The sequence below is a fragment of the Moschus berezovskii genome, chromosome 4 (assembly GCF_049115385.1).
Source record: "Moschus berezovskii isolate FMDL1 chromosome 4, NW_MosBer_1.0, whole genome shotgun sequence".
Classification (NCBI taxonomy): Eukaryota; Metazoa; Chordata; class Mammalia; order Artiodactyla; family Moschidae; genus Moschus; species Moschus berezovskii.
The window spans coordinates 78,591,747-78,713,642 of record NC_142463.1 but is presented as its reverse complement, the minus strand read 5'-3'; the positions used below and the strand labels follow the sequence as shown (position 1 = coordinate 78,713,642).

The 121,896-nt window shown below is 39.2% G+C and overlaps 1 protein-coding gene across 1 annotated transcript; it reads right to left on the bottom strand.

Annotated features, from left to right (window-relative positions):
• Positions 1-1,160: 1,160 nt before the first annotated feature.
• PALMD (palmdelphin) lies at positions 1,161-63,738 on the bottom strand. Its single transcript, XM_055401655.2, has 8 exons — positions 63,423-63,738; positions 37,047-37,127; positions 30,002-30,126; positions 9,101-9,215; positions 8,816-8,849; positions 8,583-8,696; positions 5,669-6,763; positions 1,161-1,513 (listed from the first exon to the last, which is right to left on the bottom strand). Exons 1-8 carry the CDS (start codon positions 63,465-63,467, stop codon positions 1,470-1,472), a joined length of 1,653 nt encoding a protein of 550 aa, XP_055257630.2. The 5' UTR covers positions 63,468-63,738; the 3' UTR covers positions 1,161-1,469.
• Positions 63,739-121,896: the final 58,158 nt, after the last annotated feature.

Genomic DNA, 121,896 nt, shown 5'->3' with positions numbered 1-121,896 from the left:
CAAAGCCTCCCCTTGAAGATTACGTCTTTCCCCTTCTGAACTGTTCACTCATTCGTTTGTTGACCACTTCCTTGGTGCTAAGCAGTGTTCTAATAAATTTTTGTGTACAAAAGCAAAACCAAGTGATTTATTCACAACGATGACAGAGCTACAAAAGAATGTGTAGATTTGACAGGTCATTTATGCTAAAGGCAAAGGCATGAAAGGGAAGGAATGGTACCCTTGGACCTGGAATAGGGGTGTTTCTGTGAAAGTGCTTCTGAAATTTGACTCTTCAGGTTTCCCAGAACATTTCAGGCCAGCTGAGGAGCTCTTTCCTTTTAGAGAAAAACTGCCCTTTGCAAACAAATCATCTGAGGCTGATGCTCCCCAGGTAAATTCTTGTCCTCTCCAGGATCTGCTTCTTTTACTGCTCATTACCTCCACATCAGTAGGTAAGATAATTTCATCATGGACTTACCAGGGAAATTCAGTGTTTTCCCTGAGAGAGAAAAACATACTATTTACTGAAAGACTTGGCAGGACCTGGGTAATTTGCACTGGCAATCCAAGGGAAGATGTGTTTAAGTGGATTTTGGAGACTTGTTGGATGGAAGACGGAATAAGAAGGTAGAGTAGGAGAGAACTGTTATGGGAGTGTTCTTCAGATCATGATTTAACATCTTGGCAAAAATAGGAATTAAATGTGGTACACTTTATTAGTATGTTTTAGCATTAAGATTCTGACTTATTTATAAGAATTGGCCAAACATTAAACCGGATTTGTGTTGAGAATTTGAGAAGTCCTCCATCCAACAGCCTTGGGCCATATCAGTCACTGTACCTCGGAATTCACATCGAAATGAATGAAAGAAGATATTTCAAGAAGAATGAACATATTGGTTATCAACTTTAAAGTCATGTACACTAATAAGATAATCTAAATCCAGTCCCCAAATAAGAGGATAATTATTGCATGCACCTTTGAAATGTATGCAAAGAGCTATAAGTCTCAATTGAATTGTTCCTTGGCAGGGGATGTAATTGCCAGAGTCCTTGTTGACTTGGGATGGCATGTTTACTTGTCAGAGTTGAAGATGAATATTTCTGTGGTAAGGCACAGTGACTTCAGTCTCTGTGTTAGCAAAATTACAATGTCAGTCAATAAAATACAGTTGGGATATTTTAAATAACTTTATTTGTAAATTTAACAAGCTCTTATTAGAAATGCTTTGGTATCAATACAATAAAAATATGTTGGTTTCCCCTCCACTGAATCACATCAAGTAACTGGAAAAGTTAAGCATTTGTTCTCCCCAGCTTTTTTTGGAATTTTTTCAAATAACGACTACTGCTTATCCACATGGCATAATATGGCTATAATTATAATTTTTTGTACTTAGGAAAAAGAAACAAAATATCCAGAAGAGACATCTGCAAATGTTTCTTAGTTTCTTCTTCAATGGATGTTTATGTAGATGGTACACCTCTCATATAACCTTTTTCCCCAGCTTTGCCATTCTCATCCTTAATGCTGTAAAATAAATAAAAAATAGAGAGTTATAAAAAGCTTTAATTTTCACTCTAAATGACCATTTCATAGATTGCAGGAAAGTTTGAAACATACCTCAGATGATTTTATCCAACAATGTGAGCATTGTTTTAGTAGCATAAAAAGATAGTAGAAATAATAAGCTATGGTTAACTTAGGGAAGAAGCATGTTCAGAACTAGAAGGAACCTATTGCTGCAAATATTAATAAAGCAAACACAGCATAAATTGAGTAAATACAGGACTAGTGCACATTAACACTATTAGCCATAGATAAATAGCTATGGGTCAACAACTGTGTTTTGTGCATATTTCTGAGCTATATACTACTAAAGAGAAAAAGGCATTGATATACGCCCTAATTCATGATGGTTGGGTTAGTTTTTGACTCATCAAATCTAGTGTATTTATGTATAGAATGGCAAGAACAAATTTTTTAAATAAGGAAACAATGTGAACTAGTAATTAGGAGTTGGAATCATTATGAAATGTCTTTGTCAAGATATAAGTACTTTCAAATGGCAAATTTATCTTTTTGAGAATATTTCACTGTTAATGATATATTAGATACAGAAACCATTTTAAAAATGTAGATTTAAAATTCATAACACTGGTATCATGCTCTTAATAGTTAAGACCTGATTATAGCTGCCTCAGTCATGTTCCAAAACTTGAGAGACGCTTTCAAGGTATCAGCCATTACATTCATGTGTAATATTGCCCGAACACCAGCTATTTAGCTGTCTGAAAAATTTTGTTTAATAAAAAAAAGCAAAAAGGAAATCATATTCTCTCATTTCACAGTTATATATTAGTTCTGTATTGAAAAATGAAGTGACCCTACTTGTAAGAAGCTCTTTTTCACAAATACAGGAAAGTTTGGGATCCAGCACTATAACAAGACCATTGTCAATTTTGTTGTCACTATACTTATGTGAAATGTTGTCATTTAAATGAAGCCAAAGAGCTTTATTTGCCTGGGAACTTTAAGGGAAATGATTATTTTCAGTGGCAAGATCAAGAATATTTACTTGAATTTAGGACCAGCTGAAATAATTTTCCTTTGCTCTATAGCCAGGAAGATGGTCCCAATTGCTGAGATGTTGGAGGGTGAAACCTAATGACAGGAATGTACCTCCACATCAAGAAGCAAACTGAAGGCAGAAGGCAAGCCTACAGTTTTTACTCTGAGTCATTGGACCATTACCTTTCCCATACCAAAATAAGAGCAGGGGCAAAATCCATTTTAAGGGACTTTTTGAAGGTCTCTTTTAAGGCAAGGGCAAACTCTCCTCCCCACAACTACTCCTCAATTTAGATTCAGTAAAGCAGGCCTACCCAATTGCTGTAGACCTTCAATGAATTCTTAAAGGACATCCTGGATGTCTGTACCCTCAGGAGTGAGGCAATCCAGTAGCTCACTGTCCCATTTCTTAAGGAAAAAAAAAAAGAATTCTAGATTGTTAGAGTCTGCTATTTCTTTCTTTAGGCTCATGGTAAGTAGATGGTGTGAGTTCCAAGTAGCTGTGTGGGGACAGGCAATGAGAAAGCCCCTTGGTATAGCAGCTAAAAAACCTAAGTTATCACCTCTCTTTTTACTTTTCCTTTCTATTCTTCTCTGATCTCTATTTCCTCCTCCTATGGCAATCCAGACACAATTTTGATTGTTTTTAACTTGACAGAAGAGAGCTTGCTTCCTTACTTTCAGTGTCCCTTGGCTTCTAATGGTTGCCACAGGTTGGCAATTCTGGCACCAATAGCTTGTGAATCCCCTGAAGCTGAGGTTCCCTACCTATTTATTCTGAAATGCCACTGACAACTATAAGAGGGGAGAACACAGCTAGAATACAAAAGTAGGTAGGTGAGGATTACCAAAGGGAGCCAATTGTTCAGTTGGCGGGGATAGTAATAAAGTCCCAGTAAAACGTTACATGGCCACTCATTGGTGGATGTACCTGGCATTGAACCAGATATTTTGAACATGACCCTGTTATACTTACTTTAGCAAATGGATGTAACTTCGCCTAAATTTTCTTGTCATGTCTCATCCTGTTCAAAGTTTTAACTAAATCTGGTCTTTAGGATCCTCAGGTTCCACTTTTCTTCATCTTTCTTTCTCCTTCATGCTCTTTTCCAAGTTAAAAATTGCTCTTAGATAAGACTTTGATAATAACATTTGCACAAATGAAAAGAGACTTAATAGTTCTTAACTACTAGGAATGTTTATATTTAGCAGGGCACCTATACCATAAATAAAGGAATTGAATTAAATGGTGGATTTCCAAGTGTCAATATGCATTTTGGGGGAAGGGGGATAGAGAGAAGCTTAACCTACTTGGTGCTTATGAAATTAAAATCATGGGTGGCTATAAATTCTATGTATATGGATGACCCTGAGGTCAATATGATATACTTATTTTTAACACCTATTTAAAAATATCAGTTCTGTAATCCACATGCTGAATTGGAAAACAAGAATGTAAAACAGTATTATGATACAAAGCAAGGAATTTGGAGGATTCTGTTTATAAGATGCTTTGATTGATAGAACATAACTTTGTATTGTTACTTTGTCTGGAAAAGTCTTCCTGTTTTCATTATTTTAGCTCAGTGGCACGATTAGTGTTGTCTGGAAACATTAGTCACTTCCTATATTTTTCTCTGTGGTAAATGTGTTGACAGGAGTAGGGGAGAAGGAATAAGGGTGTTCAGGAGGAGTTGGCTAACATCCAAGTTAAAAAATAGGAGGTTTTATAGTGGGTAATGTCACTGCTCTTGACCACAAAGAGTGTGTTCCTCTTTTCTAAGTTTTCTGTGTTGTTCTTTAAAAAATGGATTTAAGATGTAAAATGTGATCAATAAACAAAGCTCATTCTCAAAACAGAGGAACTTTTAGTTTTAGCAGGTTTCTTTTGTGGGGACACACCATTAAACTCCGATTGAGATAGATAATGTAAGTGTACATGTACCAATAGGTTAGAAATTCTTCCGATAATCCAATTTACAATTGGTATGCCTAACTTAACTACTTAATAAAAAGGGAAGAGTTCCATTTTATTGTATCATTGGCAACCTAAGACTAGGTTGCTGGGTTACAGAGGAAAAATCCTTCCTGAATTGTCCTACCAATTAGTTCCTACCACAGTTCTACAAGATTATCAGGTTCTTTGATTGCTGGGATAAGCTGAGACTTAGTAGTTACTGCTTTTTAATGAGAATTCTCTCATTAGAACATTTAAAATTACTCTCCCTTTCACAGATCCAGTACTTATGTCTGGATAATTTATGTCTTTAGGCATGGTAAGTACAGCTATTATAATTAGTTTGATCATATTTTTATTTATTGTTCATAAATAAGTAGAATACATTATTCAAGTGATAATAAAGAATCTAAAATTGATGACCTATCACTTTTGTAGAAAACGTGTTATTTTCTATTCAATACTAAAAAAGCTAGATAGCTATAAAACTTTATAGGGAATGAGAATGTTTGGAATGCAAATATTTAGAAAATAAAAAAATAAAATTTCTAAGTTAGGGAAGATTATGTGACATAAATATTATAATGTAGAATAAACTTATACCTTTTGTAAAATGTAGAAAAATGAAGGACGTGAAGTTAATAAAATTATAAAAATATAGAGAAATAAGATATAGCAAAGTAATAAAATATCACACTAAAAATAAAATTTGTTTTGTGTTTTTTTCTTGCAAAATTAAGGCAATTTGTTAACTTAAGTAGGAAGTCTAAACCATGAAGAGGCACAAAAAAAGGGCTGGCTTCATTTCCTCTGGGAAAAGATCTAATATTGATGACAATGTAATAGTGATTCAAATACATTCATACATAGTACCATACCACGGCAGAAGACAAATTTCAAGTTACTAAGGTCAATCAATGCGATAGCTAAATAAGGCAACAAATTTTTGTTTCACTTTCTTTCTCTTTTGAAGTGACTTAATCACTTCACTTGTGATGATAATAACTCATATCAGCATTAATAAAAAAAAAATCTTAGCATGTGTTAGTCTATGATGCGTCAGAAAAAGCTGACTTTTTCTGAAGTCTTGGTAACAACACAAAGAGAAGATTGTCACATGACTAAACAGCAGTGACAAGCCTTGTCATGTTTGTTACCTGTTAAGGATGGATCCTCAGTCCCATCTCCTGCTATCTGAACGTCCAGTGGAGAATGATGGATGGGGCTCCCTAAGCTTTCTTCTTGCTCCTTCAGGGATATGGAGTTTTTATGGGGAGATTTATGGTTTGTGTTTTCATGGGGATTGACTTCTGGTCTCTTTCTCGGGAGCGGTGTTGGCTTGGCAGGCTGGAAAACCTGACTGTGGGGAGCTATGGGATGGTAGGCTAGTTTCTCAGCTTCTCCTTCACCCTCCTCCTCGTCATCAATCACAACCAGCTCAGCGTGGATGATCCCATCATACCCAGTCAGAAGCTTCTTTTCTTCCTCATTGTCTTCTGCCTGCTGATACCCCATGAAAATCATCGTCACGGGCTCTTTCTCATCCAGGTCAGAAGGCAGGGAATGAACAATACTATATCTAATGTCTTTCTCATCCTCCTGGCAAGGGAGTGAAGAACTCTGGTGTTCTGACTTCTCAACTAGTGCTCTGCTGGGACTCAGTCCTGCCTTTGGAGAGGGAGTATACTTGTCCTGCATTACATTTGGTTCTTCCCAAGGAGTCATCAGCCTCTTTTGTTGGATGTGGGGCATCTCCTCTGCTTGTTGAGTCATTGATCGGGGATGAGGTATCGGCCGAACTGGGCTGATGTGATTGACATTGTTACCTCTTTCCTCTGCAAGTCCATTGTTCATGTTGTGTATGGATCCATTCATATCATTACCCAGTCCATTAGCTTTAATTTTTATCCTTTCTTGAAAGTTTGGTCCTGGAGTTACCTTCTCTCTCTGTGGAGTTGTAGGTCTGCAAAACGGATTGGCATATACAGGTTCGTGGTACTCTGTTGGGGATTTAGAATTTCTCTCTGAAGCCTGTCTTAAAAGTTCCTCCACTTCAACTGGTGCCAGGCCATCAGTGCCATTGTATGCTGCACTGTGATTAGAGCTTACTGCATAGACTGACTTTTGCCCGTCATCATAAACTTTTATCCCTGTACCTTTAAAGTCATCTGATGGGAGAGGTATTGAAGACAGGACTGTACTTTCTCCGGTCTTCAAGTCTTTTTCAACTTTGATTTCCATGGCATACAAAGCTGTTGAGAGACAAATTTGATCTCTGATTTAGTCAATTTTTCCTGTTGTAAAGTAACTTGCTTTCATAGTGTTTATGTCCAATATACCTGTTGACATTCTTTTATGAGAAACCTCTTTAAAATTTCTGATTTATTCATTAAATATATAAAGACTAAAACTTTAATGACATGGGTTTTTATGCAAGGATGTATGAAATTACTAAAAAATGGGAAAGACTGAAGAGAAGCTGATTATTCCAAATGGTAAGGATGTTCACTAGGAAACCAAAAGATGTTCCCTTTCTAATGAGAAAATCTAACACAACAGATTTACATTCCTTTATATTGCTCAGTAGGAAGAATCAGAATTTTCTTTTTAATAAGGAAGAATATGTTACTCTGTGCATTACTGTTGATAAAGGCTGAGCAAGGTATATTTTATTATGCTACATCCTTGCTGTACAGCCCTGAAGTGTGTTGAAATTAGACAGGTGTGTTCTAAAGTATTCATAGCTGGGAGGTGGTTAAATGCTGAACTGGTATTGAAGAGGCAGGAAGAAGGCTAGAATCACATGCTTCTCATTTTGCCTTATGTTTCTTTTCATTTTCACTCCCACTTTTAAGAAGAAGGGCTAAAGAATAGAGCAGTATCAGCTGTGTTAAAACAACTGAACTGGGGGGAACTGGTTGATCTGGGGGAAGCTGAAATCTGTTTCATGGCCCTGGCAAGATCTTGATGCTTTTATGCATGCTCAGTCACTTAGTCGTGCTGACTTTCAGTGACCCCATGGACTGTAGTCCACCAGGCTCCTTTTCCATGGGATTATCCAGGCAAGAATACTAGAGCGGATTGCCATTTCCTCCTCCAGGGAAGATCCTAATGGCCAGGCTTGTAACTGGCAGAGTAAAGCTAATGGGATCCTGGGCAACATTACAATGTGGCAGTTTTTGTGTCCCCCATCTTCCTCTTTGGAGACATCTTGCATTTCATCTCTCCCCCACAGCCTGGTGGTTCTTGGCCTTCCCTGGTTACCCAGCTAAAATAATGTGGGTAATACACTTACCCACTTGTGCTCTTTCCACCTTTTCTGCATTATTCTTCTCTTTAGCATTTTTGCTTCCTAATATATTTCATTTATTTACCTAATTTTTAATCTATTGTCTCCCTTAGAATGTCAGCTTTTATTCTCCCTTAGAATGAGGGCAGAGATTTTTGCTGTTTTATTCACTGCTGTCTTCCTAGTGTGAAAACTGAGCTTGGCATTGAGCTTGGCACTGAGTATTTGTTGAATGAACGAATGATTGCTCCCTGAAGGTAAAGTGTCGCTTCTCTTTTACTCTAAAATTCAAAGGTTCCCTCTCTGCCCCTATACAAACCTTCATTTTCCCTGGGCCATTGACATTAGTTTCATGCAACCATTCTCACATAGGGGTAAATAAAGCCTGACCTCAGGGAGAATACTTTTGTTCATTCATTTAATCTTATTCTAGTGTCTACCATGCAGAATATGTTGGGAGAGATGTTTTTGAGCATGGGAGCTTTGTTTTCAGAGCTTCTTGTCTCCTTTAGGTCTTTATCCTCCCAGTCCTCACCTAGTTTGCTGAGGAAAAAAATGCAAGGAAGAAGAAGAAAAATAAAATAAAATAAAAAAAATGCAAGGAAGAAGTACTGTAACCCCATTGTTGCTGCTTACCTCATGTTGTGACTTACCTCATGGAACTTTGTAAAACGGACCATGACTTAACCGGGAAGGATAGGATGTTACAGCAAGTTGCTAATATTTGATATTGTAAAATATGAATTTGAGAACCTACCGTTGAAGACAAAGTTTTCATATACCTTTTCTATTTTGTTCATCATTTTCTATTCCTTCATTTCTTTCCTTCCTTAACCTGGAAGGTATGTAGGATTTTGGAAGGTCGGGGATATTAGCATAGATGTCTTCAACCGACTCTGTAAAATTCATATTAATTCAAAATACATTTAGAATATACTTAACAATAGAGAAAAGTTTCAACAGGTTAATCAAAAAATATCTTAGTTCGACATAACATAGACTGCTCAAAACATACCTCCTGATATTTCTTCCTTTTCCACCTTCACAGACTATAAGAGAAAAGAATTCTCCATGATTAATACAGTTTCATGTCAGTGTATGGCAAATCCAATACAATAATGTAAAGTAATTAGCCTCCAATTAAAATAAATAAATTAAAACCAAAACAAAACAAAAAATAAAAAAAATCTGATTAGTAACTAAGAAAAATTCTAAATTTGAATATACTTTGAAGAATTATATACCATTTGTGGAATCATTTTGGGAGGGAGTAATAATTTTCAAATTAGCTAATGCTCACCCTTATTATGTCTTCTGTTGTCCTCTCAACTGATTTCAGTTTCTTTAAAATTGCTTCTTCATTGGTTGAGATTTGCAGTTCAGCCTTTTCAAGATCTTGGATCTCTTTCTCAAGTCTGAACAAAGATATACTTTATATTGTTTAAAACAATACAAACACGGAGCCCTCAAGGATATATTTCCCATACACCAACTTCACTTGGAATATTGCACGTAAGTATCCAGATACCATATAAGAACTTAGCATTACACCAAACATCACGTTAAGTACATAGAAGATACCCAATAACTTTGACTTACATTTCAAGTTGTTTGTTTTTGAAAAGGGGGATTCTCAGGTAAAATATTTGACCCTTGGCCCCATTTTCTTCATTACAACTACTAATGTTATTTCCAAATGAAATCGAGAGATTTCTCTTACAAAGAGACATAAGTTTAAAGTTGGACCAAAAGGAATGGCCCATCTGTCATTAATACTGTAGATTGCCAATTTTTCTTACCCAAGTTTTCATAGAAATTACTTGGAAAAACATTGTAATTTTATTTTCTAGTCAAGCAACACTATATAACATTATAATTATTATATTTGATTTTAAAAATCATAACTGTTTAACACTTAAAACTCCTGCATACCCTAACACTGAAAATGGCACTTCATTTTAATTTTAGTTTTCTCAAAGTTGCTATATTATAGTGAGTAGTGTTCTATTATAGTGATTGAAGAGGTGAGAAATGGACAGAATCTAGTACAGTGGCCTCAGTTGCTGTTGTTTATAGAGGCTACGTTTCCTAGATTAAAAAAAAATATGATCACATGGCCTAACAAAGTGTAAGGGAACTCATAGGGACAGAAACAGACATTTGAAATTGGATTGTCACCTCCTGAGCTGGTGTCTTGACTAGTTTAGAGCTGCATGTCAGATTCAAGTTAATTCCAGGGTGTGGCAACATGACCTCTATCCTGCATAAAAGCACACTACCACTGGCATTCACAAAGTTAGAAAAGCTGGCCCTTGGCATCCATGGAACACACATAATTTCTCAGGAAAATACTCTGAGCTCTAAAATCAGCTGCCTCAATGGATGGCTTCTTAGATATAGCAGCTAGTTCAGGAGATGACAGCTGTGGGTATTAGTGTCAGCTAAGATAATTGTCAGTTTTCTTGACTTCTTTCTTTAAGATGATCATGCATCTGGTAGCTCAAAATCCTTGTGCTATTGCCACACCAATAAAAGTCCAAGATATGGTCAGGCAGATCATTCTCCTACTTATTGCTTTCATTTCAAAGTTCTGACTTGCCTGCTGCCTATAACTGTTGGTAGTTGGCTGTTTATAGCTGAGGTGCTCTAGGACGTCATAAAACTCCAACCAAAATGCAGTATTTCTGGTTTCTTAGAAGTTAGCAATGTGTGATGCTAATCTCTTAAAATCCCTCCATATCCACAGTAGTACAGTTGCCCTTCAGTAGAGTTGTGGGGCTATATGTTGGTTGGTAGAATGGAAAGTTGAATACTAAAAGTGATAGATCTGGACTGTTCTGTTTCTGCTATTTACTACTTGTAAAAGCCAATTCTTTAAACTTTCCTGAAACTCAGTTTTGTAATATGAACAATGAGGATATGGTATACACCTTACTCGATGCAGAAACTTGGTAAAGCTAAGAAGAGGTGATGTCTTTGAAAGAACATTAAACATAGTTGAGGGACTTCCCTGATGGTCCAGTGGCTAAGACTCTGTGCTCCAGTCTGGAGTTCAATCCCTTGTCAGGGAACTAGATCCTGCATGCCACAGCTAAAGATCTTGCATGCCATAATAAAGATGGAAGATCCCGCATGTCTCAATGAAGACCCACAGGCAAATAAACATATATTTAAAAGTAAATATAATTGATATCAGATGTAAATGTTATTTTGGTGTAATTATCAAAGGTTTTCTGCAATACATCATGTCTCTCTTCTGTTGTCTTGTTCTGCAGTTTCCTTTACCTGATAGCATATTAGAGATAATCTAATGGGGAGCCTTTGGGTAGAAAACAAGAAGGCTCAAGTCATTGCTGCATAAAGCTCTCAGGATCCAGCTGTGGAATCAAGTGGAACTGGGCTTGAATTCTGGTTCATCTATCAAATTCCTGGGTGACCCTGGAAGTCACCAGACCTCATTAAGGCTCAATGTTTTCATTCATTTAAAAATGTTTGTTTAGCATTTACTTTGTACCAGGCACTATCCTGCATGCTGAGATGTAATGGTGAACACAGCAGTTCCTGCTTTCAAGGACTTTACATTCTAGTGGATAGTATATGAATACAGGAGCTGGCAACCTTTTCCTATAAAGGTCAGATAGTAAATACTTTAGGTATTGCAGCCCACATAAGGTTTATGTTGCTTATTCATCTTTTTTTTTTAAACTTTTACAACATTTTAATAGTATAAAAACCATTTCTAGCTCATGGCTATGCAAAAAGTTGGCCATGGCTAAATTTGCCAACTCATTAAAATGTATATATGTATGGCCCAGGATCAAATCTAGCCCTGAACTTTACACACACACACACACCCACCCCTCATACATTTACTTATAAATACACATGTATATATATACATAATAATCAAATGTGTATATATCATACATACATTTATTTATAAAGAAAAATATTTCCTTGAAAAAAGAAGCTAAGGGTTATAAACAGAAGAATATAGGAGGCAGAAGGTGCCTAGGAAGAGTGTTCTATTTTACATAGTGTGGTGATGGAGAATCTCTGACAAGGCGTCATTTGAGCAGAGACATAAAGGAAATGAGGGAGAGACACACAGGAGTGTTAAGGGGAGTGTACTTTACAGAGAGGAAAAGTAACTTCAAAACTTGAAATAATAGCTGAGGGATTAAGGAGGCAAATGATGAGAAATGAAGTCAGAGATGGGGTGGCAGCCAGATCATACAGGGCCTTCTGCATGGTAATACCTTTGGGAATTCTGAGAAGAGGAAAAACCTGCCAGGACTTGAAATTTAAACAATTACATTGGCTGCCGTGTGGAGAATAAACTGGAGCAAGCAAACATGGAGGCCTCAGTTTTAATAATTCAGATAAAGATGGGTTAATCCAGGGTCCTTGCTGGTTGAAGAGTGAGAAGTTTGGATTCTGGAAATATTTCAAAGAAAGAACTGTCAAGATATGTTGATAGATTACATGTGAGATGTGAAAAAAGAGAAATGTCCAGAGTGATTTGAATGTTTGTGTTCTGAACAATTGGAAAACTGTGAATGCAAGTGGCCAAATAGTAATCTGGGAAGGAGAAGAAAGGAGATTGGTGGGCGATGTGTTAAATTTGAGACAGTCAAATGGTGACATGGAGAAGACATATAAAAGTTGGGAGCTTAACTAAGCCTGGCTTTGAAGATATAAATTTAGGAGTTGGTATTTATAGCCATAGGAGTGGATAAAATTTTCTAGAAAGTCAGGGATTCCAAGGACTGAATCCTGGGGCAATTAAACATTTAGCGATCTGGGTGATGTTAAGTTCTTGGTAGGGTTTGTGTGTGTGTATTAGTCATTCAGTTGTGTCTGACTCCTTGTGACCCCATGGACTGTAGCCTACAAGACTCTTCTGCCCATGGGATTCTCTGGGCAAGACTTTTAGAGTGGGTTGCCATGTCCTTTCCCAGGGATTGAACCTGGGTCTCCTGCATTGCAGGCAGATTTGTAGGGTTTATTAAGGAATAAAAGAAATAGTGAACACTTGGCTAATGCTAGTTTTCTCCTGTCTCTGTTCCTTTCTATTCCTGGGGCACAGAGATAGAGCTCTTGGTCCGCCTGTCCAGTTACATCTCAGGGAAGTATGAAATGCACTGGTATTTGTAGTTGCTTTCCTCTGTAAAGAGGCCTATGGATAATGTAATGTCAGGTAGTCCTCATGAATATGTTTAAATTAATATGGTAAGAATATGATGTTGAAAGCCTGTCAGCATCATCAGAATAACTGCTAATGAATGTTTCTGGAGGTTTTCAAGTCTTTGGTAAAAACTGCATTAATATGAGGCTGCTGTCAAATGACACATCATGATGCATGCATGAAAACAAAATAGATGCAAACACACACACCTTTCTCTCCTTTATCACTTAGTTACAACCAACTCTCTGTAAAATAGGATAATAAAGAAGCATCTTGGTGCTAATTACTTGGAATTGCAAAATTCTGTAGTAGATGCTTACTTTTATAGAAAATTTCTTAAAATTCTCACTCTAATACTTCATTTTTACATGTTGATGTGATACTTCTGTATATTATTTGTGGACAACATAAATATAATTAAGGGGTAAATGTTAGAGTTTTTTTTTCTTTTGAAAAATCTTTCTAAAAGATTAGGATATCAGTGGGAGTAATGGGAGGCCCAGGGTAGGGAACTGGCTTCTCTCCCATGGCTCTTCTCATAAGATCAGAGCTCTAGGGGGCAGGTGCTGCAGTAGCCCAGCAGTAGAAGAGGAAGTCTCACAAGCTCCATACCAGATAAATCAAGCTTTTGAGGAATGAAGATTCTTAAGGAATATACAAATTACAACCGGTAGGTAGGTGCTATTTTGTATAGCCAGTACAGTGGGTCTCAACTGAGTGCGATTTCTTCCCTGAGGTCATTTGGCAATGTCTGGAGATGTTTTTGGTTCTCACAATTTAAGAAGTGCTACTGGCATCTAGTGGGTAGAGGCTGGGGGTGCTGCTGAACGTCCTATAATGCAGGGTACAGACCCCCACAACAAGGACTTATCTCATTCAAATTGTCAGTAGTGTTGAGGTAGACAAACCTGTGACACCTAATACATTGCCTAGTCTAGTATACGGAGAAGGAAATGGCAACCCACTCCAGTGTTCTTGCCTGGAGAATCCCAGGGACAGGGGAGCCTGGTGGGTTGTCGTCTTTGGGGTCGCACAGAGTCGGACACGACTGACGAGACTTCGCAGCAGCAGCAGTCTAGTATAAGTGCTTGATACATGTTTTATAAAGGATGTTTAAGTATCTGTCTCTGGGATATTTTTACTTTTTCCTCATTATTTTTCTCTTGCACTTAGCCGTAATATAGGATCCAAATTTATTACTTGTTGAAAAGAATTTGATCATCCTATTTTTATTTAAAAGTATTAATTGGGTTAACTTGCTTTTCAAGTCTCTGTCTATACATATAAATCAGTCTGTGTGTGTGTGCTCAGTTATGTCTGACTTTTTGCAGCCCCATAGACTGTAGCCCGCCAGGCTCCTCTGCCCTCTAGGCTGCTCTGTCCATGGAATTTTCAAGGCAAGAATACTGGAGTGGGTTGCCATTTCCCACTCCAATATATGTATATAAATATATAAATTTATGTGCATATAAATATATATTTATTTATTTCCTGACTCAGTGACTATTCATAGTTAAAATGATACTTAACTGATTTGAAGCTCCAAAAATGCAGGGCTTACGTTAGGGCCTCATATCCAATAATTTTCCAAAGATTCTGGTTGAGAGAAAATTGAGCAAGTATAAGTGAAGAAGTGGAGTAATATATATGCCTATATCTGTATGTGTGTGTAGATACATTTGTATATGCACATTTATGTATATATCTATGTCTGTATTTTTTATGTGTGCATAAAATTTTAGTTTTACATGTAAATATAAATCTACGGTGTATACATATGTATATGTAGAACTAATTTTTTTTAACTTGGAAAGCTTGGGTAGATCACTGGGGGATAGCTCTCTAACCTTCACTTGCTTATCTTTCAGCTGATGGGTTAGAATTTCCGTAAGTGCTGCCATTCCCATATTTAGAAGGTATTACTTTTCTCAATGGGAATTGAGTTCCTGGAAATGCTGATTCAGTTTGGTGAGAAACAGGCAGCAGAGAAAGAGAAATGTCCTGGTGCCTCCTGGGCTGTTACGTGGGGCCTGATGGCCACCTCATGCGACGAGTTGACTCACTGGAAAAGACTCTGATGCTGGGAGGGATTGGGGGCGGGAGGACAAGGGGACGACAGAGAATGAGATGGCTGGATGGCATCACTGACTTGATGGACATGAATTTGAGTGAACTCTGGGAGTTGGTGATGGACAGAGAGGCCTGGCGTGCTGTGATTCATGGGGTCGCAAAGAGTCGGACACGACTGAGCGACTGAACTGAACTGAACTGATGGATGAATTAGTACCTTTCTCCCTCAGTTTCTGAGAGATGTTAAGCAGGTATCACGTGCCAGTTTAGATAAGCAAACTACACGAAAAAGGATTTGTAATGCTATCCATTATTGGAATTTTTCCTCTCCTTATTTGTTGGAGAAAAAGAGGGTTATTTTCAAGAGCTCCCTAGGTGAAAGCAGGTAGCTTTCGTTTCATGCACTGTTCTAGTAATAACTTCCCTTAATCATCATGAGATAATGTCCCCAATCCAATTCCAACATGCAATTTTTTTTGTCTTAGAAAAAGGACAGCACAGAAATGCTAGATGTGCCAAGAAAGGGTTATTTCAGAGGGCTATTTTTTCTGCTGCTAAGGAGTCCATTTATCTCTTTCAGTTTTTGGTGGTGGTAGCAAGGACTAACTTGATAGAGTTTGCTATTAGGGGCCAAAGGAGAATTCAGAGAAAAAAAATTTTAAGAATCCATGCCCTACCTTACAGCACTTCACTTGTTAGCAATTATAATAGCATTTAATATGTATTGAGTATTTACACTTTACCAGGCACTGGCCTAATTAGTCCTCATAACAGCCCCCATGAGTACTGTTATTAGTTCCATTTCACAGATGAGCAAGCTGAGCCTCTAGAAAGACAACTGATCTTTTCAGACAGCCTGTGGAAGGATGGAATTTGAAATCAAGTCTCTGCCAGTAGAGCCTGAGCTCTTAACTCCTTGCTAATTAGCCACTGTGGGAACAAAACTTAAAAAAAAAAGGATTCTTATCAACTTACAAACAACATTCATTTGCTAATCAGTATAAAAGGATTTTTTACTTTCCATAATAATAAAATGAGGATTGAAATGCTAGCTGGAGTCTACCAACATGTAACAATGTTGACTCATTACCTCTAAAGGTAATATTTCTTTCCTGATCTTTTTTAGAATGATTTTGCTGTGCTGAGAACGTCCCTGCTTAGTGGTCTGGTCAGTATGACCAAGATTAAAGTCCAGGCTTCATCATTTTTCTGTTTGGTTGCTTGAGTTTGGTTTTTGGTAGGAGTGCTTAGAATATTCTTTTTCAAAAAGTCTGAGGTTTCATAAACTAGTGCTACTTTATAGAGACACTTTATTTGTTTGGTCATAAGATTATCGTTCAAAGTAATGGGAGCTTTAGGTCTTAAATATAAAACTGGTTATGCAATTTGATTATAATACCACAGTGTGAATGTAATCACCAATGCTATGTTTGAAATTAAATTTATGACTGGCTTTAGCTATTTACTTTGAAAGGACTGATAAATTACCTGTGTCTTGGTATCACAAGCTCTATTATTAAAAGTAGGACTATACCCAAAGAGAGGTCCCAATTGACACTTCTCTGGGATGGCTTGAGCCAGCAGGTCTTAGATCCAGGCCGGGCCACTACTGATGTACCTCTGAGAATAGCTGATAGAAATGCTAGGACCACCTCTCCAACCCAACCCCAAGCTGAATAAGGAAGAATCCAGTTTCTTCTGGGACTCATAGGCTCTCACATAAGTTTGCCTTCAACAAGGTATTTAATTCAATGAGGAATGGTGAGTAATTTTAACCACTGACTCTTCCGTTGGGCCATAGGTTCTTTCCTTTCCTCTGCACTGAATCTTGGGAGAACAGGAGGTGGCTGGTGGTTTACCTATGCTTTGGAGTTTTTTGTGTGTGAAGGTCCACTTTTTCTCTTCCAGCCCTACTCATGGAAATAGAAAGTGAGCGCTTACCAAAACTAACACACCTGGCTTAAATATTAAAACCCTCCAAGCTTCAGTTTTCTCGTTTGGGGAATAATAATAGTATTCACAAAGGGTTGTCTTAAGGAGGTAAATGAGATAATGTTTGTAAGTTTTTAGTACAGGGCTTGGCATAGAGAAATTCCTCAATAGGGCCTCCCAGATGGCGCTTGTGGTAAAGAACCTGCCTGCCAATGCAGGAGACGTAAAAGATGCAGGATTGATCCCTGTGGGGATCAATCTGGAAGATCCCCTGGAAGTAGGCATGGCAACCTACTTCAGAATTCTTGTCTGGAGGATCTCATGGACAGAAGAGCCAGGCGAGAAACGGTTCATAGGTTCGTGAAGAGTCAGACATGACTGAAGTGACTTAGCAGCAGCAGCTGCAGCACAGGGTTTGACATAGAGGAATTCCTCAATAAGGGTTAGTCACTCTCTCCTCCTCAGTTTTCTAAGGAGAGGAGGGCCATCTCTGACAAATCTAGTGAAAAAGAAAATCTACTAGGTTCATTTTTAGATTTGATCTTCAACCTTAATATCAATGATTTTAGAGCAAGCATTGTGCTTCAGGGACACATCCATTCTTGAAAATACGGTTCTGGTCAGAAAACAATAACAGTGCTCCAGCATTATTAGAATATTCATAATATTTATGGGGATAGTGTCTGTTTAAATGATGTCGAATTTATGAAAGAATGTGCTGGTCTGCCTTGACAGCCTGCTGATTCTGCACCCTCCCCCCAAGTCCATTCCTCCTGTTCTTTTTAGTAATAGAACTCCCTGAGTTTTATTTGTCTCTCTGCTGCCCTGCTGCAGATTATATTTTCCATTCTTTGCATTTAAATGATATCATGTGACTAAATTCTGGCCAATAAGATACTAGCAGGAGTGACCTCTGCAATTTTCAGGTCATATCCTTAAAATAGAGCTGTTTGCCCTCCATTTATCTTCCCCTTCCTAAGCTGAAATGCAGACATGGTGAGGTCAGCTTCCTTTGATCTTGACCAAGGGCATCTCTTAGAGGGTAGCAAAGCAACAAGACAGAAAGAAACAGGGTTTCTTGATCATCTTACGTAACGTTGCTGCTCCCCTCCCTTGAATTTCTCCCAGCTAGGATCGGTATGTGTAGGAGGAAAATGAACCTTTCTAATATTGTTTAAGCCACTGTTCTTCTAGAGTCTTTTAAGGCAATAAAGCCAGCATGCAAATGATTACATAACCTAATAGAGGATGAATCTTGATGTGACAAATTTTATGAATTTTTTTCATAACTTTTTTGTTGATTTGCAGAATTAGTCATTAGTATATTACCCTTTAGGTAGTTCACCAGTAAAAATAGAAAATAAATCAGTTTTTGTTCCTAGTAGTTAAAGAATATACGTGTTTCTAAATGACACATCAAATCTGACATGGTTTGTGTTGGCAATAACTAGTTAATACTGAAAGGCTAAAGTTTGCAATGAAAAAACAAAATCTTATTTTATTTTATCTTTTAGTCATAACTGATCTAAAAATAGCTCAAATTGCAATGGATACTGTTGAGGATATACAGCTGATGACTTCAGTTAGATATTCTTGACTATAGTATGTTGATCACATGTCATGGGCAGCTACATTGTTATAATGGGTCAGAGATTATCGATATTTTATCTTTATAGATAATGTGGCCAATGAGAACGTCAAGCTGTATTTTCTCAATAAAGTTAAAGGTATGAAATCAAGATGAATATAGTCTGTTTTATTTTTAAAGTTGAGGTCCAATAAATTTCATCAAATACTCAACAAACTTTTTAAATGTCAAGCAGATTTTATTCACCAAGCTGAAACAAAAATATGTCAAAAAACATGGAGATTACCCCTCTGCATGGACATAGGAGAAGAATAGCCTTACAATCAGCCCCTGCTGAAGAGCATGGGTATAATAAGAAAGCTCTAACCCACCAGTGCAAATAATCACATGCCATGGGTAAGTCTGCCAGAGAATTCAAGGGCATTTGGCATACAGCAAACACTGTTTTCCCCAAGCCAGATCTACTGCCTCTAATCCTGAGCACTGAAGAACAAGGCAAGCAAACACAGCACAGTAGCTTCAGGATAACTCCAAGCGGAGAGCTGGCCTGACAGTGACATTGAAACAAGTGTCAGTTTGCTCTGATAATTGGGAACAGAGTAGATATTTAGAAAAACTGAATAATTGATACTTACATGGGGACAGTTTTTGCATGGGTGAATATCATCTCCTAATATAACTCTATAAATATTAGCAGTTATCTTATGGGCAGACAATACTCCCATGATTTGAAACTGCCTGGTAGGCAAGTAATGTCAAAAGAGAATGACTTAGCAGAAAAGCAAACCCTCTTACTCAGAATATTTTGTAAATTAAGGGTTACATGTGCCATGAAAAGACATCAAACTGGCTTTCAGAGAATCAGGTGCTTTTATGTCCAAGTTACGAATGTAATTTTCAAATGAACGCAAATAAACCCACACCCTGGAGGTTGGTGTGATACGGCAAATTGGGTGCTTTTGAGCTTCTCAAATGTTCTGCCAGACAGAAGCAGGGTGTGTGGTTTTAATTAGAGCCTGGAGAGAACTTGCAGGACATGCCAAACACTTATTAAGAGCTGAATAACTGTAATAATAATTCAAATTGACCTCTACTTAGGTGGCATGAATTTCCTGAGTGACCTTCAAATACTGTTGTAGCTAGGTCATGGGGAATTAACTGCAGATACACTTATTCATGATTTTGAAAAGTTTTTTCCTTAAAAAAAAAATCAGTCATAAGGGAAAATATTTTAGTGAATATACTACTTGTATATTATAAAATAACAAAACATATTCAATGATATATACAGTCAGTGACTGTCTCCATTCAAAAATAATTACTGACTTTGTATCTTGTAACCCTTAACATTTATCTCTGAAAGTATTATAGAGAAGGCACTGCATTTTTTACTTCTATTCACTTCATTTTTACTTTGCTCCTAGTGTTAATTGTTTATACTTTATGCCAAGAACAGGACTCTTATTATTTGAACACCAAAAATATAAATCCGAACCTCAATATAACATAGAATAACCAACAAAGGCCAGTTAGCCTTGGGTGGTCTAAATGAACTAAGTGACATTTGCTTTATGTCAGACAAAAGAGGCATTGCAAAGGGGTGGTGTGGAAGTTTTACGAGCTGTAAATTTAGTCTCTGGGGACTCTCCTGGGCAATGGGGAGGCCCAGGCCCCTTGATAACATAGAGCCTTTCTCTCACATGAGTCTCTGCTTCTGAACATTCTTTCCTCATGCCCACCACCTGGAAGATGGATAATGGAAAATAAAGCTCTTCCCACTTTCTGGATTGTTCAGTTGTTTCTTTGTTCTTTCTTTACGCACAGTCATAGTTCTATGACATCCATGATAACAGTCTTAAATTTGTGTTTCAAGTTACTGAATATTATTTTGAATGGGATATTAATGTCAAAGTTCTCTGAAAAGTTAAAGAGTGTAAAGAGAGGTAAACACAAATAAAAATTTGCTTTGAGGAGTTTATGATTCTTGAATTGCTTCTGGAAGAATAAAGACATATGTGACAGGTTTTTAATAAATGCTCATTATTTATTGAATAAGGAATAAACAGTGTGAAACATGATGGACAAGGTCTGGAGTCAGAAAGATCTATGTGTGACTTCTAGGTCATCTGTTAAAAGGTTCATGGCTTTCCGTGCTTTAGTGATCTCATGTGTAAAACAAGCCTAATTAGACTTCCCTCAAAGAACTGTCATTCTCAAAATAATGCTTATTATGTAATATGTACTCCGTAAAGGATAGTTGTTATTATTGAATTGCAATCGGGCGATGGAAGCACTCTCAGAGGTGACTCTAATCTGCCTTTTAGCCTACCATTGTTGTGGGCGAGTGTTTATTTTAGGTGAACATTTAAATTCTTATTTCTACTAACATATAAATGAGATTGGCAGGTATGAGCAAAAGAGTATGCTGGGAAGTGAGGATAAGAAAATAAAAAGGCACATTAAAAAGGGGGAAAGGTGGGAAGGTAAAATGATGACAAGATGGTAAAACATGCTATCAACAAGTATCTCAAATCCAAGGACACTACAGCCACATAACTTTGCCCTTAACTCGAGATATGGATTTTTTTTTTAATTCAAAGCTTTCCTTTTTAGTTTATTGATGTTCAAGTTATTGTCTAATCTTGAGATGGTCTTCTCATATATGTAATATTTTCAAGTCCATCCATCATCCATCATTCATTCATTAAGCTATGCAGTCATAGATACTCTTATTATGTGCTAGGAGTTGTACATTTTTGTGGGGGAGATAGATTTTTCCCTCTTTTTATTTTGCTGAAAATTTGGTTAATAGCTCCTTTTGTTAAATTTAAAAAGCTTCTGAGTTAAAAATAATCAGAATATCTGGGAAATTAAAAGCAACAACAGATGAACGATTAAAAATCTGTAAACCAGTTAGTCAAATATGCGGAATGAAAATCATGCTTGGAATGATTTCAACTCAAATAATTGCCTCAGAATAATTTCTTGAGTGTTTCCAGGCTACAGAAAATTTAAGAAGAAACAAATGGTGGGGATTTTTTTCCTTCCTTTTTGCAATTTTTTCTCTTTATCTTCACTCTTATGTTGTCACAGAAGAGTGGCTTGTATGTCTCCCTGCAGTGTGATGTTAGATGTGGCTGGCTGGGTCAGAGCAGGAAGGCAGAGATATTTAGCATGCAATATTTTCTATGTAGCATGTATCACTGTGTTTGATGAGACATTCATTTCATTAAGGGATAACTGGTTTGCACAGGGAGACAAGAGCATTAGGTAGGGGTTAAATCTGGATAGAAATAATAATGAGCTAAACTTTGATAAACCATAACCAGGAACATTTGCACTCATCTCACACACTAGTAAAGTAATGCTCAAAATTCTCCAAGCCAGACTTCAACAGTACGTGAACTGTGAAATTCCAGATGTTCAAGCTGGATTTAGAAAAGGCAGAGGAATCAGAGATCAAATTGCCAACATCTGCTGGATCATTGAAAAAGCAAGAATTCCAGAAAAACATCTACTTCTGCTTTACTGACTATGTCAAAGCCTTTGACTGTGTGGACCACAACAAACTATGGAAAATTCTGAAAGAGATGGGAATACCAGACCACCTGACCTGCCTCTTGAGAAACCTATATGCAGGTCAGGAAGCAACAGTTAGAATTGGAAATGGAACAATAGACTGGTTCCAAATCGGGAAAGAAGTACATAAAGGCTATATATTGTCACCCTGTTTATTTAACTTATATGCTAGTACATCATGAGAAACGCTGGGCCAGATGAAGCACAAACTGGAATCAAGATTGCCAGGAGAAATATCAATAACCTCAGATATGCAGATAACACCACCCTTATGGTAGAAAGTGAAGAAGAACTAAAGAAGCTCTTGATGAAAATGAAAGAGGAGAGTGAAAAAGTTGGCTTAGAGCTCAACATTCAGAAAACTAAGATCATGGCATCCGGTCCCATCACTTCATGGTAAATAGATTGGGAAACAATGGAAACAGTGACAGACTTTATTTTGGGGGGCTCCCAAATCACTGCAAATGGTGATTGCAGCCATGAAATTAAAAGACGCTTGCTCCTTGGAAGAAAAGTTATGACCAACCTTGACAGCATATTAAAAAGCAGAGACATTACTTTGCCAACAAATGTCCATCTAGTCAAAGCTATGGTTTTTCCAGTAGTCATGTATGAATGTGAGAGTTGGACCATAAAGAAAGCTGAGTGCTGAAGTATTGATGCAACTGTGGTGTTGGAGAAGACTCTTGAGAGTCCCTTGGACTGCAAGGAGATCCAACCAGTCCATCCTAGAGATCAGTCCTGAATATTCATTGGAAAGATTGATGCTGAAGCTGATACTCTAATACTTTGGCCACTCCAATACTTTGAGTCAGATGTGAAGAACTGATTCATTGGAAAAGACCCTGATGCTGGGAAAGATTGAAGGCAGGAGAATGGGATGACAGAGGATGAGGTGGTTGGATGGGATCACTGACTCAGTGGACATGAGTCTGAGTAAACTTTGGGAACTGGTGATGTACAAGGAGGTCTGGTGAGCCATGAGGTCCATGGAGTTGCAAAGAGTCAGACACGACTGACTGAATGAACTGAACTGAAACAGCAACAAAGCCATTTAACTTATATTACTGCATTAATGCTTGGGTTTCTTTTGGAAACTGAATCTCGCCTGCTATCTTTTGAGTTAACTGAGTAGATTATTGTTTATATACTGTTGAGCAGAATGCATTTTCTACTATTCTGTCTCCACTTGTGGAGGAATTTTTCTTAAGTGATGTGGGATGCCTCTGGCTACTGTAACAGCCCGCTTTCCAGGTTTTCTCATGATATACAATCCCACAGAAATCCAATGCTTCACAAGCACCTTCCTATCAGTACTATACACAGAAGGCAGTTTCTACCTATTTGGAGACAAATGTAAGTGCATTAAGGGAAGGCAGAAGGTCAGAAGGGTACTTTGGAATATTAAAACAAAAATTCTTACTAGGGAACATTTAATCACAAGTAGATAATCTTTCTCAAAGGGAATGCAATGTATTTGTATCATTTTTCTTGACAGTTAACCTTTTACATTTTATGCTTATGACATTTCTGTCGGCACTCTGTATTCTCCAATTGAAGACAGGAGTCTTTGGACACAGTTCAAAAATACCTAGTGTCTGGTAGGGAGCTTGGTGCAAAGCAGTTTGGCAGAGGGAGTCATGGAGAATAAGAAGAGCCTGGCCGGTGAATGACATAGTTCCTTTGGACTCTTTATAGGTGCTTGGGGTGTCTTTTGGCTGTAGGTATTTTATGGAGGAAAGCAGCAGAAGTGACAGAACAGGATTTCTAAGCCACCAATAATCTGCCCACATGGATGTTTGGATTGAGAAGTCAGTGCTGGACTTGCACCTGTGCCTACAATCAGGAAGTAAATGGTTCAGTGGTCACCCTCAGGGCTCATTTGGGAGGCAAATTGAAACCCTAATTTGAACAAAGTGATTCAGAAGACGTTAAATATAGTTTTTCCCCTGGGAACATTTCCTCCTGAGGTATTAATCAGGGCACCAGGCAGAGTGCTCATGAATATTGTTCCAGAGCGGAAGTGTGACTCAGAAACAAAAACCATGGAAACCCACTGAGTTTCTGAAATGTTGACTCTCTCTGAAAGGAAAAACGAGAGGATAAATGTGCAGACATACTTTACTTAAAGGTTATGTGTGAGTCAGGGAACCTATGAGTGTTTTTAATATGATAAAGAGTCATATAAATCTCTCTATAAAATGATGCATATATGAGTGAAGTCATAGCATGGACTGGAAATTAAAAATTTTGTGCGTGTGTGCTAAATTGTTTCAGTCATGTTCGACTCTTTGCAACCTTATGGACTGTAGCCTGCCAGGCTCCTTGTCCATGGATTCTCCAGGCAGTAATACTGGAGTGGGTTGCTGTGCCCTTCTCCAGGGATCTTCCTGATGCAGGGATCGAACCCATGCCTCATTAGGTTTCCTGCATTGGCAGGTGGGCTCTTTACTACTGCTAGTGTCACCTGAGAAGCCCAAAAATACTACAGAGAATAGCTTTTACAGGATTTAACTTTTGGAAAATTTTGCTGTGGATCCTGAACACAATTTGTTTTTATGATTAGGACTCTTAATTTGATTTTATATTCTGGCTCTTAAATTTTTAGCTGTATGACATGAGGCAAGGTAGCCTCTATAAATCTCACCTGTTAAATGTTATCTATCTCATAAGATGATTGTGAGAATTCATGAAATAATATAAATGAAGTGCATAGTACAGTGCCTGCTGCTGCTGCTGCTGCTGCTGCGTTGCTTCAGTCGTGTCCGACTCTGTGCGACCCCATAGACGGCAGTCCACCAGCCTCCGCCATCCCTGGGATTCTCCAGGCCTAGTCTACAACAAATGTTCTGTAAAAATTATCTGATATTATTGATATTTTAGTCTTCAAACCGTAAAGAAAACCAATCAATTATTTTCCAAATGGAAAGAATCGTAGTTGGGAGATAACCTTTGACTACTCAAAGAAAAAGATTCTTTGTATTATTATAAAGAAAGGTGTGGGTTGCCATTCCCTTCTCCAGGGGATCTTCCTGACCCAGGGATTGAACCCAAATCTCCTGCATTGCACTGAGCCACCAGTGAAGTGCAAAGAAATAAGTCTTGGCCGTAAGATGAAAATCTCCAAAGCTCCAGACTCTGTCCTTATTTAAATTATTTTTAATTCCTAGTGAGAAATTGTATCTAATGTTTTTTGCACACCTACCATGTATCAGGCACTCTTGAAGTTGCTTCACTCATCCCAGCCCTGTGAAGTGGCTTATGATGGTCTGCTATTACAGACAAGGAAACTGAGGCCCAAAGGGATGAAAGAACATGGCAAGGCTTATGAACTATGGTTGTCAGAACAGGGATTTGAATGTCAAAGACCATGCTTTTTCAGTTGATCTCATGAAACTATGGAAGTAAAAGAAATGCACACTTCATGGGTAGTTTGGCTTTGCTACAGACTCAGGTAATAGCGACATTTCTATTTTGATGTTCCTATTAAAATCTTATCCTGTGCCGGGAGCCAGCGAGGGAAATCCTACCCATGGCAAAGGTCAATTGGGGAAGAGGCCTGACGGGCAAAGGCTAATCAGGGCTCGAGGAAGCCCCTGGACTTACCTGAGCATCTACCCCAAAAAAAACTGGAGTCTGACTGCTTTACTATCTTACGCCTCTTACCAAGTCCTCTAATACTTACAGGGGCTTCCCCCCAACCACCTTTCTCTGAAAACATTAATTCAGAGCTGTAGTTTAAAAGTTCTCCTCGGCTTAATAGGAGTGTTCCAATCCAAGCCCCTCTGATAGCTTTCTAACTTGCATGACAAGTTTGTCCGGGCTCTTACAACTATGAGTGTGACTGTTTATAGCCTCCCAGCCATGCAAGGACAGAAAGCCTAATATTCTAAAATACAGGAATCTGTTGAAGAAGTTAAAATCATTAGAATAGTACTAGAAAAGATTTCATTGTTGAATCAATGCTTGCTGCAGTTTCCTCTATCTATTGTATTCTTGGAAATATATTAATCCTTTGATTTAACCACATCAGATCTTAAGTTAATAAATTCCTTTCTTGCAGCTCACTACACCGGTGCCTTATAGGAATGTAATTTTGTTATGTGTCTACCACCTAACTTTAGGAAAGTCACCTTAAAAGAAAAGTCTTTTACTTGCTAACTAACCTATTGTCAGGAGAGAGGGCCATAAAACTGTTAGCAGGCCCCCTGGCCAGAAGATGATGTAAATCACCTAAAACTTTTATCACACAAAAATAAGCCCTGATCCTGATAAGGGTCAAGACTGCTGACCCCACGTGATTTTGGTGTGAATCTATACCTCCCTTTTTCTGTTTCTTATGCGCATAACTTAGGGTATAAAAGCAGCACTGGAAAAGAAAGTTTTGGGCCTTGCTCACTGAAGCTTGGTCTCCCCGTGTCGTTCTTTCTCTTTTTCCATCCTTTTCTCTATTCTCCTTTTTCTGGTTGAGATCCTTGGAGCGCTGGGCCCTCTGAATTTACTTATCTGCCTGGGCTTCTAAGACTCACTCGAGGGGGTGCCCTGGTGGGGTGCCTCCAGTGATTCGAGAGGGCGCCTGCGGCCTACGTAAACAGAGCAAGCCCCGTGCTGGGGTTTTATTGGTTTCCAGCGTAAACCAAGGAATCATCAGCCCCTGTCTCTCTCTCTTTCTCTCTCTCTCTCTGACGCCGACGCCGTTCATCCCGAGGATACCCTGGGTCATATCGAGGCTGGACCCCGATAATCCTGTAGCTGAGAGACCTGGCAGATGGCAAATGTTACCCTTAAGCAGGCACCTAAGTTAGTGATAAATCACATCCAGGGATGGAGATACCTCCTCTGCTTAGGGAAAGAAGATGGCTCTGCCTAGTTCAGCCTCATCAGTTGGTTGCCATTCAGAGCTTACAGGAAAGTGTACTGTATTTAGCAGTAATAAAAGCTCCTTAAGTACTGTGGGTGGTTGTTTCTGAAAAGGAATGAATTTAAAAACATGCACCTGATTATTTAGCAGCTTTAGAAATATCTGTGAAGAAATTGTTCAGTTACCAGGTAAAGCTGCTTTGGAACATGATTTCTATAATGCTGGGCAGTAGCGGGGGCTGCTTAATACTGTCAAAGCACAGATAGGTACTTTTTGTCTCTGTATGTTGCCTTAGAACGCTCTGTTCCCTGAAGATTTAAAATAAGATAGACATGCCTTTATGGGTCACAACGATGTAAATTCTTTACTAGAACTTTGCAAATACATCTTTTTAAGCCTGTTCCTTAAACAATGCACTCTGCTGTTAGGTGTTAGAGGTGTTTTACTGCTTTCCGAGCATTTATTCCTACAGCTCCCTATTAATTTTACAGCTGGACAGCATTGAACCCGACTTGTTTTGAGACCCAAATCTATCCTCTACTGGCTCTGTGATCTTAAAGAAGTCCCTTATCCTCTCTGAGCCTACTTCCTCATCTATGAAATGGAGGTGTTGATGCTTTCATTCTAGGATTGCTGTGAATATTAAATGACTTAATGGAAGTCCAAGTGCTTTATAAATCGCACAAGGCTATTTAAGAACCAACAATTACTACTATTATTATTTATACTTGAGGATTAAAATCATTTGGTGTTAATAATGGAGCACTGATGGGTTAATGACATTCTAAAGATCTAAAATGAATCCTCAATGAGATGCCAGAAACTGGATAATAAACAGACATTTAATTAGTAATTAAAAAAAAACTGGATGCAGAAGAAGGTCCCAAGTGTTGTAAAGGCTTTTTAGAGAAAGGAGAACCAAGGGACATTACATGCTTCAAAAACTTCCAATAAGATCATGCCTTTTCAGTTCACAGAGGTTGCTGTGTGTCATTATCTTACAGGCAGCACTGGATGGTTTCTTATTTTGCCACTTCCTAACAGTGTGAGTTCTTTAATCTCTCTTTAAGAAGTGAAGATTATAACACCTGCCTTACAGGGTTATGAGAATTAAATGGGATGATATATGCAAAGGGCCTGGTGCATAATATGACTCAGCAAATACGTTTTCCTTCTCTTGCCTCTTTCTTCTCTCCTTCTTCCTTCTTTTTCTTATTCTTTCCTTCCTTCCTCCCTCTTCCCCCTTCTCTCCACTTCCTTCCTTCCTTATTTGGTCACATGGGAGCTGTAACTAGGCAAGTCACTACCAGAACTACTAGAAGCTTACGTGCTTCTCAGAGCATTCAAGCAAGGCCTGAAAGCAATCAGGAGAGTCCTAGTAAATTCTCTGGGATTACTCAGAAAGCAGCCAAACTTGTTAATGGAGTTTGAGTACATGTAGCCGCTTCAATTATCATCAGATGCAGAGAAAGTTGGTGGTGTTCAGTACGTGGAAAGACTTCAAAGAAGGGACTCTGAGGGAAAGCAAGGATGTATCTGTGCAGGGTGAGGGTTTACAGGGATTAAATTCAGGGTTCCTTCAGAGATAAGGGTTGTGTACGGAGCAATGAGGAAAGCAATCATCAGTGAAACCAGACTTTGTTAGGAAGCTTTTGCTAAGAGATGCTTTACGAATAATCAAGTTTTCCAAACTGTAGAATTCATTTATTGAATTATTTTTTGAAGTATATCCTATCTGCCATTCAGAAGCAGATGTATCTTTGAACAAACAGCTTAGAGGTTTATAAATACAAACATTTCACTGACAAGATATAACTTTAAAAGAATTTTTAATTTAAAAAAATCTGGATAAGAATGAACAGTAAATGATTTTAGCTATTAAATACACAAGCGTATGAAATTAAGCTAGCAAAATAAAAACCAGTTGAAAAAAGAAAGTTTTTTTCCATGTTGTCAATTTTAGGCCTAATGCAATCTGATTACATAGTGTGGTATGTTTGGACAAAAAGCGGTTGTAGCACAACTACTGGATATTTTTATTTTCTAGATCTTTCCTATGGTCCTCACTAAAGATAACAAATTTGTAGTGAGTAAGGTTTTGAAAGTTACCTATGTTTTAAAGGTGTCTAGGCTTTAAATTATTGTCATTATTATATCACAAAAAAAATCCATCTTTTTTCCATGTGTGGGTTAAAAAATGATTTTTGACATTTCTCACATCTCTTTCTTCTATCTTATTTATATTTTGTAATAATATTAATAATCCCATCTTATATTTGAGCTCTCCAGTTTTTTTTCATGTCCAACACCTCATTTTAAATCATGCCAATTAAAAAACTCTATTTGCTATATCAGAAGTTGTTGACATTTTACTATTGATAATTGTAAATTATGGGCAGGTAAGGACATTGAGAAGTGAAGTTAGCCCCCGTGACCAACCAAGGAAGTAGAAGAGAGAAAACGGCAGTGAAGTAGTCCTGTAGTCTCTTCTCTTCCAAAGTAGCATGGCTGTGACTGGGGAGGCCCTGGGAAGAGGTGATAAGGGGGAGCGTGCGTGCACACACCCTTATAACTGTCACCTATCCTAAGGTGAGAGAGAAGGCTGAGGCTGTGAAGGATTGTTTTTTGCTCTCCTGCTGAGTTCAAGTAGCTGCTAAGAGTTTGGCACATGCCTTTTTCATCTGTTCAATAATTCTGAAAGATAGACGTCATTAATACCATTTTGTAGATGACAAAATGGGCGCAGAGAGCTATGAGTAAGTCACCCATATGTATTTTAAAAATGAGTTTCGTGGTGCTGTGTGTTGGGGACATTTACAGCAAAATATATGTTGTTGCTTTGTGGAGTGTTTTCGTAGTCTTTATCAGAATTTCAAATGGAAGATCTGATTACACTCCTAAAAAAGAGAATGGCTTTTATACATTCAGTCTGGGACAAAGTAAAGATAAAGGTAGTTGTGGAGACTCTCAGAGAGGGCCATACCTGAGGATACTTTGTTCTAGAACCTGGATCTGGCGCTGGTCTTGTTGATTTTGCTTCTCCATCTCTTCCTGCTCTTTTCCATTGCTGATTCCATCTAGAAGCCATTTCTCCCTCAAAGCCTTTTTCTGATGTCAGGAAACATAAAGGTATGTTCTTATATCAATCAAACATTCCAAAATCTCCAAAAGCAAATTCCAAATGCTTTCAAACTTACTATTTTTAATAGTGGAAATATTAAAGAGAATTTTTTTCTCTCACTGCCTTGCCTGAATAAATCTGATAGTTTCCTACTTTGCACCCTTCTTGACCCTCTTATAAAGCCAGTGTTTATGTATCTAAGTCCTATGTATATTCTAAGGTCTAGCGCAGGTCCTATTTCTTTACAGAGGTCTCTTTCCTACCCTTGCATCCCTCCGCCTCTGACAGACCCACTTCACCCTCAGAGAACTCTTTCTTCAGAATCACGTAGCAGTGTATATTTACATCTGCTGCTGCTAAGTCACTTCAGTCGTGTCTGACTCTGTGCGACCCCATAGACGGCAGCCCACCAGGCTCCCCTGTCCCTGGGATTCTCCAGGCAAGAACACTGGAGTGGGTTGCCATTGCCTTCTCCAATGCAGGAAAGTGAAAAGGGAAAGTGAAGTCGCTTAGTCGTGTCCAACTCTTAGCGACTCCATGGACTGCAGCCTACCAGGATCCCTCTGTCCATGGGATTCTCCAGGCAAGAGTACTGGGGTGGGTTGCCATTGCTTTCTCCAATATTTACATCTACTGTATGTTTACTGTGTGTTTAACATTATATAGGAAACTTATCATGGTAGTGCCTTAATATTATTTGTTGGGTTGATGGGTGCATATCTGATGTCAAAGTAACAAGTTCTTTGAAGCCATTTGCTATGTATCCCAGTGACAATACACAGTGATTGCTCAAAAAAAATTTTTTTGTGGAATTAATTGAATTGGTGGACAAAACAAGAGATGGCTTTGTATCTTCAAAGGGCTTTCCTGGTGGCTCAACTGGTAAAGCATCTGCCTGCAATCCGGAAGACCTGGGTTCAATCCTTGGGTTGGGAAGATCCCCTGCTGAAGGAAATGGCAACCCACTCCAGTACGCTTTCCTGGAAAATTCCATGGATTGAGGAGCCTGGTAGGCTACAGTCCATGGAGTCGCAAAGAGTCGGACACGACTGAGTGATTTCACTTTCCTTTCCTTTATTGTATCTTAAACTAATTCAGTGATAGCCTCTGTGGTTGATGCTTATTGTTTTACCTACCCAGCACCCTTTCTTTCTTCGAAGAACCTCTTTAGGTTCTAGATATCCCTTCAGTTCAGCCCCCTACTTGTTCCAATAATATAATCCACAAAAGTCATCAATCTGTTTAAATATTAGTGAGTTGAGCTCCTGTTAACTTGAATAAAACAAAAAAGATTTATGTTTCATCAGATGGAAAAAACGTCTCCTTTAATTTGTATGAAAGAATTACATTTCTGGACTTGAGCTTCAGAAGACAAAGCAAATGAAGAAGACCTATACATTTCAGAGAAGTTTTAGCTAGCATCTTGTCCATGTCTCAAGCAAAAACTGTAAAATATTATTCTCAAAGAGTTTCAGTTTCTCTTTTTCTCCCTGAAGAAAAGTGCTATCACTATTTCTCTAATCCACTTGAAAACTATTTGTTCAATGATTGTTCCCCGGGAACGTATTGTGTCTAAAATGGTGAGGACAAAAGAATGAGAATTTTCCTTATTATTTTGATACTTCTTTCTCTAACACCATGATTAGAATGAAAATAAGTAAGAAGAATTTTTGTCTTTTTTTTTAAAAGCTAGAATTAATACAACTGGATTACAAATATCTCTTAATTTAAAAGCAATTTAAGCAAGTTGATTAGGTTAGCTTGTTACCAAAGGACATTAAAAAATTACACTAATTACAAATACATATTATTTGGAATTACAACTTATAGAGTAGATGAAATGTGGTCTGTTTCAGTCAAAACAGTGAGAGGGCCTGGAAGCCTATAGTGGTTATAATAGCCTGTAGAGCCTATTATTAAGTCAATAATAACCTCACCTCAGATCATCATATTTGTGTTGGCTTTTTCAAAGTTTCAAGAAACTGCATGTGGAAAACACACCCTGTAAGAGCAGTTTGTATTTTTGCAATTTGTAGCCAGATTCTTTCTCCCAATGTTATCTTTTCCCTTAATTATAGTTGTTTAGATGTTTATAAAAGTATGTTCCCACAGACACAGTAAATATTATTAATAAAAGTCAAGATTTATCTCCTGATAATATGTCAAGAAAATCTGAGTATATAAGCACTTAAGAATTTACCTTGATTTTAGTTTATTTTTATTTGATGAAATATGATGATAGCTAATGCACAGTAAAGAAGATAGATGACAACCATCAAAGTAAATTACAGTTCTTACAAACCACTTACAAGGATAGTTTCAGTCAATTACCTCCACATCACTATAAGAAACACTTAGATGGGATGGTCTTATGATGCCAAGTTACAGAGGGTGGTGAATGGTTCCTGTGACATAATTAGGTTGTCTTAGGCTACATTCATGGTTCTTAGTCTGGTTAGGACTAAGTAATTTTAATTTTACCCTTAAAAACTTCATTCATAATTCAGGAATTATCATTTAACTCTGACAGAGAATTTTTTGCGTCTAAATATAAAATATGTAATTTGGATGGGCAATCAACATGATATGGTTCAAACTGTAGTAATCACAACAGTTATTTTGCTTTTATGTCACAATTTAAACTTATGCTTCAGTCTGTGAGGCTGATGAACAGAATAAAATCTATTTCACAGCAATGACATTCAGGATCAAAATCTATAGTAACTAAATGAAAATATAAGATCTTTTGGCAACTTTTCCCCAGCACTTCTATATTCTACGCAGCAGTTACGGAGACTTTAGGAATAAATAAGTTTTTTATACCATGATTTAAATAGACTTCCAGATAAGAAAAATTTTCTAGGTTGAGTATGCTTAGGTTAGTGTGTTTCTAGGTGGCATGAGATTGTGATCATGATACTAAGTAAGATGATACATAGTGAACAGACCTCAGGAGTGTTTGAATGTGAGAATGCTGATAATGGCCCTGGAAACTCCTTTCCAAGAATGTCATTGGTATGAATGTCAGGTTCCGGACCTATAGGATATTAGAGTGAATTCCCACAACTATTTTGAAGTGTGTGTGTTCTGTTGATACAGAAGGAGCACTTTGAAAATATTTACATTTGTGTCTTTTAAAATGGTTTGCTGAAGTCTAATGAAATAATTGGGGCAGGAGAAGAAGGGGACGACAGAGAATGAGATGGCTGGATGGCATCCCCGACTCGATGGACATGAGTTTGAGTGAACTCTGGAAGTTGGTGATGGACAGGGAGGCCTGGTGTGCTGTGATTCATGGGGTCGCGGAGAGTCAGACATGACTGAGCGACTGAACTGAACTGAATGAAATAATTTGCAACCAGGAAAGTGCTGAGGATGGTCACTGGAGTGGAGACAAGTAGATGAAGAAGAAAATGAAAGACTGGTAATTGCTGAAGCCAACAGAGCTTTTTTGACTTGGTGAACATATTTTAGAATCGAATTTTAAAATACTTCTGCACATTTTTGAATCCTGCTGTGGAATTATGCCTAGTTGCTGTTTGGAATAGCCAACCATTTTCTGCAGAACTTGGAAGAATATTATTATTGGAACAGCCACTGTCTCTATGTTCCCTTTGTAGCTGATGCCTCAAATATAGTGTTCATCACAGTATAAATTATAAATGTCATATCAGTTCAGGTGTCCGTTACCATTTGAAGGGTGCAGATCAAACATATTTTATATTCTTAATGCTCAGCTTAGTGCTTTGCACATAATAGGTGCTTATTTAATAAATGCTTATTGACCAAACTGCTGCTGCTGCTGCTGCTAAGTCACTTCAGTCGTGTCCGACTCTGTGTGACCCCATAGATGGAAGCCCACCAGGCTCCCCCATCCCTGGGATTCTCCAGGCAAGAACACTGGAGTGGGTTGCCATTTCCTTCTCCAATGTGTGAAAGTGAAAAGTGAAAGTGAAGTCTCTCAGTCGTGTCTGACCCTTAGCGACCCCACGGACTGCAGCCTACCAGGCTCCTCCATCCATGGGATTTTCTAGGCAAGAGTACTGGAGTGGCTTGCCATTGCCTTCTCCACTACTTTCTATTTATCTGTTAAGATTCAGGTTAAATCCCATACCTTTAACAGAACATTTTTTTGACCACCCCAGATTAAAAAATTACTGTTTATACTTATGTTTAAATTAAAAAAGCCATCATTTAACTTGTCCTAATTATTACAGTTAGAACTGGACATGGAACAACAGACTGGTTCCAAATAGGAAAGGGAGTACGTCAAGGTTGTATATTGTCACCCTGCTTATTTAGCTTCTATGCAGAGTACATCATGAGGAACGCTGGGCTGGAAGAAGCACAGGCTGGAATCAAGATTGCCGGGAGAAATATCAACAACCTCAGATATGCAGATGATACCACCCTTATGGCAGAAAGTGAAGAGGAACTAAAAAACCTCTTGATGAAAGTGAACGAGGAGAGTGAAAAGGTTGACTTGAAGCTCAACCTTCAGAAAATGAAGATCATGGCATCTGGTCCCATCACTTCATGGGAAATAGATGGGGAAACAGTGGAAACAGTGTCAGACTCTATTTTTTTGGGCTCCAAAATCACTGCAGATGCTGACTGCAGCCATGAAATTAAAAGACGCTTACTCCTTGGAAGGAAAGTTATGACCAACCTAGATAGCATATTAAAAAGCAGAGACATTACTTTGCCAACCAAGGTCCATCTAGTCAAGGCTATGGTTCTTCCCGTGGTCATGTATGGATGTGAGAGTTGGACTGTGAAGAAAGCTGATCTCCGAAGAATTGATGCTTTTGAACTGTGGTGTTGGAGAAGACTCTCGAGAGTCCCTTGGACACAAGGAGATCCAACCAGTCCATTCTAAAGGAGATCAACGCTGGGTGTTCATTGGAAGGACTGATGCTAAAGCTGAAACTCCAATACTTTGGCCACCTCATGCGACAAGTTGACTCACTGGAAAAGACTCTGATGCTGGGCAGGATTGGGGGTGGGAGGAGACGGGGACGACAGAGAATGAGATGGCTGGATGGCATCACCGACTCGATGGACATGAGTTTGAGTGAACTCCGGGAGTTGGTGATGGACAGGGAGGCCTGGCGTGCTGTGATTCATGGGGACGCAAAGAGTCGGACACAACTGAGCGACTGAACTGAACTGAACTGAATTATGCAAATTAGGAAATGGTACAGCTCCCCACTCCTACTCGGCCAGGTCAGTGCACAGCTTGGAAAGGTGGACCGTACTTTTGTGCAGAGAGAAAGAAACTTCGTCCAGACAGAAGCAGCCCTATGCTAGGGTGCACAGTTCCAAGGAAGTATGGGCAGGATTTCAGCATCCCCCTCTCTCAGGTATCTTTACATAGTATACAATCTGAACAGCTGTGTACTGCAGTCCAAAGCATAAAACATGCTTTGATGACTGAATTGTATTAGAGAAGATCTCCTGGGTTCCAGAAGGCAAACCTATAGGGAAGATTATAGATTACTTTTCAGACTTTTTTTGGGGGTTAAGTATTGAAATGAAGCATCAGCTCAGAAATGGACCTTTCAGTGTGTTAGAGTTTTCCTGTGTGAAATTTACTTCCTACAATGAACGGAGGAGATATATTAACCTTTTCTCCTAATGTGAACTCTTCTGATGTTTGGCTACCCATTCTGCAAGGATAGAAATTACTCAGAAACAGTAATTAGTTCACTGTGAGATCCAAAATATATGTGTGTGAGTGTGTGTGTGTGCGTGCGCGCATGTGTGCGTGTGAGAGAAAGAGAAGAAAAAAGATTTTGCAGTTAGAAATTGCCTGTCTCAAAAATTGCTGTATGTATATTTTCGACTTCATTTGACTTGTACCAAGATAACTTGGTAAAATCTGTTATTTCATTGATTTTTCAGGGAGTACACAGTGCATTTCTTGACTATATCTCCTACTCAGGTAAAGTCAATGTGGCATACTGTAAGGACAGCAGGCTGACTATTATCAAACATTGGAAATGTCAATTTGCATAGGAGTGAAGAAGCAAACAGAATCTAGAGAAATGAAGCTAACTGGAATCTTAAATTGTATCTTTTCTCTCAAGAGGTGATTACTTGATCCATCAGAAAGATGGATTTAGCAGAAATCAACAAGTTTAGCAAAAGACTGTAGACCCCATGAATATGCGGCACTGTTTCACCGAGGGACTTATTATGTCCACTGATAGAAGCCCTGCCAGATAAATAGTTTCCTGCTTAGGCCTGTTCACAAGGAGCTCCTGTTTGTCATTGGGTTGCATCCTGTGACTAAGCTACATAATAAAATGTTGAGACTCAATGTGCTTTTATTACAAAATGACCACACCTATGAAAGATGTAAGGTCTGATTTTAAAAATGGAAGTTTATTTTTGGTTATGATCTCATGTTTTGTGAAAACAAAATAAAACAGTACCTTGAACCACACTCAGACAACACTGAGTCCTCTGCACTGAACTCTTAAATGTGAACATCCTTGAGCAGGCCCAGACAGTTATTCTTTACACCCTCTGGGTAAAGGCTGGCCTTTCATTGATTTCAAAAGGAACTTCTCAGCTGGATCCACTCCCAAGGGATAATAAGCAAGACTGTACTTAGGGCCAAAGTGTTAAGACTGAATTCTCAAGGTCACCAAGAAAATAAGAAAATGCAGCAATAAAGGATAAAAGTAATAAAACCATATTTTCAATGTTCCATGTTTGCCAGAAGGTGTTAGTCTCATATGCAAATAATACTAGCTTGTCGTTCTTCCCCTATGGTTCTTAAGGTGTTAGTATAAGTCTGTTGGGATTGTTTTCCTTCCTTAAAGCATCTTTACTATTGAAATTTGAGTTCAATTAGAATATTTGAATCAGAATCACTGAAATGAAGTTAAAGTCATGTTACCTTCAAATGCTGGTGCTTTAATTTTTCTTCCTCTATTTTCAGACGCTTCTGTGAGATTTCTTCCTGTATTTTTCTTTTATCCTGAAATAAAAAATATTCCAGCATGATCAGTTTTTTTAATTTGCTTAAGTATGTTTCCTGGGGATGTTGTCATTATTGAATGGCTGGCCAGTGGTATGCTTCTGGCATTGGTATGAAGCTACTTTGGAAACCCTTATTTCAAAGCAAAAGAGAGTGAAGTGGGACATGCAAAGCATCTTACTGATGGTAAATGATATAAAGAGCTTTTTCAAAGATAATTTAAAAATATTTTAATGACTTTCCTTCCCCCCTCCTCTTTTCTATCTTCCCCATTGAGTCTGGCAAGATTGAGCTACTGAATGATGCAATGGAAACAGAATTTTAAGGTGGGAATTTTGAAATAAGCATGAGGAAATATTGTGAGGAGAGAGATTGTTCTTGGCACAAGACTGAAGAAGCTGCTGGGTAAAAGGGCTGCTTATGTGTGAAAACAGGATGGCCTACAGAGCATTAGAACACTAGGGAGCTAGAAAATGTGACAGTTTCCTCCTGTAAACGTAGCTATGGGAAGATAGAGAGAAGAAAAGATCAGATAATGCATGTTAACACTAAGAAGACTTCTAACACTAAGAAGAGGTTAAAAAAATGCATGGAGAGATATAGTATCTTTCATCACGTTTATTATTTTTAATTTTTATTGGGTATAATTGATTTACAATGTTGTGCTAGTTTCATGTGTACAGCAAAGTGAATCTGTTATATATGTGTGTATATATATATATATATATATATACCCACTCTTTTGTTTTTTAGATTCTTTTCTTATGTAGATCATTAAAGAGTATTCAACAGAGTTTCTTGTGCTACACAGTAGGTTCTTATTAGTTATCTGTTTTATATATAGTTGTGTGTATGTGTCAATCCCAATCCCAAAGTAGAGTTAGTTTGTCCCTACTCCCTTACACCTGGTAACCATAAGATTATTTTCTACATCTGTGCCTTTATTTGTGTTTTGTAGATAAGTTCATCTGTAGGCTTATCTTAGACTCCACATACAAGCAATATTATATTTTTATTTCTCTATTTGTCTTACTTCACTCAGCATAACAATTTCTAGATCCATCCATGTTGCAGCAAATGGCATTATAATGTTCCTTTTACTAGCTGAGTAATATTCCATTAAATGTATGTACCACATCTTCTTTATCCATTTCTCTGTTGATGGATATTTAGGTTGCTTCTATATCCTTGCTATTGTAAATAGTGCTGCAATGAACACTGGGGTGCATGTAGTTTTTCAAATTATGATTTCCTCCAGATACATGCCCAGGAGTGACATTGCTGGGTGAAAGAAAGGCAATGTCAAAGAATGCTCAAACTACCGCACAATTGCACTCATCTCACACGCTAATAAAGTCATGCTCAAAATTCTCCAAGCCAGGCTACAGCAATATGTGAACTGTGAACTTCCAGATGTTCAAGCAGGTTTTAGAAAAGGCAGAGGAACCAGAGATCAAATTGCCAACATCTGCTGGATCATGGAGAAAGCAAGAGAGTTCCAGAAAACCATCTATTTCTGCTTCATTGACTATGCCAAAGCCTTTGACTGTGTGGATCACAATAAACTGTGGAAAATTCTGAAAGAGATGGGAATACCAGACCACCTGACCTGCCTCTTGAGAAACCTGTATGCAGGTCAGGAAGCAACAGTTAGAACTGGACATGGAACAACAAGACTGGTTCCAAATAGGAAAAGGTGTACGTCAAGGTTGTATATTGTCACCCTGCTTATTTAACTTATATGCAGAGTACATCATGAGGAATGCTGGGCTGGAAGAAGCACAACCTGGAATCAAGATTGCCGGGAGAAATATCAATAACCTCAGATATGCAGATGACACCACCCTTATGGCAGAAAGTGAAGAGGAACTCAAAAGCCTCTTGATGAAAGTGAACGAGGAGAGTGAAAAGGCTGGCTTGAAGCTCAGCATTCAGAAAACAGAGATCATGGCATCTGGTCCCATCACTTCATGGGAAATAGATGGGGAAACAGTGGAAACAGTGTCAGACTTTATTTTTTTGGGCTCCAAAATCACTGCAGATGCTGATTGCAGCCATGAAATTAAAAGACGCTTACTCCTTGGAAGGAAAGTTATGACCAACCTAGATAGCATATTAAAAAGCAGAGACATTACTTTGCCAACAAAGGTCTGTCTAGTCAAGGCTATGGTTTTTCCCATGGTCATGTATGGGTGTGAGAGTTGGACTGTGAAGAAAGCTGATCGCCGAAGAATTGATGCTTTTGAACTGTGGTGGTGGAGAAGACTCGTGAGAGTCCCTTGGACTGCAAGGAGATCCAACCAGTTTATTCTAAAGGAGATCAACCCTGGGTGTTCATTGGAAGGACTGATGCTAAAGCTGAAACTCCAATACTCTGGCCACCTCATGAGACAAGTTGACTCACTGGAAAAGACTCTGCTGCTGGGAGGGATTGGGGGCGGGAGGAGAAGGGGACGACAGAGAATGAGATGGCTGGATGGCATCACCGACTCGTTGGACTTGAGTTTGAGTGAACTCCGGGAGTTGGTGATGGACAGGGAGTCCTGGCGTGCTGTGATTCATGGGGACGCAAAGAGTCGGACATGACTGAGCGACTGAGCTGAACTGATGGTAGCTCTATTTTTATCTTTTTAATTAACCTCCATACTGCTTTGGTGTATGGTGGCTATACTGGTTTAGAACATACCCTAACATCATACACAAAATAAACTCAAAATGGATTAAAGACCTAAAGGTAAAACCATAACAACTCTTAGAGGAAAGCATAGGTAGAACTCTGACATAAATCACAGCATGATCTTTTTTGATCCACCTGCTAAAGTAATATAAATAAAAACAAACAAATGGGACCTAATTAAAAGCTTTTGCAGCAAAGGAAATAATAAATAAAATAAACAGACAACCCGCAGAATGGGAGAAACTATTTGCAAACAAAGCAACCAACAAAGAATTAATCTCCAAAATACACAAAACAGCTCATGCAATTCAATATCAAAAATACAAACAACCCAACCAAAAAATGGGCAGATCTAAATAGACATTTCTCCGAAGAAGCCACACAGATGGTTAAAAAGCACAGGAAAAGATGCTCAACATCTCTAATTATTAGAGAAATGCAAATCACAAGTTTAAACTACAATACTTTAAAATCCCAGACAGCAAAACTGTTGATACACAGAAGTTGTACTTTTTAAAAGATATATCTTGCATACTAAGTAGAAAGACTGGTTTCCGTTTCTGGCTCTGCCATTTACTAGCTGTGCATCCTGGGACAAAATCCTTAACTTAGTGCCTCTTTACCTTTATCTGTAAAGTGGAGGTGGTGAGGGTACCTAAGTCATAAGATATGAGCCTTAATGGAGCGAATATATGCAAAAGCTCCGAGAACAATGCTTGACACAGAGTGTTCCATAAATATTTGTTTAATAAAATTAAGTAAATAAACACATAACCTATTAATCACACAGAAAGCAACACATTAACTCTGATAATAGTTCCACTGGTTTGAAAGGCTTTAGAACTTTCCTGTCTGGAATTGTTTGAGACATTTTACAAACCATGCAAAAAGGCCCTTATTTCCTTATTTTTTGACCAGAGGTGACATTATCCTCCATCTTACTTATAAAAATTGGTGCTAAATCTGCTCAAAATGGAAAATTCCCAAAGGTAAACATTTGTTGCCAATAAAGACCTCTAAAGGAATTTGAAACAGGCTGAGAAGGTAATTTAGAAAGAAGAGCTCCAAAAATATTTGGCAGCAATATGGAAACAAGTGCATGGCTTCCTGGTGTAACTCCTTTGAAGATAAAAACTCCTTTTTGATATACAAATTCAGGTACATTTGTTAAATGTAACAGAATTCATTTGAATGTACATTGCTGTCCAAATATGTCATGTTTCTCTTTGTGTGTAAGAAGCATGTATGACATTATCAGTATTTTTTTTTTTTAATTTCATGAACAGTTCTTTTGAAGAAAAAAAAAAGAGTTTGGCAACAAGCCTGGGTTTTCAGATTCACTTGTTTATTTGGATGAAATCTGGTTGTTTAGGAGTAAAAACTATGAAGATCTCTTTGAGTCAATTCTTCACTATATCTTGAAACGGTTATTGAGCAAATATTAGTAATATTTTAAACTTATTGTGCCAAACATTTGGGTAAGTATTTTTCAGGCACTATTTCACTTAATAGTCATAATAGCATATATAATAATATTACACTTAATAGTTATGATAGCAAAGACGCAGTGTAATAATTTTCATTTTATAGAAGAGGAAATGGAAGTTTCCAGAGATTAATTAACCAATCCAAGTTCTCACAGCTGGTGCCTGGTGGCTCAGGGGTAAAGAATCCGCCTGCCAATGCAGGAGATGCAGGTTTGATCCCTGGATGGGGAAGATCCCCTGGAGAAGGAAATGGCAACCTACTACAGTATTTTTGCTGGGAAATCCCTTCCACAGAGAAACCTGGCAGGCTACAGTCCTTGCCATCACAAAGAACTGGACATGACTTAATGACTAAAAACACCACAGTGGCAGAGCCAGGATTTGAACCCAGGCAATTCGATTCAGCCTCTTAGCTAATTCACTACATTATTTCCCTGAGTGGGAAATTAGTCAGCTTCTCACAGCTTCCCCAGTTGTCCTGTCTATTGTGAACCACTGAGGTGTGTTGGCAGTGCCAGGACAGCCAGTACTGGAGGGGCTTCTCATTAGAATGACATACATACACACTATCAGTTCTCTGTGTGCTGGTGTCCACCTCGCTCCAAGGACAGCCCATAGAGAAGAGCACACTATGTATGTGTGACCATGACTGCTGAACCCAGCAATGATTGCCCACCCCTGCTGGCGGCGTTTGTGCTGGTTGTTTCATCCTGGGTCAGTAATAACATAATGAAAGCTGTGTGTAGAGGCAGGGCGTCTGAACAGTTTTGGCAACAGGATGCTTATAGAAGGGCTGCTAAGGAATCCCAATGTTTTGTCACTCAGAGGTAATGTGATGCCTTTCTCATGTCAGTGTAGGTAGTTAAGAAGGTAATTTTCTAATGTTATAGGCATGACTCTTTTTTAAGATATTAGTACATTTTCTTCGTAAGATATTCATCAAGTGCAAATTTTTGTCCTTTTGTCAAATTTCATGACGATCTATAAGCATTACTGAAAACTAATATGGCAACAGTTTAGTTTCATTATGGCAGGGTAAACCAGAATACCAGACCACCTGACCTGCTTCTTGAGAAACCTGTATGCAGGTCAGGAAGCAACAGTTAGAAATGGACATGAAACAACAGACTGGTTCCAAATAGGAAAAGGAGTAGGTCAAGGCTGTATATTGTCATCCAGCTTATCTAACCTATATGCGGAGGACATCATGAGAAACGCTGGGCCAGATGAAGCACAAGCTGGAATCAAGATTGCCAGGAGAAATATCAATAACCTCAGATATGCAGATGACACCACCCTTATGGCAGAAAGTGAAGAGGAACTAAAGAGCCTCTTGATGAAAGTGAAAGAGAAGAGTGAAAAAGTTGGCTTAAAACTCAACATTCAGAAAACTAAGATTATGGCACCTAGTCTCATCACTTCATGGCAAATAGATGGCGAAACAGTGGAAACAGTAACTAACTTTATTTTGAGGGATTCCAAAATCACTGAAGATGGTGATTGCAGCCATGAAATTAAAAAACGCTTACTCCTTGGAAGGAAAGTTATGACCAATCTAGACAGCATATTAAGAAAGAGAGACATTACTTTGCCCACAAAGGTCCATCTAGTCAAGGCTATGGTTTTTCCAGCACTCATGTATGGATGTGAGAGTTGTACTATGAAGAAAGCTGAGCACTGAAGAATTGATGCTTTTGAACTGTGGTGTTGGAGAAGACTCTTGAGAGTCCCTTGGACTGCAAGGAGATTCAGCCAGTCCATCCTAAAGGAAATCAGTCCTGGGTGTTCATTGGAAGGACTGATGCTGAAGCTGAAACTCCAATACTTTGGCTACCTCATGTGAAGAGTTGACTCATTGGAAAAGACCCTGATGCTGGGAGGGATTGGGGGCAGGAGGAGAAGGGGATTACAGAGGATGAGATGGCTGGATGGCATCACCGACTCAATGCACAAGAGTTTGGGTGAACTCCAGGAGTTGGTGATGGACAGAGAGGCCTGGCGTGCTGCGATTCATGGGGTCGCAAAGGGTCAGACACGACTGAGTGACTGAACTGAACTGAATTGCTGAATTGCTTCTCAGATTATCATGGAACAAATATTAATAGATGTGAAATGCCATCTACTTCCAAAAATTTCCCCAGAAACTTAAGCATCTCTATATAAACCTATCATAATCCAACACATTAGATGTTTATTGATGTTAACCAATATGAATAATATATTACTGTTTACTTCTCCAGTGTTCAACTAATAAAGACATTTGTTCAATGAACAATTGCCTAGATGTTCAGCTGTCTAAATTGGAATATTTTAGCAGCTGACACCCACAAATTTCAATTCTGTAAAAGCCTACATCTTAACTGCTTTGAAAATTTATTTAGCTTGTATAGCTATACAACTGTTGCAATGCGTCTATGATGCATTGATATTATTGCAATCACATACTTGATAAAAGTATCCTGATACACAAGAGTGTGAGTATTTTAGATGTATTACTGATTAACAATTAGGTAATATTCTAAAATGGTTGAATCTGTCAAGATGGCAGGATTGGTCCTGAGTTATTTAATTTTTAATTTATTCAATAGTTAGTGACTTCTGTACAAATGCTTTTGTCAAGGCAATGCTAAGAATTGTTGGATATTTGAAGATTACTCAGAAGTAAATACTTTCACCAAGGAAGTTACATGTCTTAAAGAAGGAAAATCATTTGTGCAAGGACGTATAAGAAATAAAGTGATAAATGTCATCACTAAGGCACAAGTGAGGTGTGGTGAGAGTTGAGGTGAGACAAGAAGTGATGCCATCTAGATCATGATGTGGTTAGGAGAGGCTTTGAAGAAGCATCCAAATAAAATAATACTTTGGGTAGTTGCTAGGGCACTGGACGGGGGCAGAAAAGGCATTCAAGCTCATTGAGCAAAGGCCTGATGTAGAAAATTGGGACATTATTCAGAATAAAAAGTCTGGAATCTAAATTGCTGAAGAGAGAGTAGTGGGAAATAAGAAGACGAAATGAGGATAAATCCTCAATAGAAACTACTGAAAGGCAGGGCACGAAGTTAAGAATTAATTTGCATGTTGAGATAGAGAGTAATTAAAGGTTTTCAGAGGGGAGGAATAATAGAGTTTAAACCACATTTTAAGAAGTTTAAAATAGCCTGATTGTGTAGATATTGAAGGAGGACAACTTGAAGGGGATAATCGTTTACAACTCATACATAAAATCAAGAGAGCTGGAACAAGAGGTAACAGGAGGTGTGGATGTCAGAGACACCAAGGAGTTAAAATTAGCAGGACTTGGCAACTGATAGTGTATGGATGCAGGAGAGGAAGAGGTCAAATGGGAGTACATGTCTTTGATGCCCAGGTAACTGAGAGGAGAGCAGAATCATTAACTGAAATAGGTACTTCAGGAAAAGAGAGTTTGGGAGGAAAGATGGTGATTCACAGCAAGTTTCAGGTGTCTTTGGGACAACTAGGTGGAGTAATCTGGCAGGTAGTTGAAATGTTAGATGAAGAGAGATCAGAAGTGAGAAATAGAGATAAATATGCCAAAGTTTTGGAAGGGATAGCTGAGACCAGGAGACTATGTCAAAGCATGACAAGAGGTGTATTTATGAAAAGTAAGGGACAGCTAGAGACAGAACCTTACGAAGCATCTACATTTAGGGGTACTGGAGGAATGGAATCCATATGGAAGTTTATTTGGGGGACCAATTAGATATTATTGATAATAAAACTTGGTGAATTGGGCCAATTTAGTTAGGCAAATGGTTTCAGATTCGTTCTGGTAGCAGTATCTTATAACTTCATGACTATCTTTGTTGATATTTTCACTGTTTAAGGTCTCAAAAGAACAGTAATAGAAGCTAATTGTTTAGATTTAAATACTATCAACAATGCAGAACTTCCTGGTGAAGTGCAGATAATAGTAACCTTGAAGGAAAGGGATGAGCTAACCCAGTATTCACAGAAAAGAATACTGAGCATAGTTATAGGTTTACTACACTTCGGTGAAAGTAGATTTTTGAAATTCTTGAAAAAAATTCTTGAAAATTTTGTTTTAAAAATTTGTTGAAAAAGAGTCAAACATTTCAGGAGGGACCATAGATCATGAAGCATAGGCAATTTACAAATGGAAATATTCATGCACAATTAAAAATGATCTCAAGTAAAAAGAAAACTAAATAAAACCAAACTAAATACTTTTATTTTGCTGGGAGCTTCCCCAAAGTTCATGAAACCAAGAATACAGATGAAAAGGTGGTTATCCATTTGTAACAGTGTAAATAAGGTACAGATGCAGGGCAATGAGAAGATGTGAAGCATGTGGGAAAGACTAAGTGTACAAAAAGCATGTGTGTAAAAATAAATCTATATAAAAAGTTCTGTTGAGAGAAAAAGACTAGTGCTGAGATACACAATGTAATATTAGCAAGACAGATATAAACTAGAACTACTTCACTCCTATTTTACTACAATTTTTTTTTGACTAAGGAGAATAATCTTGATCCTGGAAATGGTAGAATAAATACGCTTAAAGGAAACTCAAAGCCCAAGAGGAAATAAACCACTGAAGACACAGCTGCTCAGACTCTGATGCGTTTCAATTCAGGGAGCAGAAACATTTATAGACACAACAGGAAAATATCAAATAATCTTGGCGCTTAGGTGAAGTAAAGAGACGTAGGAGGCTGAAGGTGGCTTATGACCTGTTTTTTTTTTCAGAAACTTATTTATTTTTTAATTGAAGGAAAATTGCATCACAATATTATGTTGGCCTCTGCCATACATCAACGTGAGTTAGTCATAGGTACATATAACTCAGTTTTTTGAACAGAGACAAATGTGAATTAGGAATATTTAAAGACTGTTAAATGTATTGATTAATCCTTTTTCAAAGTTGTAGAATGAATTATTAAACAGTCTTGTGTTTAGACAAGAAACATCTAAGAGATAATATTTGATTATTAAAAAAAATTTAAAAGTATTTCTTTTGCTTCAGTTTTTAAGATCTGCAGATGATGATGATTAGCTAACATTTATTGAGCTTTAAGTCAACTTTTTCACTCTCCTCTTTCACTTTCAACAAGAGTCTCTTTAGTTCTTCTTCATTTTCTGCCATAAGGGTGGTGTCATCTGCATATCTGATGTTATTGATATTTCTCCCAGCAATCTTGATTCCAGCTTGTGCTTCCTCCAGCCCAGCATTTCTCATGATGTACTCTGCATATAAGTTAAATAAGCAGGGTGACAGAAAGTGAAGAAGAACTGAGGAGCCTCTTGATGAAAGTGAAAGAGGACAGTGAAAAAGTTGGCTTAAAGCTCAACTCAGAAAACTAAGATCATGGCATCTGGTCCCATCACTTCATGGGAAATAGATGGGGAAACAGTGGAAACAGTGGCTGACTTTATTTTGGGGGCTCCAAAATCACTCCAGATGGTGATTGCAGCCATGAAATTAAAAGATGCTTACTCCTTGGAAGGAAAGTTATGATCAACCTAGACAGCATATTGAAAAGCAGAGACATTACTTTGTCAACAAAGGTCCATCTAGTCAAGGTTATGGTTTTTCCAGTGGTCATGTATGGATGTGAGAGTTGGATTATAAAGAAAGTTGAGCGCCGAAGAATTGATGCTTTTGAACTGTGGTGCTGGAGAATACTCTTGAGAGTCCCTTGGACTGAAAGGAGATCCAGCCAGTCCATTCTAAAGGAGATCAGTCCTGGGTGTTCATTGGAAGGATTGATGTTGAAGCTGAAACTCCAATACTTTGGCCACCTGATGTGAAAAACTGACTAATTTGAAAAGACCCTGATGCTGGGAAAGATTGAGGGTGGGAGGAGAAGGGGACGACAGAGGATGAGATGGTTGGATGGCATCAGCGACTCGATGGACGTGAGTTTGCCTAAACTCTGGGAGCTGGTGATGGACGGGGAGGCCTGGAGTGCTGCAGTTTATGGGGTCGCAAAGAGTCGGACATGGCTGAGTGACTGAACTGAACTGAACTGATTGAGCGCTTTATGTGTTGGGAATACTTAAAGAACTTAAATGTATCAATTACTTAATTTTCCTCAAGTTGCCAGGAAGCAGGGACCATGTTTATTCCTGTTATGCAGGTAAAGCAACTGAGGAGCATAGGAGCATAGAATCATGAGAATTCAGTATATCTTGGTTTCAGCAAGATTTCTGACAAAATTTCTTATTTTTTTCTTTGCTGAAATTGTGTAAATGTGAACAGAGAGGAATACTTATTTGAAAGTGATTGTCTTAACACTTTTTTTTAAACTATAGAGATAGAAAAATAAACCAAGCCCGATAAGCAAGTAAACATAAAAATATTGAACTAATTATTTGAGCCAGAGATTTCAAGGGTGAAGTGGGGGTGCACTGGATGACTTGTTGCTAAAAACTGCTCCAGATGACTTTAATGAACAGCCAGGTTTGGGAAGCAATGAAATAAAAGATGACTAAGGCAAGATTTCAAACGTCTGTTAGGAACGAGGAACCCAAATTAATGATTAATTTTATTATTAATAAAGGTGAACTACGGAGAAGGCAATGACAAGCCACTCCAGTACCCTTGCCTGGAAAATCCCATGGACAGAGGAGCCTGGTAGGCTGCATTCCGTGGGGTCGCTAAGGGTCGGACACGACTGAGCGACTTCACTTTCACTTTTCACTTTCACACATTGGAGAAGGAAATGGCAACCCACTCCAGTGTTCTTGACTGGAGAATCCCAGGGACGGGGGAGCCTGGTGGGCTTCCGTCTACGGGGTCACACAGAGTTGGACACGACTGAAGTGACTTAGCAGCAGCAGCAGCATGAAACTTATAGGATATGTTAATTGCATGTTTGAATGTTTGAAAAATTTAGACAACTTTAAAGAAAAATATAAAAATCTCCCATAATCCCACTACTTTAGAAAGAACTACTATCTACATTTTGGTACATTTTATTCCAGTATTTTTTCAAAATGCTTAAAACAGACAACTGTGTTTATAAAAACACATGCACAAACCACACAAGGAGGCCCATATGCAGTTTTGTGTTTTACCTTTTGCACCTAATACTGTGTCATGAGCATTTCTCATGTAATTGAATTTTATTAATAAAATAACTTTATTCAGAAGAGAATAGCTTGCTTAATCAGTTTCCCTTTTTCTGCCCATTAGGTTGTTTTTAATCTTTTGCTGTTATAAGTAGCTGTATGATGAAGTTCCTTGTTTATAAAATTTCGACCACTTTTGTCTAGTTATTTCCTCAGAATAGGTCCCTAGAATGTAGTTACCTAGTCAAGGGATATGGATGTTTCCAGATTGGTAAAAAGTTTCAGTGAAAAGTTATTTTAACTTAAATTTCTGCAAAGCAGTGTATATTACCTCACTCTTATTAAGTAGGAATATTATATGTGAAAGATCCTTAAGCAATATAAATAGAGCAAAATTAGTCTAATTTTGATCTCTTAATGAGATTTATAAGATTACTGTGGTCAAATATTATATATTATTGTATATAATTTTCTTGGATATTTGTATTAATTATGTAAAAAAATTTTGTGATGACTACCTGGTGGTGATGGTTTAGTTTCTAAGTCATGTCTGACTCTTTTGCAACCCCAGGGACTATAGCCCACCAGGTTCCGCTGTCTGTGGGATATCCTGGATATACTGGAGTGGGTTGGGTTGCCATTTCCTTCTCCAGGGGATCATCCTGACCCAGGGATCGAACCCACATTTCTCACATTACAGGCTGATTCTTCCCACTAGGGAAGCCGTGATGTCCACCTATTTTTTGGTAAAGTGAAAGTGAAAGTCACTCAGTCGTGTCGGACTCTTTGCAACCCCATGGATAGTCCATGGAATTCTCCAGGCCAGAGTACTGGAGTGGATAACCATTCCCTTCTCCAGGAGATCTTCCCAGGGATCAAACCTAGGTATCCCACATTGCAGGCAGATTCTTTACCAACTAAGCCACCAGGGAAGCCCCAGAATACTTCAGTGGGTCTTCCTGACCCAGGAATCAAACTGGGGCCTCCTGCATTGGAAGCGGATTCTTTACCAGCTGAGCTACTAGGGAAGTCCATTTTTTTTTTTGTAAAGTCTATTAATTTTTTAATTAACAATTTGAAAGAGTTCTTTGGGAGAAGGAAAATGCAACCCAACCCAGTATTCTTGCCTGGAGAATCCTATGGACAGAGGAGCCTGGCAGGCTACAGTCCATAGCGTCACAAAGAGTCTGAAGCAACTGAACACACACACACACACACACACACACATGGGTTCTTTGAATTAGGAATAGCAGCCTTTTGTTTGCCATCTCTTGCCTCTCCTCCATTGGCAGGCAGATTCTTTATCACTGGCACCACCTGGGAAGCCCCCTTGTTTGCCATACTTGGTTGTAAATAATGTCTCCTCAGTTCAGTTCAGTTCAGTCGCTCAGTCGTGTCCGACTCTTTAAAAAGCAGAGACATTACTTTGCCAACAAAGGTCCATCTAGTCAAGGCTATGGTTTTTCCCGTGGTCATGTATGGACGTGAGAGTTGGACTGTGAACAAAGCTGATCACCGAAGAATTGATGCTTTTGAACTGTGGTGCTGGAGAATACTCTTGAGAGTCCCTTGGACTGCAAGGAGATCCAACCAGTCTGTTCTAAAGGAGATCAGTCCTGGGTGTTCATTGGAAGGACTGATGCTAAAGCTGAAATTCCAATACTTTGGCCACCTCATGGGAAGAGTTGACTCACTGGAAAAGACTCTGATTCTGGGAGGGATTGGGGGCAGGAGAAGAAGGGGACGACAGAGAATGAGATGGCTGGATGGCATCACCGACTCGATGGACACGAGTTTGAGTGAACTCTGGGAGTTGTGATGGACAGGGAGGCCTGGTGTGCTATGATTCCTTTAATTTCTTTTAAAATTTATGTTGTTTCTAGAAGTACTGAAAGTTATTTTTCCTATGTCCTGTGCTGTACTAAGTCATTTCAGTCCTGTCTGACTCTTTGTGACCCCATGCACCGTAGCCTGCCAGGTTCCTCCGACCATGGGGATTCTCCAGGCAAGAATACTGGCGTGTGTTGCCATGCCCCCTCCTAGGGATCTTCCTGAGCCAGGGATGAACCCTTGTCCCTATGTCTCCTTCATTGGCAGGTGGGTGCTTTACCACTAGTGCCACCTGGGAAGTTCCCCCCTTTTTTTTTGCTTTTATTTTTTAATATCTTTTATTTTTTGAGATACAGTAATTATTCATCTATATTTTCTTTTAGTTTTCTAAAGAGTTTTTAAAACACTCTTAAATCCAGCTGAATTAATTTTGTCTTATGGTAAATGCTGAGGGTCTAATTACTTCCCCAAAAATTTTAACTATATTTGAAACTTAAATCAAATAATTCTTTCTTATTGGTTAACTTTTTTATTTCCTAATTTTATCATTTACATTAAAAAATTGTACACTAGGGTCTGGCTCCAGTTTATCTGTGTGTGTCTTTAGTTATAGATTTTGGTACTAATACTATGTACCACCAATGAGACTAATTAACATTTTATTAGGCAAGTTTTCCTTCATTGCTTTTCTCTAAAATGTCTTGATTAGTAGCAGTACTTTATTTTTCCCATTGAATTTTGCAATCATTTTGTTAAATTCTGATAGAAACTAAATGGAAAACTCAGCCGGTTCCTTATGCTTCATCACTCTCTACCAAACCAAAATTACCAACCAACAAACCAGCCAACCAAACAAACAGCCCAAGAAGCAAATAAAAACTCACATACACTGGTAGAATTTTAAAAGTTACTCCTAATAATAATTATCATTATCCAGAGATAATCAGAGATTGATACTGTTATATATGATTTTCATCTGCATGATGTGTTATAGCTCATATAAAGCTGGAATTGTTTGTTATACATTTAGTAATCTTATTTCTCTTAATATATCATGAAATGATGATATACCATGTCATTAGTCTTCTAAATTATTTTTAATGGATACTTATTATTCTATTATATATATATATATGCAAGTATATTTACAAACCTGTATATGTGCACTGTATTTATTCAGCTAATCCCTACTTTTGGACATCGAATTGGATTCCACTTTTTACTAAATACTCTAAGAAATGATTTTGCTATCTTGTGAGTGTCTTAAGAATACATCTTGTATCCATCTCTTAATTTTCTTTAGTATTGGTATGTTTCCTTGTTAATAAAATTCTTGGTCAAATGGTAAAACAGTTTCTGAGTTTTTTTTAACTGATTGCTGAATTATCCTGTTTTAACAATTTCATGGTGCTACCAGAAGTGAATAAGAATATCTCATTAGAGATTTGATTGGAATTGCATTAAACTTAAAATAAATTTGAAAATATGTGGCAACATTTTTTGTCTTCAGACTTTACCTCAAGAAACGGTGTGTCTCTCTAGACATATATATTATATCACTTAGTAAAATTTCATTGTATATATCCTGCACAGTTCCTTAGTAGGTATAAAACATAACTATTTTTTCATATAAAGTCTTCATATTTCCTAAATAAAATTATTTTTAGGCTTTAACTGTTTTTTTTTTTTTTAAATGTAGCTATCAGGAATGGATTACTTTCACATTACATCATGCATGCTTGGTCATGTCTCACTTTTTTACATTACAATTTCTGACTGTTGCTTTTCAGAAAGCTTTTGATTTTTGTATATTCATTGTATATTTGAATATTGAGTTTTCAATTTAACTGCTATTAATTTTAGAGACACTGATGTGAGGACCAGAGAGTTTATCAGTGTCCCCAAATCATAAGGTTGGTCTAGTGTTGGAATTGGTATCAAGTCTAATTTTCTATAAATTCCAAAGATAATGCTTTTTATACCATCCCGTATCACTTCCCAAATATATCTGTAGAAATTCAATTCATGAAACGAGGGAGATTATATATAGCATTAAATGCTTTGTACAGGTCAGTATTCTATTCAACTCTCAGCACCAAATTTTAAGAGTGACATGGACATTCAAAAGCTGGTAAAGAATCTGCCTGCATTGTGGGGGGATTGGGTTCTATCCCTGGGTTGGGAAGATCCCCTGGAGAAGGGGAAGGCTCTCCCACTCCAGTAATCTGGTCTGGAGAATTCCATGGACTACAAAGACCATGGGGTTGCAAAGAGTTGAACACGACTGAGCAACGTTCACTTTCACTTTCTAGAATGAGCCTGTGATATGAGGAATGACTGAAATCAGGAAAATGAAGGTATATAGCTTCAGTGACTAGAGTCAAGATGATTGGGAAGAAGTTAAAGGAAAGTGGATTCTGGCACATTATGTCAGAATACAGCACAGAGAGTTTTTCTTAAATGGAATAGGGTATTTTGAGAGATATTAATCCACCTGAGTTTGGAAGTGCTCAAGGAGAAGCTGGATGAGATTCTCTTGAGCATATTGTAATGGGGATGGGAATGTTGACCAAGAAATCCCTAAGTTTTCTCCTGGTCCTGTGATTATTTCTGAATTTACCTTTGAAAAACCCTAATTCTAATGTTAGCCATGGGATTTGGATGTAGTTATCATTACTACTTATGTGGTGAATTAAAAAGCACAAATTTTCTAAATCTCATTTTATTTAGTAATCTTATTCTTATTTCCCGACTTTACAACAAATTCTGACAGATCTCTAAATAGAATCCAGTTTATGTTCTACTTTTTTATTCCTTTGTCTATCTTTTCCTGTTTGTTCTAATGAATAGTGACAAAATAAAATAAGAATACACAACAAACACAAAATAAGCCCTTGAATAATCAAAGGGTGATGCTAAACTGTGACCATGTCTTCAATAAGAAAATCTGTTGGCTGGGCAGGCAGTCATTAGGTTTCTCCCCCTTTTCAGCTTGATCCTTATTCACTTATTCATTCATGATGGTTTTTTGTGCTTCAACTAGTGTTGCAGGGCTATGAGAGATGCAACAGTGTCTTTGCCTTAAGAAATCCTGGTTGGAAGGGAAGAGACTACATCATGACAGTGGGATGGGGAGAAAGTAACAGAAGCTTAGAATATGAGGTACTCTGAAAAATGGTTCTTCTCAACACTGTTAAAGTGATAACAAATGCTTCTGAAATGGCATTACATTCTTTCCTTTTCCACTTCTACTTCTAACAGCTTGGGGGCGAGGATAAGAGACTGTAGGATTGGGTTAAAAAATGTGATTAAGTGGAGAAAGTTTGGGTTAGAAAATGTGATTGAATGAAGAACCTCCATAGATTCTTCTCTTTGCTCCATTTCAAAATTTATTAACAGTGAAAAACAGAGGCAGTTCTGAACAAGGGTAAAGATTGTGGTTTTGATGTTTTCTAGAATTTATTGTAATGTTATGAGCAGAGACTCTGCTATTTTCTACTATTTAACTAATTCCTTTATTTTGGTTATGTTTTATTTTTTAAAATTTACTTATTTTAATTGGAGGCTAATTACTTTGCATTATTGTATTGGTTTTGCCATACATTGATATGAATCTGTCCAGGGTGTACATGTGTTCCCCATCTTGAACTGCCCCCCCCCCCCATCCCATCCCTCTGGTTCATCCCAGTAACTAATTCCTTAACTTTCCTCGATCTTAGGTTTTTCACCTATAAAATGGAAATGGTAACATCTACTTTTGAAAATACTCTTAGGACTGTTTGGACAAATGAGGTAATGAATATGAATGTTTTATTTTTATTTTTTAAGCCTAAATGGTATACAAGAGTAGGTGCTGTTATTGTTATTTTATCTTTTTAAAATTTAAGTATAGTTAATTAACAATGTTGTGTTAGTTTTAAGTATACAGCAAAGTGATTCAACTGCTGCTGCTGCTAAGTCACTTCAGTCGTGTCCGACTCTGTGTGACCCCATAAACGGCAGCCCACCAGGCTCCCCCGTCCCTGGGATTCTCCAGTCAAGAACACTGGAGTGGGTTGCCATTTCCTTCTCCAATGTGTGAAAGTGAAAAGTGAAAGTGAAGTCGCTCAGTCATGTCTGACTCGTAGCGACCCCATGGACTGCAGCCCACCAGGCTCCTCCATCCATGGGATTTTCTAGGCAGGAGTACTGGAGTGGCTTGCCATTGCCTTCTCCGATATATGTTATACATATAAAATTATATATTATACATGTATGTATATATATTCTTTTCATTATAGGTTATTACAAGGTTTGGAGTATAGTTCCCTGTGCTATATAGTAGGTTTTTGTTGTTTTTCTATTTTATATGTAGCAGTACGTATATATTAATCCTCAAAGTTATTATTTTTTCCATTTTTTAAAAAAGTTGAAGATTTGCAAAGTTGTGTTTATTTCTGCTGTACAGCAAAGAGATTCAGGAGAAGGAAATGGCAACCCACTCGTGTTCTTGCCTGGAGAATCCCAGGGACGGGGGAGCCTGGTGGGCTTCCGTCTACGGGGTCACACAGAGTCGGACACGACTGAAGTGACTTAGCAGCAGCAGCAGCATACATTTTTAAAATATTCTTTTCTATCATGGTTTATCTCAGGATATTGAATACAGTATTCTGTGCTATACAGTAAAACCTTGTTGCTTATCCACACAATATGTAATAGTTTTCATCTACTAACCCCAATCTCCCAAAACTATATAATCAAAAAGATAAAAAAAAAAAAAGATACATGCACCCCATGTTCATTGTTGTTTAGTCACCGTCATTCTGACCCTCTTATGTGACCCATGGACTGTAGCCTGCCAGGCACCTCTGTCCATGAGATTTCCCAGGCAAGTATACTGGAGTGGGTTGCCATTTCCTTCTCCAGGGGGTCTTCCTGATCCAGGGACTGAACCAGTGTTTCCTGCATTGGCAGGTGGATTATTTACCACTGAGCCACCAGAAAAGCCCATGTTCAGAGCAGCACTATTCACAATAGCAAGACATGGAAGCAACTTAAATGTCCATTGACAGATGAATGGATAAAGAAACGTGGTATACACACATACTTAGCCATAAAAAAGAATGAAATAATGCCATTTGCAGCAACATGGATATACCTAGAGATTATCATACTAAGTGAAGTAAGTCAGAAAGAGAAAGACAATTACAATATGGTACCACTTATTTGAAGAATCTAAAATATGACACAAGTGAACCCATCTACAAAACAGAAATAGGCTCACAGATATACAAAACAGACTTGTGGTTGCCAAGAAGGGTGGGATAGAGAAGAGATGGACTTGGAGTTTGATGTTATTATTATTTTTAATTGCAGAATTCTTGTGTTTGAGATGTATTTATATCTAGATTTGGTGGCATCGATTGATTTTGAGTAGCTGTTATGTCTCCTTTTAACGTCACTCCATGTCAATTATTGATGCAGTGACACATTGAAAACTTCATGCTTAAGACAGAAGCTAGAGGTTCAGAAAATTACCTGGCTCTATGTCTAAAATGGTTTGAGTGAATTTCACTCAGTCACAGGTTTTACATAAAAACTATAAGTATAGATCTCACTCAAATTATTCCTATGGTGTTTTAGGAAAGTTGACATGTCACAGGGCTCCTGGTGAGGAAACTTCTGAGTTTCCCAGAATGACAGCACTGCCATTTAAATAAGTTGAATAAATTAAAATATTCTTATCTTATTTTTAGAGAAGCTAGGTAGTTTCCATCTGTAGATTAGGAAGTGGAAACTCTGCTTTGGTTCTAGCCTGAACTACACTGTATTGTTTAGACTCTTGTTAGATTTAGTCACTTAGTCTCTGGCTTGTTTTAATCACAGTTTTCTAAAGAAGCAGCTTTTCCTTTTTACCATCTAGTAACATTGTGGAAATTCATGGGGATCCTTGTCAGTAGAGGGCTTGGCGGAGTAGCATTATCACTCCATAGCACACTGGAAAAACCATCCCTGATTATCAGAAAGTAGTTTCCTTAACAAGGCATCAAAATTATTGTACCTCATCAAATGGTCTGCTTTGTGGGTGGGCTATTATGTTTGGCAAAGAAATGTGGCATAGCACTTTTGTTTTAAGAAACCTTTCCCTCTCTGGAAGAAACATGTAATCTTAGCATAGCACTGTGGAAAATTGTGCAGAGGCTTTATTGTTTGAATATACTGGCACAGGACATCTTTGCTTAGGAGATTCCTACATCTCCACGTACCATCTTTATGTGAATATCTTGGGATGGTCATGACAAATTGGGAGTTCTTCCTATAACTGTCTTAACCATGAGGTGCAGTGAAACAGTGGTTCACTATGCTTCCTTTTAGTCATTATTACTTTATGGTGTCCTTAGAATTCTAAACAACACAATGATTCAAATACATGTTAAGGTCTAACTTCTGTTGAGATCCAGGCTGGTTTGCACTTGTTTTCATGCTCTCATTTGTACAGAAGGAATGAATAGGAAAGAGATGTTCATGGCTGGACTGGGCTTCTTAGACATGTGATCTGGGAAGTCATACATGGTGGCACCACCCTCAGAGGGGTCCAGAGCTTTGTGTGAATGCTTTTAAACTTCTGCTGTTACCACCTTGAAATTCTGAATACTTTTTGAACAAAAGTCCCCACAGGTTCGTTGTGTATTGGGTCTCACAAATTATGTAGCAGATCCTGCTTTGAGGTCATTAACTGCCATATTAACTGTTAGAAAATACCAGATATTGGGAAAAAGGTGAATGAGATGAGGTGGAGTGTCCAGTGAGAGGAAGAATGTGCTAAAGAAGTAACCAGAGGGACTCCCTGGTGGTCCAGTGGTTAAGAATCTGCCTGCCAATGCAGGGAACACAGGCTTGATTCCTGATCTGGAAGGATCCCACATGCCAAGGAGTAACTAAGCCTGTGTGCCACAACTACTGAGCCTGAGCTCTATAGTCAAGAGCCTCAACACTAAGCCCATGTGCTGCAACTAGAGAAGGTCCGAAGGTAGCAACGAAGACCCAGCACAGCCAAAAGCAGAATTAATTAATTAAAAAAGAGAAGTAACTAGGATCTATGTGTATTTATCTTACTGTTTTAATAGTGGTCTTTGTATTGACTAGATTTCTGTTTTATACAAAGAACTTTCTGCCTCCTACATTCCTATGTTTACAAGTCGAAAAAAAATTACTTGGGAGTGGAACAAAATAGGGAGTGTATCTGGGGAAATGTAGAGCTGTTGATTATTTTGCGTCATGAGCAGCTTTGGCTGGCAAATCTGGCTCTGTTGCTCAAATTCCAGTGTCAGGACTTTATATGGCTCATTACCAAACGGAGTCAGTCCTAGGCAGGTAGCCTGTTTTGTGGTTCCTGCCGTTGTCTAACTTTTGCAAGCTCACCTCCTTCATCCATGCTCAAATGTCACCCTCTCCTTGAGGCCCTTCCTGACTGTTTTACTGCAAATTGCAATCCATCCCACCCCACTTCTTACACTCCTGAAAGTGAAAGTGCAAATTGCTCATTCGTGTCCAACTCTTTGCGACCCCATGGCCTATACACTCCATGGAATTCTCTAGGCCAGAATACTGGAGTGGGTAGCCTATCCCTTCTCCAGCGGATCTTCCTGACCCAGGAATTGAACCGGGGTCTCCTGCATTGCAGGCGGATTCTTTACCAACTCAGCTATCAGGGAAGCCCCTCTGATACTCCTAATTCCTCTTATTTCACTTCTTTTCATTTAAAAGCATGAGACTTAAATAAATATTGCATGTTGTTTAAGGTTTCCCCGGTGGCTCAGTGGTAAAGAATCCCACGTCCCAATGCAAGAACCACAAGAAATGTGGGTTTGATACATGGGTCAGTAAGATCCCCTGGAAGAGGGAATATTCATGCTCAGATAATCCCACAGTTAGAGGAGTCTGGCAGGCTCCAGTTCATGGGGTTGCAAAGAGTTAGACATGGCTAAGAGACTGAGTACATGTATTGTTGAAGTGAAAAATGAATGAGGTTTGGCACTTAGTAAATGCTCAATAACCTTTAATTGAAAAAAGGAATGAGAGAATGAGTGGATAGTGTGCATTTCTCACAGCTAAAAGTTAAACCTGGATGAAAGTAAAAATGTCAGCTTTATTCTTACCCATTTTCTCCTCAGATGGGTTTGTTCTCTATATATTGATTCTAGTTCTCGGGAATTTTTCGAGCTCACTAACCGTCCCCCCCACCCTGGCCCCAAAATACTATTTTTGTGCACTTCTATGATCTCCTGCAGTTTAAGATCTAGGAGTTTTCCAGCCTGAGTATCCTCTGTTATTTAGTAACAATATTTTCCTAATGACACCATGGGAATGGAAATAAGAAAATGTGTTTCTTGGGAAGGAGGGTATGAACAGTATATAGGCTATTACTGATTATCAGAAGATATTTCTGTTTTTGTGGGAAATTCACTTGGGCCATTTCATCATTCTTCGATGTGTACCATGTTTACTTCCAGAGAGGAACTCTGTAGAGATTCCTTCATGTCATTCTTTCAGAGAACACTGGAGACATTGGTAGCCTCAGTTCTGATAATATTTAAAGTGCATTTCTATTTGCTAGCCTAATTTAATAGTTCTCCTTTTGTATAAAAATCAGCTATTTGTTAAAATACTGTGTACTAACTTAAGCCTCAAGAGACTTTCTAATCAATGTAATATTTACTTAGTTTGAAGTATTCTGTTTTCCACTTATAATTGAAAACTTAAACTCTTTGGCTGAGAGATACTAAGAGATTAATTAACTTATTAATTTAGTAAGTTAAGAGTTGGCACAGCTGTACCTCGTTTTAATGTGCTTCACCTTTATTTCGCTAGATATATAGTATTTATTTCCATAGATACTGCTTCTTTTAAACAGTTTGAAAGTTTGGAATGACTCTGCACAGAGTAAGTCTATTGGCACCATTTTTTAAAAACAGCATTTGATCACTTTTACGTTTTGGTAATTACCATATTTCAAACTTTTTCATTATTATATTTGTTATGGTGGTGTCTGATCAGTGATCTTTGTTCTTGTTCTTTTCCCTTTGTGAGCAGTCTTTTTCTTTTTTTTTTTAAATTGAGATATAGTGACTTGAGGGTTGCCCTGGTGGCTCTGCTACTGCTGCTGCTGCTAAGTCGCGTGGTAAACAATTCTGCCTGATAATGCAGAAGACACAGGAGATGCATTTTCAATCCCTGATCTGGGAAGATATCCTGGAGAAGGAAATGGCAACCCACTCCAGTGTTCTTGCCTGGGAAATCCCATGGACAGAGAAGCCTGGTGGGCTAGGTCAATGGGTCACGAAAGAGTTGGATATGGATTAATGACTAAACAACAACATAGTTAGTCTACAATATTATATTAGTTTCAGGTATACAACCTAGCAATTCAATATTTTTATAGATTGTACTCCGTGCAAAGGAATATAAAATATTGACTACATTCCTTGTGCTGTACATTATGTCCTTATGTTTATTTTATAACTAATAGTTTGTACCTTTAATCCCCTTTACCTACTTTGCCCCTACCCCACCACTTTCCCTATTCTGGTAACCACTAGTTTTTGCTCTATATCTGTGAATATGCTTCTGCTTTGTTATAATTGTTCATTTGCTTTATTTTTTAGGTTTCACATACAAGTGAAAACATGCACTGCTTGTCTTTGTAATCAGTGATCTTTGATGCTACTATTGCAAAATGATTACAGCTCTCAGAAGACTCAGATGATGGTTAAAATTTTTTAGCAGTAAAGTATTTTTTATATTGCGGACTTCCCAGCTGGCGCTAGTGGTAAAGAACTTGCCTCCCAATGCAGGAAGCTTGAGAGATGTGGATTCGATCCCTGGGTCAGGAAGATCTCCTAGAGGAGGGGATGGCAATCCACTCCAGTGTTCTTGCCTGGAGAATCCCATGGACAGAGGAGCCTGGAGTTAAAAGTCGTAGAAGAGACTTGGACATGATGGAAGAAACTTAGCACTCACGCATGCGTGTTATTTTTTAGACATAGTAATATTGCATTATGTTACATAGTTGAAACATAAATTTTGTCTGCACTGGGAACTGAAAAATTCATGTGACTCACTTTATTGTGATATTTGCTTTATTAAGTGATCTAGAACCAAATCTGCAATATCTCCGAGGTATGCCTGTACCTGGATAAGGTAACGAAGGAGAAACATGAGAGTTTCTCCTCTCAAAATAGAATCCATACTTGGTATCTTGGTATACCCAAATGAAGTGCATGTTCAGTTGCTCAGTTGTGTCCGATATTTTGTGACACCCCCCTCCCCCCCACCGGACCTCAGCCCTCCAGGCTCCTCTGTACATGAAATTTTCTGGAAAAAATACTGGACTGGGTTGCTCTTTCCTTCTCCAACCAAATGAAGTACCCTATTTAAAAAATTGTTTCTGTGTACTTTCATAATTTTTTCTTTTATTCCCTTTAAGTCTTTGAGAAGCCTTCTGAATAATCTAAAATTCAACTTCTGGCTATGAGAAATAAAGGCACCATCACAGTAATTTAGTTTTCAATTTGAAAGCCTAATGTCACATTCCATTTACTTGCTGTGTTTAATCCGTTTCTTTTCAAAAGAGGAACAAGAAGACTGGCACTTGATTCTATCAAGTTTCAGGCATATACATTTATTTTTTAAATTTCTTGCAGTAGAAATAATGACTTTTTGGACCCTCAAAATCATTTGGAATAAATATTGCAGTGAAGATTATTTCATTTCTCAGCTAGGAATTAGAGGAATAAATTTTAGTATGAAAATCAAATAGACCTTAGAATGTTGAAAGTTTTGTTTTCCAATAAAGTGAAGTCTCTGAATCACTGTGTTTGGTTACATTGGGCAACTGTCCTTTGATTTTGTTCTTAGAGTATAAAATTTTGTTCTTAAAATATAAACATTATTTCAATGTAGGGAAATAGAATGAAAACAGTTAGAATGAGATTACTGTCTCTGAGTTTTAGTCTAGGTCTGAGAGTCTGAAGATCTTAAGTGCTTCTAAAAGTGGGACAGTCCCTGAAAACTCTCTGGACACTGTGTGTTTTCATTTCCCTAGGGGGAAGGGGAATAGCTGAGGTGGCTTCCTGGGTAAGGCAAGGGTGGAGAGAGTTGGCATTTCCCAGGGCGTCCGGGAGGGAGATGAGTGGATGTGTTGTTTCCATGGACACACCAGTGCTCCATTTTTTCATCTTCAGTGGTGACCCATGTGACTGGACTTGGTCCAGCGAGGTATAGACTAGGGGAAATTTGTCCCCATAAACTTTTCTCAATTTTTTCTCTACAATTTTATACAAGTGTTTATACAAAATATAATTATTTTGTAATTTTACTTTCTAGATATGCTTATTATTTCTAATGGGATATGGTTAAGCTAATGAAATAATCCAAAAACTAGTTGTTATTATTAATATTTTAAATCATCATAAAAGTACACACCAGTACATTCAGGAACCTATTTACTCTCTGGTCTGCTTGTAAGGTATTTAAAGCATTATGACTTTTGTCCTAGTTTTATTTGAAATTGGAACCCTCAGTGAAAATTCCTGGTTTTCCTGAGTGCGGTCTTACCCTTAGAACATGTGCTGCTTCAGTATGAGTTGTAAAGTGCAGCGGGCGTAATAAGGGCTGAAGTAAGGGTAGGCTGCGATTCTAAAAGGAAAATGTGGAAGAAGGAGCTACGGGTGGATTTCATCAGATATATGATTTAATTTAGTTAATTAAGAGATAGAAGGGTCAGGAAAAGCAAAGCTTGTGCCCACACAACTCACACAGTCTGATAAAGTAACCTTTAGACAACAGCTGTAATGTAAAAGGCCCATGCCAAAAACAACAGAGCAGAGCCCAGTTCCTGTCCCTTAAAGCAAGACAGCTGAAACAGTGGCTGAGTTTAACAACAAGAAGAACAAAGCAAAACAAACAATAATCCAAACCAAGGTTTTTCTGAAGAAAGGAAAATGTACTAATTAGGAGTTGGACATTTCAACAGCACTGCCTTATGGAAAAGTGCCGACTTTATCTGTGGACTTTTGGTTCCTAAACCATGGGCTGAGAAAATATTTCAAGTTACTGAATGCTTTCTGCGTGGAACTGAAACTTTGTATCTGTTTAATAAAAATTCTAAATTGGGCTTAGCATAATAATAATTTATGCTATGAGAATTTGAAGAGCAAAGAATAATATCTTTCTATTCACTCTAATTTTGCATCAGTTTTCTTTTCACAAGACAGTAAAGAGTTATTTTTATAGATAGTAATGTCCAATATACATTTAAATTAATAAACCCACATCTGTAATATTATGCATCAGTTTTTAAACAGTACTCTTGACAGCTAAATTCAGTGTCAGAAAATGCTGAAAAAATGGAATGTTGATTTCTAAAGTGTTTTTTTTTTAAAATTATATGATAAGCTGTAGCCAATGATAAATGATTGTGCCGGAGATTTCCAGGTGACTGCCAAATAGAGGACTTTGTGAAATTGAAAAAAAGCTGGATCACTTAAGGAAAGTAATTCATTTCATACTTTGACTCTTTCCCAGAACAAACATAAAAAATGTACTATTCTCCTTCCTGGTATTAACAAAATATTTTCCAAATCCATTGCATTGCAGGCATTGCATTCCTTTATCAGGATCTTATTCAGTTTGTGACTCTGCTGGAAACTGATATCTTAGAATTAATCTGATACATGCTTTTACCTACTTTTCTCTTGTTTAATCCTTAGCTAAAGTACAATGACATTCATTTTAATTCTATAAAGCTTTGTGGAACACACTACCACAACTACAAATAAAAAGCTTCAAGTTGTTTTCTTAATTTCTTTTTTCTCCGCCTTTTAAAAGATTTTCACATTTTGGTGAGTTGTTTTAAAAAGTTTCCAAGTTGAAGATCAGTTTCAGGATCTATGTCAAATATAAATGTAAGGAAAATCTATGTTTTTCAGGTACATGATAGTGTAACCAAACTGCCTTAAAAGCTTCTGGCTGTTATTTAAAACATGGGTACAGTTTTTGTGAAAATCAAGAACATTTGCTCTCTACTTAGGTTTGGAAGCCCAAGAGTTACAGAGGGTCACCAGGGTTGAGAGAGGCAGAGACTTGCCCGTGAAAGGTGACAGTTCTATTTTTTCCCTAACGGGGCTCAGAAGCAGGGGCAACAAGCAACGTGTCTGTCGTCCCTGTAAGCAAGCACCTCCGTGAGTTATAACTAGGCAGACTTACTGTGATGGCCTGGAGTCTCTCCTTCACCAGCTCAGCTTCTTCCATTCTAGAATTCAGGGACAGGCAGCCAGTGAGCGAAGTCCAAAGCTACCATAAAGCAGGAGGCTTCTTGGGGAGAGGAGTGAAGGTGACAGAAGAGAAGCCAGGAGAGACCCACTCCTGCACCGGTGGAGTAAAGCAGAAATCCCCGACTCGGCAGGAGCGTCTCTGAGCAGATGTACAGATCAGCCCAGACAGACACATGTAATGAGGGTGTGCCGGGGAGGCAGACGCTGAGGCTGCTGGCACAGGCTGACTGACAAGTTTGAACGGCAGCGGCACAAGCCCTTTTCCTTCAGGAGCTGCCAGCTCTTTGTTGCAATGTGCACAGTGAGCAAGGCACATTTTCTTATTAACTGTTCCTTACCCAATTCATTTTTCTCTAGGAGTAGCACCAGGAACCCCCATGCTCTGTGTTTCATCAGCCTCTGCTCTAGCCACACATAACCAGATCTCTGCATGTGTGGGTTTGTGTGTGTTTGTACAAAGTTGTTGACCCCTACTCTCTCTACCAGACAGAGCCTTACCTTGACTGGGCCAAGTCACTTGCTTGTTTTTCTTCCTTTGATTGCTTTCAGATAATAATACAAAATTCTGGAGCAACTTTAGAATTTAATCTAGTGGTAAATTTACATCAGGCTGTCCTCACCTCTTACTTCTCCTCCTACTCCAGCAGTTTGTTTCAAAGTTTGGAATCTTTAGGTCATGGAGAAATTAAAGACAGTGATGCGACTCTCTTAAGAACTTGGTCCATCAGCTGTGTTCAGTGTGGTTTAAATGTCAAGACCACTCTCTGTTATTTCTGTCTTGGACTTCTATGGGATGCATTTCTTTCTTGCACCTTGTTCAGCAATGACACTCAGGAAGGTGGCCATTTTGACCTCACAGTTACGCAAGAGAATGGAGTGTGGAGACTTTGAAAGTGTGACGAGACATTCTGTAACTCATGTAGTCTGAAACCATGTGAGAATTCCCTGGCCCTTTGGAAAAAAGAAGTCAAGCCCAGTGAAACTCTTAGCTCGAAGCAGAGTCTTGGAAGCTTTATGATTGACTTTGTCTGTTTTCTTTCCCCTACCGTTTCTTTAATTAAATTTTGATGCAATAAATCCTAATCACCATCTACCTAATTGTTATATGTGTAGATGTTGTCAAGCACTTTTGTATCAACATTCAGTTGAAGAAGTTAAAAGGACAACCCAAACATCGAACAACTGGTTTACTTTCCTTTGCGTTATCAATATCAGTAATAATAATGACTAATATTTGTTGAGTACCCTCTATAGGCAATGCTTTACATCAGATTTATCTTACAAGAGGCTGGAAGATTTTAGCCCTATTTTAAAAATGAGGAAGCTGAGGATCAGAGAGGTCATTTGCCATACAGATAATAAGCAGCAAAGTCAGGATTGGAACCTGGATTTTCTAACAGTCATTCATCAGGTCTGCCCAAGAAATAAATAGGCTGAAGATTACATGCACCTTTGTGAGAAAGAGTTGGGCCCCCAACCTCCTCCTTCATCTAGCTTCCAGAACACTTAGAGTTGGGTTTAAACCCCTTAGTTGAAACCCCGTAGGGATCTCCTTAAACTTAGTGGGCCCAGTGAGAAAAGACTTCCCCATATTGTCATTTAAAGCCATCCCACCATAGAACCCTGTTTCCAGAATCTGGAGTCATACTTGAGAATAGTTTGTCCTTACTCATCCATCCTCAAGAGACATTTACGGAGACTAGAGAATAGGAGAATTGATCAGGTATGGACCAAGTTTGATTGCTACTGGATGAATCTTTGACCTTCAAAAACTTCAATTTTGTTTATCTGCAGATCCTGGCTGAAATTAAAGACAAGAGAATGATAGTGATAAATATCTCAGTCAAAATTGCATATTGACTGCCCAGAACAGATGGCAGTCATCCAATTATTAACCTGGATCTTTTCCTAAAAACAATTTACCTCTCAAATCTCATTTCTGTAATGGGAAAACCCAAGTGTTTTCTAGTGTAAGGGAAGGGCTAGATTAAATAAGAGGATCAGGGAACTGAGGAGGGAGCAAAGTTGTGATAACGATTGGGATCGTCATGTGTTTATTCAGTTATTTCATTGATAATATGAATTTGCTAAATTGCTAATTGTAAGCCTTTGTTGTCCTTTTATTCTGCACATATTTGTTGAGCACCAACAATGTACCAGGCATTCTACTAGATGTTTGAAATACATGGATAAACAAAATTCCTTTTCTGCTGGAACTTACATTCTATTGGGCAGTAAAACATGCAATATAATAAACAAGCAAAACGTAGGACATGAGAAGATGATTATGTTGGTCTGAGTCCAAATGCCAAGATGGATTAAATATGTTTGATTTTATTAGGAGAATGACAGTGTGAGAGAGAATGGGGAGGCAGGCAGCAAAGGTTGGAGATGGGGAGGTCTGGGAGAGTGGTCAGAACATGGTGCAAATCTGACTAGGGTGAAGGTAAGAGTGAAGGAAAATCAGGTGGAAACAGCCCAATTTATTGTGCAGTTCAAGGAAGATTGGCAAGTCTATCAGAGAGCACTGGAGCCAAAGTCAGCCACCAAGAGGCCCTGTCTCCCAGGAATGAGCCTACTTTAGCTTTCTTGCCAGATTCATTCAATGGCTGGGGGTAATTCTTAAGAGGCATGGTCTTAGAGCAAATACAGGGGTGGATTTCAGAGTACAACAGCTGGGACCCCGTGGTCAATTATTTCCCAATAGTTGAATGTCTGAGAGGCATATTCTCATGAAAACCACTGTGATAAATGCTGTAGAAAGCAAATAGAGCAAAGGGGGAGAATAAAGATCTCTAATGGCTGACACCAAAGCCTTTGACTGTATGGATCACAACAAACTGTGGAAAATTCTTAGAGATGGGAATACCAGACCACCTGACCTGTCTCCTGAGAAATCTGTATGCAGATCAAGAAGCAACAGTTAGAACTGGACATGGAACAACAGACTGATTCCAAATAGCGAAAGGAGTACGTCAAGGCTGTATATTGTCACCCTGCTTATTTAACTTATATGCAGAGTGTATCATGCAAAATGCCGGGCTGGATGAAGGACAAGCTGGAATCAAGATTGCCGGGAGAAATGTCAATAACCTCAGATATTCAGATGACACTATCCTTATGGAGGAAATAGAAGAAGAACTAAAGAGGCTTTTGATGAAAGTGAAAGAGGAGAGTGAAAAAGTTGACAAAACTCAGCATTCAAAAAACTAAGATCATGGCATCCGGTCCCATCACTTCATGGCGAATAGACGAGAAACAATGGAAACAGTGAGAGACTTTATTTTGGGGGGCTCCAAAACCACTGCAGATGGTGACTGCAGCCATGAAATTAAAAGACACTTTCTCCTTGGAAGAAAAGCTCAGACCATAGAGAGCATATTAAAAAGCAGAGACATTACTTTGCCAACAAAGATCTGTCTAGTCAAAGCTCTGGTTTTTCCAGTAGTCATGTACGGATGTGAGAGTTGGAATATAAAGAAAGCTGAGCACCAAAGAATTGATGCTTTTGAACTGTGGTGCTGGAGAAGACCCTTGAGAGTCCCTTGGACTGCAAGGAGATCAAACCAGACCATCCTAAAGGAAATCAGTCCTGAAGGAAGGACTGATGCTGAAGCTGAAACTCCAATACTTTGGCCACGTGATGCGAAGAACTGACTCATTGGAAAAGACCCTGATGCTGACAAAGATTGAAAGTGGGAGGAGAAGGGGACGGCAGAGGATGAGATGGTAGGATGGAATCACCGACTTGATGGTCATGCGTTTAAGTACGCTCTGGGAGTTGGTGATGGACAGGAAAGCCTGGCGTGCTGCAGTCCATGGGGTCACAAAGAGTTGGACACGACTAAGCGACTGAACTAGACTGATCTCCAAACTACTCTTTAAAAACTCTTTATCTCTGATAGAATCATTAAAAACATCTTGGCCCTCAGATTTATTATGTGATCAGTTCAGTTCAGTTCAATTCAGTTGCTCAGATGTGTCCGACTCTTTGTGACCCTACGGACCAGTCCATTTCTATTCTTCTTGCTGTTGACTCTTACTCTCCCATATCAATGGGCCATGTGAGTTTTTCACATCCTTTCCGTCTCTAGTATGGGGGGCGGGATTTAACTGCTATACACAAGTAAGAAAAAGGTATGTATTAAAAAGGGCTTCCCAAGTGGTGCTACTGGTAAAGAACCTGCCTGCCAATGAAGAAGATGTAAGAGATGTGATATGATTCCTGGGTCAGGAAGATCTCCTAGAGGAGGTCATGGCAACCCACTCCAGTATTCTTGCCTGGAGAATCCCATGTTCAGAGGAGCCTAGTGGGCTACAGTCCATGGGACCACAAAGAGTCAGACACTACAGAAGTGACTTAGCACACACACACATGTTAATAAATGGGGTGATCACATAAATTCCAAGAGATTCTGGATACTGCTTCATAGTCATGCTAGGATTTTCTATATAGCTGAGTTGACAATATGCCTATTTCTTTGTTAGGTAATTTGAGCTTTCTGATTTAGAGTCTGAGTTAGGGAAATACAATAGGTTTTAAGACCATCTAAAGGGTAGGTGTTCATCTTACCTGAACTATTCACGGCATTGGACAGAGTTGATTCCTCTTTTTCTCTTTCTTCACTTGGCCTCCAGGATACGCGCTTTCTTGATTTTACTCCTACCTTACTAGTCTGTCCTTCTTAGCCTTCTTTGCTGATTCCTTCTCTTTTCCCCAACCTGAACACCAGGGTCCTGTTGTTGGTGCTCTTTCCTTTTCTATTATTCTCTACTCACTCGCTAGGGATCTCATTTCATCTCATTCAAATGCCATTTATATGCCAAGACTGTATTTATTTATGGGGCTTCCTAGGTGACGCAGCGGGTAAAGAATCTGCCTGCCAATGCAGGAGACACAAGAGATGCAAGTTCGATCCCTGGGTTGGAAAGATCCCCTGGAGGAGAGCATGGCCATCCACTCCAGTGTTCCTTCCTGGAGAATCCCATGGACACCTAGAGGAGCCTGGTGGGCTATAGTCCATAGGGTCACAAAGAGTCAGATGACTAAAGTGACTGAGCATGCATGCATGCATTTATTTGTATCTACAGCTTAGACTCTCCCCTTCTGCCCTACGCTCTTAGGAACTCACTTACTCCAAATACCTATATGGCTCATTCTCTCACCTTCTTTTAAGTCTTTGCCATGGTATCACCTTCTCAATGAGGTCTCCCCTGACCACACTACAGAAAACCACAAATCTTTCTCTCTCTGATTCTAGCAATCCCCCTCACCTTGCTCTATTTTTTGCCATGTATTTGTTGCTCAGTCTTGTTCAACTCTATGCGACTCCATGGACTGTTGCCCTCCAGACCTCTCTGTCCATGGGATTGTCTAGGCAAGAATACTGGAATGGATTGCCATTTCCTTCTCTAGGATTTTTTGCCATAGCCCTTATCATTTTTACAATACTATATAATGCACTCTTTTTGATTGTTGGTTGGTTGGATTATTGTCTTCTTTCACAGGAGGTGCAACTCCCACATAGTGAAGGGTTTTGTCTGTATTTGTACCTCAACACTTGAAAAGATTCAGTAACCTATCAGGGAATCACATATTCAGTGCGCAGTGAGACCAGGATTTAAATCTGGGCTTGTCTAGACCCAAAGTTCCATCCCAACCCATTACATCATCTTACCTCTATTTTCCCTCAGTTGTAATGAGACAGCATAACACCACGTTTAACTGCATTTATTAATACATGCCTAGAATAGCATATTCGGAGAAGGCAATGGCAACCCACTCCAGTACTCTTGCCTGGAAAATCCCATGGACAGAGGAGCCTGGTAGGCTGCAGTCCATGGGGTCGCTAAGAGTCAGGCACGACTGAGCAACTTCACTTTCACTTTTCAGTTTCATGCATTGGAGAAGGAAATGGCAACCCACTCCAGTGTTTTTTCCTGGAGAATCCCAGGGATGGGGGAGCCTGGTAGGCTGCCGTCTATGGGTCGCACAGAGTCGGCCGCGACTGAAGCAACTTAGCAGCAGCAGCAGAATAGCATATTATGCATGACAAGCTAACTCAATCATTTTGGTAATTTGTGGAACTGAGTTTTTAAAACTGCACACAGTCTATAACTATTTTTTCCTTAGGAATTTGTTTAAAGACTACAACTTTTCTGTAAGTGAAGTATTTACAGGTATAGAGGTATACTAGTACCAAAATTCTACTATGGATATTCGAAGAGTGTGTGTGGTTAAGCATTCTGTTTTCTCTTTGAACAACTTAAAGTTATTTCACGCTGAGTTTCCTAGAGTTAAAACAACTACTTAATTTAGTAAGAAAGAATATCTAGAATAATTGTTGGACTTTTTGGAAATGAAGAAAACAGCCATTTTCTGAACTCAGCTTCAGTTATCTAATAGCCTGTCCAAAATAGCCACAGGAAAAAAAAAAAACAACAAACAAACCTATTAACAAATGAAACATAGACAGCAAAATAATTCCCCAAGCACCCATCAAACAAAATTCCAGTGTTCCATAATTTATTTCTTTTCTTATGTGCACATAAAAGGAGATGTTAATATTTAACATATTTAGAATCTTATATTTTAGTTTCTTTTGACTCAGTTTACAAATGGACATGAATATAATTAGCATTGTAAAAAAAGTGTTAGCAATGATTTAAGTCATAGAAAAGCAAGAGTCTAGAGTCTACAATTCCTGTTCCACCATGATCAAGGGCTAGAGTTGTCTCAACAAAATAAATTCAATTCGCCCCTCACACGTCCAGACCTAGTGGCTTCGTAGCTGTGCACAGAGAGGATAAAAGGACCATCTGATTGAACTCGAAGTGTATTGTTTTGAGTCAGAGCTTTTGGTGAGGACGTTTACCTTATTCATTTTCCTGCCTTTGTTAGCAGTGTAAGGAAACTGCCCTTCCCTTGGCATTGTTTTCGGGTTTGGGTGTTTTCAAAAGTGCTGTTCCACTGTGATACCTTCGCTTGAGGCTTTCATTTTCAGTCAGTCAGTTCAAGACAATATTTAAAATATTTGGATCAAGAATGTTCTTGAAGTCATAAGTATTTTGAATGGTATCCACAATATGTGATACTACACATGCTGAACTGGATACTGAAACTGTCTAGTTGACCTCTGTGTGTACTTAGATACTCTTTAAACTTGAAAAGTTTGAATTTTTTTTGTTTTGAAAAATTATTTTGTATTTTTTCCTCAAATTTGTGATTTTAGTTTAGAGAGTGATTACAAGTTTTAACATTAGTGTAGTTGGAAGTTTTTGTTCTAGATTTGCACAAAGAAATATTGAGTGGGGGCCCCTCAAAGGAGTGGGTAGCTATTCTCTTCTCCAGGGGATCTTCCTGACCCAAGTACTAAACCCTGGTCTTCTGCATTGCAGGCAGATTCTTCACCATCTGAGCCACCAGGGAAGCTACCATCTGGCCCCAGAATTTTTGCATTACCTTCTTACTTTCTCTTTAAGTTTGAATCTCAGGTTTTGTTGGTATAGCAAAATGACTAGCCTTATACCTATATTGGGATCATAATTACAAATGGAGAAATTGAAATTGACATTGAGGAACTATTTTCCCCATAAAAGAGTCACTGATTCAATCATTCTGCTAGACTGTTGAATTCAGACACGGGAATTCCTGGTTTTCATATTTAAAGCTCAAATACCTGTATTCCCTAAAAGTTTCAAAGATCAGTTTGGCTGTCACAGGAATCAATTATGGAACTGGATATGAACTTGTAAAGGGGTGTCACTGCTACAAGGAAGCCCAAGTACCCTGAGTTCTGATCATTTGTTCATTCTCCTATCCATACATCACACACTGGTTAAACATCTACTGACTATGTAACTAACTTCATGCTATTTGCTAGAGTCAGAGATGAATAAGACAATGAGCTCTTTTCAGTGAAGACAGGAGGTAAACAAAAGACAAGTAAACACTGTGTGAAAAGTGCTAGGTCACCAAAGTCAGACACTGGACAGAGCGGAGGCCAGAGTTCAGCCAAGTCATCCTAGCAAAAATGAGAGCTGAGCCAAATGTTTGAATCTTTTAGATTTGGACAATTAGGAATTAATTAATCAAGAGAATGAGTCAGGTTGGAGGGTGGGAAGGCAAAAGGAAAATTATACAGTAAACAGTCCTTGATTTTCTAGATCATCATTGACAAAATGAATATTCTCCCCAGATATAGATTCCTTAGCAGATGATGGAATGACTTACTTCCCAAATTGTCCACACACAGGCTTATATGACTCAAGTTTATTATGTAAGGTATGTGGTATTCAAAGGCTATGCATATTTATACACATTTTATAAATATGTTTGTTTATATATATACATGCATATTATAAATATTAGGGCTTCCCTGGTAGCTCAGATGGTAAAGAATTTGCCTGCGATGCAGGAGACCTGGATTCAGTCCCTGGGTTGGGAAGATCCCCTGGAGAAGGGAATGGCTACCCACCCCCAATATTCTTGCTTTGAGAATTCCATGGACAGAGAAGCCTGGGTGGGCTATAGTTCATGGGGTCACAAAGAGTCAGACTCAACCGCAAGACTAACACTTTCACTTTCATTATAAATGTTCAGTTCAGTTCAGTTCAGTTCAGTTGCTCAGTCGTGTCTGACTCTCCGCGATCCCATGAATCACAGCACACCAGGCCTCCCTGTCCATCACCAACTCCCAGAGTTCACTCAAACTTATGTCCACAGAGTCGGTGATGCCATCCAGCCATCTCATTCTCGGTCGTCCCCTTCTCCTCCCGCCCCCAACCTTTCCCAGCATGAGAGTCTTTTCCAGTGAGTCAGCTCGTCGCATGAGGTGGCCAAAGTATTGCAGTTTCAGCTTTAGCATCAGTCCTTCCAATGAACACCCAGGATTGATCTCCCTTAGAATGGACTGGTTGGATCTCCTTGCGGTACAAGGGACTCTCAAGAGTCTTCTCCAACACCACAGTTCAAAAGCATCAATTCTTCTGCGATCAGCTTTCTTCACAGTCCAACTCTCACATCCATACATGACCACGGGAAAAACCATAGCCTTGACTAGACGGACCTTTGTTGGCAAAGTAACATCTCTGCTTTTCAATATATTTTCAAGGTTGGTCATAACTTTCCTTCCAAGGAGTAAGCGTCTTTTAATTTCCTGGCTGCAATCAGCATCTGCAGTGATTTTTGAGCCCCCCAAAATAAAGTCTGACACTGTTTCCACTGTTTTTCCATAATGATCCTTAACTAACTCATATGCATCAAAATCTTGATATCTTAATTAGAAAGTTAATGAATATAGGTGATTTAGGAATTAGAGAGACTTGGGCTTATTTTCCAACTTATCTACTTACTAGATGAGTGAACCTGGAAAAATCACTATCTCAGAGAGTCTGTTTCTTCAGGTGTAAACTGATGGTAATAATAGTTCTCATAAATTTTCTTATCAAGGTTAAATGAATATTTAGTTAAATATGGTCATGGAACATAATAGTTGTTTAACAAATGGCAACTGTTAGTATTAATTTCTTATTGTTCAAGTCAGTTTCTTAGAAAGGCTTATTGAATCTTACAGGCACAGTATTATTTCTTTCAGTGCTTTCACAAGACTGCATCTTTCTCCACACATAACCTAATACCATGATTGACTTGTTCAGGAGAAAGACCAGAGTCTCATCCTTCTCTGTGAGCCAAGAAGCTTTTAGATGGATTCATTTCTAACATGGGGAAACTGAGGCTTAGATGGACTGACTAATTTGAGCAGGGAGCCAGTTCACTAAATGGTAGCACTATCTGTCCAATAGTCTTTCCATTAGCCTGTCTATGGAAATCTTGGAGGTCTTGGTCTGATTCTTTGTTACAATGGAAATATGCTATAAGCTTATCCAATTAGATTGGCTACTAGGCAGAGCCATCACTCTGAAAGCTAGGGTGTGAGCCAGTTATGTTAAAGAGGATTTGCATGGCAGAGCAAGAAAGGAGCCAGCTGTCGGTGTGTTTACCCATCACTCCATTTTGCTATTAAGAGTGAAGGCTCTGAGGTTTTTACTGACATATTGGATTCCAGACAATGGTAATTCTAGCCTGAAGATTTTTGGAAATAATTGTTTTGAAAGATGCCGACTGAAAGTTTACTTCTAAAATATTTAATGGGTCTCTCTTTGGAGAGATGGATGTTATGTAAGGGCCAGTGATTACTGCATGCCTTAGACAGGCCTTTAAAAAAGAACCTAAACAAAACAAAATAAAAAAATCCCCAAACCTTTTCATTTAGGAGGTTTACTCTATTTTAGTACAGTATGAAGAATCACTGTTTGGTGATTAGATCTGTTATCATTAGATTCTCTCCTCTCATCCCCCTTCTCCTCTTTCCCTCTCTCGACTTCTCCCTGGTGAGATTCTAACTGTAGGAGTTAGATTGCTTAATGCCCGCCCAGGGCAAAAACTGAAAGAATTGCGGTATGCAGTCATGCAGTGGTGTGGGTGGGGTGAGAATTTAAGAGAACATTAGGTTCCAAGAAATATAGTTGCCACAAACAGATTTGTAGGACCTCCCTTAGAGCTGGTTAATTAGAATCCTTGTTTCCTATGAAATTTGAAGTTCTAAGAGTCTAGTCCAAATAGTGACAGAGATAGCTGCCACGTTATACCTATACCAGTTGTCCAATAGTCACTTTTTTTTTTAAAAAAGATCTAAGCAACAAAAATATCCCTCTGTATATATCTGATTTTATTTTAAAATTTATTTGATTGAAGTATAGTTGACAATAATATATCATTTAGTTTTACTCTTATTCTATAAAAAATATTTTCAGAAGAGAAATTTAAAAACAAATCACATAAAAATTTTCCTTCAAAGAGCAGTTCACTCTGTTCCTGAAAGACTTTGGAATTCTTAAAAATGAAACTCTAAGCCATTATGGTACCACAATAGCAACCAGCCCTCTAAAGGCAGCCCCTGAATAAGGGAAGAATAGTAATTCAGTTGGGAAAGAAAGGTCAAGCCAGATGACTATCTCTAGTTAACTTTGTCCAAGGCTTTATTAACTTACTATGGTTTGCCCATTTGACATTTGATTTTTTATCAAGTTATATTCTTATCTGCCTCTTTTATTTCCATATCTTTTTCGGAAATGGATACAAATGAAATAAAAATCACATCCTTTTGGGGTATGGGGCAGACCCATTTTCCTTTGCTTGAATTTACCAAATCTCCGTGTGTGAAGAAGATAGAAATGCATTCTATGATGGTCTAATGAAATAAGTATTATGTTTCCTGGAGCTAGTAGTCAGCTCACTTCCAACTGTGCAATGCAAACACTTTCAATTTTGTGTCAAGCTTTGGGTGATTGCTGGTCTTCTCTCTCTTCCCACAAATCTCCCAAGTGCAAATGCACATGCTGATGAATGGAATGCAGAGAAATGGTATGGTATGGGTACACAGTGGGTGAAATGTACAGAGAAGCACTGAGGGCGTTACAAATAGTAACCCCCAATGGCAAGTTATTGACTTCCTAACATAGGGCTCAAAATAAAGACCGGTTTGTCCACAAAAAAGAATGCGGTGATTCAGTTCTGTGCATTTGTTTACTGACGATCACTTTTTCCCCTTACGTCTTGACATTCCACCAAAGCAAACTGCACGATCTTCCCCTTGGGAACTAATCCATAGCTTAGCTTTATTTACAAGTTTCATCACACTAAAGAGCAAAATGTTCATGCTGATTGAATAGCTATCACATCGCAGCCCACTGATTCCTCTATTTGGGAGAAATATTTGACTCCTATAGAGAAGCCCTAAATGTTACCTGCTTCACGGTTAGTTTTGTTTTTATACTTATTGCAGCGCAAACCACTACCTTTCCTTCCTTCCTTCCTCTCTCCCTCCCTCCATTCCTCTCTCCCTTCTTTCCTTCCCTTTTTCTTTTTCTTTTCTTTCTCTCTCTCTCTCCCTTCCTTCCTTCTTTTCTTTTCAGTTTGGTGTTTCATACTTCAGGGATCCAAGAGGATGAGAAGGATTTCAACTTTTGGGAGTGGAGTGACATCACAGGCTGGAAGTTCCAGTGTCAAAAACCATTGTAATGCATACTATATCCTTGATAGTCTTCCTGGCTATCTAGGGCAGATGTGGCCTGGGGAAGATCTTTTAGTGCACAATGGTTATTCCAATGCTGCTACTGCTGCTAAGTCACTTCAGTTGTGTCCGACTCTGTGTGACCCACCAGGCTCTGACGTCCCTTGGATTCTCCAGGCAAGAACACTGGAGTGGGTTGCTATTTCCTTCTCCAATGTGTGAAAGTGAAAAGTGAAAGTGAAGTCGCTCAGTCATGTCCGACTCGTAGAGACCCCATGGACTGCAGCCTACCAGGCTCCTCCATCCATGGGATTTTCTAGGCAAGAGTACTGGAGTGGCTTGCCATTGCCTTCTTTTTGATATTATTCCAATATCAAAATGTAAATTCAACACTCTACAGAAAAAACATTTTTGAAAAGAGACTAGGATTCTTCCAAAGTCACTTTGATAAGGTGTTACAATACTAGTTGAGAATCCTTGCTTCTCACAACACTTTTACTGCAGCTTTTATTCCTGCTTCTGTCAATAGCCCTTAGTTCATTCCACCAAACAAACAAGTGCTAGCTCATTTGAAGCTTATAGCCAACATTGTGATTCAAGCTGCATGTGGAATTAATCTCAGAGCATGGCCAGAATTACTTTCTCTCTCTCATCCAAGTGTGCAGAGAGCTCTTAATTATTACCTGTATCCTCACTACTCAAAGTCCATCGGTCCCTCTGTCTGTCTCCTTTCTCCCTTTTAACCATAGCATTGTTGTTCGTAGGTAAAACATAACTAAATGGGCCTAGGTATGTTTATGAATTTACCACCCCTCAAAGTGTTTAGGTCAATCTGAATGATATATTTAGGGATGAAAGCACTTCCCATAGTCTAAAAGGAATGTGAGCTTAAGCATTCATGTTTTACTGAGTAGTCAACTCATGTACAGAAAGATATAATCCTTCCCCTAAGAAACTTGCTAGACATCAGTAGGACCTTTGTGTGAATTACAGCCTGCATATCACCTGTGTGTGTCAGCTGGTATTGTATCAGCACCTCTGTGGTGAGTTGGAAAGATGAATCACTTGGAACGACAAATAAAATCGTGGTTCAAACATGTTGATGGAAATCAAATGATGACTAAAAATCTTTGGAGTTTTAAAAGTCTGTTCAAGTGTGAACCTTTTCAATGCTGTACACCTTAGGGAAATGACTGCTGTGGCATGGTTAAATTCATGTGCTTAGCTAGTATTTGTTGTGTATTCGCCATGACTTGGGCACTGTACATGTGGCTGGCAAGGGGCTTTTAAGTAGCACTGACACTGTCTCTGATCTCTAGAGCCTTACATTTCAGTGATGAAAACAGACCTGAGAAAAGTAAACATGGTTTTTTTTTTTTTTTGCTGAGTCACTTCAGTCGTGTCCGACTCTGTGTGACCCCTTAGACGGAAGCCCACCAAGCTCCCCCGTCCCTGGGATTCTCCAGGCAAGAACGGTTTACTTTTATCTAAAAGCACAGTTTTAGACAGTGTCAAGTGCTGTAGAGAAAACAAAGCAGGGCTTTCAGTAAAGTTACTGGTTGGGGTTAGCACAACGGTAGGTGCGTTGCTGTGCTGTGTTCAGTTGTATCTGACTTTGCAGTCCTACGGCCTATAGCCCCCAAGCTTCCTCTGTCCATGGGCTTTCCCAGATAAGAATACTGGAGTGGCTTGCCAGTTCCACCTCCAGGAGATCTTCCCAACCCAGGGATCGAACCCCTCTCCTGTGCCTCCTGCATTGGCAAGCAGGTTCTTAAGGCGGAGTCGTAGGGTGTTTATCTAATTTAGACTGAGCTGTCAAGTAGGGCTCTCTGAGGAGATAATATTTAAATTGTCCTAAGTTGAAAACTCAGGGATCTTTTTGAATTAGATCCCTCTCCTCATAATTCTGGATCAATGATGCCTTACCTTGTTGGCAGGTATTAGTCAACTGCTGTCCTCAATGTCCTTTCTATGATGTTTCAGAAGACATCCGTTAGGGATAAGAGCTAAGAGTTTATTTCCACTAGAGGCTTGCTCTGGAGGTCACCCAGTCCTGATCCTTCTCCTTAACAAATTAAATAAAAATATAGGTCTAAAACAGGAAAATTTTAGAAACACTTTCAAAAGTTTATAAAAGGTAGTATTTGAATGAGACACAGGTATATAATTATATGGCTCAAATATAACTCATTCTTTCTCAGATATTTATGGAGAGGGAGTGAGAGTAGGCAGGGGGAACAGACTGTGATACAGGTCTGCCACCTGTGAAAAGAGACAGGCAAGGAAAGGATTGTGTAGAAAGACTTCAGAGCTCACTGCAATTTTGAAAGAGTCTTGGATAGGCTGATGGGGAGTTCCTGGGTCAAGGGAGTCTCATGTCAAAATAGCCTCATTTGATCAGTCAGTCCATGTCTCTGCTGGGGAGCCCCAAGGTGGAGACAGAGCTGATTTAAGAGAGCTCCATGGTGTATGACGGAGAAGGCACTGGTACCCCACTCCAGAGCTCTTGCCTGGAAAATTCCATGGATGGAGGAGCCTGGTAGGCTGCAGTCCATGGGATCGCGAAGAGTCGGACACGACTGAGCGACTTCACTTTCACATTTCACTTTCATGCATTGGAGAACTAAATGGCAACCCACTCCAGTATTCTTGCCTGGAGAATCCCAGGGACGGGGGAGCCTGGTGGGCTGCCGTCTATGGGGCCGCACAGAGCCAGACACAAGTGAAGCGACTTAGCAGCAGCAGCAGCAGCAGCAGCATGGTGTATGACAGGCTTCCCAGGTGGTGCAGTGCTAAAGAATCTGCCTGCCAATGCAGGAGACCCAAGAGACTCGGGTTCCATCCCTGGATTGGAAAGATCTCCTGGAGTATGAAATGGCAACCTAATCTAGTATTCTTGCCTGGAAAATTCCATGGATAGAGAAGTCTGGCAAGCTACATGTAGCCCAGGGGGTTGCAAAGAGCTGGACACGACTGAACACACACGCGCATTCACACAGTGTAGACGTCCCTGGTGGCTCAGACGGTAAAGCGTCTGCTTACAATGCGGGAGACCCGGGTTCAATCCCTGGGTACGGAAGATCTTCTGGAGAAGGAAAAGGCAACCCACTCCAGTATTCTTGCCTGGAAAATCCCACAGATGGAGGAGCCTGGTAGGCTACAGTCCATGAGGTCGCAAAGAGTCGGACATGACTAAGTGACTTCACTTTTCACTAGGTCAAATTCCAAGAAAGATAAAGCTCCTTTTAATGTTTTCCAAAAGTTTCTTTCCTGGAATTTATTTTAATCCTGTCCTCCAGTTGGGCAAAACCCACCAAAACTCATTTGAAATTTCTTTTTTTCTAAAACAACTTTATGGAGATACAATACACATATCATATAATTTACCCATTAGAGTGAATTTTTAGTATATTCACCATTGTTTATCTGTCACCACAATCAATTTTAGAACATATTTATTACTTCAAAAAGAAACCCATGCCCTTTATCCATCACCCTCAGTCTTCTTGTATGTGTAGCCCTAGGCAACCACTGATACAATTTCTGTCTCTATAGATTTGCCTGTTCTGGACATTTCCTATAAATGGAAGTACGCAATATATGGCCTTTTGTTTCTGACTTTTATGTGGCAAAATGTTTTTAAGTTTATTCACATTGTAGCATATATCAGGACTTCATATATTTTTGTGGCCAAATAATATTCCATTGTTTGAACATACCGTATTTTATTTATCTATTCATCAGCTGGTAGATATTCCAGTTGTTTCCACTTTTGGTTACTAAAAATAATGCTGGTGTGAATATAACTCAAAATTTCAACTCCATCTTTTCATTTTTGTACCCAGAACTTCTTCTTCCTCATATCTAAGTCCAGAGATAGGAAAGCATAACAGTTTAATGATTACAATTCATACTCGGGGGTAGATAACTGAATCGCTAGATGCATTTTAAAAGAGGAGCATTTATGACTCAAGTACATTTTGAATTAAGGAGGTAGTTGCAGATAGTTCTTTCTGAGAAATGAAACCTTCCTAGTACTCCTTTCTCACACTGTCTGCCACCTGTCACTGTTCTCTCCACACTCACAAAATTCCCAAAGAAGCAGTTTAGCTGTCGTTTCCCAAATGCTGCAGATTGTCTCAACAGTTCTGTGTTTAATCCTTTCTTATTTTCTTCTGGTCACATTCTATTTTTCTTCTCTATAGTAATTTTTTCTGGGTGAATAAAAAGATTATTATTCTGAATCTTGTCATTACCCATAATGGTAATGTTTTCATCATCTCTTCCCCCTCTACAGTCATTGCTTCCTATCTTCTACCTCCCTCCTTCTGGAATTGCAATTCCAACAATTTGATTTTACCTAGATCTGCAATCCATGTATCTCACTTACCTTTTCACTGTCACCCTCTCTCTGACCTCTCTTTGCTCTTGATCAAGCTTGAATTCCATTTGCAAACAGGGTATCACACCTGTGTACATTTCCCTGCCTGTTTTGACTTCAGTGTTCATCCTCATAAAGCCTCTAAATCCATTTGTCTCCTACATACCTACACCAACGAATCAACACGACAAGAGAAGAAAAAACTACCCTGCCTCACTATATAATTTGCACTGATTTGTCCCACTGTAAATTGACTCTTTCATGTGGGCCATTGATGCTTGATATTTCCTGGAAATGGAATGATTCCTGGAAATGGTTTTCCTAGTCTACTGGCTTCCCCAATGTTCTAGCTGATTGTTTTCATATCTCTCCTCAAACCTCAAATACCTCCCCCATCATCCTCAGTCACATCTGAAGGAAAATTCTCCAGCCTCTAACCCCCAGTTATATCTGTCTGCAGCATCTGCATCCTTTAGCTTGACCCTATACATGTGCTTCTATTGTTTCTCCTGAGACAGAAAGCTAGTCTTCCCATGTGTGTGATGGATCCATCCTTTTTTCCTGCCAAAGATCATTTTGCTATTGTTGTTCAGTCACCAACTCATGGCCGACTCTTTGAGACCCCAAGGACTGCAGCACGTCAAAAATCATAGTCCCAGCAGTTCTTCCCTCTCATTGCTTCCTCAGTTTTCCACTTTCTTAGAACATTATTACCAATATGCAAATATACTATTTATTATATTTTATATCTTAAAACAAATAATGAAAACCAAGGCTTTCTACTCAGTCCACTCTTCTCGCTAATTACCACTCCATTTCTTTGCTTTCTTTGGCAGCAAAACTCTGAAATAGTTGCCTCAATTTGCTGCCTTCTTGAAATCTCCACTCAAAGAGCTAATCAATATCACAAACAATATATCCAAAATTGAATATCTGGTCTTCATTCCTGCAATACTTCTTTTCCATTTGTCTCCTTCTCAGTCAATGGAAGCATCACTGTTTTAACTGCTCAGAACTTGGTTCTGAGCAGTTAAAAGAGATACCCTTGATCTTTTTCTCTCTTGCCCTATATCCAATCAGTTGGAAAATCTCGTTTGCCCTCTGTTTAAACTTTATGCTTTATCTGATCAATTCTTATCATCTCTATCATTGGCACCCCAGTACAAGCCCTGTGTTGTCTCTCACCCCTCATTGGTCTCCCCGTTTCCATCCTTGCTTCTTACCATTTGTTTCAACAAGGACTGATCCTTGTAAAGCATAAGGCAAATCACGTCACTTTTCTGCATATAACCTTCAGGGAAAAAGCAAAATACTAACAACAGCCTACATAGCCCTGCATGAATTGAGCCCCTAATAATCTCTGACCTCATCTTCTTCTCCTTTTTCCCTCCTACTTACACAGCTGATGTGCTCTACCTCAGGACCTTTATACAGGTCTCTGCCTGGAATTATCTTTCTCTAGAAATCCACATGGCCAGCTCTTTCACTTCTGGGAGCCTTTCAAACATCACTTTCTCAATCATGTACACCTAAGTCCCTCTATTTAAAATTGTAAAGCATCTCCACCCTGATTGTCTCACCCTGTTCTATTTTTATATAGTGTTTGCCACCTTCTAATATACTACATACTTCTATATATTATATAATTTCACTGTTTTTAATTCAATTACTTAATTTTAAAAATTTTTAATTATTATTTTTGTCTGTGTTGTGTAGCACTCAGGATCTTAGTTTCCCACCTAGGGATTGAGATTGTGCCCCCTGCATTGGGAGCATGGAGTCTTAACAGTGGATTGTCAGGCAAGTCCCCAAATGGCTGTTTTTTTAATGTATTTTTCTTTTAATTGTCTGTCTTTTTCTACTAGAATGTAAGCTCCATGAAGTCTGGGATTTTTGACTGCTTTATTCATAAACATTTCAGTTCAGTTCAGTCACTCAGTCATGTCCAACTTTTTGCAACCCCATGAATCACAGCATGCCAGGCCTCCCCGTCCATCACCAACTCCCAGAGTTCACTCAAACTCACCTCCATCGAGTCGGTGATGCCATCCAGCCATCTCATTCTCTGTCATCCCCTTCTCCTCCTGCCCCCAGTCCCTCCCAGCATCAGAGTCTTTTCCAGTGAGTCAACTCTTTGCATGAGTTGGAGTTTCAGCTTTAGCATCAGTCCTTCCAATGAACACCCAGGACTGATCTCCTTTAGAATGGACTGGTTGGATCTCCTTATTATTTGATCAATATTTGACCATAAATTACTCTAGGAAGTTGAGAAATTTAGTATAGCCTATTAAATTTAATGATCAAATTGCTCTATTATGTGAAATATCAATTTTTCTTTGAAAGTTTGGTGTAGGAATCACATATTAAATCTGAAGCTTATTTTAAAAAGATATATATAAATATACATATTATATTTACCACCTACATTGCCACCTCTGCCCTAAACTTTCATTGAAATGGTTGCTGTTTTCAGTTTGCTATAGAAAAATATTTGTTTTAACTTACATTATATTTAAAAGCAGCATTTGTTTGATAACTAAAACCTAAAATCATGCATTTGTTTTAAAAAGAGAAGTTTAAAACAGTAGTATTAGCTTTGTGTCCTGGAATTTGGCATTGAGGACTCCCTGGAATTCTCCAACTGCTGAGACCTAGCTGAGAGCTAAGAATAGTGCAGAGCATAAACTTCTATAGAGGCAACTGTGAAAGGAATTTTTAGAAGCAGTGTGAGACTGTAGTCTTGTCAAAGAGTTTGGAAAATGGCAGACTTTAATTGTCAAATACAACACATTTTTAGTTTTATATTTTACAGTCCTAAATTGGTAAAGAAATTTGTGGAAAGCTTGTAGAACCCTGCCTCCCAGTTTTATTAATTCTCTATTCATTCACATTTTATTTAACATTATTATGAGGGAACACAGGGCCAAATCTATATTTGGCAAAAGGCATATACTTATTGCCACGTTGTTTGGAGTACCTTCGAGGTTCCACAGAAATGCATGTGGCAATTTTATTTGACATTGGATTATAGTTTTTTGAATTCACTTTAGACCTGGGATCCTCACTTTTGTTTGTTACCTTCCAGGGTAGATTCAAGGAACGTCCAGCAGAATCTGGGAAATGAAATGATACTGATTTGGTTTCCTTCCATCTGCCCTTCCACTGTTCTTATTTTCTCTTTCAGCATCTTGATCCCTGTGGCCAGTTTCATCATGAGAGAATCCCACAAAGCTCTGTTCTCCCCAGAAAATGTTTGTGTCCTGGTCCTACTTGCCTCTTTCCCCTTCAGTGGAAATCTTTTCTTTTTCTCCTTTTTTTAAATAATATATTTCAATTTTGCTTGCGCTGGTCTTCATTGCTGGAGCAGGCTTTCTCTAGTTACCGTGAGCAAGGGCTGCTGTTCATTGTGGTTCACGGGCATCTCATTGCAGTGGCTGCTCTGTTGCAGAGCACGGGCTCTAGGCATACACGCTCAATTGTTGCAAGCATGGGCTTTACTTGCTCTGCGACGTAGAATCTTCCCACAGCTGTTTTTGCTGCATTGGCAGGAGGATTTCTATCCACTGTATACCACCAGGGAAGTCCAGAAACGTGTTCTTAATGGGTTGGTAGTTGGGGGGGTGGGGAGTTAGTCTACATTTTTGTTTTGGTAAAATAAGGAAATTGGTCTAGATGCTAACCAAGACCCCTTCCTGCTCTAAAATCCCGTGACTCTGTGATCCTTTCTTTTCCATTCACAGTGACAACTACTGATAATAAACTTTCCTGAGAAAACTGCCATTTTCACCATGTTTGTGAAATTATCCTTTTTGTTATGTTGATCTCTCTCTCTCTCAGGAATATTATTTGGATCTAAAAGAATATTCTGCTGATAGCACATTTCATAGAAGACTGGTCACTCCCAGGCCTGGTTTCTAGGTGTTCGGATTTCAAGCTCATAACTGGGACTGCTGAGCAGTTTGGTGCATTTCTCACTCTTGGTAAAGGCTCTGATTTAAAGCCACTCTGCATGTGCTTCTCCATTTTTAGACTTAGCATGGATGACTGAGTGATCAATAGAATTGTTTATTAGAAGGTGCAATATAGCTGCTACTATGATGGTTTTCTAGGCTTGGTTCTTGCAAGCAGTTTACGTGAGGGCACACCATAGACTAGAAAGAATTAATGAGAGGCATTGTCCATGCTGAAACTCACAGGCCTCTGCTGAGATTAATTGTCGGCAAACTCCCCTTAAGATCCATGAATATAAAGTACTCTAGGGAATGCAAAAGATTGCAGTCATTACCCCGATGAAAAGCTGAGCTAATTTTGCCAGGTTCTGGCCCTCCTGTTTCAGGGAGTCTAGCTTTTCCAAACCCGTTGCTTAGACGACACACCATGATGACGGCATCCAGAGTGTGATCAGCTGCTTATCAGATGCTGGGCCCCCCAGCATTTCCTTTCCAGCTCACAGATATTCCTCTGGAATTTAAAACACCTTCTGAAACAGGGACCTTCCATCTCTTGTCAGTCATCCCTGCTTTGTAGCTGGTCAGTCGCCTGTCCCCAGAGGGTGGAAAGACATACAGCCTCAGACACATGAATCCTCAGTGAGCCCTGTGGAGCCACAGGGGTAGAGGAAAGGGCAACAGGTGCTGGCACCCAGGGCACAGGCGAAAATGTGCTGTCACAGTGAGGGATTCGGGGTATGCAGGCAAACTACCTGCTGAGCAAACTCATTAAGTTTCATGTTCTTTTCCAGCGCTTTCTTCTTTTGTTTCCGTATGATTGGCAGACTCCCACAGTCATGCTTGATTGTAGTATTACTTTCTTCGTTACCAAGGCAGCTTTATTACTGAAACCCAGTGAAATATTATAAAGAAAATAGTCGTGATGTGTCACTAAAGAGCCCCAATGAAAGAAAATAAATTCTTAATAAAAGAGAAGTGATGATTTAAATCAAAGTTTCTTAACACTGAATACTGCTGTCTTTGGGATACAGAATGAAATTGGAAGGCAGTGGGGGAAAGGATTTGGAATACAATGTTTTAGTTAAACTATTGTTTCAGTCAAGGATAAAAGTGGGGAGTTGAGGTTAACCAGAACTTAAATGACTGGCAGTATTCACTTAGGTAATACCTGTTAAAGGGCCTGGCATTTCCTGAAGAGGAGGAGGAGAAAAAGGGCTAATAGTTCCTAAAATCCTCCCCGCCTCCGAATGGTTAATCCTCAGGAAGCAGCTTCCTTGGGTCATTACTGCTGTGAGTGAGAGGGTAATGTACAAATAATGAAGGTCCGGTTCAAAGGCGGTGTGTACAGCATAGCACGGTAGCCCTGAGTCCTCACCCATCAAGATTTCTTTGAGGAAACTTGCCCCATCTGAGTCCTGTTCATGGTTCTTAATGGCAGAGATACTTGGTATATTCTTTGAGGAGTTTAGTTTCACTGGTGTACACTAATGTGCAGAACTTGAGTGAAGTTTGGAAGATGAGATAAGAAAAGGGACTTCTATGTTCAAATATCAGCACAGAAAATCCATATAGTATATTAATTGTATTTTATTCTTTATAAAGTGATTCCATCCTTCACTTTACAACTTTATTTTTTTAAACACAATTCTTTTTTTTAACTAAAGCTGCCTTGCTGTGACTTGGTCACTCCATTAGAGAAGGCCTATTTATAACACATATAGCTAAGTGTGGATTGGAAATTCTGACTCATCCATTCTCATTTTTAATGATTACCTAGACTGAATATTTGCCTACTGGCAGTGCTCAGTCTTTGCTATGGAAAAGGGACAGTGACCAAATTTTGGTTCTAAGGCACTAATAAGAGCTAGAAATTATTTTAAAAACAATATTATGCTTAACCTGTATCTCTTAAGATGTTTTCCACCCTCTTGAGATGTAGTCTTGAATGTAATAATAGTGATAATAACATTCAGTGAGAACTTGCTTTGTACCAGGTGGTGTAAATTCTTTACGTATGTTGACACACTTAATTTTCAGAACAACCCAGTGAGCTAAGTCTTATTAGAAAGACCTCAAGGGAAGGGCTGAATGGCTATTGCTCTGGGTTTAATAGATGGATCAAGTGTTAAAGGAGGGCAGATTGATGCTGAATGTCAGGTGGTGGATGCCTTTTCGGATCTAGTTGCCCTGGCACGAGGTTCTGTTCTTGGGACAATGGCTAAGCATGTGAGGATTAAAGGGGTATAATATTGAGAGGCAAGTGTTGGGAAATACTGTGACCACGACTGAAATCTGGTCCAGTATGGATGTCACTGATCCCACATTAATTAATTAATAAAATAAATAAAATGCTCACTGCACTGATATTTGTCTTTTATTTTATTTATTTTAATTTTCTTGACTGCACCACCCAATATGAGGGAACTTAGCTCCCAGACCAGGGATCAAACCCAAACCCCTTGCATTGGAAGGTCAGAATCTTCACCACTGGCCTGCCAGGGAAGTCCCTGATACTCATCTTTTAGATAGTTCAGGGATTCCATGACAGTGAACCCAGTTACAGGCCTAGTTGATTGATGGGTCTTTCCATTTTCTCCTTCTCCTAGCATTTAGGAGAACAAATGACCCCCTGAACTGAACCGTGAAAGCCCTTAGAATTCTTGGATAATTCAGGGTTAGGATGGGATGCCACTTTTAGGAGAGAGATGCTAGACTTCCTGCTAAGGCAGATACAGTTTCTATCAACAAATTGGAAAGGTAAAGTATGTCTGACTATATTTATGTCAGAGGCTAGATTTGCCTCTGTGAATATCCATTTCTATGGGTCAATGCCTTGTCTAGAAATCTCCAATGACCTTCCATTACATATGGTATCAAACTTAAATTCTTCCCACCAGTCACCAGAGTACTTTGCCTCTAGTTGTTCTTTTGGGATGCAGCATGGACATCACCGACTCTGTGGACATGAGGTTGAGCGAACTCCGGGAGGTGGTGATGGACAGGGAGGCCTGGCGTGCTGTGATTCATGGGGTCGCAGAGTCGGACACGACTGAGCAACTGAACTGAACTGAACTGAATGCACATTCTGTTGAATCCAAGTACAGATCTTCCACTATTATGGGGTTATGATAAACTCATGGTTAACAGAAAAAATTGTCTACCAAACATCATAGCTTAACCGAGCCTACCTTCGATGTACTCAGAATATTTTTATTAATCTACTTTTCAATAAAATCATCTAACACAAAGCCAATTTTTAGTAAAATGTTACTAGGTTTCTACTGAATGCATATCACTTTTGCACCATCACAAAGTTGAAAAATTGTCAAGTAGAACCACCGTTAGGTCCTATAGTCTCATTTCTGTTACCAAAATATGCTGTGCTTCCTGACTTGAAACTTTGCTCATGATTTTTTCTGTATCTTCAAAAGGAACAGTTCCTCTTCTCTCATAATCCATATTAAACTCTGCCCCTAAAACCCCCTGTCCTTGATGAAGTTTTTCTCTAGTGCAAGCAAATCTCTTCCATCTTTGAGTTTCTATGGCCTTTACTATCCACACTGGTCCTTTGTTTCCGTGAGAATAAAGTGTTAGCTGTCATTAATGACCTACTTTGTTTATTTATATCTTTTCTTTTTAAATTTTTATTTATTTTATTTTTGGCTGTGCTGGGTCTTTTCTTTGCTCTAGTTGCAGAGAGCAGGGTGGGGTGGAGTTGATGAGGCGGTAGGGGTCGGGTGTGGGGGACTACTCTCTAGTTGCCCGACCAGGGTTTCTCATCTTGATAGCTTCGCTTGTTACAGAGCATGGGCTCTAGGGCACTCAGGCTTCAGTAGTTGGGGCTCCTGGGCTCTGGAGCACAGGATCAGTAGTTGTGGCTTAGTTGCTTCATGTCATGTGGGATCTTCCCGGATCCAGGATTGAACTCTTGTTTCCTGCATTGGCAGGCAGATTCTTTTACTACTGAGCCATCAGGGGAGCCCTTTATCTTTCCTTTTTAACAAAGCTTTAAATTCTGAGAGGACAAGATTACAGAGCTAACATTTCTTTTGTATTCTCCAAGTGGCAACTTGATCAGAGGGAGGAAAACTATGCATTGAACCAGAAGATCTGGATTCCAGCGATGTCTCTGCCATTTCCTATTGTGAACTTAGGTGACTTTTTCAAGCTTCAGCTTCTTCATCTGTAAAATGGACTTAATAGTCACTCTCTGACAGGGTTACTCTGAAAATGAAACATGATAGGGTATGTGAAAGTAATTGTGCAAGAACTAGATATATTTAAATTATTAAGAATGTGTGATCATAAAATCTTTTGAAAATGAATTACTATTATACAGTCAAATTTCCTTTTCTATTTAGTTAAATAATTTGGCTTCTCTGAGTCTTAGTGGCAACATGTGGGATCTAGTTCCTGGACCAGGGATCAAACCTGGGCCCCCTGCATTGGGGTCAAGGAGTATTAGCCACTGGACCACCAGGGAAGTCCCCAACCATACTTTTCTAACTGCAAGAATTTATACCATTTCAATATCTTTATTAGGGACAGCAGAATATCTTAGAATACTTTGTCTTCATTTTAAACTTCCCAGTGAAACTATTTCCCAAGAAACTATTCTTAAGTAATCTCTTAAAACTTTGAAGAGTTACAGATTTTACCATTTGTTATAAACTGGTATATATAATTTAACCAGAACCATAAGAAAATTAGTATTGTGTGAATTCTGAAGCACTTTCAACATGTTGTAGGAATAATGTGGACTTTCTTGAGTTTTACATATTCATAAGTAAATGGTCTGTATCTCGTGCCTTTGTTGGCTTTCTGTGAACTGTAATTTCTGGGAAGTGAGCAGCTCTCATTCCTGTAACTCTTGTAATCCAGTCATTCGCGTGCCTCCTTCATGTGGATTCAGTACGGCTGTGGTGCTGTTATCCCTCTGATAGGAACTCTAACTCGGTGTAAAACCCCAAAGGTCTCTTACCTATTTTTATTTTATATTGTACTATATTTTATTTACAGTGTTGTGTTTGTTTCAGGTGTATAGCAAAGTGATACAGTCATATATATATATATAAATTAACAAAAGCAGTTCCTGTCTTTTGATGGGGTGCTCATGGTTTATAACATAAATGGCAATACTTTGAGAGAGGGATAAGTTAGGTATGGTATTGGGTTTTTTTCTTTTTGCTGCTTGAGGCAGTTGTAAAATAACAATGTAGCTTTTTACAACTGTGTATTCTATAGTATTTTTTCATTTGGTGAAATTTTAACTGTTAATGTTTTTGGCATTGTGCTTTGTACCATTTATTAAATAAAAACAAAAAAAATAAAAATAAACTTCCCAGTGAAAACCGTGACCTTCCTTTAAACATCATTTGTTTTCTTAAGCAGCCTGGCCCCTGTGGTTAGTCACACCAGAGGTGTCCTATCTATCATCTTCAAATTCTTTCTTCTGTTGACCTCCTACATTTCCAATTTTGCTGTGTTTGTTCTCTATTGCTGCATAATAAATCACTCCAAAATGTGATGCCTTGAAATATTAAGAATCACTTATTATCCCTCATTGTTTTGTGGAATTTAGGAGGAGCATATCATGACACTGCAAATCAGATGTCAATGTGGCTCCCGTCATCTGACGGTTTAGTGGGGGCTGAAGATCCACTTTTAAGATGGTTTAGTTACATAACTGTTGCCTGGGCACCTCAGTTCCTCTCTACATGGGCCTCTCCATAGAACCATTTGAGTTTCCTCATGGCACTGTACAGGAGGAAAATCTTTTTTTTCCTTCTAAGTTCTAAGCCATATCAGAGATGTGCTTCTAAATTTAGTCTGGGGTACCTATAACAAAAGACAGATTAACAAGAGAAAAACAGAAGTTTATTAACAAGTACATCATTGGGGAAAAAGAAAAATTCTTCCTCTACTTGTCTAGGTTCTTTGGCTGTTCTAAAAATAAAATTGATATAAGACAGCTTAATAAGAGGAAAATAAATTATTTACATATGTACAGGGACCCAGAAAGACATTGACACTAGGGGCAGGTGTGGCCATTGAGGTTAATATGTCCTCTTGAGCTAAGGAGTGGGATAGGAGCCTGGGGCTTCAAAGGGAGGAGAGTGATTCACAGGACAGTAAGAAAAGCACATTTGGTAACTGGGTATTTGTCTGGCCACCCCGATAGGTCACTTAGATAAGATGTTCTCTCTGGTGATACTGTCTGCTGGAGAAGGAAATGCCAACTTGTTTCAGCATTCTTTCCTGGGAAACCCCATGGACAGAGGAGCCTGGTGGGCTACAAAAATAGTTGGACTCAACTTAGTGACTAAACAATAACAACTGGTAATACTGTAGCTCTCTTTCTGGGCTAGGTCCTTATCTAAATTGTCTACCTGTCAAAGCAGCGTATTTTGGGGAGGTTGATTCTGAACCCTTTCAATATCTCACACTGTTCCTCTAGATCTGAAAACCTAGGAACAAGTTTTCTGTCCCCCAAAATGCCCAGTACCCAACGGTCACTAGAGAAGCACAGGATAATAGCAATTCAAACTCTTCATAAAGGGCAAAAACACGAAACACACAGAGTCAGTGGTCTATAGCACTTTTACATCCAGGTAGGCACACATTGACAATTCTTTGATGAGCGCTCAACTCTACTGGCCTGGAAGGATACTCCAAGACTCTTGCCTCTGCTACCTGGGCTCTTGATTCTATCTTCTGAGCCTTCCTTCCTTTTCCATGAGAAATGGCTAGTATTTGCACTTGAGTGGTTTTCTCAACCTGCTTCTTGCCCGTAGTGGTTCAGGGATCCAAAGGTCTCTCATTTACCGTCTCAGTCCCTTAAATTCAAGAAGACATAATTCTTTATAAATTTTGTGAGTTTTTAGTGAATCAATATAATTCACTCTATTAGACAAAAGACACATGTACACATCTTTTCAAGATAGCACTCTCTTCACCTTGAGCTTCCTCTGAACATACTAAGAGACATCATCTTTAAGGGTCTTAGAGGGATGTTTTTATTTTTTTATTTTTTTTGAACTTTTTTTTTTATTGGAGGCTAATTATTTTACAATATTATATTGGTTGGTTTTGCCATATATTGACATGAATCCGCTCCGGGTGTACATGAGTTCCCCCTCCTGAACCCTCTTCCCCTTTTATCCTCCCTCTGGGTCATCCCTGCACACCAGCCCCGAGCATCCTGTAACATGCATTGACCCTGAACTGGTGATTCATTTCACATATGACAACATACATGTTTCAATGCCATTCTCCCAAATCATCCCACCCTCACCCTCTCCCACAGAGTCCCAAAGACTGTTCTATACATTTGTGTCTCTTTTGGTGTCTCGTATACAGGGTTATCATTAGCATCTTTCTAAATTCCATACATATGCGTTAGTATACTGTATTGGTGTTTTTCTTTCTGGCTTACTTCACTCTGTATAATAGGCTCCAGTTTCATCCATCTCATTAGAACGGATTCAAATGCATTATTTTTAATGGCTGAGTAATACTCCATTGTGTATATGTACCAAAGCTTTCTTATCCATTTGTCTGCAGATGGACATCTAGGTTGCTTCCATGTCCTGGCTATTATAAACAGTGCTACAATGAACATTGGAGTACGTGTCTCTTTCAGTTCTGGTTTCCTCGGTGTGTATGCCCAGGAGTGCGATTGCTGGATCATATGGTAGTTCTATTTCCAGTTTTTTGAGGAATCTCCACACTGTTCTCCATAGTGGCTGTACTAGTTTGCATTCCCACCAACAGTGTAAGAGGGTTCCCTTCTCTCCACACCCTCTCCAGCATTTATTACATGTAGACATTTGGATAGCAGCCATTCTGACTGGTGTGAAATGGTATCTCATTGTGGTTTTGATTTGCATTTCTCTGATTATGAGGGATGTTGAGCATTTTTTCATGTGTTTGTTAGCCATCTTTCTGTCTTCTTTGGAGAAATGTCTGTTTAGTTCTTTGGCCCATTTTTTGATTGGGTCATTTATTTTTCTGGAATTGAGCTGCAGGAGCTGCTTGTATATTTTGGAGATTAATCCTTTATCAGTTGCTTCATATGCTATTATTTTCTCCCATTCTGAAGGCTGTCTTTTCACCTTGCTTATAGTTTCCTTTGCTGTGCAGAAGCTTTTGATTTTACTTAGGTCCCATTTGTTTATTTTTGCTTTTATTTCCAATATTCTGGGAGGTGGGTCTTGGAGGATCCTGCTGTGATTTATGTCGGAGAGTGTTTTGCCTACGTTCTCCTCTAGGAGTTTTATAGAATCTGGTCTTAGATTTAGCTCTCTAATACATTTTGAGTTTATTTTGGTGTATGGTGTTAGGAAGTGTTCTAGTTTCATTCTTTTACAAGTGGCTGACCAGTTTTCCCAGCACCACTTGTTAAGGAGACTGTCTTTTCTCCATTTTATATTCTTGCCTCCTTTGTCAAAGATAAGGTGTCCATAGGTGCGTGGATTTATCTCTGGGCTTTCTATTTTGTTCCATTGATCTATATTTCTGTCTATGCCAGTACCATACTGTCTTGACGACTGTGGCTTTGTAGTAGAGCCTGAAGTCTGGCAGGTTAATTCCCCCAGTTCCATTCTTCTTCCTCAAGATTGCTTTGGCTATTCGAGGTTTTTTGGATTTCCATACAAATTGTGAGATTATTTGTTCTAGTTCTGTGAAAAATATTGTTGGTAGCTTGATAGGGATTGCATTGAATGTATAAATTACTTTGGGTAGTATACTCATTTTCACAATATTTATTCTTCCAATCCACGAACATGGTATATTTCTCCATCTATTAGTGTCCTCTTTGATTACTTTCACTAGTGTTTTATAGTTTTCTATGTACAAGTGTTTTGTTTCCTTAGGTAGATATATTGCTAAGTGTTTAATTCTTTTCGTTGCAACAGTGAATGGAATAGTTTCCTTAATTTCTCTTTCTATTTTCTCATTATTAGTGTATAAGAATGCAAGGGATTTCTGTGTGTTGATTTTATATCCTGCAACTTTACTGAAATCATTGATTAGCTCTAGTAGTTTTCTGGTAGAGTGTTTAGGGTTTTCCGTGTAGAGGATCATGTCATCAGCGAACAGTGAAAGTTTTACTTCTTCTTTTCCAATTTGTATTCCTTTTATGTCTTTTTCTGCTCTGATTGCTGTGGCCAAAACTTCCAGAACTATGTTGAAGAGTAGTGGTGAGAGTGGGCACCCTTGTCTTGTTCCTGACTTTAGGGGAAATGCTTTCAGTTTTTCACCATTAAGGATAATGTTTGCTGTGGGTTTGTCATATATAGCTTTTATTATGTTGAGATATGTCCCTTCTATTCCCACTTTCTGGAGGGTTTTTATCATAAATGGATGTTGAATTTTGTCGAAGGCTTTCTCTGCATCTATTGAGATAATCATATGATTTTTATTTTTCAGTTTGTTAATGTGGTGTATTACATTGATTGATTTGCGGATATTGAAGAATCCTTGCATTCCTGGGATAAAGCCCACTTGGTCATGATGTATGATCTTCTTAATGTGTTGTTGGATTCTGATTGCTAGAATTTTGTTAAGGATTTTTGCATCTATGTTCATCAGTGATATTGGCCTGTAGTTTTCTTTTTTTGTGGGATCCTTACCAGGTTTTGGGATTAGGGTGATGGTGGCTTCATAGAATGAGTTTGGAAGTGTCCCTTCCTCAGCAATTTTCTGGAAGAGTTTGAGTAGAATAGGTGTTAGCTCTTCTCTAAATTTTTGGTAGAATTCAGCTGTGAAGCCGTCTGGACCTGGGCTTTTGTTTGCTGGAAGATTTCTGATTACATCCTCTAGTTCCGTGCTTGTGATGAGTCTATTCAGATTTTCTATTTCTTCCTGGTTCAGTTTTGGAAAGTTGTACTTTTCTAGGAATTGGTCCATTTCTTCCAGGTTATTAATTTTATTTCCATATAATTGCTGATAGTATTATCTAATAATCCTTTGTATTTCTGCGTTGTCGGTTGTGATCTCTCCATTTTAATTTCTAATTTTATTGATTTGGTTCTTCTCCCTCTGTTTCTTGATGAGTCTGGCTAGTGGTTTGTCAATTTTATTTACCTTCTCAAAGAACCAGCTTTTGGCTTTGTTGATTTTTGCTATGGTCTCTTTTGTTTCTTTTGCATTTATCTCTTCCCTAATTTTTACGATTTCTTTCCTTCTACTGACCCTGGGGTTTTTGATGTAGAGTTAGGTTATTTAGTTGACTTTTTTCTTGTTTCTTGAGGTGTGCCTGTATTGCTATGAACTTCCTCCTTAGCACTGCTTTTATAGTGTCCCAGAGGTTTTGGGTTGCTGTGTTTTCATTTTCATTCATTTCTATGCATATTTTGATGTCTCTTTTGATTTCTTCTATGATTTGTTCATTATTCAGCAGCGTGTTGTTCAGCCTCCATATGTTGGCATTTTTAATAGTTTTTCTCCAGTAATTGAGATCTAATCTTACTGCATTGTGGTCAGAAAAGATGCTCGGAATCATGTCAATATTTTTTAATTTACCAAGGCTAGATTTATGGCCCAGGATGTGATCTATCCTGGGAGAGGTTCCGTGCGCACTTGAGAAAAAGGTGAAATTCATTGTTTTGGGGTGGAATGTCCTATAGAGATCTATTAGGTCTAACTGGTCTATTGTATCATTTAAAGTTTGTGTTTCCTTGTTAATTTTCTGTTTAGTTGATCTATCCATAGATGTAAGTGGGGTATTAAAGTCTCCTACTATTATTGCATTGTTGTTAATTTCCCCTTTCATACTTGTTAGTAATTGTCTTACATATTGCGGTGCTCCTATGTTGGGTGCATAAATATTTATAATTGTTATATCTTCTTCTTGGATTGATCCTTTGATCATTATGTAGTTTCCTTCTTTGTCTCTTTTCACAGCCTTTGTTTTAAAGTCTATTTTATCTGATATGAGTATTGCTACTCCTGTTTTATTTTGGTCTCTATTTGCATGGAATATCTTTTTCCAGCCCTTCACTTTCAGTCTGTATGTGTCCCTCGTTTTGAGGTGGGTCTCTTGTAGACAACATATATGGGGGTCTTGTTTTTGTATCCATACAGCCAGCCTTTGTCTTTTGGTTGGGTGTTCAACCCATTTATGTTTAAGGTGATTATTGATAAGTATGATCCCGTGGCCATTTTCTTTATTGCTTTGGGTTCGAGTTTATACACCCTTTCTGTGTTTCCTGTCTAGAGAAGATCCTCTAGCATTTATTGGAGAGCTGGTTTGGTGATGCTGAATTCTCTCAGCTTTTGCTTGTCTGTAAAGCTTTTGATTTCTCCTTCATATTTGAATGAGATCCTTGTTGGGTACAGTAGTCTGGGCTGTAGGTTATTTTCTTTCATCACTTTAAGTATGTCTTGCCATTCCCTCCTGGCCTGAAGAGTTTCTGTTGAAAGATCAGCTGTTATCCTTATGGGAATCCCCTTGTGTGTTATTAGCTGTTTTTCCCTTGCTGCTTTTAATATTTTTTCTTTGTGTTTGATCTTTGTTAATTTGATTAATATGTGTCTTGGAGTATTTTGCCTTGGGTTTATCCTGTTGGGGACTCTCTGGGTTTCTTGGACTTGGGAGATTATTTCTTTCCCCATTTTAGGGAAGTTTTCAACTATTATCTCCTCAAGTATTCTCTCATGGTCTTTCTTTTTGTCTTCTTCTTCTGGGACTCCTATGATTCGAATGTTGGAGCATTTAACATTGTCCCAGAGGTCTCTAATATTGTTCTCATTTCTTTTAATTCGTTTTTCTTTTATCCTCTCTGTTTCATTTATTTCTACAATTCTATCTTCTAGCTCACTTATCCTTTCTTCTGCCTCTTTTATTCTACTGTTTGTTCCCTCCAGAGTGTTTCTGATCTCATTTATTGCATTATTCATTGTATATTGACTCTTTTATTTCCTCTAAGTCCTTATTAATCCTTTCTTCCATCTTCTCAATCCTTTTCTCCAGGTTATTTATCTGTAATTCCATTTTGCTTTCAAGATTTTGAATCATTTTCACCACCAAAATTCGAAATTCTTTATCAGGTAGATTCCCTATATCTTCCTCTTTTGTTTGTGTTGGTGAGCATTTATCTTGTTCCTTTACTTGCTGAGTATTTCTCTGCCTCTTCATCTTGCTCATATTGCTTTGCTTGGGATGGCCTTTCCCTCTTCTGGCAGTTTATGGAGTTCTCTTTATTATGTAGTTTCCTCGCTGTGTGTGGGGTTGGACAGGTGACTTTTCAAGGTTCCCTGGTTAGGGAAGCTTGTGTTGGTGTTCTGGTGGGTGGAGCTGGATTTCTTCTCTCTGGAGTGCAATGAAGTGTCCAGTAATGAGTTTTGAGATGTCAGTGGGTTTGGAGTGACTTTGGGCAGCCTGCATATTGGAGCTCAGGGCTATTTTCCTGTGTTGCTGGAGAATTTGCGTGGTATGTCTTGCTCTGGAACTTGTTGACCCTTGGATGGTGCTTGGTTTTAGTGTAGGTATGGAGACGTTTGATGAGCTCCTATCAATTAATGTTCCCTGGAGTCAGGAGTTCTCTGGTGTTCTCAGGATTCGGGCTTAAGCCTCTTGCCTCTGGTTTTTGGTCTTATTCTTGGAGTAGCCTCTAGACTACTCTATCTTTCATTTCCAAGGTGGTTCCCTCTGTTTTAGCTTCTGTTTGCTGGTCTCTTCAGTGTCTAATTTCCACCCTGACACTAGGGTGCAGGTGGACACTTTTTAAAGGCTCAGTTGTTCATTCCTGTTCTGGGAAGGGAGGAACACTGCAGACAAATATCTCTGAAGTCTGTGGGGAGTGCTCGCAGTGTCTCGGCCACACTGGGTTTGTCCCCACTCACAGTGCGTGTGCTGTCCCAGTCTACACTGCACAGGCTCTAGGTTGCTCTGCTGGGAACTGTCCGAGGCTGGAGCTGGGTTGTATGCACTTCCCAGGTCTGAGCGGCTCAAGTTCAGGTTCTCGGGTACTCCACAAAGGCACAGACTTGGTTGGGCCTGCGTTTTGTGCCTTCCCCGGTCCGAGCAGCTCAGGTGACCAGGTGTTTGGCGAGTGCGGTTGCTGTGACTTATCTCCTCCCCAGTCCCTGCCACTCTGTTTTCTGGGTGTACAACCGGTGCACCTTCTCAGGCGGATATCAACCAGCCCGAGCCCAAGAAGTCTTGATTAGCAATGAAGCCTGACTGCAGTTTGTATTGGATGCCTTTCTGGGGCCGCGGTTGCCTCCCTCCCTGCCTGTCTTGGCGGGGGGTGGGGGATGGGCCGACTGCAGCCAGCTCGCTCTGCTCAGCCCTCTGTTCTGTGAGCAGGGCTGGCGGAGTCTTAGGTTAGAGCTTTCCGCCTTTTCGTGGGGAAGCTATCCCAGTCTGCTTTGCTATCCCCAGTTCTCTCAGATTGTTCTCACGGCATTCAAGCCCAGTCCTCTCTCTAAGCAGTTCAGCTGGCTCCTCCCTGCCCAGACCCCGCTTGCTAATGGCGTATGCAGGCATTTGTGCTGCTTCTCTGCTGGGAGTTACCATTTGGCATGTAATCTGTGGGTTTTAAAAAGATCTTAAAAAAAAAAAGAGGGTTATGTGGCCCTCTGAGGTTCCAAGGCTCGCCACAGATTCGCCAGTGAGAGTGTTTCCTGGTATTTGGAAACTTCTCTCTTTTTAAAGCCTCCCTTCCAGGGACAGAGCTCCGTCCTTACCTCTTTTGTCTCTCTTTTTATCTTTTATGTTTTTTCCTACCTTCTTTCGAAGTCAATGGGCTGCTTTTCTGGGTGCCTGATGTCCTCTGCCAGCATTCAGAATTTGTTTTGTGGACTTTACTCCGTGTTCAAATGTTCTTTTGATGAATTTGTAGGGGAGAGAGTGGTCTCGCCGTCCTATTCCTCCGCCATCTTGTTCCTTCTCCTAGAGGGATGTTTTTAAAGAAATGAATTTGTGAGACTTAGTCTCAGACCCTAGAGGACATTTTGTCTGACTGAACAACTTTCCCAGGTACTCTCTTAGATCTTTCTAAGTTCTTAAGAAAGGAGCTCATAATTTTTTACTGTATTTGATCTCTGTTCTGAAGTCTCTTCTTAATTTGAGAAGCTTGGAAGTGCTGAGAATAAGATTTCATTTTTGAACTCAGCAAGTCTTAGCTTCTTTTTACAGTTAAATATAGTTCTTCATTCATCTCTCCTGTTACATTTTACTATGAGGGACACAAAGAAGCCAGGTGGCACTTTTAGCACCCTGCCTAGAAATCTCCTTTGCTAGATTATTGAGTTCATCAGGTGCACTTTCTACTTTGCCCATCACTGCAGGCAGCAGATGCCTAAATTACCTGCCGCTCCATTATAAAGACACTCTTTCCCCCCACTCTCAATAACATTTCCTACGTTTTCTTTTTTCCTTTTTCCTTTTAAACTAGACCTTATTTTTAAAAAACAGTTGTGTGTGTGTGCTCAGTTGCGGCCTACTATTTGTGACTCCACGGACTATAGCCCACCAGGCTCCTCTGTTCATGGGATTCTTCAGGCAAGAATACTGGAGTGGGCTAGAATCACAGAAACATTGTATGGAAAGTACTGAGAGTTCCCATGACCCCACTGTCCTCACATAGACACAGCTTCCCCACAATTAGCATCCCCTACCACAATGACTGAAGAATTGATGCTTTTGAACTGTGGTGCTGTAGAAGACTCTTGAGAGTCCCTTGGACGGCAAGGAGGTCCAACCAGTCCATTCTAAAGGATATCAGTCCTGGGTGTTCATTGGAAGGACTGATGCTAAAGCTGAAACTCCAATACTTTGGCCACCTCATGGGAAGAGTTGACTCACTGGAAAAGACTCTGATGCTGGGAGGGATTGGGGGCAGGAGGAGACGGGGACGACAGAGAATGAGATGGCTGGATGGCATCACCGACTCAATGGACATGAGTTTGAGTGAACTCCAGGGATTGGTGATGGACAGGGAGGCCTGGAGTGCTGTGATTCATGGGGTCACAAAGAGTCAGACACAACTGAGCGACTGAACTGAACTGAACCACAATGATACATTTGTTACAACTGAGGAACCTACACTGACACTTTATCACTCATAATCATAGTTTATATTAGGATTCACTCTTGGTGGTATATTCTATGCTTTTTGACAAGTGTATGATAACATGTATCCACCGTTATCCTATCAGGCAGAGGATTTCACTGTCCATAAATGAAAGAGGATGAGATGTTTGGATGGCGTCACCGACTCAATGGACACGAGTTTGAGTAAACTCCGGCAGTTGGTGATGGACAGGGAGGCCTGGCGTGTTGCAGTCCATGGGGTCGCAAAGAGTCGGACACGACTGAGCAATTGAACAACTGAACTGAAATCCTTGGTCCTCTATCTATTCATCCCTCATTCCCCTCTAACCTGTGGCATCTACTAATCTTTTTACTGTCTCCATAGTTTTGCCTTTTCCAGAATATCATACACCTGGAATCACACCATACATAGCTTTTTTGGATTGGCTTCTCTCACTTAGTAATATGCCTTTAAGGCCCCTCCATGTCTTTCTATGGCTTGATAGTTCATTTTTTTAAACTGTGGAAAAATGTATATTTTTTATTTTTATTATCTGGCTATTTCACAGTTTATCCATTTGCTCAATTTCTTTTAAATCCTCATTGAAATCCTCCCTCAGGATTTCCTTATCAGTCTCTTCTAGGTCCCTTAGTCTCTCACCAGCATTCTTCTCAAGATCCTTCCTGTTTCTGCCTGTCACCCATCTCAGGCCACTCTCCCACATTTTACATTTTTGTTGCAGTAGCGTTCTATTTCCATGTACTTAAATCTGTCAAAGAACTATTCTCTTTTTCTCTCTCTCATCTATATAATCTATATCTATTTCTGTATCTCTTAGTATATAAAAATAAGCACACATTATAAAGGGATTTACTTCAGGAATTTGACCAGATGCAATTTTGGGAGCTGATTGCACAATTTATAGGAGGTTTTTGTTTCTTTGTCTGTTAGAGGAATTGAAAATTCACATGTTGGGCAGTTGGAAAGGGATGAAAACACGAAATGTTTCTAAAGACAAATCTGCATGACTTCCTGACACTAAGCTTTTAACTTGGGTGATGACTGTATCCTGCAAGAGAAGCTGTCAACTTTTGTCACAGAGCTAAATCTGCACCTGTCCCAGGATTTGGAGAAACTGAATCAGGAGAAGTGTGCTTGGCTGCTGCCCTGTGCCAATCAGTGGAGCAACAAGAAGGACATGCCCAGGTGCCGCAGCAAAGCCTTGAGTTTGATCCTGACCTTTGCAGCACAAAAGGAAGATGACAGCTCTTTCTCTTTCACTTTTTACATGTCATGCACTATCTTTTATGTCCTAGGGAAGGGAATTCTTGGAAATTTACTTAAAGCAACAAAATACAAACCTGATACACTTGACCATACACTCTATCTTGACCTTTTCCCCACCCTATACATTCTTTGGGGTTTCCCAGGTGGTCCAGTGGTAAAGAATCCGCCTGGCAATGCAGGAGATATAGAAGACAAGGGTTTGATCCCTGGGCCAGGAAGATCCCTTGGAGCAGGAAATGGCAACCTGCTCCAGTATGCTTCCCTGCAAAATTCCATAAAGAGAAGAACCTGGCAGACTATAGTACATGGGGTCACAAAGAGTCAGACGCAACTGAGAATGCATGCATGCACTCACACATTCTTTATTTCTTTTTAACTGCAGGAAATTTGAAATGAGATGCACAATTTTTCACATTGGATAGCTGAATATTATTACAGGACATTTTTTTTTCACTTGTTCAACTCATTTAGCTCTCAGTAACTTTACTACAGCAGCTGTCTTAGACTTTTTCTAAACCCTTATTATATTTCAAACACTATTATCGCCTCATACTTCTCTCTCTTTATTACCGATGAAAAATAAGGTGAAGGGATATAGATATAGGCTGGTGGTTTTCAAACCTTAGTGCGATTGAGATTTTGCTGGAGGCCTTATTGAGACAGATTGTTAGACCTCCCCCTCCAATATTTCTGATCCAATAGGTCTAGGTGAAACCTAAGAATGTACTTCTAACAAGTTCTCATGGGATGCTAGACTCCAAAGATTATGAACTAGGGATGGGGGATAGAGATTTAACCAGGATGGACTAAGCATGGTACTATGGTAATGAGATTTGAGGAAAGAGCATGTGTTTTAAACTTTTGGTAGGCTCCCTTGGCCCTAGTGTCACACACCCTGCTATAGATGCTGCTGCTGCTGCTGCTGCTGCTAAGTCGCTTCAGTCGTGTCTGACTCTGTGCGACCCCATAGACAGCAGCCAACCAGGCTCCGCCGGCCAGGCTCCGCCGTCCCTGGGATTCTCCAGGCAAGAACACTGGAGTGGGTTGCCATTTCCTTCTCCTAGGATTAGCCAAAAGGGTTTCTAAGAGTAGTTGAAGATTATTCCATGTGTATCTTGGTTTTGGCACAAAGTAAGATACAACCAGTCCATTCTGGAGGAGATCAATCCTGGGTGTTCATCGGAAGGACTGATGCTAAAGCTGAAACTCCAATACTTTGGCCACCTAATGCGACGAGTTGACTCACTGGAAAAGAGTCTGATGCTAGGAGGGATTGGGGGTGGGAGGAGACGGGGACGACAGAGAATGAGATGGCTGGATGGCATCACCGACTCTATGGACATGAGTTTGAGTGAACTCTGGGAGTTGGTGATGGACAGGGAGGCCTGGTGTGCTGTGATTCATGGGGTCGCAAAGAGTTGGACACAACTGAGCGACTGAAAAAAAAGAAGACATACTTGAATGAACACATATCTAGACCCTTAATGAAATGGTGAAGACATGAGGAAAAGAAATTCACATCTTGCCATCTTGTTGTAGCCATCTGGAAATTACTTTGCTGTGCAGTACTTCATGTTTGTGGCAGTTAATATGAGCACCCACCCCACCCACCCCCATCCCCGGCCTTGCAATCTGTTGATGTTTAGACATGTGGTGTCCTCAAAGTACTGCAAATCCCTGGGGGAATTTTCATACTTTAAATAAATATTATTTTCCTAGTCTTTACCCAAATATGGAGATGAATATTCTTTTTGCATCTGAGATTGTTGTCTGTATTTGAGCATCTTGCTTCTCTAACATAGTATATTCTGATGCAAGTGAGTAAGGGGCAGATTTTAGCAAAGGACACAGACAGGTATGATAAACTTTAGAGAAGCTTCACTGTTTAATGAAAAGAACAATGTCTAATGAAAAGAACACTAAGTTCCAGCTCCAAATCTGCAAATAACATGTTGTAACATTTGCGTAAGTCACTTAGATAATCTGGTATTAGTTTTCTGGACTGTAAAATAAAAGGGATGCATGAGATTATTCCAAAGTTACTAAGCCTAAAATCCAATGATGATTTTAATGGAAAACCAGTTCATCAAGTAACAGGATTGATGTCATTATTCTGGGAAGTAATACAGAGCCATATTAGAAAGGAACAAATTTGCAAAGTAGATTGGAATAACCTATTGAAGCTTCAGAACCTTGATCTGAGTATTATAGGACAAACTAATCTTCTAACTGGTTTTAAGTGAATTGAACTTCTTGAGGTAGGGTGAGAGGGCTGGCTCTAAGTCTGTGCACCTTGGCACACCAGTCTCTTGTTTAATGTCATTTCCTCTCAAGGGCCAATGTCAACAATCAGGCATACACAATGAAAGTCATTGAGTCAAAGTTTCAATGCTTAAGTGACTGTGGCAGGATAAGTTTTGATGGTGGAATTTGATAAAGCATCTAGATTGTTTACTTAAAACCTGCATCAACTAAAACTTAATTATAAATAGCTCTGGACACATTTGACATTGAATGTTCCCTGTGATGGCATCCTTTTGGAATTTACTTACATCATTTGGTGATGATAACAACATGAAACATTTTTTAACCTGATTTCTTCAGTGTAGAGACATTGAAAATTCATATTTTTAAACGGAGTAAGGGGCTTCCCAGGTGGCTCAGTGGTAAGCAATCTGCCTGCCAATGCAGAAGACATAAGAGATGCAAGATTGTTGCCTGGATTGGAAAGATCACCTGGAGGAAGAAATGTCATCCTGCTCCAGTATTCTTGCCTGGAGAATCCCATGGACAAAGAAACCTGACAGGCTACTGTCTATAGGGTTGCAAAGAATCGGACAAGACTGAGCATGCACACCTGCTCTCAAATGGAGTAAACCATGTAATTTAATATTCCCATGAATGATGATGAATTCAAATATAGCTAATTTTTTATTTTTTTACCAAGAAGAAGTAAAGGTTCATAAACAAAGTTAGACTTAAAAAGCCTCTTTTTTATTTTAACTATCTTAAATAGTAAGCTCAATTGGAATTCCATCACCTCCACTAGCTTTGTTCGTAGTGATGCTCTCTAAGGCCCACTTGACTTCACATTCCAAGATGTCTGGCTCTAGGTCAGTGATCACGCCATCGTGATTATCTTGGTCGTGAAGATCTTTTTTGTACAGTTCTTCTGTGTATTCTTGCCACCTTTTAATATCTTCTGCTTCTGTTAGGTCCATAACATTTCTGTCCTTTATTGAGCCCATCTTTGCATGAAATGTTCCCTTGGTATCTCTAATTTTCTTGAAGCGATCTCTTGTTTTTCCTATTCTGTTGTTTTCCTCTATTTCTTTGCATTGATCGCTGAGGAAGGCTTTCTTATCTCTCCTTGCTATTCTTTGGAACTCTGCATTCAGATGCTTATATCTTTCCTTTTCTCCTTTGCCTTTCGCTTCTCTTCTTTTCACAGCTATTTGTAAGGCCTCCTCAGACAGCCATTTCACTCTTTTGCATTTCTTTTCCATGGGGATGGTCCTGGTCCCTGTCTCCTGTACAATGTCACGAACCTCCGTCCAGAGTTCATCAGGCACTCTATCAATCAGATCTAGTCCCTTAAATCTATTTCTCACTTCCACTGTATAATCATAAGGGATTTGATTGAGGTCATATCTGAATGCTCTAGTGGTTTTCCCTACTTTCTTCAATTTAAGTCTGAATTTGGCAATAAGGAGTTCATGATCTGAGCCACAGTCAGCTCCTGGTCTTGTTTTTGCTATCTGTATACAGCTTCTCCATTTTTGGCTGCAAAGAATATAATCAATCTGATTTCGGTGTTGACCATCTGGTGATGTCCATATGTAGAGTCTTCTCTTGTGTTGTTGGAAGAGGGTGTTTGCTATGACCAGTGCGTTCTCTTGGCAAAACTCTATTAGCCTTTGCCCTGCTTCATTCCGTGCTCCAAGGCCAAATTTGCCTGTTACTCCAGGTGTTTCTTGACTTCCTACTTTTGCATTCCAGTCCCCTATAATGAAAAGGACATCTTTTGTGGGTGTTAGTTCTAAAAGGTCTTGTAGGTCTTCAGAGAACCGTTCAAATTCGGCTTCTTCAGTGTTACTGGTTGGGGCATAGACCTGGATTACTGTAATATTGAATGTTTTGCCTTGGAAACGAACAGAAATCATTCGGTCGTTTTTAAGATTGCATCCAAGTACTGCATTTCGGACTCTTTTGTTGACCATGATGGCTACTCCATTTCTTCTAAGGGATTCCTGCCCACAGTAGTAGATATAATGGTCATCTGAGTTAAATTCACCCATTCCAGTCCATTTTAGTTCACTGATTCCTAGAATGTTGACAATCACTCTTGCCATCTCCTGTTTGACCACTTCCAATTTGCCTTGATTCACGGACCTAACATTCCAGGTTCCTATGAAATATTGCTCTTTACAGCATCGGACCTTGCTTCTATTACCAGTCACATCCACAACTGGGTATTTGTTTTGCTTTGGCTCAATCCTTTCATTCTTCCTGGAGTTATTTCTCCACTGATCTCCAGTAGCATACTGGGCACCTACCGACCTGGGGATTTCCTCATTCAGTATCCTGTCATTTTGCCTTTTGATACTGTTCATGTGGTTCTCAAGGCAAGTATACTGAAGTGGTTTACCATTCCCTTCTCCAGTGGACCACATGCTGTCAGACCTCTCCACCATTATCCGTCCATCTTGGGTGGCCCCACACGGCATGGCTTAGTTTCATTGAGTTAGACAGGCTATGGTCCACGTGATCAGATCAACTAGTTTTCTGTGATTATGATTTCAGTGTGTCTGCCCTCTGATGCCCTGTCACAATACCTACCGTCTTATTTGGGTTTCTCTTACCTTGGTCGTGGGATATCTCTTCACAGCTGCTCCAGCAAGCACAGCCGCTGTACATTACCTTGGACCTGGGGTAGCTCCTCTTGGCCATGCTTCTGCACGTGGTCAGTTGCGCTGGAGCCGGCGTCTCTTGCGTCCACGCCGCCGGAGCTGGCGTCTCCAATTGAGCTATTTCAAATCTTGAAAGATGATGCTGTGAAAGTGTTACACTCAATATGTCAGCAAATTTTGAAAACTCAGCAGTGGCCACAGGACTGGAAAAGGTCAGTCTTCATTCCAATCCCAAAGAAAGGCAATGCCAAAGAATGCTCAAACTACAGCACAATTGTACTCATCTCACACGCTAGTAAAGTCATGCTCAAAATTCTCCAAGGCAGGCTTCAGCAATATGTGAACTGTGAACTTCCGGATGTTCAAGCAGGTTTTAGAAAAGACAGAGGAACCAGAGATCAAATTGCCAACATCTGCTGGATCATGGAAAAAGCAAGAGAGTTCCAGAAAAACATCTATTTCTGCTTCATTGACTATGCCAAAGCCTTTGACTGTGTGGATCACAATAAACTGTGGAAAATTCTGAAAGAGATGGGAATACCAGACCACCTGACCTGCCTCTTGAGAAACCTGTATGCAGGTCAGGAAGCAACAGTCAGAACTGGACATAAACAACAGATGGGTTCCAAATAGGAAAATGAGTGCGTCAAGGTTGTATATTGTCACCCTGCTTATTTAACTTCTATGCAGAGTATATCATGAGGAACGCTGGGATGGAAGAAGCACAAGCTGGAATCAAGATTGCTGGGAGAAATATCAAAAACCTCAGATATGCAGATGACACCACCCTTATGGCAGAAAGTGAAGACGAACTAAAAAGCCTCTTGATGAAAGTGAAGGAGGAGAGTGAAAAGGTTGGCTTGAAGCTCAACATTCAGAAAACAATGATCATGGCTTTTGGTCCCATCACTTCATGGGAAATAGATGGGGAAACAGTGGAAGCAGTGTCAGACTTTATTTTTTTGGGCTCCAAAATCACTGCGGATGCTGATTGCAGCCATGAAATTAAAAGACGCTTACTCCTTGGAAGGAAAGTTATGACCAACCTAGATAGCATATTAAAAAGCAGAGACATTACTTTGCCAACAAAGGTCCGTCTAGTCAAGGCTATGATTTTTCCAGTGGTCATGTATGGGTGTGAGGTTGGACTGTGAAGAAGGCTGATTGCTGAAGAATGGATGCATTTGAACTGTGGTGTTGGAGAAGACTCTTGAGAGTCCCTTGGACTGCAAGGAGATCCAACTAGTCCATTCTAGAGGAGATCAATCCTGGGTGTTCATTGGAAGGACTGATGCTGAAACTGAAACTCCAATACTTTGGCCACCTCATGCAATGAGTTGAGTCACTGGAAAAGACTCTAATGCTGGGAGGGATTGGGGGCGGGAGGAGATGGGGACGACAGAGAATGAGATGGCTGGATGGCATCACCAGCTCGATGGACCTGAGTTTGAGTGAACTCCGGGAATTGGTGATGGACAGGGAGGCCTGGCATGCTGTGATTCATGGGGTCGCAAAGAGTCGAACATGACTGAGCAACTGAACTGAACTGAAGTGAAATAGTAAGCAGAAGGAGAAAGTCAGAATTAGTCCAAGAGGGAGAGGTGTAGATATATAGGGTTTTGGTGAGATAATTAGGTCAGTTCTTGAAAAATCATGTTTTTTGTGCACTTCCCGTATTTTTATTCATTTCCAAGCAATTTATTTATTTAAACTATTTATTGACTGATTTTTGATTATACTGAGTCTTGGTTGCTATGCATGAGCTTTCTCTGGTTGCTGTGAGTGAGGGTTATTTGTTGTGATGCACAGGCTTCTCATTGTGTTGGCTTCTCTTATTGCACAGCATGGACTCTAAGCACACGGTTTTCAGTACTCGGAACACTGGGGCTCAGAGGTTGTGGCACATGGCTTTCGTTGTCTGAGGCGTGTGGAATCTTCCCAGACCAGGGATAGAACCCATGTCCCCTCCACTGGCAGGTGGATTCTTATCCACTGTACCACCAGGGGAAGTTCTCCAAGCAGTTTAATAAAGGTCTTCCAAGTGTAAAGAACCTATGTACTGGAACCTATTCTCCATTCCTTTGTGTTTTTCAGCTAGGATATAAATACATGTGATGAATTTTGATGGTAATATGGTAAAGTATAAAAGAACCCTGAAGAGAGAATGGTCCAGAAAGAGAGGGCTTAAGGAATATTTAAAGTCTTAATCACTCGAGTGTATATTTTTATAGACAGAATAGTTCCAAAATAATACAGAGGATAAGCCATGCTATTTTTTCTTTAATTTACAAAAATTTGCAGGGAGTTATTATCTCTGCTATTAAAATAAAATTAAAAAACCAAAACCCCGAGCTTTAGTGTTTAAATAACTTATGGTGAATGGCGAAGACAGGATTCACACCCAAATCTACTAATGCCAAATCTCATCCATCATACCTTGTTCCCTCTGATTTCAAGTCCGGGAACAGATTGCCAGATACAGCCCCTTAAATCAGTAGCCTCTTCGTTAATCTGGGCCATTAGAAAGTTCCAGTCTAAATATAAACACCGCAAAAGAGTGTTTTGGCTATAACACCCCTCCATTTTCTCCCTCCCTTCCCCTCATCCCTGATGAATAAGCAGAGAGAAATTTATAGAACTGTAGTCTTTGCAGAACCAAGTTGGCTGATTCATGAGGCTATGACCCTAAAAATGGAATCTGGTAGAAGGAAGAAATATGGATGGTTCTACAGAATGCCTTTGCAAAGTCTTGATTATTGATTAAAATATGATTTTAACGGGACTGATTACATAATTTTCAGGGTACAGTGCAAAATGAAAATGAAGGCCTTCTGAATAATTCACAAATTATTAAGAATTTCAAGAGAGAGACAGCAGAGGGTTAAACCAAACATGGGGTCTCTGTAACTCTGGAGACTTTGTGACTGCATGAGGGTCCTGATCTGAAATGGGTCCTGGATCCTGATTTCAGAGAAGAAATTACTTCTCAGTTGTTTTTTTTGATCCACATTGAAGATAGCTTGATATAATGATTAAAAGATTATTCCCATTAATAAAGTTGTGGAATGAAGAGCATAGTTCACATTATAAACTTAAAAATTTTAGTCTGTGTAAAATGTGTAGGCACAGACAAGTTCTAGAATGGTTAGGTCTACAATTTTGTATTTTCTTGGTGGGGGAGACAAAAGTGGGAGAAATGTATTTTAATAAATACATTTAGAAATATTGTCCATAATTATCTCAGCTGTTCAGAAACTGCATGTGAGTTCATGAACAAAGGAGGACAATACCTTTTATTTCTATTGATAATCTACAATTTTTTTCATCTTCTCTCTTTGAGGGATAGGACAAAAGATAGGCAGCATGTAAATTACACAGCTCAGTATTTGAAAATGTAAGCTTATTTGTCATTGGACTGTCTGACACTGTACAGTAAAGTAAATAAATGGAAGAAATGGTCTTGTCTTTCAAAGAAATGACAATTTAGTTTATATTTCAGCAAATAGATTTAGAAAAACACTTAAAGTGTGTGGTTGCACTTAAAGAAGATTCAAGATGATATGAGAATAACTTGCAGATATTTTAAGAATAATTTAATCAGGAGGTCAGTTGAAAAGTGCTATGTAAGATATACAATCTACAGAAGTCTTCATTGATAATTATAAGAAACCATTATTTAGCTTTTTAAAAAATTAATGATCTAGTGCCCTTATCTTTGAGAAGCATGATGCTTTAAAGTAGGACAAACAGGCTGCTTATTAATATTTATAGAATTTTAATATGCTTTCTAGAGAATTACCACATTACTCATCTGAAATTAGTTTGTCTTTATGCATTACCAACTTGGCTACAAACATCTTCAAGACAAAGACCATTTAACCTGGTAACTCTGTGTATAAGTAATATAACACTATTTACAGATGATGTTAACTGCATATAATTGGCCTGAGATCCTCCAGCCACCAGTGGTTATAGATCTTCTTAGATGAGCTTTTAACTATGGTTTCCAAAGTTTAAGTTTTAAAGTTAATGATTATCACAATAAGTTTAGTGAACATCCATCATCTCATATAGATACCAAATTAAATAGAAAAATATTTTTTCCTTGCAATGAGAACTCTTAGGATTTACTCTCTTAACCCAACTTTCATACATAATATCTAACAGTGGTAATTATATTTATCATGTTGAATGTTACATCCTTAGTATTTATTTATCGTATAATTGGATGTTTGTACCCATTGACCACCTTCATCCAAATCCTCCTCCCCTATATGTGTTTTTTGAAGTATAATTGACCCATAACACTACATGAGTTTCTGGTGCACATCTTAGTGAATCAGTATTTCTATGAATTTCAAAATAATCACCACAGTAAGTCTAATTACCACTTGTCACTATACAAAGATATTACATCGAATTGACTATATCCCCCACACTTCCCATTTCATGTCTATAACTCATTTGTTTTCTAACTGTATGTTTTTACCTCTTAATCTCCTTTACCTATTTCTTTCTTCCCCCAGCCTCCTCCCCACTGGAAATCACCTGTTTGATTTTTTGTCTGTGACTCTGTTTCTGTTTTGCTATGTCTTTTCATTGGTTTTGTTTTTTAGATTTCATGTATTAGTGAAATGATATGGTATTTCTTTCTCAGTTTGACTTATTTCATTTAGCATAATACCCTCTAGTTCTACATATTGTTGCCAATGGCAAATAACATTGTTTTTGATGGTGGAATAATATTCCAAGGTATACATACACCATATCTCTCTGACATGTGAAGCTGGAGCCAGGGGATTCTAAGCTTGCTTCCTCCTGCTGGGATAGGGCTAATCTACTGGTAGGTGCAACTTAGTCCTAGGGTAGTGGTGGTGTTGGTGGTTTAGTCACTCAGTCGTATTTTTGTGACTCATGGACTGTAGCCTTCCAGGCTCCTCTGTCCATGGGATTTCCCAGGTAAAAATACTGCAGTAGGTTGCCATTCCCTTCTCCAGGGGATCTTCCCAACCCAGGGATCAAACCTCTGTGTCCTGCATTGTAGGTCAATTCTTAACCAACTGAGACACCAGGGAAGTCCTGGGGTGGCTGAGATTAAATGGGGGCCTACCGTTACTGCTCATGGATGGGCCTTTGTCCCCACATGACTGAGCCTTTGTCCCCACATGGTTGATTGCTTGGCTTTGGGAAGTGTTGTCCCAGGACAAGTGCTGACTGATTCGTGGGTGGGGCCAGGTCCCACTGCTAATAAGTTAGAGGAAGGACTCTGAAGTGGCACTTGCCTAATGTCTTGTGGTAGGATGAGCTCCTCCAAATAGCTGCATCATAATCTATATCCCCGGGGGTAATCCTGGTTGCTTCTTGCCTCTCTGGTAGGCTCCTGAAGATTAGCAAGTGGGTCTAAGTCAGACTCCTTTCAAATGACTCAGGTAAGCTCTTACAAATCAAATAATTCTAAATTAAATAATAAATTCCAGAAGAGATTTGAGACTATAAATGAATAATGTTTGATGCCATCCTGAGAGGTTCTCTAAAATTTTAAGTTATCACTGGTATTTATGTTCACCAATCTATAGAATGCTAATATAAAGGTCAGTTCTTGGTTGCTTAAGGGAAGTGAGATGTGTGTGTTCAGTAAAGAAGGTATGAAGAATGAAGTTACACTTTATGAAGGAAAAAGGTAGTAGGTCTGACTTACAGTTGGCTGTTCCAGGATGGGAGAACAAATGGGTACAGAAAGTGATAAAAAGGTTTTGTGAAAAGTGGACCCCAAGGAAAGAGTTTTGTGTATAAATAAACGTTTTCTTGAGATGTTAAACTGCATTTGACAATAGATTTAAGTTTATTTTCCTCTTAAATGGTCTGTTCTATATTTGCCTCTGAAATCTATATTGTTACTATGGCTGAGTGAATAGCTATTGTTTCACAGTGACCTATAATCCCATCTGACTGAGTGCTCTAAACCTTTCTGATATTTGTTGACAAAACTTCCTAAATGATTCTGATGAAGCACTTTTGGCTTCTAGCTAACTTTGGGATGCTTCAGAGGGCCCCTGAAACATCCCAAAGGGAGATATTACGCTAATTGGGTTCAACTTCCATGTTAAATTACATGGGAAGTATTGTCAAGTGAATAATAAGTCTTGGGTATATTGTATGGTAAATGTTACTAATACAGATATCCTAGAAACAATTTATATATAAATTCTGATATATTCAGGTAAAATGTTGCCATAATTCTGATTACTATCTTAAAGTGTTGCCACAGCACTAACCGAGTTTCTTGTGAAAATGCTTCCTCTTTCAGAAGATTTATAAAAAGGACTTTTGGATAAATACAAGTTTCTGAACTGGGTAAGAAATTAAAAGATTCTAGTGGGAAACCTGATGACTGTACAAAGGTTAACAAAAGGACCGAATGAACTGGCAAATATGCTTATATCTTTTATGGTTTCTGAAAAATTACTGGTTTGAATCTGTGTTTTCCAGATCTTAGGAAACCTTCCCCTCAAACTAATTATGACTTAACAGTAATTTGGTAAAATGGTATTTAATAAACAAATTGAAGCATTTAACATTTTTATCTGACCCTTTCAGAGACTGGAAACTCTTAGGCTTCCAGTAACTTTATCAGACAAATTAGAAAGGTTATCTCACTAACAGGTACAAAAATCTCAGTTTTGGAGACCTTAAAAATGGGAGGAATTCACTTAGATCTGTTAGGTGAAATCTGTGATAAGCCTTTGGGATGACTTTCCTAGCCCTGAAAGGTTTTATTTTAAAGTTAAGATTGAGACTCCATAAAAGTTTCAGCAAAGCAAAAAAAAAAAAAAAAAAAAGAGAGAAAAGTCTATGGTTATATAAATAATCAGGTCAAGTTTATTGAGAACAGATCTATTTTGTAAACAAGACTTAATTTGGTTATATTTTATAAAAATGAGAGTAATTTTAGGGAAAAAAAGATGTTTAATAAATGTTAAATCCCAGTTTGTTAATGGAAGTCTGTATCTACTAAGACTCATTTCCTGAATGGATCTTTGCTGTTATATGATATTAATATAGGATTTGGTTGAATTCTTAAAAAAACACCCTAAGTTTGTCTCTGAAGCTTATCTCAGTAATCTATCTTTGGATGAAGATCAGATGCCTCATGACCTGCAACCAGGACTAGAAAAAGACATAATTTAAGGGACTGTCTCCAACCTGGATGGAAGAACTATTTTCAGAAGAAACTACACTACACCAGGATGAGAAGATGACGACATCAGAGGTAGACAGCTTGCCCAAAATGCTGGACCTGATTCGTATGATCATTTATAATGTTTTCTTGACTTCTTAGACCTCTGCATATAAATCAAATGCTTTTCTACCATAGGCCTGACCCTATGCTAGTTTTAGAAATTAATCCAATTGTCAGGTTTGTAGACATGTAAAAGCTCATTCTGCTTATACAAAAACTCTGTTAGACTTGTGCCATCCTAATGTCCTTAAACCATGGCAACAGTCTGCTTCTAAATTGGAAAATTAAAAACAATAGCTGGAAATCAGAGTCAGGGCTATGGGAAATCCAAGATGGCTGCTTGGCTTTTCCCAGCTCCCTGACAAACCTCATTTTTTATTTGATGGGTTAAAGTCTTCCTGGCTACAGGGTTAATGCCTCCATAATGAAAAAACAATGGAATATTAAGTTTTGTATAATTAAGTTTCTAGTTTTGTTAATTAAGGTCTAGTGTTTACTAAGACTCACTGCTAAGACAGTTCCTTGTTACATGATGTTGCTAAAAGATTTAATTAAGTTATTAAAAAGGACACTCTAAATTTATGTCTAAGGCTTATCTCAGTAACCAATCTTCAGATAAAGGTCAGATGCTCCATAATGTACAACCAGGAAATTAACACCAGGCTATAGTCATTTAACAAATGAAGTCAGGTGACTTGGGGTATACCAGGCTTTATCTAATAAAAGTTCTTGACTTATAATTCTTATTTTACTAATAACTGCTAACTATGGCTATATTATTTTCTATGTCACTTGTTTCACTGAGCCTGTGATATAATGCTGATATGCAGTTCCATATGAGATCAATAATTGTAATAACGTGACTCTGGGTATGAGAAAAAGCAACAAGAGGAAATATTTTCCTGGACCAGGAGGCTAGTAAGACAGTGGTCCAGAGACTTTTGCTATTTGCAAGGCCTGGTCCAATTTTAGCACACTGAGTGGCCCATCGCTTCCCTAGACCAGGGAATGAGCCTTCCCAGCACCGCGGGACACAATGGCCATGAAATGGTGTCACATGGTCAGATATGTGGCTATGAAGGGACCCTAATGACTGGAAGTTGGTACTTGCCAGCTGCCTCTACAAAGATTACATCATGACCATTGCAAGCTGCTGACCTTCAACACCCCCTGAAAGAAGTTCAGGGTGAAATCAGGAATGAGGCACTCTGTGCTCTGAAAAAAAAAACTGGCAGGACAGGCCTTCAGATAGTTAGATTTTTTCAGGAAAAGGTTTTATGAGTTCCAATTCTTGCATCTTCTCATACCTAGAAAAACACTGATGTCATTAATGGTGAAATCTGCTTTGGCTATTAAAAAAAATTTTACAATTAAAGGTCAAAATAGAGTAGCTATGGTTCAGACATCCCGGGAAATAACTATTTCCCAGATATCCTGAAAAATGATATTATGGGTGTGATTTCAGATTAGACACTGTAACCTAATGTAAAACTTAATGCTCCTGTAATGCATTTTTGCTTCTGTACTTTGCTTGCTGCTTGCTGCTCATAGAACCAAAGTTACTCCATTTTAGATAAGGTTGTTTTTAAGTAAAGATTCCTAGAATAGTTTTGAGTAAAAAAAAAAGTTAACTTTGTTCAACAAGGAGCTACCGAAACCTGCAATCTTTAGTCACTGAGATAATAATGATGAACAAGTCAGATGTTGCCCCTGTCCTCTCCAGGCTGACAGCTTAGTGGTGGATAAAGACAATAGACAAGTTCAAATGTAATTTGATAAGCACTCTGAGAAAGTGCCAGAGGTTGAAAAGTATTTTTAACTCCTATATTAAAGTTAATAAGTATGGCATGCTAACTAGATACTGGAACGTAGAAAACCTATTAGTCCAAAAGTAATATCCCTATTGAATATTTTTTCATGTGAGATAATCCCTAAACTGAATGACTTGCCAGGTATTTTAGAAGCCTTTTTTATTATATAAATTTTGGGATATTCTTTATTATACTCTGTTCACCAAGGAATTATGCCCTTACCAAGTGGAGAAATGTTTCCCTTTTTTCATATTCAAAATGAAGAGTTAGTGGATACATTCTTAAATATTTCTTTTAATTTAAAAGTCAATGAGCTTTGTCAAATATGTGGCATTTTCTTGAGTGTTAACTAGTTCGTGAAGGTTTACTTATTGATCACATAAAAATAAACGTCATTATATTTTACTTTTATCATCAAAATTCTTATTTTTTCAGCTTATTGCAAGTAAAAACATGTATCCCAAAGAAGAAAGATATTCTCATAGCAAAAAAGAAGAACAAAAAACACCCTATATTCCCTTAGGTAGGCAGCATACCACATGAGAATGAGAAACCACGTTCCTTTCATAAGAAGGCTGGGCCTTGAAAGCAACACCTAAATCACAGACTCTGCTCTTGCTAACCCTTGCCAGCCTACCTTAGTTCTCAAAACCCTCATGAATGGGTATTTTAAAAAGAAACACTTTTTTTTTTTTTTTTTGGTGGATTTGTGATTTCTCACTGAAAAGAAATCCATCTCTGTTTGAAACATCTTGTGGGGGTCAAAGTCAAGACTTATTTGGGACTGCTGGATGACAGACGTTCTGCAACTCTTTTGATGAGCTGTAATCTCACAAAGGATTTATAGTCTATGGCTGTGCATGAAGGAAGCTCCTCTGAGGGGTTCAAACATATGTACTGCAAGTGGAAAGGCTGGGGAGGGGTGAACATGAAACATGATGCCCAGTCATGAAATCTGCTTCTTTAGCTACAAATAGAGAAGTTTTGGGAGAAGGAAATGGCAACCCATTCCAGTGTTCTTGCCTAGAGAATCCCATGGACAGAGGAGCGTGGTGGGCTGCCATCTGTGGGGTCGCACAGGGTTGGACACGACTGAAGTGACTTAGCAGCAGCAGCAGAGGTTTTAGAACCAGAGGCTGGAATCTAAAGCTAGAATAAGATGTAACAAGGCAGGAGTTTCCAAGAATGCACTGGGGAAGGAAGGGGGTGGGACAGTGACCAGATTTCCTCTAAAGAAAAGGAGACAATCAGTTCAGTTCAGTTCAGTCGCTCAGTCGTGTCCGACTCTCCGCGACCCCATGAATCACAGCACGCCAGGCCTCCCTGTCCATCACCAACTCCCGGAGTACACCCAAACTCATGTCCACAGAGTTGGTGATGCCATCCAGCCATCTCATTCTCCGTCGTCCCCTTCTCCTCCCGCCCCCAACCTTTCCCAGCATCAGAGTCTTTTCCAGTGAGTCAACTCGTCTCATGAGGTGGCCAAAGTATTGGAGTTTCAGCTTCAGCATCAGTCCCTCCAATGAACATCCAGGATTGATCTCCTTTAGAATGGACTGGTTGGATCTCCTTGCAGTATAAGGGACTCTCAAGAGTCTTCTCCAACACCACAGTTCAAAAGCATCGATTCTTCGGCGATCAGCTTTCTTCACAGTCCAACTCTCACATCCATACATGACCACGGGAAAAACCATTGCCTTGACTAGACGGACCTTGGTCGGCAAAGTAATGTCTCTGCTTTTCAATATACTATCAAGGTTGGTCATAACTTTCCTTCCAAGGAGTAAGCGTCTTTTAATTTCATGGCTGCAATCAGCATCTGCAGTGATTTTGGAGCCCAAAAAAACAAAGTCTGACACTGTTTCCACTGTTTTTCCATCTATTTCCCATGAAGTGATGGGACCAGATGCCATGATCTTTGTTTTCTGAATGTTGAGCTTCAAGCCAACCTTTTCACTCTCCTCTTTCACTTTCATCAAGAGGCTTTTGAGTTCCTCTTCACTTTCTGCCATAAGGGTAGTGTCATCTGCATATCTGAGGTTATTGATATTTCTCCCAGCAATCTTGATTCCAGCTTGTGCTTCTTCCAGCCCAGCATTCCTCATGATGTACTCTGCATATAAGTTAAATAAGCAAGGTGACAATATACAACCTTGACGTACACCTTTTCCTATTTGGAACCAGTCTGTTGTTCCATGTCCAGTTCTAACTGTTGCTTCCTGACCTGCATACAGGTTTCTCAAGAGGCAGGTCAGGTGGTCTGGGATTCCCATCTCTTTCAGAATGTTCCACAGTTTATTGTGATCCACACAGTCAAAGGCTTTGGCATAGTCAATGAAGCAGAAATAGATGTTTTTCTGAAACTCTCTTGCTTTCTCCATGATCCAGCGGATGTTGGCAATTTGATCTCTGGTGCCTCTGCCTTTTCTAAAACCTGCTTGAACATCTGGGAGTTCACGGTTTACATACTGCTGAAGCCTGGCTTGGAGAATTTTGAGCATGACTTTACTAGCGTGTGAGATGAGTGCAATTGTGCGGTAGTTTGAGCATTCTTTGGCATTGCCTTTCTTTGGGATTGGAATGAAGACTGACCTCTTCCAGTCCTGTGGCCACTGCTGAGTTTTCCAAATCTGCTGGCATATTGAGTGCAGCACTTTCACAGCATCATCTTTCAAGACTTGAAATAGCTCAACTGGAATTCCATCACCTCCACTAGCTTTGTTCGTAGTGATGCTTTCTAAGGCCCACTTGACTTCACATTCCAAGATGTCTGGCTCTAGGTCAGTGATCACATTATCGTGACTATCTTGGTCGTGAAGATCTTTTTTGTACAGTTCTTCTGTGTATTCCTGCCACCTCTTCTTAATATCTTCTGCTTCTGTTAGGTCCATACCATTTCTGTCCTTTATCGAGCCCATCTTTGCATGAAATGTTCCCTTAGAATCTCTAATTTTCTTGAAGAGATCTCTTGTTTTTCCTATTCTGTTGTTTTCCTCTATTTCTTTGCATTGATCACTGAGGAAGGCTTTCTTATCTCTCCTTGCTATTCTTTGGAACTCTGCATTCAGATGCTTATATCTTTCCTTTTCTCCTTTGCTTTTCGCCTCTCTTCTTTTTACAGCTATTTGTAAGGCCTCCTCAGACAGCCATTTCGCTCTTTTGCATTTCTTTTCCATGGGGATGGTCTTGGTCCCTGTCTCCTGTACAATGTCACGAACCTCCGTCCAGAGTTCATCAGGCACTCTATCAATCAGATCTAGTCCCTTAAATCTATTTCTCACTTCCACTGCATAATCATAAGGGATTTGATTGAGGTCATATCTGAATGGTCTAGTGGTTTTCCCTACTTTCTTCAATTTAAGTCTGAATTTGGCAATAAGGAGTTCATGATCTGAGCCACAGTCAGCTCCTGGTCTTGTTTTCGCTAACTGTATACAGCTTCTCCATCTTTGGTTGCAAAGAATATAATCAATCTGATTTCGGTGTTGACCATCTGGTGATGTCCATGTGTAGAGTCTTCTCTTGTGTTGTTGGAAGAGGGTGTTTGCTATGACCAGTGCATTCTCTTGACAAAACTCTATTAGCCTTTGCCCTGCTTCATTCCGTGCTCCAAGGCCAAATTTGCCAGTTACTCCAGGTGTTTCTTGACTTCCTACTTTTGCATTCCAGTCCCCTAGAATGAAAAGGACATCTTTTTTGGGTGTTAGTTCTAAAAGGTCTTGTAGGTCTTCATAGAACCGATTAACTTCGGCTTCTTCAGCATTACTGGTTGGGGCATAGGCCTGGATTACTGTAATATTGAATGGTTTGCCTTGGAAACGAACAGAAATCATCCTGTCATTTTTAAGATTGCATCCAAGTACTGCATTTCGGACTCTTTTGTTGACCATGATGGCTACTCCATTTCTTCTAAGGGATTCCTGCCCACAGTAGTAGATATAATGGTCATCCGAGTTAAATTCACCCATTCCAGTCCATTTTAATTCACTGATTCCTAGAATGTCGACGTTCACTCTTGCCATCTCCTGTTTGACCACTTCCAATTTGCCTTGATTCATGGACCTAACATTCCAGGTTCCTATGCAATATTGCTCTTTACAGCACCGGACCTTGTTTCTATCATTGGTCACATCCACAACTGGGTATTGGTTTTGCTTTTGCTCCATCCCTTTATTCCTTCTATAGTTATTTCTCCACTGAGCTCCAGTAGCATACTGGGCACCTACCGACCTGGGGAATTCCTCATTCAGTATCCTATCATTTTGCCCTTTGTTACTGTTCATGGGGTTCTCAAGGCAAGTATACTGAAGTGGTTTGCCATTCCCTTCTCCAGGGGACCACATTCGGCTGTGGTCCATGTGATTAGATCAGCTAGTTTCCTGTGATTATGATTACAGTTTGTCTGCCCTCTGGTGCCCCCTAGCAATACCTACCGTCTTATTTGGGTTTCTCTTACCTTGGTCGTGGAAAATCTCTTCACAGCCGCTCCAGCAAAGTGCAGCCGCTGTACCTTACCTTGGGTGAGGGGTATCTCCTCAAGGCCGCCCCTCCTGACCTTGAACGCGGAGTAGCTCCTCTCGGCCCTCCTGCGCCTGCGCAGCCACCGCCTGTTGGACGTGGGGTAGCTCCTCTCAGCCGCCGGCCCTGGCCTCAGGCGTGGGGTAGCTCCTCACGGCCGTGCCTCTTTGCGTGGTTCGTTGCGCCCGGGCCGGCGTCTCTCGCGTCGCGTCTGCGCCGCCGGGGCCGGCGTCTCTCGCGTCGCGTCTGCGCCGCCGGGGCCGGCGTCTCTCGCGTCGCGTCTGCGCCGCCGGGGCCGGCGTCTCTCGCGTCGCGTCTGCGCCGCCGGGGCCGGCGTCTCTCGCGTCGCGTCTGCGCCGCCGGGGCCGGCGTCTCTCGCGTCGCGTCTGCGCCGCCGGGGCCGGCGTCTCTCGCGTCGCGTCTGCGCCGCCGGGGCCGGCGTCTCTCGCGTCGCGTCTGCGCCGCCGGGGCCGGCGTCTCTCGCGTCGCGTCTGCGCCGCCGGGGCCGGCGTCTCTCGCGTCGCGTCTGCGCCGCCGGGGCCGGCGTCTCTCGCGTCGCGTCTGCGCCGCCGGGGCCGGCGTCTCTCGCGTCGCGTCTGCGCCGCCGGGGCCGGCGTCTCTCGCGTCGCGTCTGCGCCGCCGGGGCCGGCGTCTCTCGCGTCGCGTCTGCGCCGCCGGGGCCGGCGTCTCTCGCGTCGCGTCTGCGCCGCCGGGGCCGGCGTCTCTCGCGTCGCGTCTGCGCCGCCGGGGCCGGCGTCTCTCGCGTCGCGTCTGCGCCGCCGGGGCCGGCGTCTCTCGCGTCGCGTCTGCGCCGCCGGGGCCGGCGTCTCTCGCGTCGAAAGGAGACAATAGAAAAGGAATTTCTAATGGGGTAGGGGAGACAAAAAAACCCAAACCCAAACTGAAACAAAACCACTTTCAGTTGAAGCAAACTTATCTCTTTTTAAAATTACCCTTTTGCCGAATAATTTTGTTTAAACTTCCTGTCACTAATTTCTCCCTCCTTAAGTTTATTCTGCAAACTATTTTCTGAATGATCTTCCTAAGACTTCTTAGAGATGACGTAACCCTCATGGTCAAAAACTTTCAATAACTCATCACTGTTCCAGGAAAGAATCCAAATATGTCAATTTTAGTTTTCAAGTCTTTATAGCTTTTTTATTTTTTGTATTTTTTCAAGCCTTTAGATCATTAGCCAAATCACAAAACTTTTCTATGTATTGTTTTCATTTGTAAAATGACATTGACTTACATAGAAACTTATAGACTGTCTCAGCAGATTAGGCCAGATTTATATCTAAGTACTAATTTTAAAAAATGGTTCAGAAGTAGTATTTTGCTGTCTAATCATCAATCTTCTAGTACTAGCATTAGTAGTTTGTACTTAGGGTGACTATAAATATGGGATATAAGTTATTCGTTTCCAATGTTACATTGATTTATCTATACAAGTGATTTTTAAACATGCTAAATAAAGATAATATCCAAAAGAAAAATAATGACACTTTTACTTTTTATTAGGACTTAGACTATCCCTAGGAATATTAAAAAATTAGAATTTTTTTGATGCCTGCCATATATTCTCAGGTTTAGTAAATAATTGGTTTAATTTAATCTCTTAATCTTCAAAAATCTCTTGAGCAAACTCTGGATTGCATCTGCTTTCAGTAGGTTAATTATAAAATAATTAGGTCCTAACGAGGCTTTTGCTTCCTTACTCTGTTTACCGGCACAATTTCAACATCCTCCTATTGATATGAAACCTGTGGAAACATAATTTTTTTCCTTCTCTTTTTAATCTTGATTCTGGAAGTCCTGGTAGAATAGTTAAGGAGATTTCTTAACAGTGAACAGGGGAAGTCTTTTTTTCTCTTTTGATTTTGACAGTACACAAATTAACTTGTTTCCTCTACCGATCTGGGAATTCAGAAAAAGAAACTTGTTGGAAATATGAACATTCCTTTTCTTCTTGACTCTAAAGTTTCAGCAGAAAACTTTTTGCATTACATAACTTTTACTGAAAGGAGAGCGGAGGCAGTGTTAACAAGAATGTTAATGTAAGAAAAACAACGTAGAATCACTAACCACTCATATAACAAACAACACAGACACCATTGTTTACGGAAATGGTGTAATTCTGAAGTAGAGTTTTAAGTTTATTTCAGGTTGCCTTTGAAAGAAGGATATGAATTTGAACCAGACACCTACCCTACTCTACCCTCTGGCATGATGTTAAAGCACTTCCCCCATTTCATCTCATTTAATTCTTACTGCAGTTTACTGTGGCTGGATAGTTTTTCAATCCAAATCATTCGAGATAAGGAAATTGAGATTTAGGAAATTAAAACAACATGTTTTAGGTTACACATCTGCTGAATTGCAGGTCTTAGATTTGAACCACGTTTGTTCAAGGCAAAACTGATGTATTTCCACTACTGCACCTTCTTTGTTGGGGTTTTTATATCCTTCAGAGTCCAGTTTCCTGGTTTATGGGACTGGACTGGTAATCTTGATCTGCTTTGCAAGAATGAATAGGCTAAAGAATTGCTAATTGTAAATTTCTCTGGTACTTGTGGAGAACATGTATTATTGAAACAAACCCATAACATTTTATAGTTACTTTCTCAGATCTTTTTGATTCAAACAAATCTTATTTGAAGCTAACCCTACTCCCTTTTCAATGACATGATGTAATGGAAAGTGAACAAAAATTTCCAAGAATTTCCTAACACAGTTAACGCATCCTTTTCTGCTATTAACTTCTCTCAAACATTTAGATTCATGGGGACACAAAGGCCAGACTGCCTTCTTATTAAATTATTCTTTAGATAAGAATATATAAGATGCTAATGAGAAAAATGCTAAAGTTCTATAAAGACCACCTCTGAATTTTATAGCTCTGCTTTAGAAGAGCACATCTACAGGATATAAAGTGATGAAAAGGAAGCATGCACAACTGTATACATAAAGGGGCTGCAGTTTTGTAATATATAAAACAAAAAATAGATTCACATAGGGAAAATACCTGAAATAGATATGCCCAAACGTGAGCCATTGGTCACCTGTAGGTGAAGAGCTCATAAACTCATATAATTTCATTTAGGAAATATTTTTCTGTATTTTTTAGTTCTTAAAAAAGAACTATATATTTCTTCCCTAATTAGAAGAATGCAATGAATTTTCATCCATAT

Bases quoted from the DNA above. Each gene is read 5' to 3' on its own strand.
- PALMD (XM_055401655.2), bottom strand. From the start codon at position 63,467: ATGGAAGAAGCTGAGCTGGTGAAGGAGAGACTCCAGGCCATCACA. The intron at 8,697-8,815 runs GTATGTTTTGAG...TGAATTTTACAG, and splicing joins AAAGGAAGAAATATCAGGAG to AGTCGGTTGAAGACATCTAT. The intron at 1,514-5,668 runs GTAACAAACATG...TTTATTTTACAG, and splicing joins TGAGGATCCATCCTTAACAG to CATTAAGGATGAGAATGGCA.